Source organism: Desmodus rotundus, chromosome 6 (assembly GCF_022682495.2).
Source record: "Desmodus rotundus isolate HL8 chromosome 6, HLdesRot8A.1, whole genome shotgun sequence".
In the NCBI taxonomy this organism is placed as follows: domain Eukaryota; kingdom Metazoa; phylum Chordata; class Mammalia; order Chiroptera; family Phyllostomidae; genus Desmodus; species Desmodus rotundus.
Window position 1 is genome coordinate 24,729,867 of NC_071392.1, and position 144,179 is coordinate 24,874,045.

Sequence of the window (144,179 nt, forward strand, 5' to 3'; positions counted from 1 at the left end):
GTCTGGCTTATTTGTCTCAGAATAATGCCCGCAGTCTATGGCTATACCACCCTGAACGTGCCTGATCTCGTCTGATGTCGGAAGCTAAGCAGGGTCGGGCCTGATTAGTACTCCGATGGGAGAATAATGCCCTCGAATTTCATACATTTTCACAAGTGACAGGATTTCCTTCTTTCTACGGCTCAATAATATTCCATTGCTCATATGTGTGTGTACATACATGTGTACATGTGTGTATGTGTGTATATATATGTACATGTATGCTGTATTTCTTTATTCATCAATTGATGGCCATTGAAGTTGTTTCTGTCTTACTTGTTATAATTAATGCTGCAATGAACATGTGAGGGCAAATATCTCTTTGAAACAGTGATTTAATTTCCTTCGGATATATGCCCAGAAGTGGGATTTCAGGGTTATATTGTATTCTTATTTTTATTTTTTGAGGAAACTTTATGCTGTTTTCCATAGTGGCTGTACCACTATTCATATATACAAAAGGATTCACGTTTCTCTACATTCTTGCCAATCATTATTTCTTGACTTCGTGATAACAGTGATTCTAAGAGGTGTGAAGTAATAATTCATTGTGATTTTGATTTGCATTTCCTTGATGATTCGTGACATTGAGCATGTTTTTATGTACCCAGTTGTGTATTTTTATGCCTTTGGAAAAATATCTGTCCATGTGCATTGTCAGTTTTTTAATTGTTATTATTATTTTTTTTGCTATTGAGTTCTATGGGTTTCTTATGTATTTCACCATTAACTCCTTACTTTCTCTCTCTCTCTCTCTCTCTCTCTCTCTCTATATATATATATATATATATATATATATATATATACACACACACACATATATATACAGATTTTTATATATATAATATTTGCAAATATTTTCACCTATTCCATAGGTTGTCTTTTCATTGCTTTTGATGTTTTCATTTTCTGTGCAGAAGTTTTTAGTTCAGTATTGATTTTTTGCTTTTGTTTTCTGTGCTTTTCATGTCATAGACAAAAAATCATTGCCAAGACCAATGTCAGGGAGGTTTCTAAGCTATTTTTCTAAATAATTTTATGGTTTAACATCTTAAATTTAAGTCTTTAATCCATTTTGAATTAATTTTTGTGAGTGGTAAAAGACAGGAGTCCAGTTTCATGGTTTTGCATGTGAATATTCACTTTTACCAACACTATTTTTTGAAGAGATAATCTTTTCCCCTTTGAATACTCTTGGCTCTCTTGTCAAGTAATAGTTGACTGTATATGTATAGGTTTATTTCTGGGCTCTTAATTCTGTTCCATTGGTGTATGTGTACTGTTTTGTTAACTACAGCTTTATAGCGTAGTTTGAAATCAGGAATGTGACATCTACAGTTTTGTTCTTTCTCAAGATTGCTTTGGATATTAGGGCTCCTCTATAGTTCCATGCAAATTTTAGAATTGTTTGTTTCATTTCTGTAAAGAATGCTGTTGGAATTTAGGTAGGGATTGCATTGAATCTTTAGATAGCTTTGGGTAGTATGGATATTTTAACAATGTTAATTTTTCTGATTCATGAACAGAGATACTTTTCCATTTATTTGTGTCTTCTTCAATTTCTTTTAATCATGTGTTAAAATGTTCAGAGAATAGATTTTTTTTCTTTTCTAAATATAGGCATTTACAGCTGCTCCCCTCTTAGAACTGCCTTTGCTGTATCCTGTGAGTTGTGGTATGTTGTGTTTCCATTCTGTTTGTCTCAAGATAAATTTGATTTTGCTTTTGCTTTCTTCTTTTATCCACTGGTTATTCAGGTGTGTGTTGTTTACTTTCTACATATTTGTGAATTTTTCAGCTTCCTTCTTGTCATTGATTTCTAGTTTCATATTACTGTAGTAAGAAAAGATATTTAGTGTAGTTTATTATCTTCTTGAATTTGTTGAGACTATTTTATGGCCTAATATATTATCTATTCTAGAAAATGTTCTACGTGTGCTTGAAAAGGATCTTTATCCAGTTGGTATTTAATAAAAAGTTTTTTGTTTTTTATTTTTATTTTTTGTGTTTTTTTCTATTACTACTTATCCCCCTTGTTCCCTCTTCCACCTCCACCCACCCCCACCACCCAACAATCATTACACTGTTGTCCTTTTACTTTTTTGCTCGATCCCTCTACCTCTTAACCCTCCCCTTCCCTGCCCAGAGCTGTCAGTCTGCTCTCTATGAGTCTGTTTCTATTTAGCTTGTTAGTTTAATTTATTCATTAGATTCCACATATAAGTAAAATCATATGGTATTTGTCCTTCTCTGACTGGCTTATTTCATATAACATGATATTCTTCAGGTCCATCCATACTGTAATGAAGTATAAAATTCTCTTCTTTTTTTACGGCTGAGTCTATGTACTACAGTTGTCTCATCCACTCACCCACTGATGGACACTTGGGCCGCTTCCAAATCTTGGCGATTATAAACAACACTGCAATAAAAATAGGAGTGATTATAGTCTTTTGAATTATTGTTTCAGGTTTCTTTGGGTAAACAGAATATTCTTTATATGTCTGTTAAGTCCTTTTAGTTTATAGTGTTATTCAAATCTACTGTTTCCTTATTGACTCTCTGACTGGATGATCTATCCATTGTTAAGAGTTTATTAAACTCTTTGACTATTATTATATTAATGTCTATTTTTCCTTTTAGTTCTATTAGCATTTTTTTTATATGTAGGTGTTTCAGTGTTGGGTGCACCCATGAAGATCTAAGTGCTTTGTTACTACTCTTTAAATAGGTCTATGAAACAAAGTATTGGTATTATTGTTGGTGTTCTAACAGGTGGGAAAGACTAAATACATTTTCTGGAACGGTAGTGCTGGTTGAATGAGATCCTAAACCTTGGTTGCCTGCTGAGCTGGGACTAAACTTCTGGAGAGCTGCTTTGTGTCAATATCCTGCCTTAGTCCCAACCTGGCCTCATGTCCCGCTCTAGCCACCACTTTGCTCAGGTTGGCAGTGGAACTTTGGCCTGCTAATCCTGCCATCTTGCCACACCTGTGAAAGCTGGGGTTTCCATATAATTGGAGTAGATTGGACTCAAAGCCAACTTATTGTTTTATTCCTCTAATTTCACTAGTATATTGTTAAACTTCCAGAACTAGATAGTTGAATATTTCCTGAATGTTCCTAAAATATTTCTTATACTTATTTTTATCCTTTATTCTCTTTATTGTTTTTTAATTGGAGAAATAACACATGCTTGTTGCAACAACTAAACTAATTTAAAATATATAAAAATGAATAATTTTATCTATTTATACCTCCATATTATTTTATAATGTCATTTAGTATGCTTCTCTATGTCTATAAACAATTACTTGCACATGTTTAATAAAAATAGAATTATACTGCATACTATGATATAATTTGTTTTTTTCCCTTAATGATATGTTATATTCATCCTTCCAATCCAGAGACATAAACCTATCTCCTACCTATGTTACTTCCAACATATATACTGTTATTTGTTAAATAATTATCTTATTGATGGACATTATAGTTTATTCCAAATTTTTCCCATCATAAAAATGCTTTAGTAAGTACATTGTGCATATACATATATTGTGTGTAATAGATTCCTAAAAAGGGGGATTACTAGATCAAAGTCTTGTGTACTTTTAATTTTAAAAGATAATGAGGAATAATTTTCCAAGAGATTGTAAAATAAAATATTTATCTTGCTTTAAATCCACAAATATTGTCTAGATACCCCTGGGCTTCCTGCTATTTTATGATGAATTCCAGATGATCCAGCTCTAATTTTCAAAACTAAAAGAACTTTTTCTAATATCAGTAATAACAGGCACTACATAGACATATGGAAATGTCTGCACAAATGCATGTTTTTCAAGTTCTACTGAATTGCCTGAAACCACATTATTATATTAAAAGTATGTTGAGCTTTGAACTGAATATTTTTGCATAATCTGGAATTTTCAATTTCTCTCCATGGAAAATATTCAGGAGGATAGAGAAGAATGAAAAATAGAACAAACAGACAAAATTCCTTATCTGTAAAGTTTGTCAAAAGAAGCATAAATAGGGCATAAACCATATAGTGTTGAAAGGATTCTCAGCAGTATAGCAGCAATTGTCAAAAAATGCAAATTTCTCTCCCTAGCAAGACAATTGTGACTTTCTCAGGATGTATTCCTACTTTTACTAGTACTATAACTAGGGTGAATTCATAGCATAACTGAGTCAGAGCCAGGGATTAAAAAATAACACAAAGGAAGAAAAGGGTCTCGACCACAGAGAAACCACCAGACCTAGTCTCAGGGGCTGGAGATTACAAGCGAGACTGGATCCTGAGGATGCTTTTTGTCAGGACACAAGTCAAATAAGGAAGAGTTTATTAATTTGGAAGCGTTTTCCTAAAATTCAGGATTTAACATTCTGCCAAATGTTATAAAAGATATGGGCAAACATGCTGTGGCCATGTTAAGTGAGGTTGAAATACTAATTTTTGTGTGTAAAACAATGAAAGAAGGGATTTAAAAACTCAGAAAAGTATGTATGCTAAAGTGAATATGTTATGCAATGTAAGACCTACTACATTACTCTCTTCTATGGGAATATCCAGGGGATATACCATTTGCCAAGGTCATAAGGATAGTATTTAGTAAGAAAGGCATCACAATCACTAAGAAGTTCAACGGTTATTCATGTAAAGTGGGAAGAGAGTCCCACCTAAATGGGCTCACCGATAGCAATGAGGATGATAAGACCCAGACACAGAACCCCTCAGGAAGTAGGTAGGTAGGGCTTGCCTGTCCAAAGTGAGGTAGCTATAGTTATTATAATGAATGTCAAGGTTTAAATGACAGTCAAGGAGGCTTTACCCACAGAGAACTATGAAGATTGTTAATAGAATATGGTGTCACTGGGGGCATAATAGGGGGGCAACCAGAAAGAGAACCAATCAACATGTACTCTCGGAAGAATCACAGGATGGATGATTGTAGGCTGAGAGAAATTGTTCCATAAAAAAACACAATCCCGGTCTAGTTTCCATACTTCAGCCAGTTTTCAGACCTGTAATCTGCTAATTGAAGTAAAGGCTACAGGTGTCTATGGTAACAAACCTTCATGTTCTTCCCCAAGGAAACCTACACAGACTTACTTGACTAACTGTACATCGGGGGAAGGGAAGCATTTTGAAGACTCTTAGATACAGGGTTCATGTTGCCATTCATACTCAGAGGTCTAAATAGTTGTCATGGTCTCCTAATTAAAATGGGAGCATATGGGAGTCACACAATGTGTGGGAAGCTGGGCATGGTCCACTTCACCGTAGGGGTGTTGAAGTCTAATTCCAGACCATTGTGCTGGTACCTGAATATGTAATTGGAACAGAATATATGTGTGTGTGTGTGTGTGTACACACATATATATACGTATAGTATGTATAGTATGAAAGGACAAGTAAAAGCCACTGGAACTGAGCCCTAGGCCACAGTAGTCAAAACAAGATTAGCTCTGGAGGTGAGCATGGAAATGAGTGCCATGCTCCAAGCTTTAAAGGACACATGAGTGGCCATCCCATCACATGTCCATTTAAGTCAGTTTTGTCCTTGCAGGAACCAGATGGGTCCTGGAGAATACCTCAAAGAACAATTACAAAATAATAAAACAGAACAAACAAATACTTTGTTCAAGGATACACTTTCCTAAAATAAAAGAGCTGTTTTTAATACACTTACATGTTGAAAAATGGTATGTTGCAGGGAAAATCGTCCCAGGTTAGCAGCATGACATTTCCTAGTAAAATTATGGAATAACAGGGTAAGAGAAAACTTTAGACATCCAAGGAGAAATATCAAATCCCTTACAAGGGTAAAATGTCAGATTGGCTTCATGTTTTTTTTCCCCACCAACATTTGACATTAGCAGACAATGAAGAAATATATACACAGAAAAAATTCTTCTGAAGCACATAAACATGAAATTGCTCTTCAGCTATAAAGGGCACGGACATGCTACTTTGAACATGCAATAGTTAGGAATTTTATTTTACAATTTTTTCTCCTTTGAGAAATTGCTAGAGGACAAACTTTCCATGGCTAAGAGATGACTGGGGAAACCACGGCTAAAGGACTGGCAATAAAAATATAAAAATACTTAACTGTAGAATTATAACTACAATGAGAGGATTAGGAGAATAGGATTTAAGTTATACGTTCTGAAAGAGTAGAAATGACATGTCTAACTATATTTGGTAGGGAGATGGGCATTAAAAGATGCAATCTAACATGAGCTGTACACTGAAAGTGATAAATATTACTGAAATAAATGTAAAAACACCTATTAAGTATATCGATAAACCATGTTCATTGAGAAAAAGACTCAATGTTGTTAAGTTGGCACTTCTCCCCAGACTGGTCTATAAATCCAACACAACTTCTTCAGAAGTACTAGCAGGCTATTTTTGTTGATGTCGCAAAATTTACAAGTTGATTCTCAAAGTTTATGGAAATGTAAGGGAACTAAACAAATTAAACGATTTTGAAAAAGAAAAGTTGGCGTTACACCACCAGATGTTAAAACTTACTATAGAGCCACAATAATCAAAACATGTGGTATTAAGAGTAAATACAGACAGTTCAGTGCATCAGACAAGGTAGTTTAGAAATCAGCTTATAAGTACATGGCCAAATGAAATTTGAAGTATTTGCCAAGGTAATTGAATGGAACATATCTTTACCACATTTTATTAATTGAAGATTTCTTAGAGAAGTCCCTGAAAAGCATACATTATAGAAGAAAAAAGTTGATAACAGAAGAACAAAGTAGATAAATAAAAATCTATTGTAATTTAAATCTTGTTTTTTGAAAGTGACAATTAAGAAATTGAAAAACACAAGCCACAGGTTAGAAGAAAATACTTTCAAAAACCAGATTTGATAAAAGGACTCATATCTAGAACATATACAAAACTCCTAGAACTGAATAATATAGAAATTAACAGCTCAATTAAAAAAACAATTACTTTATAAAAATGCAGCATAGAAAGTATTTACATACCATTTACATTGGGTATTAGTCATTATAAGTAATCTAGAAATGACTTAAAGTATATGGAAGGGTGTGGGTAGGTTATGTGGAAATGTTACATCATTTTATATAAGAGGCTAGAGCATCTTTGGATTTTGGCCTCCATGGTAGGGGAGGGGTCTGGAGGGAACTGTATATTAATTTTTGTGTTGATAAAGTAATGTATATTTGTGAAATCACATTGAAATGTACACTTAAAATCAATGGACCAAAATCTAGTAATTTCTGATGATATATTATTGTTTGCCTATCTTTTTATTCTATCTTTTATAGCTTTAAACATTGCAAAGCAGAAATGTTCAATAGAATTTTCTAGCATAATAAAAATGCTTTATATCTGTGCTTCCCAATACAAAAGTCACCAGCTCTATGTGGCTATTGAGCACTTTAAATGTAGCTAGTATGACAAGTCACTTTGCTTAACCATTTTGATTCCAAGAATATTTTCAGACAGAAACAGTTTGTCATGAAGTTGAAAACAAATTATTAGGCTACAATGTTTATTTCTATAATATTTTAATATATGTGTAGCAGTTTATTTCTAGTCTCAGAGATGTACTCAAGAAGATAAGAGTTGAGATAAGAAATGCATTATTTCATAGTCGGTATAATGTTTGGGGATGACTAAGATTCATAAAAAGCTTGCAGCTCAGGGATGATTTGAGGGCCAGGGTTGCGATAAAGGCTGAGGGGACAGAGAGGGGTGACATATTTTACGTTTTGGGGGACAGGCATTTTGAATTAGCTGAGTAGGACAAGGCTACTAGCCCACACAGACCTTTGCAGCTTATGAACCATAGTCTAACCAGCTCATAAAACTCAGGCAGACAGATTGGTGAACAGCAGAGTCCTGGTCCTGGGACCAAGAGGCCTGCTGTCTAATTTCTCAACTCTTTGAACTTGAACCACCCCTACTAATCATGACTGATTTGCTACGCTGAAGGGGCCATTACTGATGGCTACTCTGATTAATGCTGTGCGGTGTGGCAGTAGTTCCAATCTCCTGTGACTTTCCATCTGGGTAAATAGCTGTCATCATTAGGTAATGGCTGCTTTGCTAGGCTATCAAATTACTAAGCAGTTACTACAATCTAGTGCTGATTTAAAATGATTTGATTTAATAATTAGTTGTGATATTCCCATTTCTACTTCTGGAGGAAAGCAATTTAAAATGTCCTCTTTTCGCCTTCTGTTCCTCACTCTTTGTTATTTTTGTATTCCCTCACAAATATACTATATCATTTTTAAGAATAAAATCATGGAGTACTTAATGGCCACTATAATTTAACTGTCATGATTGTCTTTCATGGTAGGTATGTAACCCATAAAACTGTTGTGGTTTTTTTTTGTTCTTATTTGCATAATGTCAGGGGTATAGTGGCCTGGGAACAAAGGTATATAGTTTTATATTAAATTTCAGGAAAGAACCCAGACTGGTTTGTGTGATTAGAAACTCTGATGACACAATACTAATTAGAATAGGCGAGAGTATTCAGGGTGGGAATATATACACCAATTTACCAAAATATATTACATACTCCTATACCAAAAAAATTATGGCTCAAATTTATTATGCTCACATGAGTCTTCCATAATGTTGATTATAGACTTCCTGAAGAAGCCATGATATAAACCATTGTCCAAGAAAGACAAATTTATTGCTTACTGCAGAAAGAGAGAGGACACTACATCGACTGAATTTTACTAGCTGTTCTAAAGGTGAAGTTTCAAAGCAGAATATTTTCAGCTTCTGGGCAGCCTAGTTGGAAGGCAGATCTTTTTATAGGAGATACTGAATGGAATTGAGGAAAATTTTATGATATAATAAGGTAAAGGAGTAAAAAAGATGATACAGAGAATGCCCATATACCCCACTTAGAGTCTTCTCTCTCACCCACCTCCTTAGTAACATATACTTGTATGGTATATTTATCACAAGTAATGAACCAATATCACCAGATCTTATTATTAACAAAGCCCATACTTTATTTAGATTTTTTGGTTTTTAACCTCATGTCCTTTTTCTGTCACAGAATTTCGTAGGCTTCTCTTGGCTGCAACAATTCCCCAGACTTTCCCTTATTTCCATGGCTTTGAGAGTTTGGGGTGGGGTTAGTGCTGTAACTCCTTCCTGGGAGGGACAGTATCACATCAATTACTTGGAAATCTGCACAGAAGATTGTCTGTTCTCTCCTATTTAAAATAAATTAAATAATATATTTATATCAGTATGAACTAATGGATCTTGTTGTGCTTTGGGTTCAAATTCAATAATACAACATTGGCATTTTGACCATATTTTCATAGTTCATATTCTGATTTTCTAAATGCATGAGATAAATATTTTCCTAGTCTCTGTTTATTTCTCCATCCTTCATTCCTGCCACTCTTTTGCTCATGGACTCAACTGAATTATATGAAATGCCCTTGGTCAGCCACATTATCTGTCCTGTGCCTTAGTACATTCTCTCTTTTTGGAATGTCCTACCATTTTGCATCCAGCTGTTGAACTTATACACATTCCTTTGGACTTAACTGAGCAGTACCGGGAAGCCACCTCTGACACCTTCCACGACCATGCTCCCACTCGCAATGCTTTTATTATTCTCATGGAGTTCTTTGGAACACTTAATTAAGTATATTCTTAATTATTGCTTTACTTATGTCATCTCTCATCTAATGTGAGAACATCTGGAATATAGGTGTGTCTTACTTAATCAACGGACAGTGTTTGATTTAAATGGGATTGAAAACCTGACATTCCAGGTCTGCTTTAATGGCTGACAATAGTTTTCTAGACAGGTGAGGACAATCTTCGTAAATTCTCAATGCATCCTAAGCTGCAGTGATATTTTTTCTTTCATAAAGTGTATCTTTAAGAACTTTATTCTTGAAAACCCAAAGTCTGTTTATAGCTATTTTTCAGTACCAAACTGATGAAGTAAAGAGGGTAGGAAAGTAGGAAAAGGCTAGTGAGGTTGAGGAGAGAAAAGGAGGGAGGAAACTCTGAGTTTCAGCCTCAGTGAACTTTTAATTAAAAGGTAAATAAGCAAGAAAAATAAATGTTTTACCTCATCTACCAGACTTGCCATGTATTATTAGTGATTAACTACAGAAAGTTGGGTTGCTTCCTGGAATGTGCTCTTTTCTGATCGCCTTCCCCTGTACTGTTTTCCCTCTGCACAGAAAGCTCTCCTTCTAGCTCACTTCTACCCCTTAATGCCTAGGTCATCTTCTCAGAAAGCCGTGTCCACTCCACCATAAGCATCCTCTCCCGAGTGATAGAGTATGCTATCACTCTGTCCCCTTCCTTCACAACACTTAACTACAGTATGTGATCTCACGTAATTTTTAGTTTTCCTGTTAATTATCTATCTATCAGAAACAGAGTGTGCCATGAAGTTCTGGTGGTGTGGTGGAGCTAGTTCCTACCGGCTTGGAAAGGCTGATCATTATACTGGAAGCGCTACAGAGTGGCGTGTTACTGCACATCTCTCCTCGACTTCATGTTCAAGGATGTCACACCAGTAGCTCAAAATCAATCATGGTAGAGTATTTATACCATGGAACTTGGCAAGTGATGCAAGGCAGGACTTCCCCTTGAGAGTTCATTGTTAATCAGTTACCAGCACACTATTGGTGAGGAAAAGGTCTGTATTAATTCCCGTACTCTTGGGTCCCAGCCCAGTGGCTGGCATGTAGTAATGCTCAAAAAATATGTGACGAATGAATGCACAGCAAATTGAGGGGTTACTGTTATTTACAGATACAACATATTTATTGTTCTTAGTGTCCAGGAATCTCATTTAGCAAGTTCAGTGATTCTGCTAATTCTCATTTAACAATTAACAGGTAGCTAAACAACACAGTATTTATACTTAGACAACATTTTTCTTGCTTTTTATAACTATTTTAATACTATGTACTATGGAGGATTTGGGGGAGTTGATACACATTCACAGTTGTTTTGAATCTAGTAATTTTTCTGGATTATTGGGAATAACAGTATTCAAGGTAATACTGTTACCTGCTCCTTCAAGGGTGAGGGGGGAAAAATCAGCCCTTGGCCAAGATAAGTCAGACAGGCATACTGTAAGGAGCATTGACCCAATGAATCAAGTGATTGGATCCAGGCTCCAATTAGGTGACTTTAAGCAAGTTGTGACATTTTTCTGAGCCTCATTTCCCTATTTAATTAAACAATACTTAAATTTCTTCCACTTTAATGATCCTATTTTTAATCTTTTTTGGTTTATTTGCTATATTTCTAAAATAATTAAAATATATATGTAAAAATCATTGTGTTGTTGAACTCCAAATTTTTTTTAAAAAGCTAAAGGAGTTCATTACCACCAAACAAGTATTACATGAAATATTAAAAGATCTTCTTTAAGGAGGAGGAGGAGAAGGAGAAAGAAAAGAAGGATGGGAAATAAGAATTAGGAGGAGGAGGAGAAGGTGGAAAAAATATGCATACTAAAATGGAAATAAATACATATTTATCAACAACTGAGTCTAAAACTCAAAATAAATGAACAAACAGAACGGAAACAGACTCATAGACACAGAGAACATTTTGATGGTTTCCAGATGGGAGGGGGGGTTGGAGGAGTGAGTGAAAAAGGTGAAGGGATTTAGAGTACGGGTTGGTAGTTACAGAATAGTAATGGGAATGTAAAGTACACATAAAGAATATAATTAATAATATTCTAACAACTATGTATGGTGTCAGAAGGGTACAAAATCTATCAGGATGATCACATACTAAGTTTTATAATGTCTAGTCACTGGGGTGTACACCTGAAAGTAATTTAATTTTGTGTAAGTGTGATTAAAAAATAAAAAAAATAATAATTAATTAAAAAATAGATGCATGAATATTTGAGCATATCTTCTTGCTTTTATTAATCAAGCCTCTTAAATTGCACATATATACTTATCTATGTAACGTGCTTTTGCTCTACTATATACTTTAAGCTTTGATATCCTAATGTCCTTTTAACCCTTCTTTCTCTCTTTCTTTCAAAATCTGAAATCTCTTTTTGCCTCTGACTTCCCAGGACTTATCTTCACTCTTCTGGATTTATTTTCTACCAAACTTGCTTATAGAACCCATGATTATGCCTCTCAGTTCAGTATCATTTCTCCCCTCATTTTCTTTCCAAATAGTTTGTTTTAGTCTCTTCTATAAAATTGTGTTTACCAAAATGTTCTTTTCATGTGTTCTTTCGGAAGTAATTATGATTGGTGGCAAACTGTCCAAGCTTGTCATTCTGTACTTTGTTATGAAATTATCCTGCATCAGTGCGAACCTAAATGTCTTGGTGTTCCACACATGAAAGTGCTTCTTTCCTTTTTTTATCCAGGTGTAACATGTAACACAAAGCATTTCTGTGATAGGAAACACTCCGCCATTGTATCTGATATTTCATTTGAAACATAGAACGGTTCATTTCTTTTTTCTTTACAAAAAAATCCTATAGGTCTTTTTAGAGCAGTTTAAAATTGCACGCCTTAACACAAGCTGCAAACATTTATTGCTGCTCATGCGTCTTACCGAAAGTCAGATTATTCTGCTTTCCCGCTTTGAATATTGGCTGCATAGGGGACATGGACATGGTTTGTTTTCTCCGTAGTCCTCTGTACTCACTGGCTTTGTCAGTGCAGCTTTCCCCATTTAGCCCCTTGGCCATCATAAACTCTGTTTTATGCAATCTGTTTAGTTTTTGTTATAGGTTGAAATTTTTGCGTTATAACCAGGTATACATAGAAAACCATTATTATCATATTTATTTATTAATCAGGCACTCAAAATGAGTTAACTATATGCCTAAAATTTTTATAAGCCTTTTACAATTAACATTAATTTTTACAACAGGACTGTGATACAGGTAGATTATTAACCCTACTTTAAACACAGAGACTCCAAAGTAAGGAAGAATTAAGTAATTAACCCAAAGACAGGCCAGGAAGGGCAGAGGTGAGACTTGAACTGAGGCTGTGTGGTTCCACACGACCCAAGTTATTAATCACGACTCTGTGCTGGTTTCTGAAGTAGTGGAAATTCCATGTGTTTTTAAATTTCATGTTTTCTCCAAGCATGCTTATGCATTTCCCTTACATAAAACCCAAAGCTTTGCTTTTCAAAGGAATGGATGCCAGGCCACAAGATTACCTTCATTATAAGCAATTTTCCCACTTTATTTTATGAATACCTATCCTTTTTCGTATTGAATAGTGCACATTCTAAATAGTAAGAAGTCCTATTATAAAATACTTATTGAATTGATTTTTGACACTGTGGGATTATTTCAATGCTTTAGAAACAGAAGACATATTTAGAAAGTAATCATCTTGGTAAATAGCTTTAGAATATGTAGAGTGCAACCCAAAGCAGCCTGTGACAGCAAGGGACATGAGTACAATGTCACTAAATGAGATTGTTGGTTAATCCAAAATTGTAAGGATTTTAGTTTTTATGGTACCTGAAAAAATGACCAGCAAGTAATAGGATGAAACCATTAAACAAATGGGAAGTTGTGGTCCTAATTATCTTTTAAATCACTACTCATTTGTAGTAGGATTATTTTGTATTTTTACCACTATGTTACTTTTTTTCAAAATGGTAAATATTACCAACTTGAAAAATATCACATAAGGGCAAAAATCATCACTTTCCCTGACCAATTGTAACAAATACAGTACTAATGCATCTAATTGGTAACAAAATAACTATTAAAATCAAAATGTCAGATCTAGACGAAAACTTAGAAACCAGGTGATTTACCACTTAGTTTTAAATATGAAAAATAAATAGCCTGAAAATGGAGAGTGGCTTGCTCAAGAGTAAGTATCCGGTTGTTGGCAGAGTACGAGAGGGACGAGACAGCAAAGGGCCCTCTCGCAGAGGTTATAAGCCGTCATTTCATCTCCTGTTGGTGTTGAAATCAACTCCGCATCAGCACTTTGCTAGATTATTGCATTTCAGATATAAATAAAAATAGTTTCTGCTCGGTTAGAATTCCCAACCCCACAAATAAATAATTACATTTAAATAGTACTAATTAGAGTTAAATAATTATAATTTAAAAAGTAATGTAGTGGTAAAAATACAAAGTAATCCTGCTACAAATGAGTAGTGATTTAACAATAAAAGGATTTAGAGATACCTTAAGAAAAAAAGAGATGGGGAACCTTGCTATAAATTGAGATTAATCAATATTTGTGCAATAAATTGTTTTCTGAGACCTGACTCTTTTATGTGCTCCTAACTGTGTTTTTAGCTTTTGATGTTTTGGAATATTAAGACATACTTGGTAAATATGTTGATTTTTTTTAATTTGTACGTAATATCACATATATTTCTCTATCATTCAACTCTATATTTTTCTATGTAAAATGAGACTCATTTGGACAGGATTCGTATGCCGATCTGTTAAGGACTGCATTTCTTATGTACAAACAACCACAGATATTTATCAATGGACTACCTCCATGTTAAGAAAAGCTAGAAACCTTTTTAGCTTCTTATCTGTTTCTTACTTCAGTAAAGCCAGCCTTTATTAACTTTTATTACTCTAGCCAAAGGGTGCTCTGAAAAATCGAAGTGGGATAACTGACTAAAAGTCATCAGTCCTCTTTCCCTAAATTAGTTTTTAAATTAGAAAAAGTAGATTAGTATAAAATTTAAGTAAAGTAATTGTATCACTTCAAAATGGATCTTCCTTTAGGAATTATTCTGAGGTAACAATATTAACACAAAAAGCGAGTTTCAACTATTTTGAAAAAGCTAGTTTCAACTATTTTGAAAATATTTCATAATATAAAATTGTAATGTTTCTATAAACATGTTATGTGTCTTCTACTTTATTGCATGAGAAATCAAATATCTATTTCCTCCTAGCAACAGGATATTTGTGTTTAGCAAATTAATTTATTAAATTTAAATATATTAGAGATATCTCCAAAATCTTACAAAAACATTTTTGCTTTTAATAACATGCCTTTGGAAATTATTTTCTTCTTTCCATACTTCTGTACTTACTAACAATAAATGACATAAAGAATGAGATTTGGGGGCACAGTTGGGGCATGTCTACTACTTTTATTGAGGTTGCTTATGAGACATCATACCTTGTTCACCTTTGAAAAAAGGCTGTGTTTTATCCTTATCATCCTAGAGCAGAAGTTTTTAAAGTGTGCTAGAGAAATCCCTGGGTGACCTCAAGAGCCTTTTAAGAGGGCTTTGAGGTCATAATAATACTAAGAAGCTATTTACTTTCTGTACTATCATTCTCCTATGAGTGGAGTTTTGCAGAAGCTGTATGATATATGATATTGTGTCATTCTGAGTGCAGAATCCACATAAAAGAATCCAGCTGTCTTCTATTAAGCCAGGCATTAAAGGTATTTGCAAAAAAAGAATAACATTCTTCTCACTGCATGTTCCAAATATGTTATGTTGATATATAATGAGTTATTAATATCAACATACAGAGTTTATTACTGCTTAAAATAAATAATGAATAAATAAATATTTTCAACTTTATCCTTTAATTTCTAATTTGGTCAATATCTATAGAGACGCCCACATTAAAAAGAAAACTGTCCTTTGCTTGGTCTTTGGTGTAGTTACGGCCAAGTCCAAGAATCATACCATGCAAAACCAGTCCTGAAAATGCCATCAGAATAACATCAGGAAACCCTGATCATGAAGATAAAAATCTCTTAAGGGAGTGGACCCCAAGTTCCTGTGAAATATGCACTTTGCCAAAAGCACAATAAGAAAGGCCAGTAGAAGATGGAGGCCAACAACACCAAGGCTATGAACGCACGTACCGAGGCTATCAATGCCCTGGTAAAGCCCCAAGAAAGTCAAGCCCAAGGTCCCCAAGGGTGGCAGCAGCAGGCTCAGTCAACTCGTCTACATCACTACCCCCAACCTTGGGAAAAATGCTTGTGTGTCCATCGTCAAAGGTGTCAGGCTTTGCCCACCAAAGTCCCAGGCCAAGGCTCCAACCCAGCTCCAGGCTGTAGCTGCAGCTCCGGCTCCAGCTCCCAAAGGTGCCCAGGCCCCTTCCAAAGCTCTACAATAGAGACCTCTGTCTGCCAATGTGAGGACGGAATGACTGCTGTGCCCTCTGGGCTGCTGTCTGCAGGGAGCTGGCGTCTTCCTGGGCTATTCATGCAAATAAACCTGAGGCAGTATCTGTCAAAAAAATAGTATTTTGTTCCCTTCATATAATAGATTTTAAGACCCCAAAGTTTGAGAACTGCTCTCCTAAACCAGTGAGCCACTGAAGCTCATAACCCATACAGCTTTATTGTTCTAAAATAGTAACTTAACCAAATGGCCAAGATATTGCTCAGTGCTGCACTGATGCCCAACTAAAGGTTTGAATAGGTTATTTATGGTAAAATATCATGTACAAGAAACATGTTGGATACAGAGAAAACTAGACAGTAGCTAAAATAATTCACGGTGATTAGTAAATCTACTCAACTGCATCTAAATTAAAAGAGACCAAAGATAATTTCTCTTTGGTTGTAAATATGAGAACCATATTCTAATCACTCTTGAATATTTGTACTGATAGTTCCATAACATTTTCCTTGCTTTGCTGGCTTGGACAAAATCAAGTGACTTAGTAAATGAAGATTTCACTGCAATTTGAGACCTGTGATAAAGGCTGATGAGCTGGCTTATCTTGTCCACACTCTTCTCTGCTTGTTCCTTCCACATGTTGACCTCTAACTCTGCCAATCATTGCCTACTGCCTGGCCTGAAAATTTATATTGGATATTTTAAAGTTTGAAATGTTATTTCTCCTTCTGAGACAGTGTAAGTCTGTTTAATGAAATAACACACAAAAGCTCTGTTTATATATTCAAATAAGAAAACTTAATTATTTAAATATTATTTCAAAGAGGTTTAGGGTTTTTATCTTTAGTCTACCAGTAGAGCATTCTAAGAACTAGAATGGAAATGGATGGAATTTTAAAAGATTATGCTTGATAAGATCATTTAATCTGATGAGAAGATAGGAAATCATACATTTCTGAGGAAAAAACAGTTTTTAACAGAAGATGAGAAAAAATTCTAAAGGATGGGCCCAATTTTATAGTGAAAATGATGCTCAAATCAAGAGAGTAGTCAAAGATCAGACACTTCTTTAAGGCTGTGGACCTGAAACATTGCTTGACGCAGTTACTTTGAAATAGTAATAATCGATTGGAGTCACCTTTAAGGGGACAAGTATTCTCTAAGGCGTTTGTAAGCTTGGTGTTGGAAGAAGAAAGGTCAATGGTAGACAAAATTGTAAATTAGTGTTACATAGATCACATGGTTGAACAAAAAAGAAGACACCTGTTTAGCCTCTTTTGATGTGGAAAACACCATTGATTCTCTCTGGTGCTGGCTTTTCTTTTCAAAAGGATATTGCCCGGTGAAATTCTTAAACTTCTTTTGTCCCATTTTATTCTCTGAATTCTTTTTATACATGTTTAAAATGATCTCATAATGTTCTATGCATTTATTTTGGGTATCCTGATTATGAATATTATCTGTAGTTTTTTAATATGGTAAATTAATGACTAAAAGAAAGGCCTCTCAAATTTCTAAAGACTTAAGAGTCCTGGAAAGATTTTAGTTTGTTAATGTGTTTTGAAAATTCATTATATTATATTGCTACTGCTATTGTTGTTTTCCAAGGAAAATCCAAAATTTAGAGAAATTGTTGGGCTTAAAATTCTATTAAATTTATTAGAAAAAGCATTACATGGAGCTGGAAATTTTAATTCTTTCAATAAAGGATGTACGGAAGATGCTCTCAAGTTTTAGCTAGTCTAACATCACGTTGGGGTAGATTCCAGGGACCTCTCCTTAGGCGTTCCCATTAAGTGAAACTAGGGTGGATTTCAGATAAGTATTCAGATGAGAATTTGACATAGAGGCCCAAAAGTCTGCTTTAAGGAAAAACAAAACAAAACAAAAAAACAAACAAAAAAACAATGGCATGTAGAAGGCAATGATTCTCTGAAGGAAAGAGGACTATATATGCATAATTTGAGGGGCTTTTAAACTACATTCACCCTGGCTTTTCCTACCATTCTATGACTCTGTGGTTCTCACTGCCCTGATGTGCATGCCTTTGTCTAATTTCCTCCCCTAAAGTGTAGGTGAAACCTGTGACTTGCTTCTAAGCAATAGAATATGGAAGCAATGATGGAGTTTCCCTTGTGATTATGCTACATTTATAAGACTTCATTCTGCTAGCTGACTCACTCTGCAGCCTCTTGCTTTCCTAAAAGTAAAAAGTCAGGTGGGAAGGGCTGCATGGCGATGAACAAAGGGTGGCTTCTAGGTGACAGCTTGCAAGAAGCCTAGTCTTCTAGAGCACAAGGAAATAAAATCCCCCAACCACCTAAGTGACCTGGGAAGCTGATAACTTTGAATCAGGACTCCAGCTAAGAGAGAGCCCAACAGACACCTTGATTGCAGCTTGGTAAGACCCTAATCAGAGAAACCATTAACCTAATCCTGGTCTCCTGACCCAAAGAAACTTTGGGATAATAAATGTATGTTATCTTGATCCTTTAAGTTTGTGGTAACTCATTACATAATGATAGATAACAAATATACAGCCTCATCTAGATACAAGAAATATTTCTGGAACAAGAACTGATTGCAACATTTTAAGATATTTTATTTAATTATACCCACTCAGTTAATATTGTAAAAACAAACAAACAAAAAGAAGGTAATGTTCTGCATATCCTTTGAGAACTCATTGCAAATCACTGCCCCATGCTCATGAATAAAAACGAGGCTGGAATGGGCCTTAATACCACATGCTAAAACCCTTTTGTTATCACATCAGATTTCTATATTTTTGCTACCAGGAGTTTTCGTATCTTCCCGTGCAATGTGCTGCTCTAGGGGTTTCAGATCATATTTACAAAGAGTGCGAATAAAAATAAGGAATACATTTCTACTGATGAGGTTAAACCAAATGCTTAACACATATACATACCATTTATACTGTTAGAACTACATCAGCTGACCTGTATGAGCAGGGGAAAAGTACATATCCAGTAGGCATATTGTCGTCACCGAAAAAAATACATTTCTGGTCATGTAAAAATTTATATAAAGCATGTTAGAAATGAGCAACTTTGATTAGGAGTGGAGATTCTATAGATTTTATTCTTCACTGAAAATAAAATTTTCTATAAACAACTGCTAAGAAGGAGGAATTGGATTGCTCTACAGCTAGTGATAAATATTTATGGAAATAATGTAGACAGATAAGAAAATAACCAGTTTGTGTATGTAAGCTTTTGCCTTTTGATTTGAGAAAGGATTATTTTACTAATGTGTTCAGAATTTTTTTTAAATATTGAACCAGAGTTAAACAAATAAAATAGAAAGGTGGTAAATACCGAAATTGAAGACGGTGTTGAAACTCCCTTGAGCTCTGAAGATAATCCAGACCCTTTAACAATGTAGCCCTTTCCAAGAGGCCTGGCTCTGTTGACAGCCATGTTCTGTTTCAGGTTTTAACAAATATAGATTTTTTAAATTCTTATTTAATTGCCGAGTTGAATTTTCTTTCTTTTCAATTTGTGAGGTTTGTAGCTGAGGGTTCTTAAAGTCCACCGAAAGGTTCAGTCCATGACTGCTTGTAACAAAGACTTAGGCAGTTCTTTTTTTAATTATTTTTATTTTTATTTTTTTATTGTTGACTTGAGCAATTCATTTTAAGACCATGAGAAGCACGGCCCCTTTTGCTGTTGGTATCCTTGTGACTTTGTGCTGTACTTTCAGAGGGCTCTGGATGAAATCCTGGCTCCACATTCCTAAATCAATGATCCTAGGGAGTTTCTCAATCTCTCCAAGCTATATTTTCCTGTTCCCCAAATGGGGATTACAATGAGTCCCACTTCACAGTAATGCTGTGAAAACTGAGGTACTCCATGTAAAAAACGAGTACATAGAACTAGCATATTCCGTGTGGTCAGGACTCATTGCTAATAATATTGATGTTCTAACAACTAGCTGCCTTTGCTATTTTTTCTAGGGCCAAACCCAATTCTCAGTATTGTCACTAATTCTCTGTGTTTGCCTTGGTTCCCTGGCTGTGTGTTGTGATTGGCTGAGCATCCCGTCCCCCAACATTCTGCTAAGTGAGTCTTCCTTTGACTGTCTGCCTTTTGTTTGCTTGCCTAAAATTGGGTTCATTCTCAGTTCCTTGCCATGGGCCTACAGACATGAATGTCTACTTTGGGCAGTGGGGTTCTTTGCCATTTTCAGTATATATATTCTACCCTCAATATTGTCCCTAATTAACATATTGTAACAGAAAATATATTAGATTGGACATGAAATATCTTCAGTTTTAAATTGTCTATGCCACTAATAAGCTGCCTGTTTTAAAATTAATGTTTCCTAATCTTGGGTATATATTACAATTACCTACAGAATTTCCTAATTTACAAATGTGGGGAACATTTACTAAGAAATTTTAATTAATAGCTCTGGTATGTGCCCAAGAATAAGAGTTGTTGTTGTTTTGTTTTTTAATGTATTTATAGCAGATCCTGATTCATGGCTAAGGTTTTAAATAACTTCCTCATTTACTTAAAATTTATTCCACAAACTTTGTTTGAAATCCTGAGGCTAGTAGGCACTAAGTATACAGTACCTAACACCATACAATTCCTGCTGTCATCCTGGCTGGACAGATAACAGGTTGGAATTATGTTTAGTTTTTAGTAAAATTTTTGGTATATAGTAGATTAAAGAGTATTCCCTAAAGAAGTATAGTAGGTCTTATTTTCCTTACCTATAAATGATTTTAGATTAGCATATTATAAGCACAAGTTCTGAGCATACTAAGAAATGCTTGTGATAGAAGTGTTTCATTTATTTTTTAGAGGGGAAGGGAGGGAGACAGAGAGAGACACATCAATGTGTGGCTACCTTCCATGCATCTGCTACTGGGGACCTGGCCCACAACCCAGGCATGTGCCCTGACTGGGAATCAAACCAATGACCTCTTGCTTCACAGGCCGGCACTCAATCCACTAAGTCACACCAGCCAGAGGGGCAGAAGCATTTTAAAATTAAAAAAAAAATAGCAATAAAATAAAACTTTAGGAAATACAAATAAGTTGTTAGAGGTTCACAGTATATATTAATACATGAAGAGCTCTGAGAAATTCTGAATTAAATAAATGTTCAGTTTTTCCTAAAGGTCCTAAGTACAGAACTCATTTTTGTTTCCTCAGTGTCATACAGGACCCTGTTCTATAGATTATCTATTTAGGAAAATGATTTACACCCATCTTAAAGTCTCTTGCAGGTTTAAATGTCTCTGTTTCTAAGTCTGTAAGAAACGCCATTTTACTGGGGTGGGGGGTGGGGGGCAACCATAAGAAAGCCTGGCTCTCCCATAGTCTTATCTGAAGGAATAACCTTGACCAATGAATATGTAATGATTAAGTTGATATTTTAAGTATCATGTGACCATAATTCTTCTTTGCTCACTGATTGGGCAAGAATAGGCCCAAGACTCAAGGGCTTCCCTGTCATAGTTCAGTATTAACTAATTAGATTCATTCTCTAAGGAATTTGAATTTAAAAATATTGGTCAAAGGAGGTATTTATAGCAGAAACTTGGAGATTATTATATGAAGTGGTGTTTGCAATCCAGTGCAGAGCACGTCTATTTCTCTGTTTTCAAACGTTGTATTTGTAGCATGCACTGTCCAAATGACTAGAGCTTCCCATGTCCTAATGTTTATATCCATCAGCTTCATTCCTTTAGAGTAGATTTCAGACCCCAAAATATACCTGTTCGCCTCCCTTGAAGTGGCTCATGTCTGAGGTGGCTGGGATGCAACTGTAGCCTTTAGAAGTACAGGAAAAAGTGATAAAAAAAAAGACATTGGTGATTGGTCCAGAATTGTGGCCATTCACCTGATCTAAGAAGACAGAGAAAGGCAGTTTTTAGGACAAGGTAGTAAACCAAAATGGGCTCAGCCTTGCCCAAATAATATGTTGGCCATTTTTGCTCTGCAGCTAATTGGTTAAATCAATAGCAGTTACCCGCTTCATCCAAAAAGTAAAATTCCCTGCAGATGGCAAGGTTCCTGCTGTTGGCATCTTACCCCAGCCCCAGACTCCCGTGTTCTTTCCAGAGAAATGCTGAGCTCCTGTGTGGAACCTGGGTAGGTGGAGGGCTGGGTACTGCTGAGGACCAGAGAGATGATGAGAGAGAGAGAGAGAGAGAGAGAGAGAGAGAGAGAGAGAGAGAGAGAGGAAGAGAGAGAGGGAGAGGGAGAGAGGGAGATGACATGGAACCCACTGCCATCTGTTCCCATAGAAAAGTGGTTCTTTCTCAAGGAGCGCAGGTTCTCAGGTTTTAAATTAGTGTAACCTGCACAGGAACTGCCAACACATCGTTTTGCTTCCCCTCCGACACTAACAGCCTGCAGAGGCCATGGCGCAGTGAAAAGAGCTGAACTCCACAGGCTGCAAGAACCGAGTTTCTGTGAATGACTCCTTTAACTCGACCAAACAGGCTTTGGGGAACAAGTGTTGCATTTTCTTTTCTTTCCTAAAATAGCTACATTTTCTCATTCCCCTTTAGGCAGTGAGTTTACTTTTCTTTTTTTACTGACGGAACAGTGGTTATAATTTCAAATGAAATCATTCAGTCTCGCTTTTGTCGACTCTTCACAGAATCCTCTTTAGGAATAAATGGTGGCATTGGAAGTATACTTCCACTTCATCAACGGTGGGTTACTCAACCCTCAAAAGGCCTTTTGAAATGCAGGTACATCTTGAGGCAGCTAATTTCTGTATTTTGGTGTGTTCTGAGTATGAGGAAAAAAAGGTATTATTCAACCTACCCATTTCAGAAATGCCAGAAAACAAATACTTCCTATACCTTTATGTTCAAGCATTGTTGTTTGTGAACCAGGGAAGAAAAGCCGAGAAGCAGATCTCTGGCTGCAGACGGAGAACACTGTACATCTTCTGCACAGACTGATGAGGCTATTGCAACTATAGGAAGAATTTTAGCCAGAGGCAACCCCCCCCAAAAGTAAATCTTTCTCACCCTGAATTATATAAAGCTTTTCTGGCATTCTTTTCCTTACAGACTATCACCAAGGTTTTTAATATGAAAAACATCAGCAGAGATCTGTGCAACTCTGCTTTATGGGTTTACCATAATGTTTCCTCTATTCTGGCCCATCACCCTGTAGCTGGGGATGCAGCCAGCTTTCCTGAGTTGCATACACAGAAGAGGAGCGGATTCTTAAACAAAATCTGGGCCGTGATCAATGAATGAGGGATACATGTTGGGCAGACATTCATATTGTCCATTATAAGCAGTATTTGTATCTTTAACTATATAATAAAATTAGTAGGTTTCTGAAACATCTAAGGTGTAGGAATTCTAGGTGTTTTTAAAATCTGAAGGTAATGGTAAGGTTGTTTTATGATATCTAAATTATCAAATAGTGAGATTTTTGTGCACTCTTTAAGCTACCATTACTTACCCAAGGCTATACACTATAGAAATGAAAATACAACTGAATTCAATACTCAGTAAGTGGAGGATTGAAGAGAGAGTCAATACATTGAAATATATGTTACTAGAAAATACCCAGAATAAAGTATATATAGAAATAATAATGAAAAATATAAACAGAGTATAAGAAATCTGGGACACAAGGATCTGGAAAAAAAAGTTTGTGGTCCATCCAATGCACTCCCCCATCACAGCCCTTGCCCCACTGACAAAAAAAAAAAAGAACAAGAAAGAATGAAAGAAAGAAAAGATAAAGAAAGAAAGAAGGAAAGAACAAAGAAAGAGAAAGAAAGAAGGAAGGAAGGAAGGAAGGGAAACAGAATAGATAGAACAAATATCAAAGAAATTATGAGATGGTAACTTTAAGCCCTAATGTGTCAGTATTTACCTATATAAACAGACTAATCCTGGAATAAAAAGAAATCAATACCAAAAAAAGACAGATAGCTTTAAAGATAAGAGGGCAAAAGACTTGAACAGGAATCTCAAATATTCAGTAAACATATGAAAGGCTTCTCAATTTACTCCATCATAAGAGCAATTCAAATACAAACAAATATAAGATACCATCGCATATTTATCAGATCGCTGGCATTAAAAAGTTTGACCATATCAAGTGTCGGTCAGAATGTGGAGCAATGGGAACTCATCTCAAGTTACTTTGTTACTTTGTAGGGGGAGGGGCCCAGGCAGGGCCTGTGGGATGCTGGGGTTGTCCAATCTGCTGATCTGGGTGGTAATAACACGGATGTTAATACAAATGTATTAATCTGCATACTTATATTGTTTGTACTTTTCTGTGTATATAATATACTTCCGTAAAATGTTCATTAGGAGTGATTAGTTCTTTTAATCAGTTTTAATAAGCTTAATATTCTCACCAGGAAATACAGGAAAACTGCAGTTTTGAGATTCCTTGCCACACATTATCACAAAGATTGAAGTTGAAATTTCGTATTTCTTTAAATGTCTCTGTAAAAGATAAGTTGTGATAAACCAAAAAAAAAATGGGAATGAGTGAGTATGAAAAGACATACCTAAAGAGTTTCTGAGGTTACTTAATGTAGCATGTAGTATCAAATTTCATTTTATGCAGGTCGGTAAACACCAGAAAAATTCAGCATCTAATACTTCAAAATATTCTGCAAACTTGAATTTTAAAATCAGTTCTGTTTTGTGACCTCTCAAAATCCTATCATCTCTTAATGTTAGAGAACATGTAATTCATGAATAACCTCTCTTACTACATTTGCAATATTTCTTTTCCATGGGTAGACTGTCTTTCCTCTTTCTCATTATTTACATACAAACTTAAGAGTCCTTTCACCAGAATAACCTTTCTCTGACCCTGAAGTATGTTGATCTCCCTACCTTTGCATTTGTTCCAAAAATCTGTCATCAAACTTCAGTGTATTTTACAAGGTTTACCTATTTTCCTAAAACTTGGATGTCTTTGAAGGCAGAGATTGCAACAAACATGAATACATCTTTTCAATCCCAGGCATTAGAATAGAACACATAGCATATACCCCCAATATATTTATTAAGCAATGACTAAATGAATGAATGAGTCAATGTGGTGTTAACCTCTGACCAACAGTGGGAATAATGAAGTTTCTAAATTGTGAAAACAACTTTGGGAAATATCGCTTTTGAGGGCATATTTACAAATGACAGTGGTGAGATAATAGTTTTACAGGCCAGATAATAGTTTTTCTGATAATAGTGATACAATGTGAATGTAATGGAAACATCTCCCAAGACAACTTTGCTAGAGTTGTTTTTTTATATGTTGTGATTTAACACTTCAGTTTAGTTAACTGCTTTTGCAGCAATTAATTTTGACATAGTTGTCCAGATTCGTCCAATAAGGTTTTACTTTCCCCAGGGCAGCTTTTGGAACAGAAAGGCACAGGCTGTTTTCATGTATCTTATCAGAAGTGTCAGGGTTTTCAAACTATGTTTAGATTGGGTATGTTTTCTAATCTCTCAACAACATTTTCTTTTTCCTGATAATAATACTCGTAATGTACTTAGTTTATCCCCAGATAAAAATTCCTCATCATTTTCTTATTTACTAAGTACATACTGGGCCATTTAATATACCATGAGAGTTACCTCCCCCAGTTACCAGTGTTTTGGGAGTATATCTCATATCTTAAGAGTCTAAAGTATTTTAGTATCTATTTCTGCTTAAAAAGTCCCAGTGGGGCTCACATTATGTATATGCTCTCTGTCTCTATATTCTTCCTGTGTAGAAACAGACACCCCTCCATATCTATCCCCCCACATTTATCTATCATCTATCTATCTATCTATCTTTCTATCTATCTATCTATCTATCTATCTATCTATCTATCTATCTATCCATCATCTATCTATGTCTAACTTCCCCCAAAAGGATGAAAATCATAAAAACTACAGTTTCCAAAATGTGTCATTAGAATTGAGGAGGTCAATCTTGAATATGTACTCAGGAAAGTCTTGGAGATATGAATGACTGTCATTCCAGGCGGTGCATTCCTCTGATGTAGCAATAATCTACCAATATACCTTCTAACTCTAATTGTTTGTTTGGATTTTATTTCTTCCTATAAGCAAGGCAGTGAGGTTTAGAGATCGAAGGGCAGAAATTTAATTGACAGCACAATAAACAGACGTCTAAAGTAAGCTTTTACGAGATGACACCGCAACTCATTGGAAAATTCACCTAAATTTAGAATGAATATAAATGGTTGCCTTTTGTAATATTCGCTAAAATTTAGTACCCTCTGAGAATTCCTTTCAATCAGTATTAAGCAGAAGATTCTTTCAAAATAAGTGAAAATTAGCAATTAGGTTTTGTGATTTCCCAGCACTGCCTTAACATGTCTCTAGTGGGCTCCATGATGTATCTGCACAGTTTAGGGTAAATTCACAGAAGGTGATACAAACTGGCTGTGTTTTGTTGGGGAAGAATAGGGCAGATATTTTTATAGGCAAAAAATGCATTTTAGTTTAACACTTGCACCATTTTGCAGCAGAAATGCTGCCATTTTTTTGTGATAATGCAACTCTAATTCAGGTAATATATTCAATTATATTCTATTTCCAGTTGTTTGTAACTTCCTCTAAATGACATCAAAACGTGATGAGTTTACATTAATATGATTCAAACCGTGACTATAAAGGATGTTGGCATGAAACCTCTGCCCAGATAAAAAAGAACCATCTCCAATATCTGGCACAATACCCCCTGACATTGTGCAAAATGTTTGGAGATGTATTCACAGTGGGTTTGAGCTATGGGAACAACTTTATTGGAGAAAGAGAAAAAATTTGCTAATTGATATGGTTTTTTAGCTTGATCTCAATTTCTTAGCACTATTTCTCTTAATCTTAGTATTTTACCAGAATTTCAAAGATATATATGCATGTATATATTAAATAATATATAACATTTATGATTTTGATATTATTATATTACATGTAGTGGGGTTTTTTTTCAAATCATCTGATTGATTATTTAAACAATGTTTTACTTGAAGGCCCAAGAGATTGAAAAGGAAGCATGGCAAAGTATACTTATTTACAACCATTTAATCACATGCATCATTTAAATTTTATTCTGGACTTTTTTTTTCCCCTGTGTGTCATTTTATTTCAATTTTCAGATTTTTTATTCAGAAGATCCTCCAACATTAGATCCAGATGGCATCTTACTCTTTGGCTTCATTAGAACATTTTTTACCTTGAACAAAGAGAGCATTTTAAGTGATTAAATGATGTATGTGATTGTCTCATTGTACTTCAGATTTTCACGCCCATCCAATCTGTAATCGTGGCTCATGTGTGAATTTGGCCATCCTTGTTCAACAGAGCTCATGTGAAGGCTGTTGATGATATTCGTGCTAGCGGCAGGAATGGCAATAAGAGCATTTGGACTACCATAATCTTCCCCACACTAACATGACTTCCAAAGACCCAGAATTATTAATCATTTTTTTCAGGTGAACACAGCCATAATTGGTTATATTGTAGTGGTTTAGCTAATGGTTTTGCTTCCAGACAATGAACACATGATCAGCAAAGCTGGCTGCTTTCTACCTTTGCAATCAGATGTGTATCTACTCTCCAGAGAAAATAAAATAGACAAAACTTCAAGTTTAATCAGCTTAAATATTTTAGGTGTAGACACTGCCAAAAATGTAAGGTATAGCAAATGACTCTACAAAGTTGCATTGTTAACTCCTTGATTGTAATTGTTTAAACACTTCAATAAAAATGTAATTTAATTAATCTAAGATAAATAGGTGTCTTCTCTCCCTCCTCTCTAAAGTCTTCTGCCACTATTTATGGCAAGATTATGTGTATATACTTTTGCTAGGATCCATAGAATTTCCAGTGAATAAATGGGGCTGAAATGATCATTGCAAAGGGAATTCCATTTTTTTGTAATCCAGAAAATTTACCATTGTTCCTCAATAGACATTATTTGGTATTCATCTAATCAGGATTCTCCATTTGGCTGTATTATGTTAAAATAACAAATAACTTCATGCATAAAGCTGGTACAATACCATTTACATTTAGTTATAATTTGTTAAAAAGACTCTTTATTGTTTTCCTGATGTTTTATTATGTGCATGTGGGATACTGTTGGTTTGAACAACAATGAAAAGCCAATATCACACTCCAGGATCTTGCTGCCTGTAGGATGGTTAACAATAGATAAAATGCATTTATTCTTGGCAGTCTTTGAAAAGTACCTTGGAGTGTTACTGTAGCATTATGTACCATAAGCTTCAGTGAAACTAGAGACTAAAGTGTGATTTTCACCAGCTTGTTGAATTCAAAATGTATTGTATGCTATTAAAATAGCAAATCTTTTATGTTGATACTTGTGAGATCCCTGAAAAAAACAGAATATGGAGAAAAGTCAGTACAGTTACATGGCAGAGGTGTAGCTTGCTGGCATGCTTACTAGGTAAAATATACAATCATAAAAATTAGTAATTGGAAAACTGAATTTTAGCAAGATCTATAATGCTGCCATGTAGCACAGTTTTCTGGACAGTTCTCTGCATGGGCATAGCTTGCAATTTAGCAGCGTCTGCTTTATAATGATCATCCAATAGAACATGCCGGTCAGCTCCTTCCTCTACAAACAATACAATTCTGCTGCTCACCACCAGAAGTGCCATTTTTTCCTCTACAGTAGCCCCCTTGATCTCTGGGTACAGAGCAATTCTCTGACATAGAAATGGCCTTCTTAGCTTTTCCTAATAACAAAGGGATGGAGAGGAGGGCACAGATTGGTAAAATAGAAGGAAAAAATAAGATTATTTCTGTATATCTGCCAAGAAGAAACCCCCAAGACATTATGTTGGCAGTAAGTACAATCTTGAGAATAGTTCCAGCTTGGTAAACAGAGGGTGAATTTTAGTGGTGAAAGGAAATACTTTTAGAGTGTAAGCAGTTGATACAAATTATGTTTTACTTGCTTTTGTGTGATGAATACTTTATTTCAAAGCTTAGCTAAGGTAGGCTGGGCACTAATGTTTATTGAGTGTCTATAATATACCAAACATTATATTTGGCATGAAAATAAATGTTCAGTAATGCTCATAACAGCTATGCAAGGAAGGCATTTTCATCCCATTTACCAATGAGAATAGCTACTTCCACCAATTTACACTGCTCTCTGGAATAGCTCTGAATAATACATACTTGCCCTATTCATAGTGGCAGTGCCTAAACGGGCAGGTACCTTTAATAAAGCCTCAGAGTGGGAATAAGCAAGCCTCCAATGACAGCTGGATGACAGTGTGCAGAAAAAATGTTGATGTTATATTTTCTGAACTGGAGGGAATTTGCATTTAATAGTGAGATAAAATATGAAAATGATAAAAGAAATCACATCATAGCAATGTCCAGTAATTGCTTCTAATGCTCTATAATTTATATAGCTCTTCCACAAAATTATCACATTTGAGCCACAAAGAAATTATGTGAAAATGATGTGTTTTTTTTTTTTTTGCCTTATCTTATGAGTGATTACATAAAGGATTGGACAATTTTCATGACTTACATTCTAACAGATAAGAAGTATTGAAAACAGAACTCAAACTCAGCTCTTCTCAATGCAAACTTTTGTGAATTTTAAGATTATATCATATATACCATATTGGGTAGAGGTGAAATTACATCAGTCATGATATTAGCATTTTAGAGTGCTCCCCTTGTGCAGTATTCATGTATTAAATCAGTTAATTCTCACCACATCTAGGAGGTAGTTCTTCAATTATCCAAATTTTAAAGATGATAAACCTGAGTAATAAAAAACAGTATGGAATTTCCTCAAAAAACTAAAAATGGAACTGCTTTTTGACTCAGCGATTCCACTGCTGGGAATATACCCTAAGAATCCTGAGTTACCAACCCAAAGGAACATATGTACCCCAATGTTCATAGCAGCACAATTTATAATAGCTAAGTTCTAGAAACAGCCTAAGTGCTCATCAGTAAATGAGTGGATCAGCAAACTGTGGTACATTTACACAATGGAATTCTACACGGCAGAAAGAAAGAAGGAGCTCCAACCCTTCGTGACAGCATGGATGGAACTGGAGAGCATTATGCTAAGTGAGATAAGCCAGGTGGTGAAAGACAAATACCATATGATCTCATCTATAAGTGAAAACTGATCAACAAAATGACAAATTAGCAAAACAGAACCAGTGGCATGGAAACAAGGAACAGATTGACATGGACCAGAGAGGAGCAGGAAGGGGGATAAGAGAGGAAAGAAGGGGAAGGGCCTAGTTAAAGAGCAAGTATAAATAACCCATGGACATGGACAGCAGGGTGGGGATGGACTGTGGGGAGGTTGTGGGCAGGGCAGGGGAGAGCAGTGGGGGGAAATTGGGACAACTGTAATAGAACAACCATAACAAAACCTGAAAAAATAAAATAAAAATATTTTAAAAGAAAACAATAGATGCTGAGATGAATAAAAAATCTTATCTTAAAGGGTAAAAAAAGAAAAAGTAAATGATCTATTCAATATCACAGTGTTAGTAAGTAGCAAAGACATGATTCAGATTTAGATACTGTGGTACCTGAGCCCATGCCTTAAACACCATGTTACACAGCCTCTACATCACACTGGTTTGGAAGACTGACTACAAACCCTACCTCACAGAGTTAAGTGTGCTAATACATATAGTGAGCTTAGAGCAGTGGCTGGCACTCTATAAATATTAGCTGTCTTTGGCATAGCCACTATATTCAGGCACTAGTGATGTACTGATCCAAAATAAAAAGTGTGGCTAGTTGGGGGAATTTCACTGGGAAAGAGAGCTTTTAGTAATATCAATTTATTATTTCTCATGAGTCTGTGGATTGACTGGAAAGTTCTTTGTTTCATTTGATGATAGCTGGGAATGCAGTCCTAGGGGCCATTTGGTTTAGCATAGCATCATTTCCCCCATATTTTCTTTGTGAAAGTGAGTCAGAGAGGCAGCTCAGGTTCAATATGGAGACCATCTTTAGACATCAGTTACCACGGGCACATTTAGCAACCCAGTCATGAAATCCCATCTGCTTTCTTTTTTTTTCAAATATTATTTACTTATTTTTAGAGAGAGGGGAAGGTAGGAATAAAGAGAGGGAGAGAAACCAATGTGTGGTTGTCTCTCATGCACCCCATACTGGGGACCTGGCCTGAAACCCAGGCATGTGCCCTACTGGGATTCAAACTGGCAACCCTTTGGTTTGCAGGCTGGTGCTCAATCCACTGAGCCACACCAGCCAGGGCCCATCTGCTTTCTTTTAAATTCAGGTTTACAAAGTTATAATATTTCCTTGTTAAATGTACATTTCTGAGTTTTTGTTTTAAAGGAGATAAATGAGTTTTAAGAGCTTGTTAGTGGTCTCAACTACATCAAAATCCTGTCCCAAAACACTAATTATTTATAATTATAGATGACATATTTTGCCCTTTCTTTTCTATTAAAATTGTTAATTCCTCGTGGGGAGGATTCTCCTCTAATCCTAATCACAAAATACCCAGACATGTCCATCATTCTGTATTTCAGCTCATCGTTCACCTGGGAGCCCAAAAGGCAGGGATTGGGCAGTTCTGAGTTTTGACAAATGTATAGAATCATGTAATCATCACCATAAACAAAAAAAAGGCATATGTCCATCACCCTCAGTTTCCTTGTTTCTCTCTATAGTTAATCTCCTCTCTTCACTCTAGTCATGGATAACCAACGACCTGATTTCTGCCCTTGTAGTTTAAGTTTTGTAGAATTTCATTTAAGTGGATTTGTACAAATGTAGATTTTTGAGTCTGACTTCTTTCACTTACCATAATCTTGTATTTGTCTGTCAGTACATTATTTTAAGTTGGATGAATGTATCACTTTTTAAAATCCATTAACTAGTTGATTGACATTATGGTCTCTTCCAGTTTTTTGATGATTATTAATAAAGCTGCTGAAAGGATTCACATAGGGATTTTAGGTGAATATGTTTTTACTGTTCTTGGCTAAATACCCAAGGGTGAGATTACTGTGTCATATGTTAAATGTGTGTTTAACTTTATGAGAACTGCCAAACTGTTTTCTGACAGATTGTACTATGTTGCATTCCCACCAGGGACACTTGGGTTCTAGTTGTGCTGACTCCTTGTATACACTCGGCATTGTCAAGGTTCCTTTTTTCCTATTCTAATGCACAGGCAGTGGTATCTCAGTGAGTTGTAATGACTAAGAAAGTTGAGTAATCGAATACCTTTTTGTGTACTTATTTGCATTCATTTGCCTTGTTTGGTAAAGTATTCAATTTTTGCCATTTTTATTAAGTTGTTTTTGTTTTTTGAACTTTAAGATTTTTTTAAATATATATTCTTAGTACTAGTCATTGACATGTTTTACAAATATTTTCTTCCAATCCTGGTTTTCCTTTACATTTAATAGCAGCATCTTTTGGAGAATGGAAATTTTAATATTATGCAGTCCAATTTTTTTATGATTAGTGTTTTATGTCCTTTCAAGGAAAATTTTGCCTAAGCAAAAGTCACAATTTTTCTTTTTTTCTTCAAAAAGCTTTATACAATAGTATCCTCTTATTCATGGGAAATATGTTCCAAAACCCCCAGTTTATACCTGAAACTGCCTAATATTGTTGAATCCTACACATACTATGTTTTTCTATGCATACATACATATATACACAAATTTTCACTTAAAGGAATCACTTCACGGCTTCGCTTTGCCATATACAATTTGCCAGCATCACTACTCTTGTGCTTTGAGGCTGTTACTCGGCAGAACAAGGGTGACTGGAACACAGCACTGTGAGGCCTCCACAGAGATGGCTACTAAGTGTCCCATGGGGAAGTAGTGTATACAGAGTGAGTATGCTGGTGATTCACGTCCTGCGTGGGGCAGAAAGGGGTGGAGCAACATTTTATCACACTACTCAGAACAGCTTCCCACTTATAATTTATAAACTATTTATTTCTAGATTTTTTATTTAATATTTTGGATCATGGTTGACCATAGGTAAATGAAACTGTGGAAAGCAAAACCAGAATCAGAGGGGACGGCTGCAGTTTTGGTTTTACATATACATCTGTCATTCATTTTTTGTGTATGGTAGGAGATACGAGTCATGAACGGAATTTTGAAGTACACAAGGTACTCTGTTGAATACTTGGATCTTGTTATAAGCCTCTTGTATAAAACAAAAAGGTAACACCTCGCACATTCAACTCTTTGGAGGCAACTTGCAATTAATTAACCTGCCTTACTGATGACCTCTTGGGATTCTTTTTCTATTGCTTTGGAGTGTTTCCTTTGACACATACAAAAAACCAATGCCATTTCTTTAATCCTCCATTTAGCGAAGTCCTAACCAGCTTATGTGTACTTTCAAAATTATTTCTTTAGTTACCTTCAAATTAATTTTAACTTTAAAGCAATCTTACTCTGCTCTGGAAATTTCAAAATATAGGTCTAAGGAAGAGGATATTTGAGTTCATTGTATCACCGATGCCCTAATTTGTACTTGAGCAGAACATTAAACACTGTTTCAGTTTCTTGAGATGAAAAATGAAGATGTTGGAAGGAATAATTGGAAGATTATATTTAAAATACCTTAAAGAGTATAAAATGCTCTAGTCATGATGACGATGATGACGACGGTGGCAATGATATTCTTGTTTAACGTCCAATTATTCTCAGCCATTCTAACCATGTCTGCTAGAATACTCTTGCAGTTTGAAGCTTTAAGCCATTCCGTAATTCACTGCCTTCTAACAAGTATCCAGTTCTCAACAGATGTCCACAAACTATAGCCATCTGGTCTCTCTCCTGCTCTATAGTCTTACAGCTTGCCGTGTTCATACCTCAATACTTCTTTCTTTCTCATCTTCTTTAGATTCTTGATATGCTCAGGCAATTGCCACTCCTTAATTATACTGTGAGCTTCCCGAGGCAATCGAAATGTAAGAACATGTGGTATGGAAGTAGTAGAGCTTTGAAAGTTTCTTACGGAGGTCTAGAGAGTGAAGGTTCTACTGTAATTAATGAAGGTAAGGACTGGTAATACATCTTTTGGAGGATTTACTAAATTTTCAACCTCTTGACTGCTTTATAAAATTTGTGTGTGTTTCCACATCTATAGATGTGTGGCTTAACAACAGTGTTTTAGAAATGTTCTGAAAGCCTTTGTGTAGAGTAGTATGTAGGTGCAAAACGTGACTGTCTTTCTGTTGATTAAATCTTTGGTTTTGCACACCTTGGGAAAATATATGTCCTTTCTTTTTTTAAATTTTATTGTTGTTCAAGTACAGTTGTTTGCCTTCCCCCCTTCCCCCAATATGTCTTTTCAAGGCATTTTATCCTAAGCTAATTTGCTTTTCTATTTCCTGATTTGATTGATACTGAAAAAGCCTCCATTTCAACAATGGTTCTTTGAAGATAACACAAACTCAAAAAATAGACCAATAGTTTATCAGAAAGTGTTATATTCACAGTTGAGAAACGATTTGTAACAGGACTTATAAATATTTCAATCACCTAAACTACCACATTGAAACCTGCCTGCTAGATCGATGCCTTTTGAAAGAATATAGCAACCCCTTTGTGTGAGAATCATCATTTCCTACACATATTTTAAGATATTGTCCACAGAAACTTGTGTCTGATGCTCACAAAGTTCCAATGGGTATGGATTTTATGTCAAATGCAAGTAGCATTGATGTTGCTGCGATGTAATAGAATTATGTCCTATTAGCAAGAAAAGCAAGGATAGAATAAAAATAACATTTTGACATAGATAACAAATTAACTGCTTTATTTTCTCAAATTATGTAAGATCTTATTTTATACATTTTCATTTTTTCTTACATATTTTTTTTGTCTTCCTACTATCTTTTAGCTTTAAGTTTTTCTTTCCTTCTCACCATTTTTATTCCTTTTCTCCTTAAGAAAGCATGAGCACTTTTTATGCTAGAATGACCAAAGGCTGCTTAGTGAGTTCTTGTTCAGTATTTTTAGAGCAGCCGTTTTCTTCATTGTTTATAATGTAATGAAGGTATAAGTTTTTCAGAACATTTCAAGGTATTTTTATAAAATTAAAGGCAATCCATATTGATAGTCTCTATATTGAACTGCTGAGAGGAAAAAAGAAAAGAGAGAGAGAGGAGAGAGACCAAAGCCAGTTTAATCGTGTGCTATTGAGGTATTAAGATTCAGTTTGGTCCTGCTTTATTCTATATCTTTTCCCAAGGACTCCACAATTATTTTTATTTATTTTTTTCAAGGAAAATATGTTGATGTGTTTTCAAACACTCAGACAGGTTTTATTTATTTATTTATTTACTTACTTACTTATTTTGAGTGTCACTTACCTGAATGCAGAAGGCCTTGGGATGTGGTGGGGGAAGGGGGGACTGTATGTCCACAACACCCATGCAGGAAACCAAGAGGAAAAACATCCCTTATGTTGCCTTTGTTGCAGAAACACAAAGTGCAATTAGAAAGGAGAGTCATTTTGTGTTAGGAGTTTTGCTTCTTTCAATTAAATCCTAGGAGAATGGAGTACTTATTCCACACCAAATACTAATACTTTTAGGATACTTTAAACATCTTTTGTCAGCTTGACAATAACAGAAGGATGATAAAAAGAATCCATAATTTCTGTTTCTGTAGGTCTATTTACATTTTGTACTTCACTCCTCACATGTACCTCTAGTAAAATATCCCAAGTGGAAATATCTGGAGGAGAACTATGAGACATGAATGCCACTGAAAGGAGGGAATGGACAGATAGATGAAGAAAGAGTGGTTCATGGGTGAAGAAATCAATAAAGTAAGTAAGGCATGAGTCAATTAGGATATATTCTGAAAGGATCACCAATGGGTTTATCATTAGGAAAGGCACATGCAGCTTTAAAACAAGCAATTTTGAAGGTAACAACACTAGAAAGTGATACCAGAGAGGGAGTTAAAAAGCACAGCCATGGGAAAGTCACCTGCTTTGAAGGTATAAACAAAGACCAGCAAAGCATAATTACAAAGACAGGAGAGAAATAGGCCAACGATCCTGCAAGGACTATCATAGAAAGTAAGAGAAAGGGGAATTTTTAGAAGGAAATGGTCAATATGAACACTACTGATAAAGGAGAATTATACTGAAAATAACTCTGTGGATTTGGCAAGTAGGTAGCTTTTAAATATATAGTAATTTGTGTGATTATTTGGCTAAAGTTTATTTTGCTCATTAGATGGTAAACCCAAGGAGAGCATGATACAATTTCTCTCTCCCATTTTTAGGGCTGATGAAAGGGGTTCTAAGATAGAAGAGGCTTAGTCACAATGACAAGCAATGGGGAAATCATTCAGTACAAAGGAAGCAATTGAAGATAGAGAGAAAGAATGACTCACAGAGCAGTGCCTTGAGGTCAAAGGGAAAGATGGAATTGAGAGCACTGTGGAGGGATTACCAGGGACCTGGAGAAGGAATTTCTTGTATTTATTTTACTATTTTAAATAACATTCTTTAGTTTATTTCAACTTTATCGTTTTCTCGATAGGCTGAATTTAAACACCATAATATTGACTGACTGTCAGACTGAAAATCTAATATATCAGGTGAAAATAAACTTCTGTACATTTCAAACATAATTTTAGATCCATTTCCTTATTTTAAGGCCTGTATAATATACAGCATAGTAACAATAGTTAATAATACTGTATTGCATATTTGAAAGTTGCTGAGAGTAAATCTTAAAAGTTGTCACCACAAGAAAAAAAATTTAATTATATGTGATAGATGTTAAGTAGACTCATTGTTGTGATTATTTTGCAGTATAAACAAATATCAAATCATTATGGTGTATACCTGAAACTTACATAATGTCACATATGTCAATTATACCTCAATTTCCAAAAAAGGGGGAAAAGAAGCTTGTATATCTTCTATGAATGTCAGGTTTGCGGCTGCCCCTGCCCCCTGTCCCCATCCACACATCCAGGTATTGTCAACATCTTCCGAAGCAAACACACACTATAATCAAAATGAGATTTAATTCTTAATATCAATGGGATAAATTTAAAGCTTGGAATATCCGTCCTATAACTATTTAAAAATGTCATTCTAGTCTACCTCACTTGTTCTACAAATGAAGAAGTGTATAGTAGGAATGTGATGTTTATCGTGATATACAACTGTTCAGAAAAGACCCCAGCTACTTCTTATTCAGCTAGGAACTATAGTGAAGTGATTGATTTACTTTAGCCTCATACTATTCATCCTGGTGTTCTTTGAGTTCATATTCATATTATGAATATGTTATTTCATATTTAATTCTTCCAAACACCTGATAGAATTCTTAAATGGTAGATGCAGCTGTAGTGTTTTTACTTTGATCTTAGGCAGGGAAGCTCTACTATTTAAGAGAAATAAGAGATATGATAGAGAGCACAGGTCAGAGATTTTGTGACTCAAACATGTGGGTAGGAAGAGATGGTGAATATTAGCTCAAGTTGGTTCAATACTCTTTTTCTTTTAAGTTAACTTGTCAAAGGGATTGAAACGTCTAAAAAGAACAGGCTGACTGTCACATGTTTACCTGCCTGCAGTAATGACCTCACTGAAGAATGACTTAATTTGATAGACAGAAGTCTTTAGCATAGTCATAAACAGACTCATTCAAGTTATCAATATCCTGGTAAAATAATGACAGTAATAGCTTAACAGTCTTTTCTTATCCTTTTAAAAGAAGAAGTAAGCATGCTTTATGGAAGTTACGTATACAGCTGCGATTTGATTGGCAACATTTCTTTACATCTGTGAAGGCTGATTTTCCTGACCTTTGCTTCAGTACAACCGAGTTAAACACTCAGGGGACAGAGTTACTATATTTAAAACACAATGCAAAATGGGCGTTATTCAGCTGAGTAAGATGTGACATGTGCCCAGTAGGGGCTCACAATTCGGTGAGAGAGACAGTCTCAGAGGTAAATGAGTCTTGCAGGAGGCTGACTGTCAATAAGAGCACCCGGAGAGCTGTAGTGGAGGACTCCCCACGTTGCTCTCTTGGTCTGGACCATCTGCCTCAGGCAGCCGGTATTCTTGACCAGTTTAAGGCATACAGTATACTCATTCTCCTGTATCCTGGTTTCTGTGTCTCTATTGGAAACCACTATTCCTGGCCTTGAATCTTGACTTCAGCCATTGCTTAGTGAGTGGCTTGGAAGGCTTCTCTTGGGTCTGGGTCCCATCTTGGAGACATTTTGCCATAATAGCTTAGGAGGGAGGTACCCAATTCATTTCACCCTATGGTAGCCTTCAGGAGTCTGAAAAATTCCTCTAAAATTGCTGTGAGAAAGCATTGCTAATTATTTTCCTCAGTTATGTAGTCTTTGAGAGAAAGAATATAAATTGTCAACTCACGGGGTAACTGTTTGATGAGGTACAGGAAGACCAAAGCTGTGAAGGGTGTTCATTCTCTGTGGCTCCTGCTTCTTTCCGGATACCATGTTTATCTTTAACCCTTATATCAGGCCGGGTGGAGAATTGCCACAGACTTCATCTCACTACCTTCTGTCAGACGTAGCAGATTGAGAAGAGCTCACTTGTAGGAAATGTCCTTTTTTTCCTGTTACACAGAAAACTAGTCAGCTTAGAGATATTTTCCTCTAGCAGATGTCATAAAGTACTCCATGTAAATGTTGGAATATCATTGTGTTAAGGTACATAAAGCAATGAGTTTCCTTTAAAAACTTTTTCAAAGCAAAATGAAAATAAAGAAGTAAGAAATAAACATACAACCACTAGGATTAAAATTGTGGCTGTAAATGAAGACAAAAAAGTTGACTGAGCATTCTGGAAGTCGGGACTCAAAATAAAGCAAGATAATAGAGAGGAATAAGTATATTAATTACCACAGGGACTCGTTTTTATTCCTGGCCATATGCTAAAATCTTTCCTTGTGGAACATTTTATCGGGCATAATGGTTTTTCACAATTTTACTGCAGATAAAATCACAGTTTTCCCTTGGAAAGTTTTAGATAAAAGTTCAGGACACCAAGTATAATAAAGTCAAAGTACTCCTAAAACAAAAATCAAATTATCAGAACCCTCATATTACTTAGTTTTGCTACTTCCCTAAGGCAGACTAATTACCTGAAAACTAAAAATAAGAAATATAGTCAGGTCCTTTCACCAACACAAGCACTCCTAAAAATACAGAAATTTTCAAAGCATAGTTTGTGTCCAATAGAGAATGAACCTTCCTGAAGTTTCTAAATCAATTGAGTTATTGGATAATTGTTATTGTTAAGAATAAAGAAACTAAGTAACAAAAACATCCTCAGTCATTGCAGCAAATGCTACAATGATTCCCTCAGCTCTCTCAAGTACTCTTAGAACTCTAAGTTGTGTTACTAATTTTTTAAATCTCCAGAAGAATCAAACCCCAGTTGCTTACAGGAGATATCTGCTCATGTTCACACCCTATGCTGACTTTCTCCTTTTTTCTGTCTCACTTTGTCATTCTCCCACCAGTGATGCTTAGAACCATCTTTCAAATAAACTACTCAGATCCTAGTCCTAGGGTCTGCTTTTGGGAAAAGCTAATCCAACAAAATCATTAAAGAAAGAACATTAATAATTGCCAAAATATGTTATATGTAAGGAAGGACATTTAGAATAATAAATTTAGATTGATTTTTCACAATACAACTCAAAAAGAATTTGGAGTATCAATTGAGATTTATTTTCTATGAAAATCAAATTAGCATATTTTCTCTTGTTTTTGATATTTTACATATAAATCTACTTTTTCAATATTTTTTTGTTATCTCAGTTCTGGTAAAAAAAAAACTGGTCTGTTTTGCCATCACCATTATTTAGACAAAGAAATCTGGATAACTGATGGTCTATCTCAGAATAAAATAACAATTTTATTTGGTATATCCTTTCTCATAATTGCACAATCCCTTACATGAAGAACAGCCTGAAAGGCAAAGTAGTGACCTCATGTTGGAGAAGCCTCAAGAAGCCAGGCTTCTAACAGTAGAATCACTATTATCCACTGTGAGATTATCAAAGGGAAAACATGGTCCCACAACTCCACCACATATCAGGTCAGCAAACAGAATTTATTCCAAGCAAATATATTTGGATTTTCCTGTGATGCAGGTCAGTGAAGAGTGAGCATTTTCTTTTACAGATTCTGACATGTCTACGAAGGGCATTGTCAGCTCTGTGTTCAGCAGGAAGGCATTTCATGGCTGGCAGGTAGCACATCACACTGGAGTACCTTCCAGGCTCAGTCACTAATTACGCCGATCTGCATTCAGAAGGATCAGGGGTTAACTGGGTATTAGATGACTGTGTATTATGTAACTAAGATTTTTACATAACTGAAAATCTTGGTTAGATACTCAGATGGTTTTGCCTATAATTGTTTTTAAATAATTTTTAATACTTCTGCTTATTGACAAATAGAATTACAAGTATTGGATTTCCAACCCCCTTCCGAAACACCAAGAAAGGGGAACTTTTAAGAGAAACAATAGTTTCTGTGATACTAGACATTAGGTGGTGATTTTGAAAGGGAGCAAACGAAGTGAGACCCTGTGTTTGCCTCTGGCAGGGATCTCTGCCAGTTTCCTGACAGGGATCCCTGAAATGGAGGAGTTGACCTGAGACTCCATGGAGACTAAGGAAGGTAGAGTTTTGAGGAAATATTACCAGGTAGGAGAGAGCTGCACAGACAGAGCTCTGGACAGATGAGGAGAACCCTACTAGAGCTAGATACTGTTCAGCTTACGCTTGGGAGGAAACTACCTCCTCCTCCCCCCACAGCTCCTCACCTCCCCTTTTTTCTTTCTCTCTCTCTGTTTCTCTGTCCTGCAAAGAATTTAGCACTATTATTATTCTTTGAGCTGTTTTGACTTTTCTCTCTTTTTCTCTTTTATTTTCCTCTCTAAAATTTTGGGACTTGGTTTTTGTTTGTTTCTTCTTGAGATAGATGCTAAGATCATGAATTTTCAGTGTTTTTTTTCCCCAATATATGCATTTAGGGCACAGCTTTGTAGTCTGAGTATAGATTTGACTACATTTCACCAGTTTTATGTGTCAGATATTCAGTATTATTCAGTCCAAAATATTTCTAATTTTGCCATTTTAATTTCCCCTTTGTTCTATTAGTTCTTTGAAATTCTATGTTTTAATTGCAAACATTAGGGTTTCTTAGAGTTCCTTTTGATATTGATTTCTTGATTAATGCCAATGTGATCAAAGAATATTTTTTGTATATTTTCAATCCTTTTAACTTTCTTGAGCACTCCTTTATGGCCTCACATACGATCAATTTTGGTAAAGGTTACCTGTGCTCTTGAAAAGAATGGCATCTGCAGTTGGTGGGTATGGTTTTCTATAAATGTCAGGTCTGGATTTTTGTGTGTTTATTCTCCACTCCCATCCCTGGCTTATGTAAGTTATTGAAAGAAATATATTAAAGTCTTCTGTTATTTATTTGGATTATGTGAATTGCATTTTTATTTTAGAAATTTTAATTTTGTGTTTTATTTTGAGAATGTGATTTTAGGTGCATAAAAATGTAGTGCTATAAATTGACTTCATTATTATAAAATTCCTTCTTTATCTTTTATAATATTTTTTCTTAGAGTTTGCCCTGCATGTATATATGCATATGAGTATGTATGTATGTATCTATCTATTTTTTTAAGCAGAAATAATTTCATTTTTATTATCCAGCCTAACAGAATTGTCTATGAATTAGAGTATTTAATATAAATAACAGCTACTTACATTTTGGGACTTATAGCATCTTACCATGTATTTTTTGTGTCTCAATCTGTTCTTTATTGTATATTTCATTGTTTAGATTTTTAACAATGTATTATTTTCTTATTGTTTCATACTTTAAATGTTAACCCTGTATATTACACTATGTGTTCAATTAGAATCTACCTTTATTACTTTCAGACATTCTGAGCAATAGAAGTACTTCAAAACTTCCCCTCCAATCTTTATCCTATTAATACATGAATATTAATTCTACATATATTTTGAACTTCACATATTATTGTTGTTGTTTTAGCATTCAGTATTTGTTTTTGGCATAGCATGTTAGTTTCCCTCCCAGTGCTTTTTATTCTTTCTGTATCATTGTACTTTAACCAGGAATTATTTTCTTTCTGTCTGAAGAATTCTTTTTGCTATTTTATTTAGGAAAAGTGCTATGGACTCTACTTGTCAGAGTTTTTGTTCGTCCAAAAGACTTTTATTTAGTCTTAATATTTGAAGAATACACTATCTTTCCTAAGCACAGATTCAGTTAGTTTCTCTCAGCCCCCTAAATGGCCTCTGTCTTCCATTGTTTTGTTTCAAAAGTCATCTTTCAATATTCTTTTTACTCTTTTAAAATGAGTGTCATTTTTATTTGCAGGTTTTAAGATTTTCTTTTTTGTGTTATTTTTAGCAGCTTTATACGATGTGTCTTGGTATTAGTATTTCGTATTTAGCCAGGCTGTGATTCATAGAGCTTCCTGAATATCTCAAATGGCTTGATGTTTTTCATCAGTTCTGGGAAAGTATCAGCCAGTATTTTTTCTCATACTTCTGTTTTTCTATCTCTTCTCCTGTTTTTGGAATCATATACAGATATGCTATACTTTCTCATCATGTTCCACATATCTCCTCTTGCCCACTTCTTTTTTCTTTTGTGCTTGCGTCAACTATATACTTTGTATGTATATATCCATGTATACTATAGGTGTACATTTTCTTTCCCCCACTGTGATTAATCTGCTGTTAAATTCATTTATGTCTTAGTATCAGTGTTTGGTAAGGTCTCTGATTTCTACTTTATTTTAAACTCAATTCCAGTTCTCTGGTAAAAATATTTCATATTTATATTTATTTTGGAATATATTTAAAAATCTATTCCTGGTAGCTCAAATATCTCCATCTCTGTTGTTTTGCTTTGTTACTTCTGGGTTTCTCAGTCACCTATGCCTATTTCCTAGCATGACTTCTAAGTTTGGACTGAATGGCAGAGGTCGTAAATGAAAAAGGTTGGGGCTCTGGATGATATGATCTTTCTTCTTGCCAACCAGTGAAGCATGAGTAGATCACCCTGTTTCAGTTGAGGTTGATTCTACTGCATAGATGATGCTCCTTCAGGGGTCAGCTGACAGCCTGATGTTTTTCTAAGGTCCTCTTCTGTGGTCCTAAACTCCCATTTTCATCTCCCAGCACTGCAAGACAGCCACAATATCTGCTTAAATGTTTAATATCTTAGCAACTGCTGCCTGTTTGGTTTCTTAGAATTTTATCCTTCAAATTTTACCACTGAGCTAATGCTTCAAGGAGAAATTTTTGCAGGATGCCATGCCCACTCCTCTGAAGTTCTCTTCTGGAGATTCCAATCCCTTACGTCTTTACTGTTTCAATAGCCCTGAGCTTCAGTAACTGTTTCCCATCCTACCTTGTTTTCAGAATTTATGCCTCATGCTTTTTACCAACAAAATCCCTAAGTGAAAAGTGGGCTGCCCAATTTATGGCAAGAAGCCAGGTAACATACCATATGTTAAAGAGTTGATTTGTTCTACTCTATTAGATTTTTTTTTTTTTTTTGCCTATTTCACTTGTACCCTTTCCCCAAATTTTCTTTTTTAAAAATAATTATTACAATAAAAATTTTCTCAAGATGAGAATTTCAAATGGCATTTATGTAGCCTAACATTAAAAAGTGGAACAAAGATCTTATTTTCTCCTTGCTCATTCATTTATCTTATTCAGAAATAAATACATTTAAGGCAGAGGTGTCAAACTCATTTTCACCAGGTGCCACATCAGCCTCCTGCTTGCCTTCAAAGGACCAAACATAATTTCAACTCCTTAACAGTTAAGGAGTAATTACATTTATACAGTCCTAAAATTACATTCGGCCCTTTGAAGGCAACCACAAGGCTGATGTGGCCCCTGGTGAAAATGAGTTTGACACCCCTGATTTAAGGTATGGTTTGGATAAGTCAAGTTGTTTTTTTTTCCAGACTTACTTTTTCTTTTCTGTTTTCATGCTGTGAGCTCCTTAGTACATAAAGGTTTCTAAAAGGAATAAAGGCCTTCAGGAAATACAATTAAATGATTTTAACTTTATCCTGCATTGTGTATCATTCCTAATATAGTGACATAATTGTCACTGTACTTAAGTCTCATGCTTTACATTTCTTGGGATGAGATAATCCACAATCTAAATGCATATAAGCATAAAACATTGAGTGAATTGTCAAAGGAGGTAGACATTTTTTCACAATTATTTTGAATAAATCATGATATGAATTCATGCAATGTGATGTCAACTGCAGTTATCCTGGCGCTTCAGAAATGCATATGTTCTCCATTTCCGTTTTGATTACTGTTGTCATTTAATTAAGTATGACTATTTTATATTTAAGGTTTAGTTACATAGATGTTTGGGTTCTGTTACTGTCTTTTGCAATGAATGTTCCAAAGCAGCTGTTAAAAGCATGTATTACAGCCAAAGGGTGATATCCCTTACATTCGGGAGAGGTGAGGGGAAGATAATTGAATCACAAATGCTGGTGATGAAATGTGCTCTGTGAAACAATGGGAGCAAGAAAACAATGCCAGAGTGGCATCCACAGTGGAAAGAACAAAGCCCGACTCTCAACAGAGGTTGCTAAACAAATCAGTTCCTATGCAATTAGATGGAAAAGCATTTAGCAACACCATGCAAATAAAAAGACTGGCTGGAAATTGAGCACAATAAAAGATGACTCAGACTCTCTGAAATTTGCATACTTTATAGCATTCCTTTCGAATCCACACAGAGTTAGTTCCTAGGAGTCTTGATGATATGAAACTGTAAGTGATGGAGGAAGAAGAAATAATTTCTGAACTCCATATGTGAGATCAATACTAACTCATTTAGTAAAGCACCTTAAACTCTCTGCAGATTTATTAAAAAATTCCTATAGGATTTTTTCTCAAAATCCTAAGAATTCATACAGTATGGCTTTTTTGTATGTTTAACATTAATGTATTAAGATTTCTGGTGTTCTTACTGAACAGAAGTGGGATTTGGCTGCCAACCATGGAACACAGGCATAAGACAAAGGTTGGTGGGGCAGGAAAAATGCTGCACAATTTGGGGAGATAGGGAACTCCCTGGCTCCAGTGTCTCTCTTCTGCAAAACACAAGAAAAAAAAATTTGTTCCCCAAAAGACTGAAACCCAAAACCAAGCCCTGAAATATCACTCCATCCTTATCTTTCCTTCTGGAGCCCAAGGCTGCTTGGCGAACAGCTCTATGGCTTTAGGCTCCCTGGAGTCTGTGTGCCAGGCCTGTGCTGCCATTGCCACACAGCAGCTTCCTGTGCTGGGGGGCAGGGCCAGCTGTGTTGGGTCTCTGTCCATGGGCCCTGCACATCCTTCCTCTGGCCACACAGTTTTCAGGGCCCACTGGTGCTGAGAATGCTCCAGCCTACACCCCCATGTGCAGATCCTAGAAGAAGAGAAGGGTCAGTCTCTGGTTTCCCTTCATTTAAATCTCCCAGGTCAAGCGTCCATGCATTCTGGAGGGGTTCAGCTTTCCAGGCCAATCCCGTTCCTTTCCCAGGCTAGATTGGCATGCCAGCACCTCCCCCAGGAGCCATGTTAACCTTTACGGTACACATGCTGCTGTGACCATTTGTTTCCCCTTCAGTCAGGAACCATAGGGGGTTGGAGGACTTTTCCCTTCCTCCATCACACTGCAGCCTTGTGCAGACTTACTGCAAGGCTTCCTCCTGCTGCGTCTCTGCTTGGGGCAAAGAAATCTGTCATCAGGCCTGTTAGGGTGGTTACACCGGCAATGTGATGCTGTCATCCTAGCTTGTTTGTCTGGGGGCTGCAGCCTCTCCTACCCTGCTTTGGGGCCCCTGCCCTCTGCCCTGTGATCTGGCCAGATCTACCTGGGTCAGTTTTGCTAAACATTTCTAATTCTGTTGTTCTTTTTAAAACCTTTAGAGACAGGAAAAGTAATTAGCATATGTTTGCAACGAAAGGTGTATATAGACATTGATGCTGTAATTATATATCATAGTACAGGATATAATTCAATGTTAAAAATAAAACCTCACATTTCAAATACTAAGCTTTACTTGGATCTGAAATAACGTTTAAATATGAACATAACTTCCACTACCTCCCCATAAAGAAGCTTTTCTGTATAACGTGCACATTTCTCTTGGTGTAACACTATTGTTTCAGTTTTACAGGCTTGCACCTATGAGCTTTCAGTCTGTTAAACCCTCTTTGTGTTGGGAGGAGGTGAGAGAGAGAGAGAGAGAGAGAGAGAGAGAGAGAGAGACAGAAAGAGAGACAACAGGGAAAGCAGAACAAGCTACACCATTTGCAGAGACCAGTGCCACATAAAAAATGTAAGATCCTTTGTACAAATGTTATTATGAATTTCAAGAAGAAAATAGCAGAACATTAATCCAAATATGAGACTCTTGTAAGCAAAGAGTGCAATGTGACTGCATGGCCAGGGAAGGGGCCTGAGGAAGAGAAAGAAAGAGTAGAGGGGAGAACAAGCCCATTCTTTATAACAGCCTCTTCATACTCTCAGGAGAATTGGTCCTAACAGTCTGAAGGCTTTTTACTCTGATCACTTTGATGATTTGAATGTGCAAGTTTGGGATTAGAGGTTAAAACTGAGTAAATTACTCTGCATAAAGCTGGAAGTTAACGGGGTGGGGGGACGAAATCAGTGAGAGATTAAGACAAGCCATTGAGACTAGCTAATACATAAGAGAATGAATCAGAATTTATTCTTCAGGGTTAGGGAGACATAGCAGTTTAAATATATACTCTACATATTTAGGTACTTTAGATGTTTAGACGTATTTAGGACACACACACATAAAGATGGCGGGAGGCACTTTGGAGAAGGGGAGCATCTAACAGATTTTTTAAATTTTCTCTGTGGGCTGTGTGTGTAACACCTCTCCTGTATTTGTGCCTTAAAATCTTCAATACAGTCTGATTTAATGTATGTCACAGGCTAACATTTGGAAAAATGAGTAAGATATGTTTTGAAAAACATTCAGTATTTCTTTCCAAGTATGAGTAAATTATTTATTTGTCAAAGAAGTTTATCCCAAGTACCCTTGTGAAATATATATTGTTGGCTCTTGAACGATGTCAAAAATCCACTGATAACTTTTGGCTGCTCAAAAACTTCAGTACTAATAGCCTGCTATTGGCCAGAAGTCTTACTGATAACATAAATAGCTGTAACACATATTTTGTGTCTTGTATGTATTATATACTGCATTCTTACAATGAAGTAAGCTAGAGAAACGATAAAAGAAGAGAATAAAGGAGAGAAGATAGTCTTTCAGTATGTATTACAAACATCTCACATGCAGGTGGATGTGCACAATTCAAACCACTGGTGTTCAGGGGTCCACTGTACATCTTGTAAGAGGTGTGTGTGCATGTGGTGTCTTCATATTCATCCTTATCTCCGTATTGGGTGTACAAGCTTTCACATTATTTCCTTGGCAAGAAATGGATCATTTTTAATATATTCCCACCAGCAAAGAGTATTTTGTTAACTTTTCTTTTCTGTTTTTATTTAAAGCAGTGTTTTATTTCCATTTTTAAATTTGAAAATATAGGCATGATTATGCTGTGGAGATATGTACCTACCCCTATCCAGAAATTTTGAAAATATCCTTTTGTCTCCTGAATCTTTAACAGTTAAAATCTGATTGTTCAAAAAGTTTTAGAAATAATATTAATATTTGCTTTTTTGATATGTGTCAAATTAAGGTCCTTTGAAAACCAAACCATTATTTTTTTTAAATCACAATGATGGAGAACTGTATGCTAATATTTAGCATGCACTAGTATTTGTAGTGGTCAATTTCCACTCCATCAAGTACTGTTAACTGATTCCTTTTTATTTGAGATTAATCAAAGAGATATGTGGGGACCTTCAGGAATGCTGTATGAACCTGATGTGAACTGTCTCCTCTCTAGTCATTTACCCAGTATCAATCATATTGGTTGTGGTAGCTTTTAACCATTTTTTATGAAGTCACTTTTCATTACTTATTTTTTATTTTCCAAGACTTCCTTAGCAGTGTTTAAATATTAATTTAATAAAATGTAGAATCATTTTGTCTAGTTTAGGAGAAAAATTAGAAGTCTAATGACAATTGCCCAGAATTTACATACTCAGAAAGACACTGTATAATTTGTAAGTTGTATCAAGTAGGAAAACAGTATCACTCTCCATCTACTCAGGGATTCGGTTAGGTTTATAAATAAACATTTGTATTTTAATTTCATAAACATTTTAAATTTTGTGTTTAAACTCAATAACTTTTGTTTTTCTTGCTAATGTAAAAATTATTTTATATTTACAATTACATAATTTTTATTATATTTTATATTATACATACTAAATAATACCAAATAAATTAAATTAATGCATTTTTTCATAGCTTATTTTTGCTTTTAATCACTCAAGTAATCCTAGGGTACAGTAGTGAATATGACAATTATGATGCCTATTCTATGGAGTTTTCTAGTGAGAAAACAAAAATAGATAAATATATTGAAAATAATTCTAGCTCTTAGTCAAGTCACAAAATATATAAACAGAGTAATGCAAGACTATTTGTTCTTAAACATATTATCAAGTATACATACTATTTTCTGTACTCCTTATATAAATATATGTTTAAATATATAGTACATATATGTGTATATACAATTATTTTATCTTATAAATAATATACAGATACATGGTACATATTTTTAAAGACATAAAAATAAATACAAATGGACAAGCTAATATTTTCTTCCTATATCCCAATGGATTGTCTATTTTGTCCTTCCCCTGATGTATCCATATTCCGCACTGGAGGCTAAAGCAATGCTTTAGGTAGTCTGGTAGGGGAGCGTTTTCTCATGAGATGGAATTTAAGCTCAGTTCTGAAGTATAAAAAGTGCCACCGGGAAGCCATGGAAAGAGCACGCCAGAAACAGATAACAACACGTGAAACCCCTGCTGTGAGAAGGAGTACGGTGTATCCCAGAACATGTCACAAGGCGGTGTTGCTGGACATTGTGGATGGGGCAGTGGAGTAGAGGAGGCGAGGATAAAGACCACAAAGCATTTGCATCTTATCGAAGGTGGTGGAAGTCATTTAGATTTTATAAGAGTAAAAGAAATACTGAAGAAGAACTCTGGCCTTGAGAGTGCCATGTTCTAATTGTGATTTAAATCCTGTTAGATGACTGTGATCTCTGGGGAAGAGAGCCTATAGGGAAAATTAGGGGACCCAGGCCTGAGTCCTGAGGTACTGCTACCTTTAGAAATTAAGTGGAGAGAGAGGAAAAAGATATGATTAAGGTGTAGGAGAAAAGAACGGCCAACACGCATCACACAATCTCAAGGGGAAAGGCGGTTTCAAAAAGCAGCAGTGTCTGCCTGAGAGTTTTAACCATTTATAGGTGGGTAAGATAAACACAGAAAGTGGTCATTGATTTTTGGCAATGTACAAACCTTTGGTGACTTTGACAAGAGCCGTTTCAGTGAGCTATGGAAATAGAAGTCAGATGGGAACAGGGAGAGGAGAATAACTGGTGTGCACAGTTTTGCCGCAGAACATGAAAGACTGTCACTTTTTAACAGAAGTACAGAATATTCCACTCTGTGGATGTATAATAATTTATTTGATCAGTCAAGTATTGGTTGACATTTATATTGTTTCCAATCTTTTGCTAACACAAGCTGTGTCTACAAGAGTATTTCTGCATAAAAAGTTCTGTTCACCTTATTAATATACATGCAGTATGGAAGTACTGAAATGCTCAATTCTGAGACCTATCCTAGTAAAACTATTAGAGCTTAAAGATAAAAAAAATCCTATAAGTTTTCAGACAGATGAAGTCAAATAACACACAAGGATAAGAAAAATCAAACTGGTATAATTTTAGCAAAAGCAGCATGCAAAGCAAGGAAAACTCAAGAAAAAATTGTGAATCCAAAAAGTCTGTATCTAGCTAAGCTATCCTTTGAATATCAAGGCTATAGAAAAATTATTTTAGTCCTATGAAAACTCAGAAAAGTTTTCACCATGAACACTTATTTAGTAATTTATTAGAGAATAAATATCAACATGTGACGTGACCAGGAAAACTCTGCCAAAGGGACTGTTGGTGACAATCCTGGTAGATCTATGACTAAAAGCAGAACATTAAGTGAGAGAAACAACATAATTGTTGTGGGGAAGAATAAAATATGTCCATTTTGTCTTATAATTGAATATAACGCAAGGCTCAAGTTCAGTTCAATATTGTTATTCTATGAACAACTTTGGTTATAGTTCTTCAAACTGTCTTCATTTTAATTGAACTCTGTATGTTATATGTACTATATTTGTTTAAAGTGTCTCTACAAACAATAACCTCTAGTTTCACATAGAAACAGAAAGTTGCTTTATATACAGAAAGGTACAGAAATAGAACAATTTGTGAATAATAGAGAAGCAAGAATCTGCTGTCTTAAAAATGACACAGTTCTATATTCCCTTGGAAGCCTCAACCAAGCATTTTAAGCTTTTTCTACTCAAAGTGTGCTCCTGAGTAGTTGGGTGCTTATTGGAAATGTCTAAAGAGAAAGACCTCATGGGCACAGACAACAGTGTGGTAATTGCAGGTGGGGGTGGGGATGGAGGGAGGTGAAGGAGACTATAGGGGATAAATGGTGTGGGTGGACATTGACTGGGGTGGTGAACACACAGTACAGCAGACAGATGATGTGTGGTTAAATCGTGCACCTGAAACCTGGGTAATTTTGTTAACCATTGTCATCCCAATAAATGTAACTTTAAAAAGTAAATATAATGCAAATGAAGTGAGGGGGGAAAAAGGATGTGGGAAGAGGGATATAAAATAGACATTAGATGAGAGTTACCTATACCATTAAACACCGATGAAACAAGTAGTAAAAGGGGACAGGAAATTAATGGCATTTTTAAGAGTTATAAGTACGAGGTGACCACTAGAACAAAAATACAAATCTTCCACATATCAAAGGAAATTTTAGCTCTTGGAACACAAAGGAAATCATTCAAGTACTGAAATCAAATATCACATAATACACATAATAATTTAATATAAAATAATATAACAGAGTTGGGACCATACACCATGGTCATATCAATAAATGTGAATGGGCTTAGTTCACCTCATAAAATAAAATAAAATAATTTTCAATTTAGCTCTAAAGTAAAACACAGTGATATGCTATATACAAGAGACACTGCTAAAGCAAATGATTCAGAAATTCTAAAAATAAAAGAATATAAAGTAGTCCCTCAAAATTGAAGTAACAAGGAATCATAGATACAGATTTTGATTTTGGAATCAGTCAAGTAAAATTTAGTTCAAAAATTATTAAACCTAAAGATGAGGACTTTAAATGCTAAAAGTAAACATTTACAGTAAAGATAAACCAGTTGTGTGTATAGCAGTTATGTGTCTACATATCTATCATATATTATATATATTATATATATTATATATACATATATCCATCCCTATTGACCTATCCTAGGAAGCATGCTACCACCTGTATAAAACAGAAAGTACAGAAGGTAAAGATTTTATAGATAAGAACAAAGAAATAAAAAGTCAGACAAAGATCATTGCAAGCCAATTTTTCCGGAAACATAGCAGGACCTTTCAGTACAGAATTTGGATCTTTTTTTGTTTCTGTAAAGCTTTTTTGTTCTGCTTAAAAGAGACTTTTGTACATCACTCTATGTTGAAGTCAGGTCAAGTAGAAAGAAAGTTAGAGAAGAAAAACAACACCCCTCTAGCACTGTCTGAACCCTTACCTTGCACTGTCTTTCCATAAAATAGAGCAATTATTAGTTTATTTATCACCTGTCTTCCCCTGCTAACCATGTAACCCCCTACTACATCCCTACTACTTACAACCGTGTTGGACATATGGTATTTACTGAATACGCAATCATTGAAAGACTGCACAACTGAAGGAATGAATCCTGTCTGGTGCTCAGTGATCCTTTTCAATTTAAATGAAAACACTTTGTTCAACTGATTATTTCTTCAAATATTATTTTCCTTCATAAGTTTATTTTTCTTTTTTTGATAGTTATTTAATTGAATATTTTGTGTCCTGAATTTGCTCCCAAATTCTTTCTATTCTTGAGTTATAATCAGTTTTATTTTTACTTTGTTGTGAAATATTACTTCCATTTTATCTTCTAAAGCTCCAATTATATGTTTGTTCTTGTGCTCATTTTTAAATTCATAAAGCACAATGATTTGCTTTATGTATCTATTTAATTCTAGTTAGTTGCTGTGTATGTGTGGCTTAACTCTTACAAGTTTTATGCTGTTGTTATTAAAGTTTTCTTCTTGTTCCATTAGCCACGCATGTGCTGGAGCACACATCCAGGTTTTTTGTTCAGTTTACATTCTTTAACACATAAAATACTAGGCATTATACATTAATGGCTTGTTAAAAGAAAAAGATTAGTATCAGTTTGAAAATTTTAGAAAGTACATTTGGGCAGACTACAACTTTCATTTATTATCAGTTTATTTTTATTTAGTAATAATTTATTGCAAAGTACTCCAACATATACCAGGGTGAGGGTACACAAATCAAGTAAAAAGTTTGACTTCTAGTAGAAGATACATATGTAAATCAGCTCCCATGATGTCTGGTCTAGACAGAGACCCAACAATAATTAGCAAATGTGGGAAACTCAGCAATTAGAGACTAAGTTGTGCTGTTTGAGAGCAAAAACTTAAACATTCAGCTCTACTGAAGTCTGTTTCTAAGATTAGGATACAGAAAATCTGATTTTATGAGTTTGGACTGATGAAGTAAGTAGTTCTACTTCTGAGCACACCGATTTCTTTTCATATATTGTGACTTATCAGCTTTATTTGCGTAACTTTGTATTGCTTTCCTCATCGCAAATACACAAAGGAAGTGGGATACGTTCCACATTTGTTGTTGTCAGAACTTCTGTGTTTTAGCTGTGATTAAAGAGAAAGTACCCAAAGTTATAACTAAGCATTGGATAATGTTTACTGTGAAACCCAGGAGACTTTATACACAGGTAAACGTAAATCATTTCTGCAATTTTCCTGCCAATTAATTCCCATGAGAATATCTACATCTTTGAAGCTATTTTAACCCAAGGCAGCGTTTCCTCTCAAAAGTATGAATATCAAATATATAGCATTTAAATATTACTTTAGCCTGAGTCTAGAAATGAGGTACAAAGTAACTACAAACACATTTTGAATAACTGGTTTTGATTTTATCAGTTTTAATAGTTTATTTGTTTTATAACTGCTTTCACACACAAAATACTTAAGAAAGAAGGGTTATTTTTTTCTGTTTACCAAAATACGCACTATTAGGCATGGTTTTGTCCTGGATTTCCTGGCTGTGTGTCTGCATTACTGGTACCTTTAAAAAGACAGAGTATGAATCATTTGGCATCTCTGCTACTGTCACGCTCTAGCAAAGGGGACTAGTGGTCATGATGTACCACAGTCACTTTCTGGTCGTTAGGTCACTGAGATTACATCACTCTGAGAGAGCCTTTTCTTAACAAGGAGAGAGAGCTGGAGTTCCTAATGTCTTCCCAGCATGCACTGAGACCATCTTCAATGTCTAATTATAGCTTGAGAAAGCAGGAAAAGACTATCAGGGAAAAAATCCATCAGAGGAGTTAATTTGGAGAAAGAGTAAGTGCAGTTTTAAAGTAATTTGTAAATTCTAAGCATAACTACTTGCATTCTTCAAAACAATCTCCATTTTACTGACTTTAATGATTGGGCATTGGTTATAGAGGAGACAAAAATGCTCATTTGGTAACTGTAGTGCCTATGTTTGTATTAGGTGTCCTCACAAAGAAGTCAACCTGCCTCCTTTATGAAATTGTTGAAGGAATATACAGAATATTAAAACCTACAGTCTCTCTAGTCCAACAATTTGCAGCTCAGAACTCACCTCCTACACCCCAGTGGTCTCACATTTATACTTTTATTGATGGTTCTGAAATTTTGAAGAGGGTAGATGCCTCCACACTAATTTTTAAGCATTTAATTTTTAAGAATCACAAGAATTTTGCTACATATATTTTTACTAGACTAATAAATCTTATAAATTTGTTTGCCTTATGAAAAATGTTAACAATTTAAAGTGGTCTTGATCTTGTTAAATGACTTAGAAATGTTGTGAAAACAAGTTTTTGCCTTAATCTGTTGGCTTCATTTAAGCTATTTTTAGTAATAAAAATTAGAAATACACATACAGTTTTAAAACACAAGCAAAAATGTAATTCTTAAAATGGATGAGTATCATCAGCACTATAGCCATAATAATAGTATCTAATAATAAATTGCCTACTGTCTATGAAAGCTGGGGAATATCAAGGAATCAAGCACCTCTTGTGTAGAGCACTCTCATAGCTTCCTAACTGACCTTCCTGCTTCAGTCTTGACAGCCAGGTGGTGTTTTATGCTTGTGTGAAATATGGCAAACGTAAAAGGAAAGTGTAGAGAATAATCCAAATGCTTGTGGAATTTTAATAGAAGAATGAAAACAGAATAAAGGAACATGAATGGAGGATCAAATCAGGGGCAGTAGAAAATTAAAATGTCCTGTGGGTGAGGGATAATGATGGATTGGTAAATTAAAACTCAAAAATAAAAGGACTCAAAAGCAAACAAACAAACAAACAAACAAACAAACAAATTAAACAATAAAGGACTTGAGGAACAACCAAAAACCATTTTTAAGAGTAAAAGGATAAAATTAACATTTAAAACTAATTTACATAATATTCAAATGGAATACTTAGAGTTAAACCTGGGTGCTTAAATTAAGTGGCCTTTGAAGAAGTCACAGTAAATATTCACCAGGCTTCAGTCCAGGGTAATGGCATAACTAAGTAGAAATAAAATAAAAATGAAAGAATATTTTAAAAGAAAGATGGATATTTGATGTGTATTAGTACATTGGAATAAAGAGCAGGGAAAAGTTAGAAATGACTGATAACCAATAGTGTGAGGCCTGAGAGGAGTGAGTTATGATTGATAAGCGCAGGGAAATCTGGAAGTTGGTTGGGAACGGGCTCAGGCTGAGATCATGTGCAGAAGTCTCACCAGCAAGGAGCAGGTGGAAGTTTAAATGTGAGGTTACTGTGCAGAGAGCAGACAAAGAATCAGAAATATAAAAAAGGTGGATATTTGATATTATGTTCAAATATTTCTTGGCTTTTTACCTATTAGCCAAGCATCATCTGAAGTATGTGTTTTTTTCAAAACACAAATTGCAAAAACTTGATATCTTATTCTGTGAACATCTATCAATTGTTTTTCTCTAGGTGACAATTACACAGCAATGTAGCCAATTTAGATAAATGTAAAAGGCAAGAATTCAAATTTTATTAACCCAATCCAGTTTTTCTAATTCACATGTTAGGATTTCATGAACTTCCGAGTTCAAATTTAAAGACATAATCTCTATACAAATTGAAAAACCACCAATAATCATTATTTTACCTATAACTCACTGAAAGTGTTAAATTTGCACTGTGGTTAAGATTTGCAAGAGAATAGTGGGTGGGATGAGAAAGGATGCTAATTTATTTTTAAGCCACTTAGACTAAAATTAATATGCTGTTCCAGCATAGACCTAAACGTATGAGACTCATTTAGGAATTCCACAGTTGCAAAGAACTGTAATTTGCTCAACACTTCTATTTATCCTTCAATTCTAATAAGAATCATTATCATAATTGATCATTTACTGAGGAACAGTAAAGTTGAAAAAAAAACAATACCTAAAATTTCTATGACTAGTTAGTGCTTTTAGAAAAAAGAAGTATTAGAATGATTATGCGTTGGAGAAACTAACCGTTCCTTTTAGAAAGTGCTGTAACCATTAATGGTTTATATACGGAAAGAAGTTCCCCCCTTACACCTTGTCATGGTATTGCTTGACAGAATGATAGTGTTTTGGAACAGACTTTTCCAAACAATTAATATCATTCCTATTTTTATCTCCAGAACCCTTTATTAAACTAACAAGGTATTTGAAAGTCCAATACTTAAAGCAGACGATAATACTCTTCCTGCTGGAAAGCAGGGCTGAGGGAGCCTGGTTCCTTTGACGGCTGCACTTCTGTGGCTCTAGCCTTCCCTGTGGGGCTCAGCCACTCCTAGCCTTTCTAAGCTGAGAGCCATTTTCATGGTAAAATGTTTGAGGGCTGCCCACCTTGTAGTAGTGACACTTTTAGTGTCTATTCATTAATAGGCCAGTGAATTTTTATATAAAATATGTTCTAGGGATTTTTCAGGCTCAGGTTGGAAGTCTGTCACCAATCTCGGGCAATGCACTGTGGGAGAATGTTTCCATGAACAGTTATCTAGTTACATTCGTCTGATTTCCTATCATTGCAGATACTTGGCTGCCATGATAATCTTTTAATAATTGTGGTAGGTTGAATAATAGCCCTAAATATATTCATGTTCTATTCCCTAAAATATTACTTTATAGGGACTTTTTAGAAATGATTAAGTTATGGATCTTGAGATGAGGATATTCTCCTAGATTACTAAAGGGGGCTTTAAACATAATCAGAAGTGTCCTTAGAAGAGTAACACAGAAGATGTAACTATAGTGGAGAAGAAAAGGCAACATGATGGAAGCAGGAAGTTGGAGTGAGGCAAGGAAAGGGTCATGGGCCAAGGACCTCCTTGACCTTAAGAAGCTAGAAAAGGCAAGGAAATCTGTCTAGAACCTCCAGAAGAAACCAGCCTTGGGGACACCTTGGCATTAGCTCAATAAAGCTAATTTCAGCCTCCAGAACTATGAGAATATAAATTTATGTTGTACTAAGCCACCAAGGTTATGATAGTTTGTTATAGTGGCTGTAAGAAACTTACAATAATCATCAATATTAGCATAATCATGTAATAATAAAACTAATAAGCATGCAACGTTTATATAATAAAAGGCTTCCTCACAAATGGTGATATATTTTCACTAGTATAGTGCTTTATAAAAAGACTTTTATAGTGCTTTTAAATTATCTCATTTGAATCTCAAAATAGTTCTATAAAGTAAGCAAGAAAGATATATGAATATTGTTTATGAGGAAACTGAAACTTAGGAAGCTTACTTGCAGTAAAAATAGGTTCTTTTACTTCTTGCCTATGCTTTCTCTCTATATAGTCCTGCTTCTTTAGAAAGAACTCAAAAATTTATCTGTAACAAGCAAAATAGACTAAATTTATTTAGGGGCAGGCAAATATTCTTTTAAATAAGGACAATAGAAAATTCATCATGGAGGGGAAACTTTCTACCCTAAATTCACATTAAACAGCTACTTATTGATTGGTAGATACCGGGTCCTCTTCACTTAAGAAGATTTATCAGAGTTTATGTACTTAACACGGAGTGTACAATCTGACACAGAATATAAATGAAGATTTCTGAAATGAGATCATAAATATATAGTTTTAAAAATAGTTCAATATAATCTCAGAAGTGGACAGATAAATAGAATGAACAACTAAATTAAAACATATGGCAAAAATATTCATTTTGATATTTTTACATTTCTAAAGATCATCTAAGGAGAGACATGAATTCAGAAATTATAATGCAAATACATTTTTAGAAGGCATTAAAGAGATTATAACTAGGTCCAGTTTTATTTTCATGCTGCGTCTTCGATCTCCAGTAAGGAAGACAATAGTATGCCTATCACCAAGGCATATTTCTCTCTCATTTCCATAGTCAACAAGATAATGACTGTAAAAGCAAACATCGCCGCTGAGCGTGAGTACATTCAACAGGTAATACGCACAGTATGAAGTCTATACTGTAACTATGCCAATGCCATCATCCTCCAGATCACAGGCAAATATTAAGAGTTTGAAGCTCTTCAAAGGGTTGCTAGAGCAAAATGAATAAGTTCGGGAGCTTTATAGATTCTTTTTGCCTCAGGTGTGTTCCTGGAACTGAGTGATTCCACACTTTTAAAAGAAGTCAGTGCATGAAATAGATGAAAATGGTCCAAGGCAAGATTTCAGAGAAACTTTAAAATTAAAGATATAAAAAGTCTTCATTTCATTTCTTTGAAAATAACTAGTATCAATAGAAAACCATTTTAAGTTTAACCTTTACATTATTAGCTAGATCTCATATTTTATTCTAGCTCCTTTCGTATGTCATATCTACCATGATACGTCGCTGAAAAGAGGCTAAAGGAAAGATGATCTCATTTGTGGGACATATGGATAACCTGATTTTATCTGAGTACTCCATGAGTTGGTTAAGTCCACCATGTAGTATTAGGCCTGGAGACAACGTTAGAAGTTAACCCCTGCATTTTACACCAGAAAAAAAAAAAAAAAAAAGAGGCCTACAGTGACGTGTGGACGCCATCACCGTTCAGGATGTTAATCAAGTTAAATATCCCAAACCAAACAAATTCAATTTTGTTTTGCTTAATTGAACAGTAAAAATCTAAATATATATAGGTAAGTAGCTTCAACACAAACAACTAGCTTTCCACTCACAGGATGTGCTTCATTTAACACGTAGTAGAATCCTAGGTAGCCTAGACGTTTTTGTTTGTTTGTTTGTTTTTTAACAGTTCAGTGAGTAGCAACCTTTAATAACTGCTTCTATCCCCTGATAGATGAAAGATTTAGAATGAGTGGAACAGTAGGCTCCTTGGCCAGTTTGGAACTTCATGTTTAGTGAAAAGTAACTTTCTAATATATCTTAAAATATTATGAATTAAATGATGATTTTTAAATTAAATCTCAGGTTAGTGGCATGTGTCTCAGCTATGGACTGAAATGCTCAAGGTACTCAGCATCTATTCTGTTTGACAAGCGGAATGCAGCATCCATTCATTAACACTGCAGCTGCCATCGTGAGCCCTTTAACAGTACAAGCCCCACTGCCAACACCAGCCCGTTATCACATTGAAATTACAAACATTTCCAACCCTTCCAAAACAATTGTACAAACATGTTCAAGGGAAACGGTGTGTCTGAGATATTAAGCAGAATGTTTTCATCAGCAAAAAATAATGAGTTTGTCTTATATAACATATTCAAGCTTCTACCTTGTTTCTAGACCCTTTGAAACATTTCTTAAAATGTTTACTGTTTGATAAGATTGTGAATACATTTGACAATATTGTGACATTTCCAAAAACTGTTTTTGGAAGATGCTGGCTTCTATAATTTCTTTTCAACATGTGCTGCTGACTTGAACACATCAGAGCGATAGACCCGTATGTGCTGTCTCGGCAGCTGCTGACCTACCTCAGAGCTTTCACGCTGTCAGTACAGATGCCGCTACATTTTTGCCAGCATCCTCTATGATCTGTTAAGAACTGATCCAAACACTAGCAAAAAAAAATCTTGTAGTCTAAGCTTCAAGTTTTAAATGAATGCATCCTCCTCACACTCACCTGCATGGGTAGTATAGAACAAGCAAATGGAAATCAAATAATGCATGTACTCTCAGTCAGTTGAAATGTAAATGTGGCTGTTATGAAGATCAGCCCATAAATTCAAGTGCACAAGGAATACAAATATTTAAGCTAAGAATTTGTTGTCCAATCCCCCATTTACTAGAATGGAAGTAGCTTAACCAGTTACTCGTGTTTCTCCCTATCCCCAGAAGTGTCTCAAGGTTACAGGGAGTTGATATATTACCAGGGGTTAGGACTGCAGACCCTGGCACTTGGTCTTTGAGCCCATTAGTGACTACAGAAATTATTCCACTTCCCTTTTCAAGTCCTGTGAGTACTTCTGCTACCGCCACGCCTGCTAAGGCATAGAAAGCTAGACCACAGGAATCTGCACTTGGGAATCTACAATCTTATACCAAAGCATGCTCCCCACAGTTACTTCCTTCTGAGCGATCCCTACCTTGCTGAATGAAGCTCACCACAGGTCTTAGGGCTCAGGGCCCTTCTCTCCATTTATTCTCTGCTCCCATCACTTCTGTATTTCTTCTTTCTTCCTGGACTCATTTCTGTTTTTGTTTATTTCTTTGGATTTTTTTTTGTTGCTGTTGTTTGTTTTTTACTCTAGGAACAGAACATTTTACTCTTTTCTGTCTGCTTCTTAGGAAAAAAACCTCAAATCTTCTAAATTTTATAAGGGCTGTGATTTCCAAAATATTCATCCATTCAGTCAACAAGTACTTGAATATCTACTAAGTGCCTGTCATTTAGCAGTAACAATGACAAAGTCTCTGCCCTTGTGGAACTAATGTTCCTGTGGAGGAAACAGAAAATAAGCAATTTAACAAATAAATATAAACTGTACTCTCTGAAAATGCAAATTTTTATGATTATAAAGCAATATAAGAAGGTAGATAGAGAGAAGCTCTTTTTTATGGAATACTTGAACAGAAGCATGAATTAAATAAAGAAAAAAGTAGTGAGTTCAGTAGCGTTGATATAGGCTGGACATGGCTGGTTTTAGGAACTGTAGGAAGGCTGATATAACTGGAGCTGAGGGTGCTCGTGGAGGAAGGGTCCTAAGATAAAAACTGATGTGGACAAAACAAACTTTTTATCTTTTTAAACTATCTCCTATTTCCATAGCATGGGACTGACTATGGGAAAACAATAAAAAGAAATAAAAACCTAAAGTAAAAAAAATTATAAACTAATATCCCAAATATGTCCTGGCCTAACGAAGATTCCAAATAATTTCAGACTTTGGATAAGTATCAGTCTTGTTGGGTGACCATTCCAGAATCATATCTGCTTTGAACTATCTGACAACACTATTGTATTTTCTTCCCAGTGGATCTACCCCATGTATTTGTTGCAATGTTAATCATCTGGGACTTAAATATCTTTTTCCCGATTTGTATCTGTCTCTCTCAGATGTGATGAGCTTAAATCCCCTTGTCTATTGAACTTTTCTTTTAGTAATATTAACCTAGTCACAGTAAGCTAAAAGGAAGTGGAAGTTATATTCTTTATGTTCTTTATTCTGTTTCACAATTATATGTAACTCTGTAGAAACCACAATACTATTGTATAAAAGTTTACAATATAATATTCTCTTATAATTTGGGTAGTATTTACCTGCACATATGTAAAACATAAAAGGCAACTCATATTTTCTTATCTTTGAGTGAATTCACATGAACATTTTTAGTTCATTCACTATTGACAGTACGGTTGATATTGATTGAAGAAACATTCATTGGGAGTATAATGAATGCTTTTATCTTCAGTCTAAGTAATCAAGTCAGTCATTAGACACTATCAAAATTTATTTTTAAATTTCTCATTTTCAATGAGTGACAGAGTTCTATTTTTAGAAATAATTATTTTACCTTACTTGGAAACAAATACCCTTTATAAATAAATATAAGCAGAATGTTTATCAAAAATATGAAGTTTAGATATTCTAAAAGTATAATAAGCTTCAAAACCACTTATACTACATAATGCAGCATTATTAAGATATAATAAGCTATATGTTCACTAGTTACTATAGAATTCTCAACGTATGTGTGGAGCTTTGCCCAGCACTTCACTGAGCCCACTTCATCTTTGTTAACATTGTTCAGTTATATTTTGTGTTATTGTAGCATTATAGTTACTTGTTTGCATTTTGGCCTTCTCCATTGGAGCATAAAATAATAAAAAAAAACTGACTTATTTTTGTTTCCACATAGTACAATACCTAGCACAGAATGGGTGGATATTCATTAGTAGTGCCAATATAATTGCTACCATTAACGACTTCATTGCGTTAAACAAGACACTGATGTCTCCAATCAGAAATAGATGGGTAAAAGTTTTAATAAATATATAGGTCTTAGTTTAAAGCTGATTTACAGGAGTGTTGTTGCTGCCAAGCAGTATATTTAACTTTTGTAATACCATAGAGAGGCCAGCCCTAAAATGCACTCCGAGCCTTAGAATAGGGGAGAGGATATAACTTGTACTTGATCCAACAGCACAAGTTCTCCTTTTAATGAAAAAGCCCCCAAGAAGGAATCTGTAATGTTGAAGGACTCTCAAAAGAATATCTTCAGAGATACAAGACAGAGAGTAATTTTGCAAAAATTCTCATGCCAATAATCTCAAATCACACAGAGAATCAGGAATCTTGAACTTCCACTTCAAGGAAGATGGAGTAGATGTGTTTTCCTCCTTTTTCCTGCTAAGTTTAACCCAAACCCCTGGGCATTATATATAAAACAAATAGGGAAAAAACTCCAGTATGTGGAGAGAGGAAAGCCAACTGATTAAGGACTTCAGAACCAAAGGAACGACACCATGGGTTTCTTCTTACCTTAAATACCCAAGACACGGAGCCAGAGATGCCAGCAACCTTGAAAAGCAAATTGGCACAGACAAAAATCACCCCCCACCCCCACCATGAAAGCCTGTTCTCTTAAGCCAAAGGATAAGGAAAATAGAACACTAACAAGAAAGAAAAAAATTTAGTTAATAACTACTCTACTTGAGTTACACTTCACATTGCGGGTTGGGATCAAGTCTTTCTATTCAAAACAGGCAATCTCAAGATTTGCGATACAGCAGTGGCCGTGCCTTGTAGAGAAAACAGTGCTCCCATTCCAAACATTTGGTTGGTATGTGTGTCTGTGCATGTGTGTGGTATCTTCTTTTCATTTGTAGAATTTCTCTGTGTTTCCTTTAAAACTTAGTTGAGTTGCTGGAAGCTGTAAAGGTGCAGGAGAGACCTAATGGGACCATGTTTCATAGAAATGCTATTTGCCTTATAGCACAATGGACTGTACTATAAAATAAGAAAAAAATCCTTGAACAATGAAGTCATAATCTTAAAATCCCACCCAGCTTTGCAGGCTTCCTTTGCTGCCAAGTGCATCAAAGCACAAAAAGTGAGATCTGACTTCTAAAGAAAATAGGAGAAAACAATAATGGTACCATCCTAGAGAAAGCTCTGTTGCCTCCCTTCAGGCTTTCTGTGCTTTGCTTACTTAAAAAATATATTACTTTCCCTTATTCACAATGGGTAACAGAAATGTGAAATAAAAGTATTTTTGCTTTTTTGGATAAAGAGTGACCATATTTTTTATTTAAAAAAGAATATTTCCTTATTTCAATTTGTTATCTATATGGTGGCAATGTTACCAGTTGTTTTGACTGGGCTAGTTTCTAAAAAGCTTCTACAATGAGCTTTATTAAAAGACCTAAATTTAACCTGAATTTATGTTGCCCTATGATGTTGTTATCAACTAGGCCAAGATAATATTAGAAAACCATAATAAAGAGTTAAATTATATAAAAATCACTTGTCATAAACCTTGTAATTATAGCATACTTACCTCTTATTGATGTTGTTCTCGTCTGTAAAAGGGCATAAAGTCTCCTTTTTTTGTGAGGATGAATTTTCATTGACAATAAGCAAAAACTATTGGAAAGTTTATATTATAATCCTTATATCTAACATAATATTAATTTATATAGTGTTCCCTTTTCTGAAATTGTTTTAGACATAGTTCATTCATTTTTTCATAATCATGCTGAAGAAGAAAAAAATTCTCTTCTAATTGTCTAACCATTTATTTATTTATTATTTCTACCTTCCCTATTTACAGAGAGTTAGTATAGTAAAAGTATTATACATTTCACTTAGAGTGGAAAAAAATAAGAAAGTAAAAGTCAGATCAATAGTTTTGCCCCAAAATGAACAATTTAAGAAATATTCTTATAATTGAAAATAAAATATAATTTTATCCATCTTAGTATCCAAGGCAAAAAGAGAAATATAAGTTAAAAAATCATATTGTTTCACCAAGGTAAAAATAAAGATGTAATACTCAGAAGAATTTGTTATGTGAAGGTTCTGGAAACTATTTGCTTTAATCATTGTTTTATGCAATCTATAAAAACATGCCTTCTGTGGACTAAGGATTTTCTTATTTTATATTTCAGGGGATTTATTCAAACATTTTATTCAGAACTATGCTATGTTAGAAGCAGAACTAAAATTGTGAGCCTTATTTTTCAATTCTTATGTTTTATCCTGTTGACTAGACATACTCTAGTCTTCGACTGTTCCATTTTGGAGAGCCAGTTCAACTGTATACATTTGAAATAAGCAGGCATTATTTAGGATTTTTGAAACACCTGTCCATTGGACCTGAGGGTGGGAATTGTTTAACAAATGGGACAATTGGCTGTAGTGAGATGGTTTAGACACGTTGGGGAAGGCCCCCAGATTTTCCTATGTCTAAAATTTCTTTATGGGAGAACGGAGACTTTTATTTCACCATTAAAATAATGTACACAGAAGGAAATTGCTCTAGAGAAAGTTTTGGTGGAAGAGGAAACTGGGAGTGTGAAGGAGATTCAGGGGTGAGGGGAAAAGAGTAAATAAGAATGAGAGCGGTATGGTGGTGTGGGCAGTGTCATCTAAATGAGTCAGCTGGGTTCTTGTTTAAAAATACACATTTTTGAATTGTATCTTCAAAAGTTCTGCTTTATGTTGGACTGGGTTCCAGAAGTCTGCATATTTAACAGGCAAACTTCTTAGGTGACCTACTGTGGGCTGTCTATGGACCTCCTGCAAAGAGGCCATCAATGGGAGGGGGAGCCAGAGGAGGCAAAGGCCATTTTGGCCACAGGATCAATAGGTCAAGATGGGCTGCCTGCATACTACAGTGGTCAGTCATAGAGTCAATCTGCACAAAGAAACATTAATTAGGGACTATTTTAAATGATGTTTGTATACTTTAAAGCTTTCTTTGAAGTTGCAAATGCATAGGAGACAGTTTTGCGTGGCATGGGCCCAGCTCCCACTTGGAAAGGCCAGTGGAAAGTGAGGTGTGGCACACAGGATCCACGCCCAGAAATAGGTTCCCCTGTGGGGAATCAGGCCTGCATTGTACCCAGGCCGCTTTGAGACTTTCTTTTGCTAAAATTCCCTCACCCTGAATTGAGGCAGCAAACAGTTTACTGCATATCTTTAAAGTAACTTCCTAAAATCTATGCTAAACCTTCCAAGGATGAGTGTAACCAGTTCAACCACTTTTCCCTTTACATTTGCAAATATCCTTCCTTTTTGATGTAATTAGCAACATCCTCTCCTTTGTTTTCTGTAAAAGGTAATCACCTAAAGCGAACCTGTGCATAGTAAATGAGGACCATCCTCAATGTAATGTGCCCAGAAAAGCAATAAAGCCCTGTCAAGGCAAGGATCTGGGTGCTCTCCCCTTGAGAGAGTGGTGGCGCCATCCCTTTTCCTCCACAGGACTTGGTAGTCCCTGTGAATTTTTCCATTGTTGCCACAACACATGGATCCCGAGGGCATGCATCCGCATCACAAATGTACTTGAACTATCTTGCTCCGGCTCACAGCTGATAAAAACCAGAGCCATGGTTTGTCACCAGGCATTGGATCTCTAGAGCTGAACCCTTGACCACTATGTTATAAATTTGCCTCTCAAATATCTTTTATTGAGAAAGATATATTTTAATTTAGGAAAGGATAGATATCTAAAAACATATAACTTGAAATATGAGGAAGACACCAACCTACCAAATATTATTCATGGTATATTTTATTGTTGACTAAATGCTAGAAAAGCCTTAAGAAAGTCAAAATTAGAGGGATCTTTGTAAATTCCTATTGGAGAAGTAATAAGCTCTTCTACTATAAACTCATCACAATTTTATTATTGAGACGACACAAAAACAGGGCAAAAAAATGGAGGAAATAGGGGGACTTAAAATATGCAGGAAAAAATCCTCAAAAGGCAGCAAAACCTAATGCGGTAAAATGACCTAGTTACAAAAGCAGTAAAGTACAGATTGATGGACCTTCTTTTTGATTTTGCCAAAAGCAGGAAGTGAGTAGGTAGATAAAAAACAAGAACAAGAGACATCGGCTAACTGATAAAGTTGTTTGGATATTATATAGTGAAATAAAAATCCCCATAATTTTTATAGTTGCTCAAATATTTTTGAGTTAGGTTCATTATGTCAAAGGCTTTATAGTTTTGATGCATATTTTTCATACATGTATTATTAATTTGTATTATTTTCAAACAGTTGCTAATCTGTGAAGTAGGTTAATATCAGTCATTAAAATTTCTTTATAAAAGAATCTTTATATCCTAATAGATGTATTATGAGCCCTACATAATGCAAGAAATTAGTACAATTACAGAGTATTTAAAAAGTATCCTAAATTTTAAATATTGATCCAAGATTACTCTTGATATATCAAAATGAGTTTCCAATTTCTTCTATTTCATATAGATTTGTTTTTCATTCCATAGCTATGCAGAGAAAAAAACAAAAAACAAAATGGAAACTGATAGGATGAGGGAAAAATGCCAAACCTTGAGTGTGAGTGTGTATATATATATACACACACACACAGTGTATACACACACACACACACACACACTCCCTATCTCTCTATATATTCTGTCTCCCTATACCTTAATCTTTGACATATAAACATTTATTTTTCTGTTTGAACTGCATTGCCTGATGGAATTTTACCAACATCATTTTAATTGTTGACACTATTACATATGTTCACATCCTCTCCCCTTTGGGTGGGTAAAGTATAACTTTACTATGAAATTTAAAAATATACTTTCTTCAAATATAAATGAAATTCTTCCAAACCAATGGATACTTAAGAAAGTGCTTGTGTTTCCTCCTCTGAAATCTTCTTTTCCTTATATTGTCACTATAACTAAATAAACCCTACCAAATTTCTTTCTGTTAAAATCTCAATTTTTTTTTCATCTTCCTGAACAGTGCATAATTTTCAGTCTGTCACTCAAAGCTAGGCTTGTATTTTGAAAAGAATGGTAGACTTTGTGAAACAGGTGGAAGATGCTGTACATTGTATCATTTACAATTTCTCATGATAGCTCTGCTGTATTTTTATGTACTGCTAGAGACAAATTATGTATAAAATAAATGTCATTCCAGTAACATGATATATACATATTGGAGACAGGTAAATCCCAAAATATTAAGGAATGAAGTTTAATGCATTTGAGAGTTTTTAAGAATATTTCTTTTAGAGTATAAAAGGAGTCATTCTTTTGATAGTCATTCTCTTGAGAATATAATTATCAAACATTCAATCATAATCCTACAAATAATATTAAATTATAAACATTATACAAATCAAGCTATTCCATTAAAAACAAGTTTCCTTGGTAGTCAACAATAATAACATACTCATCTATATGACTGTGAACACACAATTTTTCAGGTATGTACATTTTACTTATTTTTATTATTTTAATTTCTAAAGTGTCACTGCAAAAAGATTTCCATCCAATTACTGAAGACAAAAATGGCAGAACTAGGAGTTGCCTAGGGAAGGGTTGGCTTTGAACCATTTTTCACTTCATTATCTTCTAATCAAGCAGTCAAGTTTCCTCACCTCTAGAATTCACATTCTGCTGATTATCACTTAAGTACATTAATTGGTTACACTGTGATTTTTGGCTAGACTGGTATGAACACAAAGAACTGTTACTAATGGCTCATTCACCGTTTTATTCCCTTTTGTGTAGTTGGCTAAGAGATTCCCCCCAGGTTTCTCTATCATCACCTACACAGCTCTCCCACTGGCTATAAAATACTGCAGCAGCTTGTAGGTAATTGATCAGACAAGTGAACTGTAAAATATTCATTTTCTACTTCAACAGCCAGATAAATCTCTTGGGAAGAAGATGAAAATATTGCTTATGCACATCAGGGTCGGGAGAGTAATAGCAAGGTTGCTGATAAGCAGGGGTCCACTACAGAGCTAATACTTAATTCGGTGCTATGCCAGAGACTGAAAACACGCAGCATCCCTTTGCCTGAAGCTACAAGTCTCATTATACACGCAACCTGAGGCGTCAACATCGGTGCCCTGGTCTTGCTGCTCAAAGGCTAGTGCTTCCTCTCTTAATTAATCAGGTTCATTTTGGCATAACATGCCACATAGCCAATTAATACTTAGCAACTATAACCAACATGCTAAACACTAAATTGCTAATAAAATGGGAGTGACTAGAAAGATAGCTGTGCAAAGGATGATGGGAAAGCAGCTTGGCTGTATTTTTATTATTTTTTTAATGACACATGTTTCTGGCCTCTTTTTTTTTATCTCCTTCATTTGGTTTCTTTCCTCTCTGCCAACTTTTCAAATAACTGTCAAGCTGCTTTAATTGGAAGTTGGTGGAAGTTGACTGCATTTGGACTAGTTAAATTGAAGCAAAAAGGAGTACATTATTTTAATCCTTTGCTCTATGGGTTGCAATATTAAAAATTGCTAAGAAACATTTTGTTTGGTTTTGTCCCTATTTGATGATCTGTAACCAGCTTTTGAAGAAGTCTCAAATCAGTGAAATATAAACCTGCGACATTATATTTTGCAATCATCACTTTCACCAGAATTTTTATACTTTTGCCTTTTCTCCTTAATGAAATCTCAAGCAGACTTTAAAAAGACTACAGAAAACTAGGTCATTAAAAATGTAGTGTACTTTATAATAAAAAATGTAGTATCAGATTCAAACTCATCTATTTGTCTATTTGTAGCAAAGGCTTGGGTCCTTCCCTATTTCTTCTGAATCCTGGCTTCTCCAGTACATAGATGAAGTGGGAAGGAGAAGGAGGATTGGTCACTATGTACTGCTCCCTCTGCTGAGGGTCACTGTTTCTTGGAACTACTGTGATGACATAGTGATGTCTCTTTCTTGAAGGTGTTCAAAGGATGGTTCTCAGAAGAATGGTCCACTGTTCTTTGGAGAACCTGCAGAGTCTCTCCACTGAATACTTCTCTCTTGTAGGTCTAGCTCTGGCCCAGCTCCTCCCATGGGAATACCAGCTCCTGCCCTCAGATGAAATGCACTCCTGCAGTCTTCCCACTAGCAGGCAGTCCTCTTGAATGGAATGCCAGCAACATGGTACATGATTTTATGATGCACACTTACTGACTTTTGAAGAGAAACTCAGGCATTCTCTTCCATACCACATCACAGGGCATGGGCAGCTCTCCCACATCTTGTTCTTCTCCCCACTACATCTGCAATTTTCTCCTCCCCACCCAGGCAGATATAGAGTTTGGATGCCTAAGCAGACATGCAGGTAGGGAGTGGAATGTTTATTTCCCTCTTATTTCAGTCACTCTTAAGCTCTTTTTTTCTACTCTGGTCTCAAGATAGAAAAAGAAGTAGCCTCCTGTTTCTTTCTCACAACAGGACAGTGAGTTTAGCAATACATTGTTCAGGAAGAGAGAGCCCTCTGTAAACCTGATGACTCTCTCTTTAGTCTCCTCCTAGTCTCACAGTCGTGAAAGTGGTAGAGGGGCTTCTCAATAAACTGTGATGAAAGGTGCCTCTTCCCAATTCTTGGCAGTAAGTAATTAGTAGTTTGTGGAGTATTATTTTTACCTCTGAGCAACACTGATAATTGTGGGCAACCAGAAAAATTTCATGTCATCTCCTGTTATATACCTAATCTGTGCTGAGAAGCTTAATGGAAAACCAAAAAGCAATCAGAAAATGCCTGCACTCTCTTCCATCTGAGTTTGTTCTTTATACAACAAAGGAAAATTGGAAAGATAGTTAAAAACAAAGGCTTTTTATTTAAAATCACATGTGGCTAGCAGAAGGGTGAGAGAATGTCATTTTTTTCTCTCTGGGAATGGAGTTTTCTTCTGTCACTCTTCTCTTTCTACATGTTTTAAAGTCTAGCTTCACTCTAATAAACATGTACTTCTTTTATAATAAATATTTACTTCTTTTTCCTGGTTTATGTCATCTTTGTGTCTGTGGACTTAGTGATTGCTGGAGAAATAAAGTGTTTGTAAATACTCTGATACTTCCAGTCTCACTCTGTTTTCAGGGAGGAAATTATTAACAGCCAACCAATTATATGTTTTGTTCTATTTAATTGTCATCAAAATTACTAGAAATCCCCCAACAATTCAGCAACAAATAAGAATGAATACAAATATTCTTCTTTTTAATGTTTTAAAGGGGTACATTTGGCATACAAAATAAAAAAAATAATACAGAAATCCATGGATCCATGTCCTACCTTAAGGAAAATGAAACATTTCCAATCAGCTTCCTATTTTCAGTTCCTTATCCCAGGAACTTGGAAGTTACCATTCTGATCTATTTATTAATTCTCTCTTTTGCTCTAATTGTATATTAAATCTATCCTGTTTTTAATTTTAGTTGCTATGTAATTTAGTTCTAGATTTCTATTTGGTTCTATATTTCTAGATTTTAGTTTTCAATATGTTTCTTCATCTTCCCATCTCTTTTCTTCAACTTATTAATAACAATATTTTAAAACTGATCTCTTATATCTTCAACATTTGAACAAACAATAGATTTGTTGATACTGTTAACCCATCATAGTCAAAAGTAAAGTTTCTCTTTTATTTTTTTCCATCTAACTTCTCAACAGTCACTCTGGGTATTGAAAGATCCACTGGGGAAAGTAAAATTGCCAATGTCATAAGTGATCTGACATAGCAAATGGTACGAAGTAGGTACTCAGCCTCTTTGATTGAGTTAAATTTCAGTGATTAAGTAAAGCCCTCATCTTGTTTGCAAAGAAGGTCAGAATCATCTTGTCTTTTCATTGCAGCCTCTCGGAGCTGCTATACTGATAATCAGCTATCAACATTTGTTATGGTATACAGGACTTCCCACCCTAGCAATTTTTGTGCTATAGTCTTTCTTCATTCTCAGCCTAGCAAAGTCTCCTAAAGTGATCTTTTATGTTTTAAGGCTTGTTTTCTCCTATGAAATTAACTTTTGCTAATAAGATAATAAGAATCACACTTAGCTTAATCTAAAGACCTTACTTCAACCCAGTCATATTTGATATTTTTCATCATATATGAAACGAACTGAGGCTAACCTTCCAGGATTAAAATGGGGTAGAAGGCCTAAATCCCTGACCTTTTAACCTCTCCTTCATATTCAAGACAGAATCTGTGTTCCTTCTGAATGTAGTCCCAAGTGCTTTGGAAAATACAGATGCACCACTTTAAGTAAATAGGGGGCAAAACATGAAGGAAGACAGGAAAGATGAAAGAAAGGAAAGAAGGAAAGCATGAGGGGAGAAAGAAAGTAAGGAAAGAATGAAGGAAAACAAAGAGGGGGCAACAATTTGTTGCCTCTAACAGAGCTAGGAGATATTTTCAGTTAAGCAGGGTAATTGGTAAACTCATCAGTGTTTAGTTTAGATACAGGCTGATGACCCATGTATATTACTGTAAGGGAAGAAGCCTGCAAATCATTTCTGCTCAGTTTCTTCATTGACCCTGTGCTCTAATTTAGAAGTTGAAATAATCACTCCTTTCAAAGCAAAGTACCCACAACTGTTGTGAAAATAGTCAGCCCTGTTTAATTACATGATGGCCAAACCGTTTGGTTATTCTGACTCTGGTTTGCTTAGGGTTCTCTTTGTTCTGGCAGCAGGCATAGAGCTGGGGAAATAAGGATTGGTAAGCATATGAGGGATATATTTCAGAAGCAGTCACAGTCTTTTTTAAGAAAGCATAAAAACATGGATAAATAAACGTGAGTATCTCTTTTGTTGAAGCTTTTAAGTATACAGGTAGGAATCATGCAAAAAATTGTAAATGATATAGTTGAGGAAGTAGAATTATATTCTGATCTTCATTAGTGGTATTTCCTAGAGCTTGTTAGCATGAACAAGTTTCTTTTAGCCAAAACATTGGAGCTCTGCAGTTCACTTACCACATTATACAAGAAGCAAGGGAAATAAAGTGGGAATGCTTAGCTTCATTTTTCTGTCTTTAAGTATAGACTCAAATAAAATATAATGCATTTAATATGCATTAATAATGATATCTTTTCTGCCATCCTTTTCATGGATGATACTAATGAAATGCAGAAAATAATCTCTTCTAAAATGTGCAAATGTCTTATAGGAACTGAGGTTTCTTTTTTAATGTCTCTGTAACAGATACAAGACTTGGCCTGAGGGTGCTCTTTGAGAAATGAGAAACATTAAAACAGTATGACGGAGAAAAGAATCTTCTTTTTCAGTCTGTCCGTATTATTAATTTTCAAAAAGAGCTTGAAAACAACTTTATTTTCAGTTATAATCAGTGTACTTTTTAAAATTCAGTGTCAGTGAAAAGATGTAGTTAGACTCACATGTTCATATTAATATAAGAAGTCTACAATTTCAAAGGAAAATATATAGTCTTAAAACAGACCTGAGATAACACTCTCCTTACTACCGTTGACCATAAGCCCACTAATCACAACCTTTCCATAAGCTAATTGTTTTATTTATGATTTACAATATAAGTCTGTCAAATTAAAGTCTACTCATTAATTCTAATTTCTATATGACTCTAGGTTTTGAATTTTACTTTTCTATTTTCCTCTTTCCTATTGTGCTTTTTAGAACCCTTATTTCATAACAAGAAAATTCCCACACAGCCTTAGCCTGTTGATGGAACTCTACATTTCATGATTTTGATTATAACTTGGATTTCTCTGAAGATACTGGTTTCTGGCGGAATTCTTCAAGGTATGTTATTTAATCTTCGTTACCCACCAGTGTTAAGGGATAGGGTAAGGCTAGAGGGCAGAGTGGACATGTTGTTCTAAATCCCCATCCTAATTCTACACCATTTCCCCTTGACCCTGGAGTCAACATTGCTGCTCATTTAAGGTGGATGCCATATGGATGATTTATGCTCTGCCATCCACCTTGTCATTTACCTCGCATTCTTATCACTTCCCTTAATTCATAATCTCGTATAGTGCAGGATGACACAATGTCCACGGGAATGATCTGTCCAGAGTCCCGTCTGTCAATGCCTTGATGTCTTTTATTCCCATGAGAATTCAAGAGTTTTCATTTTTCACCCTTAACCAGAAGAAGCCTATCCATGAAATTTGAGATCAGACAACATGCCTTCCACACCTGTGCTTTGACTTCACCCAAACCTCCAAATTTTTGTCACTTTTACTTTTAACCAAAGGTTTTTAAATGTTTTTCACTGTATTATAAATGTAGCCAATCAGTAAAATATCACATATTCATTGATAATAAATATTCATTTTATTTGCTCCTTCTGATAAGGCAGAGAAAATAGGCTTGATTATGAGGAAATTCTATGCCAATTCATTACAATCCTTCTACATAAAGATATTAGCAAACTTATTTCACTGCATTAACCAATTTTAATTTATATTTTCTATTTTAACTAGCCCTTATAATTAATCATAAAAAGTAGCATTTTTAAAATTTGAATATTAGATATCTACTTAAAACTACAAAATCTGTTTATTACTTCAGAGTTTGAGCATATATGTAGGTATATGAGGACGACTTTTGCTTAACTTGTAGGCATGTGACATGTGACTTTTAGATATTGTACACCTTTAAATAAACAAAATCTAATTAATTCATAAGAGTGTACACACAATGTAAATTCAGTATGAAACCTATTATCATACATTATGGCCAGGAACAAGACTTGGTGAATAATCTGATCTGCTTTGATTAAATGTGACCTTTTTGTACAACCAAATTCAGAGATATCCCAATTAGTGTGACAACTCTTGTGAATCTATGTTAATTTAATGATAATGAAAAAGGATAAAAAGAAAAATATATAGCACAGCTCTGCAAGGTGAAAATGTAATTCATTTTTCATTGCATTTTTTTTCATTTTTCCTCTTTTTTTATAGATATCAGTACATGTCTGTAGAATATTCAGATTAGTCACCTGTAGATTATTCTAAAAAATTGCATTAATTTAATATTCATATATAGTACTGTGAGTTGAATCGTGCCCCTTCCCAAGGATATTCATGTTCTAACCTCTGGGACCTGTGAATAAAGCCTTAGTTGGAAATAGAGTCTTTTTAGATGATGAAGTTACGTTTAGATTATTAGTGTGGTCCCTCATCCAACATGACCGTATCATTAAAAAGAGGGGAAATTTGGACTCAGGAGCCATACACACAGAGAGAACATCCACGTGAACATGAAGGCAGAGATCGGGGTGAATACCTACAAGCCAAGAAATGTTTGCTACCAAGCCCCCAGAAACTAGGAGAGAGTCATAGAGTAGATTCTATCTCAGTAGCCTGAGATAGAACTGGTGCCGCCAACACTTCAGTTTCAAACTTCAGCCTCCACTCTGTGAGACAGTACCTTTCCGTTAAGTCAGTTTGCAGAATTTTACGTAGCTCTAGTCAACCAATATATAGTAAAATTATACTTCTTACAATGTGTATTTTGTGTCAGCTAAGCTATTTCTCTAATTTACGTTATATTCCTATCTATATGTAGTATCTATATCTAATAACTAGCAATGGTAATAATTAATTAATAATACTAATAAATTCATTCCATTTATTCTTTTACTTTCAAACATTTTTTGCCCATTTTATTTGCTGATATCCTTTGTAAATAGCTTATGTTAAAATTTATTCTTTTCTCCAATCTGAAATCTCTAACTTACAAAGGAATTTAGTCTATTTAATGCATCATGGTTATTGATATTTTGGAATTGCTTTCAAACTTATTTTATCTTTATTGCCCAAATATTTTCTGATTACTTTTTTCTTAGTCCTTGTGAATTAGGCTTTCCCCCTCTTTACTTTATCTTTTCTCTCTGTTCATAAATTTTACATTCCTGTTTTGATTGCTTCTGGAATTTTGTCATGCATGATTTGACTTATTGAACCCTACAAGTCAACCAATATAGTAACCACCTTCCAAATAATGCAATGATTCTAGAGTCCATTAACTTCAGTCAGACCCCCTTCCAACTCACAGTCTAGGCATTATTTTGTAATTTATTTTAATAAACACCCTGTTTACAAATTAATTTACCTACTAGTCTTTCTTGTATTTTAAACCTTCCTACCGGGATCATTTTCTTTCTTTTTGAAGCATATTCTTTAGATTTTCCTTAGTAGAGAACAGAGATAAACTCAGAACTTGTTTGCCTGAACACATTCTTTTTATCCTTGGTTTTGAACGATTTTTGTTTTAGGAAAACAAGTCTTAAAAAGTAATTTTCTCTCATGAAATTATTGTGTCTTCTGGGCTTTATTATTGCTGTTGAGAATGTTGTTTATATGTCTTTCTTTTTCTATGTTTCTTTTCTGGGTGCAATTACATATTTTTCTTTATATTTGGTTTTTTGAATTTTTTAGTTGTCAGTATATGAGGTCTGTCCAGAAAGTATCCAGATATATACTATGAAAAATAGAGACATTTATTGAAGAAGATACACGATAAAATATAATTAAAAATAAATTAAAAAGATACAAGAAAAATTGTACATAGGACAGTGATGCCTCAGTCCTTGTCAAAGTAGGCATCTTGGGACCTCACCCAGTTTACCCAATTGCCATCAGCTGCCTTGTCATATTTTCCTGAATCTCATCAATGGTCTGAAATCTCTCTCCTTTCAAAGGTGATTTTTAATTTTGGAAAAGCCAGAAGTTGCAAGGCACCAAATCTGGGTTGTAGAGGGGCCTGATTTGCCTGGATGCCTTGATGTTTTACCAAATAACTGTGCAGAAGATGTGATGCATGAGTGGGTGTGTTGTTGTGATGAAGCTTCCAATCACCAGTTGCCTATAGTTGCGGCCGTCTGTATCATCCTAATAGTTTCTGCAGAGGAATGTTCAAGCTTCATGCAAAATTTGATGCAGATTTGTTGCTCTACTCGCTGAGTCATTTTGAATGTGATGGCCACACAGTACACATGCTCACTCAATGGCATCCACTGCCCCCACTGACTAGTACAGTGAAGTTATCATTGTTTATGCATGTGCATTCCAGTCCACTGTTCTTGGCTTCCAGGTTACATCAATGTTGCGCAAACAGTTTTTGTTACATCAATAATGGTTGGACTTTTTCCAGACGGACCTCATATTTTTATTGTTTTATGTATATTATAGTTCCTATATCTTCACATTCAAGTCTTTCATCCTTTCTCAATAATTCTCATATCTTATTTTTCAAATATATTTATACCTCTATTTTCTCTAGTTCATTCTACTAGGATTCCCACCTGGACCTATAGTCAACATTCATATTCTATTATCAATATCTCTGTTCATTTTTCTTATTTTTTCTCTCTACATCTTTGTGCTGTTTTCAGGTAATTTCTTCCATTTAACTTCCAAATCACTAATTTTCCCTTTCAGATGTATTTACCCATTGTTTAACCTACCTAATTAAGTTTAAAATCATCAATTATATTTTCATTTCAAAAACTGTTGTTACTTTTTCAATTATTTATTTTTTATTTTAAATACTTTGAATATGATTTTATTTATTTAAACCTTCCATATATATAATTATATTATATATAATATATATATGTAATCCTACAAAGTTATATATATATATATATATATATAATCTCTCAATATAAATAACATTTGTAAAATTTTTCTTTTGGTCACACTTGGAGATTTTATATATATATATATAATGTGTGTGTATATATATATATATATATATATATATATAGAGAGAGAGAGAGAGAGAGAGAGAGAGAGAGGGAGGGAGAGAGAGAGGATGATTATTTCAATGCCAAAGTCCTTAGGGGTCTATGTTTGTGTTTCTGTGATTCTTGTGTATGGTAGCTTGGGGATCTTTCATCTCATCTCTGACATTGCACTTGACCCAAATTGTAGGTGATTTTCTGCAGAGAGGCATTGTATTTGCATTTGTCAGGATACTAGAAATGCCCTCCAGGCATTTTCACTCACACGGGTGCAGTGCTCGGAGTCTGTGTGAGTGATTCTGATTAAGCTGCCTCCTCGTGGGCATTGGTAGAAGGCTCAGTCTTCAAACCTGAGCACATTTAATCTGTTGTTTCCAGGAAGTGTGCTCTACCTGGTTTGTTTAGTAGTCATTGTTCCTCGTTCATCTTTTTATAGCTCATGGCTTTTGTTTGATTTTTCTTTTGTGGAGTAGGGGAGGTGGGGAAATGGTGCATCTTTGAAAACATGCTTACTTGTTACAAACATTGCTTGTAAACCAATAATACCTTAAAAATATGTATTATCCAGAGTCTAAGTTGTTTTGTAGCAGGAAGATTTTTCAAAATATCTTGCCCAATACGCTGCTGAAAGCAGTACTCTGTTGACCAGGTACTTTTAACACACTTTGTTTTAGCATTATTATTGCAAAGAGTACTTTCAAACTAGTACTTTCAAAGTTGTATCTTTGCTACAATATTTAAATTTAAATGCCCTCTATAATAAACTTAAAATATTTCAAATAAAAATTATCAGCCAGGAAATACAAATAAGAGGCACTTCAAATAGGCAATATTGTAAGGATATTCAAAAGGGAATAGGAAAGAATTTAAAATTTTGTATATGGATTCAAAGTGATATTAATATTTTTGCAAATGTGTAGACATATCATCTTTCTTTTATTTAACATGTTATCTCCTTTTTATTAATTAAATGTTTCATGTCTGGCAAGCTTCTTTAAAAAAATTATTCTCCCTGTCACACTTTTAGCATTATTTAAAACAAATCTAAGGATATAATAGCAACCCTCTGATTTCTTTATTTTAGTGGTAAATAACAGTTGTCAATAGAAGGCTTGATCAAATGTATATTAACTTAGATTAGCTTTCAAAAGCTTATTTCTAAAGGACTTCTCATTCTGTGTAAATACATATTTATATATTTACAAAATACCTATTATGGAATATGTAATGGGGACTTTTAAATGATCTAAAAATCAAATGACCCCTTTAGCAATCATAACTTGCTTTCTTAAATGCATATTTAAAGTGCTAAGAAAATTTGAAATGAGTTTTTAACATTCTGGCTATAAACCAAATCTCTTGTCTGTAGTTGAGGATTTTAAGTTGTCTCTCTGGGAAAAAAGTGAGTATGTCTTAGTTAGTAATAGAATGACTTACTCTTCACAGAATTTCATTAGAATTTCTTTGAACCATTCTAACTTCTACAAGTATTGTGTAATTTTCACTAGGTTTGCAAAGGAACAGAGTATGGGACAAATTCAAAAGACAATTCAATGCAATAGTATTAAGAGCAGAAGCTGTTCTGTTTTCAGATTCAGATGCGTTTTTAATGTCCATGTCTGTATAGTGTTGTATAATGTTTAAGAAACTCTACAAACATTAATTTACCAATCTCATCTCCAGGCTGTTTTGGTGACATGTTTATAAAGTGACTCAGGGCTTAGAATTCAATGAGGCCACTTTACATGTTCTAGGTTCAAACTTGGTTTGCTTCTGCCTTTTTTCCTGCCTTTGTTTTTTCCCTCCTTCTTTTCCTTTTTTTTCAGTTTTTATTTCTTCATTTATTCATTGAACATTTATGGTGTGTTGCTAGCTGTAATCAGTGTGAAGAAGTAAAGTTATGTTTCTTAAGTAATAAAATTTGACCTAATCAGGGGGACATAGAAAAACATAAGAAGTTAAATAACACTAAAGACCAGTATATATTGTAAAGGAATCATCAAATGATGAGAATTTCAGTGATAATATACTCCCAATATAAACAACTGAGCCCTGACTGGTGTGGCTCAGTGGATCGATGTGATTAGAGTGATGTTGAAGATTGTGGTGAGGCCATTGGGGTAGGTAGCTGAAGTGAATTAAAAGTGAAGGTCATGCCCTGACCAGTGTGGCTCAATAGGTTGGGCATCATCCCGTAAGAGAAATTGAAACCCTCTGGTTCAATTCTCCAGTCAGTGCACATGCCTGGGTTATGTGTTTTGCCCCTGGTCAGTGTGTATGTGAGAAGCTACTGATCAATGCTTCTCTCTCACATTGATGTGTCTCTCCCACTCTTTCTCCCTCCCTTCCCCTTCTCTAAAATTAAATAAATAAAATAAAATAAATACCAAAGTGAAGGTCATATTCAATTACTTTGCCCATTTTTTAAAAATTGGATTGCCTTTCTTTTTCTTTTTTTGGTGTTGACTTTTATAAGTTCTTTATAAATTTTGAATATTAACCCCTTGTCAGATGTATCATTGGAGATTATGTCCTCCCCTTCAGTTGGTTTCCTTTCCATTTTATTGATGATTTCCTTTGCTGTGCAAAAATGCAAAAACTTTGGTTTGACATAGTCCCATTTGTTTATTTTTTCTTTTTTTGCACAAGAAAATATATCAGAAAAAATATTGCTATGAAAAATGTCTGAGATTCTTACTGCCTATGTTCTCTTCTAGGATAGTTATGATTTTGAGTCTATCGTTTAATCCTTTAATCCATTTGGAGTTTATTCTTGTATATGCTGCAAGAAGGTGGTCTAAGACCTGAATAGACACTTCCCTAAGGAGGACGTACCCATAGTCAATAGACACATTAGAAGATACTCAATGTCCCTAATCATCAGAGAAATACAAATTAAAACTGCAATGAGATATCACGTCACACCTGTTAGAATGGTAATCATGAGTAAATCAACAAGCAACAAGTGTTGGCAAGGATGTGATGTAAAGGGAACGCTCATTCTCTGTTGGTGGGAACGCTGATTGGTGCAACCACTATGGAAAGTGGTATGGAGTTACCTCAAAAATTAAAAATGGAACTAGCTTGTGACACAGAGATTCACTTCTGAGCCTATATATGAAGAACCCCAAAATAGTAATTCAAAAGTATATATACATCTCTATCACCATTGCAGCTTTATTTCAAAATAGCCAATATTTGGAAGCAGTCAAAGTGCCCATGCCCATAAGTAGAATGGATAAAACTGCTATAGTACATTTACACAATGGAATGCTACACAGCCATATGAAAGAAGAAAATCTTACCTTTTACAAAAGCATGGGTACACCTGGAGATTATTATGCTAAGTGAAATAAGCCAGTCAGTGAAAGACAAATGCCATATGATCTCACTTATATATGGAATGTAGTGAACAGACTAAATTGACAAACAAAATAGAAACAGAGGCATAGATACGTGGAACAGGCTAACAGCAGTCAGAGGGGAGGGTGGAGGGGGAAACTTGATAAAAGAAGGTGAAGGGATTAGCCAAAGAACATATATGCATAACTAATTGACACAACAGTGTGGTGATGGTCAGAGGGAAGGGGTGACTGGGCTGGGTGGTGGTGGGCAAACTGGGGGGACATGTGAACATCTATAATAGTGTAAACAATAAAAATAAAGTTTTATTTATATGTATACACATACATATAGACACATGTGTGTATATATGTGTGTATATATATATAATTGTATACCATAAATCAGTGAATTGTATGATGTGAATTATAAACAAATATTTCTTCAATATATTTTTAAATAAATATAATATATAGTGTGTATAAATAGTATAAATATATATTTATATTTATTCTTTCAAACTGGTGTTTCAGGATTCTTATGATATATTCCCAGAAGTGGGATCACTGGATCAAAAGGCAGTTCCATTTTTAATTTTTGAAGGAAACTCCATACTGCTTTCCACAGTGGCTGCACCAGTCGGCGTTCCCACCAACAGTGCACTAGGGTTCCCTTTTCTCCCTGTCCTCGCCAGCACTTGTTAGTTGATTTACTGATGGTAGCCATTCTGGCAGGCGTGAGGTGATACTTCATCGTGGTTTAATTTGCAGTTCCCTGATGATTAGTAACATTGAGCATTTTTTCATGTCTATTGGCCATCAGTAGGAGGTTGTACAACCATCACCAGAACGATTTTATTACATTTTCATTCCCCCCCAAAAAATCTAATATCCATTTAGTGCCACTTTGCAGTCTCCTCACTAATCCCTCCAGCTCTAGAAAACTACTAATCTGCTTTAAATCTCTTCAGATTTCCCTAATCTGGGCTTTACTTGTGAATAAGATAATATAATATGTAGTCTTTTTGACCAGCTTTCTTCATATAGCATAATGTTTTCAAGGTTTATCCACATTGCAGTTACATGTATAAGCACTGCATTGTTTAAAGAGATGAGTAATATATTATGGTATGGGTATACTTCGTTTTGTTCTCTTCATCAGTTGATGAGCATTTGGGTTGTTTTTATGTTTGCTATTATCAGTAACGGTGCTATAAATATTTGGAGTTTGTATAGACATAGTTTTCAGTTGTCTGGGATGTATACATAGGTATCGAATTTCTGAATCACTTGGCAACTCTCTGTTTAACAATTTAAAGAAATACAAAACTGTTTTCTTTTCAAAATCACTGCACCGTTTTACATGCCCACCAACAATGGATGGGAGTTTAATTTCTCTACAACCTCGCCAACACTTGTTATTATTATGTGCATTCTAGTTGATGTGAAGTGGTATTTCATCATGGTTTTAATTTGCATTTCCATAATGACTAATTATGTTTAGAATCTTTTCATGTACTCATTGACATTTGTATATCTCCTTTGGAGAAATATGCATTGAGATCCTTAATTAATTTTTAGTTAAGTTATAATATTTGTGTTGTTAATACTGAGTTGCAAGTTTCTTTTTATATACTGGATAAAAGTTCCTCATCAGATGATATAATTTGCAAATATTTTATCCCATTCTAGGTAATGTTTTCAGATCTATTAATGCAGAAACATGTACACATGGATTTTTAAATGACACCCCATATTGGTTTTCTTCCACATTTTACCTATATGGCATTTTTGTGATGCACACCTGTAATTCTCCACTATCACAATGAAAGAATTTAATGAAAATCTTTGTAGACTTTTGTGATATACATCTTGAGGATATATATAAAAAAATGGGAGTTGCTAATTTATGAGTATTTTAATTGTCTTCCAAACTGGTTTCCAGAATGACTACCCCAGTCTTTCCTCTTACTAGCAGTGTTTGAAGTGATCTATATCATGTGTCCCGTATCCATACCAACAATCAAAATTATACATTTTTTATTTTTACCAGTTTGATGCTTATAAACTGTTTTTAAAATTTATATTTTTCTGATTTCCTCTAGTCCACAGTAGTGAGTACTAAAATCAGGATTATTCCCACTTCCACTGTCAATCAAATACAATTTTACCTTGGAGTTTTAGCCTGAGCTCTACCTTGGAAGAAGCAAGTGGGAACTTTTTTTGGTCTCATTAATATCCATTCTTAATCTTAGCATACTCATCAGCTTTACATTGTGACTAGCTCAGTAACAGCGAGTTAGACAAGATTATGCAATATATGGCAACTTAAATAAGTTCCTTTAGAAAGCAAGAGATGATTAGGAATATGATCTGCAAGCCAAGTTTCAGTTTCAATGAAAGGGGAGGGGAAAGTAGGAAAGCAAAGGAGGAGTTGCAGCTTGCCCAAATGCGTATAGATTGGGTTAATGTGAAAAGCCAGTTTAAACACTTAATAATATTGATCTTCCCCCAAGGGGTTTTTGTAGCTGACTTAATTAGTGTTTATTAACCATTCTTCACCAAATACTTGTCTAACACCTTAAAAGTCTATTTGAGCAGCTATAATCTCCGCCAGTGCTAGAAAATGCCATCCTATTATGCCTGCTCCTGTGGAATAATTTAATTTGTATCTACCTTCCTAATGTTCAAACAATTAGCTGAAAAGTGAAAGATTCATCAATCAATTGGCTGTTTTGTTTACACAAAATTAAACAAATTAACTAGTACTATTTTTTTAATAAGCTGAATAAAAAACAACAGACTTATAAAGAGGCAGCCTTAAGTGCATTTGAAATGAGAAGGACTCAAAATATTTTAATCACCTTCTGATGAGTTTTAAATACTTTACCCTGAACCTGGAAAAAAATAAGTCTGGAAAATAATTCATATATAGATGAAGATTAAATATGATTGACTACCTTTAGATGAAATGAGAGCAGATACACAATTTTTATAAAGATAAAATTTAGTTTAAAAATGTATTTGTATTTCTTAGATTTGCTCAGATTCATGGAGAAAAGAGAAGAAACAGCAGGAGGAGAAAGGTAGAAGAAGAGGAGGAAGAAAGAAAAAAAGGAAGGAAGGGGGAGAGGGAGGAAAATACTGATCATGCTGAGTACACTTACACTGGTTCACCTTCTGCGGTTGAGGAAGACTTTCGTGTCATCTGTGATTTCCACAAAATAACCCCCGCACTCAGAAGGTTTGCCAAGGCAAGACAAAGATCCATGAGGAGTTTTAGTAAAGAAAAAGTGGAAGTAATAGAATTAAACTAATATTTCTTAATTACTATGCATCAGACATGGACTAGGCATATTCCATGTGTTATTTCATCAGCCCCTTGCCATTTTTCCACCCTCACTCATGAGCTGATATTGGTGTTCAACTTTCAAAAATAAAAATAAATGAACGGAGGGCTATGGAAGGTATCTTACTTAAGATCACACATTTGAAAAGTAAAGATTTCAGGAGCTTTAGCCATATCTGTCTGACTGCAAAGCCTACATCCTTTATACCACATCATACTCCTGAGAAGAGGCAACTTCTGTACCAACTTTCTAATGATTTTTTAATGGTCTGGTTAATCTGCGCCTTACCCAGACGTGATTTCAGCTCTCAAGAGGAAACTCCAAGTTTCCAGGCCAGTTTTGACCTGACATAGGGGATAGAACCATAGTAACTAAATCAGTGATTAAAGTGATCTGGCTGTTAGCCTCAGCTTGATGTGGCTCGGTTGGTTGGAGCAAAGTCCCATAACTGAAGGGTCACAGGTTTGATTCTCGGTCAGGACATGTACCTGGGTAGCAGGTTTGATCCCTGGTTGGAGAATGTATGGGAGGCAACCAATCAATGTTTTCCTCTCTCGTTTTCACTCTCCCTTCTTCTCTCTTTGAGAGCAGTGAAAAAAATGTCTTAGGGTGAGAATAAAAAAAAATTGGAGTAATTTTCCCATTTAAATAACTGAAATAATTCATCTCTGAAATACTGGCAATTATAACAACTAAATAAATTGATTTGATTACTTGTTTAGGTTTTTTTTTTCTTTTAGATTATAATGTATGTATTCTTTGGAATTCAGCTAAATTATGGTATGAATAAAGTCACCAAAGTCTGTTGCCTGTTTCTTTATTTTTTCAGTCATTTATGCAATTGTACAACCTCTGTTTCCAGGCCTATGCTAGTCAATATTAGATGAACCAGGCCGTCTTTTCGCTGAGGAGCTCATATCTCCTGAAAGACATGAGAGATCGAAGTCATGGTCTTAAGACAGTGCCTACATACTGATGGATTTATACAAAAATCAGCGTAAGGACCTTTATGACTTTGAGGAGTGCCACGGATATTTCTATGAGAAGTCCTGGATTGTGGTCCTAAAGGATGATTTATACAGAAGCGTTCTGGGGGAACAATGTTGCAATTAGAAGAAAAAGCATATGTGAAGGCATCCAAGAACCAAATAATATAGCAGTTGTAGAAAACAACAAGCAGTTTGATAGGTCTGGAGGTTGACAATAGGAAAGGTAGAGGCAAAGAAGATAGAGAAGTAGACCAGTGACCAGAAGACATAAAAAAAGTGTATATAAATTATGAAACTTAGGACAAAATAAATTTTATATTGACATGGAAGTGTTAATATAAAACATTTGTTTCTCTGTGTTTTTTTTAAATTTTAAAGACAATCGTTTTTGTTGAATTACCCAAAATGAACTCCATTTTTCAGTTTTTAAACGGTTCTGTGTGATCAAGAATATGATTATTGAGACTTATTTCTGCTCTGACCATTAAAGTTATGGGAAAGCATCTCAGGATGGGTCAATAGAGTTTCCAATTGAGAATGTAACTTGATTCAATGATATTGGGAGATTTCCCTCTGGTTTGTAGTTTTTTAATAGGTATTCAAGGATCTAGGGCCCTTGGGCCTTTGAAACTGTCTTGAGTTAAAAAAGAAATCTTAAGTGAACATTATTCTATTACCAGGAAAAGGAAAAGCTGAATGCATTTAATTTTTCATCATCAAATATTATTAAATAAAGATGTTTTATCAAAATGTGTTCAAAACTGAGGCAAGAGGTGAGAAATGCAATTGTTTCAGGAAATTAATATGCAGATTCTTCAAAATTAATGTAGCACATTGCTTGCTTATCTCTGTTCACCAAAACATTCTCAATATGCATGCTTGGCTCCTCACGAATTCTCAATTATCTGTACATGAGATGCCGGCTTTTTAACTGTCTAACTTGCGTGTGCATACAAAGATAATGGATGGCTACCACCAACGTGGGTCCTTGGATGTAAAATGTCCCAGGATGAACTTCAATGCTATTACCCAGGTTTGGAAAGACTACATGTAAACCCATAAAGTCTGTGATAGGTTAGCCCAGTTGCTTAAAAGACAAGGCCAAGGAGCCACTTTTATGAGGTTAAAATTTCAGTTATCTGAAATTTTGAAATGACCTCTGATAATGGGTTGAAAATAGGACTTGTTTTCTGATTCAGCCATCCTGTGAGTGGGTGTCATTGATCTCCAGGGATTCTGGGTAGATATCTGGATACATCAGCATGAAGCTTTGCTTCTACCAGGAAGAGTCTAAAATACACTTTCTACTGAGAGCAAATAAAGCTTTGTAAGAAAGACTAAACATATTGTAGCAATGTGGCTCATCCACCAATTTCATTATATTTAGGGATAACCTCAAGGTTTAGCATTAGAACTTGAGAAATTAAAACTCTCTGAGCCAGAGGTTTAAAATCCATGAGAGAAAAGCATTAAGTATCACAAAAGTCATCCTTTCCAGCTTCACTGATTTCTTTTCATTCTCCCTAGTTCTTTCTGATATTCAAGGTTTTAGTGACTAGATCTAAGTGTCATTGGTTATACAAAACCGATAGCTTTTTCCTACCCCTGAATCTTTTATTTTCCCCAGAGGGGCAAAAGTAGAATTGTTTCTGGAAAGATGAAAAGAGGACAAAACAGAGTTCACAGTGACTCTTGACATTCTGCAACATTCATTGTTTCAGGGGAGGAAAGTACTTTGTTTAGCAATTTCTATGGCAAAGATCTTCCTGCCAGCATGAATGGCATTGTGATAAGAAAGTGAAGGAGAATATCTATGTATGACCTTATTTATTTCTTACCAGGAAGAAAGGTCACTCTTTCACATGAGTATATGTGACAGAATAAACTGTATGGCATGTATGGAATTATCTTGGAAAATATTAGCATTTTTTATATACTAATTTAGTAGATTTGGGTCTTGCTCAAGTTGCTAATGAAAGATATTTTTTTCCAGTAAATTTGAATAGATTTAGTTTTCTGGCTTCAAGGAGAAAATAGTGTGGTCAGTTTAATAGCAAGTATACCATGTTTTTTTTTAAATTATATATCCAAGTATATGTGTGGTTTTTTTTCCAAAATAATTCAAGGATTTTGAGATTCTCAGAGTCTAAAACCTTAAGAAGGTGTTATCTACTCATCTACTGATGAGCACTTGGGCTGCTTCCAAATCTTGGCTATTATAAATGAAGCTGCAGTGAACACAGGGGTGTGTATATGCTTTCAAATTAGTATTTCAGATTTCTTTGGATACGGCCCCAGAAGTGGAATCGCTGGGACATAAGGCAGTTCCATTTTACATTTCTGAGGTAGCTCCATACTGCTTTCCACAGTGGCTGCACCAGTCTGGATTCCCACCAGCAGTGCACAAAGTTCCCCTTTTCTCCACATCCTTGCCAGTGCTTGTTGTTTGTTGATTGATTGATGATCACCGCCATTCTGACAGGCATGAGGTAATATCTCATTATAGTTTTTTTTTTTTTTTTTTTTTTTTTTATTGTTATGCAATTACAGTTGTATGCCTTTTCTCCCCATCCCTCTACCCCACCCCAGGTGAACCCACCTCCCTCCCCCCTCTCCACCCTCCCCCTTGGTTTTGTCCATGTGTCCTTTATAGTAGTTCCTGTAATACCCTCTTCCCACTATCCCCGCCCCCACCCCCCACCCCCGCCCTGGCTATTGTTAGATTGTTCTTAACTTCAATGTCTCTGGTTATATTTTGTTTGCTTTTTTCTTCTATTGCTTATGTTCCAGTTAAAGGTGAGATCATATGGTACTTGTCCCTCACTTCCTGGCTTATTTCACTTAGCATAATGCTCTCCAGTTTCATCCATGCTGTTGCAAAGGGTATAAGCTCCTTCTTTCTCTCTGCTGCGTAGAATTCCATTGTGTAAATATACCATAGTTTTTGGATCCACTCGTTTGCTGATGGGCACTTCGGTTGCTTCCAGTACTTGGCTATTGTAAATTGTGCTGCTATGAACATTGGGGTGCACAGATTCTTTTGGATTGGTGTTTCAGTGTTCTTAGGGTATAATCCCAGCAGCGGAATTACTGGGTCAAAGGGCAGTTCCATTTTTAGTTTTCTGAGGAAATTCCATATTGTTTTCCACAGTGGCCTCACCAGTCTGCATTCCCACCAACAGTGCACAAGGGTTCCCTTTTCTCCACATCCTCTCCAACATTTGTTTGTGGATTTGTTTATGTTGGCCATTCTGACTGGTGTGAGATGATACCTCATTGTGGTTTTAATTTGCATCTCTCTGATGGCTAGTGATGCTGAGCATCTTTTCATATGTCTCTGGGCCCTCTGTATGTCTTCCTTGGAGAAGTGTCTGTTCAAGTCCTTTGCCCATTTTTTAATTGGGTTGTTTGTCTTCCTGGAGTGGAGTCGAGTGAGTTCTTTATATATTTTGGAGATCAGGCCCTTGTCTGAGGTATCGTTGGCAAATATGTTTTCCCATACTGTTGGTACTCTTTGTAATTTGGTGCTGTTTTCTTTAGCCATGCAGAAGCTTTTTATTCTGATGAGGTCCCATTTGTTTATTCTTTCCTTTATGTCCCTTGCTTTAGGGGATGTGTCTGTGAGGATGTTGCTGCGTGGAATGTCTGAGATTTTCCTGCCAATGTTTTCCTCAAGGACTTTTATGGTGTTACGGCTTATATTTAAGTCTTTTATCCATCTTGAGTTTATTTTCGTGTATGGCGTAAGTTGGTGATCGAGTTTCATTTTTTTGCACGTAGCTGTCCAGATCTCCCAACACCATCTGTTGAAGAGGCTGTTTTTGCTCCATTTTATGCTCCTGCCTCCTTTGTCAAATATTAATTGATCGTATAGACTTGAGTTTATTTCTGGGCTCTCTATTCTGTTCCATTGGTCTATGTGCCTGTTTTTATGCCAGTACCAGGCTGTTTTGATTATAGTGGCCTTGTAATACAGTTTGATATCAGGTATTGTGATCCCTCCTGCTTTGTTTTTCTTTCTCAAAATTGCTGCAGCTATTCGAGGTCGTTTATGGTTCCATATGAATTTCTGCAATGTTTGTTCTATATCTGTGAAATATGTCATGGGTACTCTAATAGGGATTGCATTGAATCTATAAATTGCTTTGGGTAGTATGGCCATTTTGATAATGTTGATTCTTCCAATCCATGAACATGGTACATGCTTCCATTTGTTTGTATCTTCCTTAATTTCTTTCTTCAGTGTTGTGTAGTTTTCTGAGTACAGGTCTTTTACCTCCTTGGTTAGGTTTATTCCTAGGTACTTTATTTTTCTTGTTGCTATATCAAATGGGATTTTTTTCCTGATTTCTGTTTCTGCAGTTTCGTTGCTGGTGTACAGGAATGCCTTTGATTTCTGGGTATTGACTCTGTATCCAGCTGTTTTGCCAAATTCATTTATTAGGTCGAGTAGTTTTTGAGTGGAGTCTATAGGGTTTTCCATGTACACTATCATGTCGTCTGCAAACAGTGACAGTTTCATTTCCTCCTTTCCAATTTGGATGCCTTTTATTTCTTTTTCTTGTCTGATTGCTGTGGCTAGGACTTCCAATACTATGTTGAATAGGAGTGGTGAGAGAGGGCATCCTTGTCTAGTTCCTGATCTTAGTGGGAAAGCTCTAAGTTTTTGTCCATTGAGTGTGATGTTGGCTGTAGGTCTCTCATATATGGCCTTAATTATGTTGAGGACTGCTCCCTTTATTCCCACTTTGCTGAGTGTTTTTATCAGAAATGGGTGCTGTATCTTATCAAATGCTTTTTCCGCATCTATTGATATGATCATGTGATTTTTGTCTTTGCTGTTGTTGATGTGATGTATTATGTTTATTGATTTGCGAATATTGTACCATCCTTGCATCCCTGGGATGAATCCCACTTGGTCATGGTGGATGATCTTTTTAATATATTGCTGGATGCGGTTTGCTAATATTTTGTTGAGAATTTTAGCGTCTATGTTCATCAGCGATATTGGCCTGAAGTTTTCTTTCTTCGTTGTGTCTTTATCTGGTTTTGGGATTAGGATGATGTTGGCTTCATAAAAAGAGTTTGGGAGTCTTCCATCAGTTTGGATTTTTTCGAATAGTCTGTGAAGGATAGGGGTTAGTTCTTCCTTAAATGCTTTGTAGAAATCTCCTGTGAAACCATCTGGTCCAGGGCTTTTGTGTGATGGGAGTTTCTTGATGACTTCTTCAATTTCCTTTGCTGATATTGGTCTGTTCAGGTTTTCTGCTTCTTCTTCATTCAGTTTTGGAAGATTATATTTTTCTAGAAATGTGCCCATTTCATCTAGGTTTTCAAATTTCTTAGCATACAGGTCTTCATAGTAATTTCTTACGATCCTTTGTATTTCTGTGGTATCAGTTGTAATCTCTCCACTTTCATTTCTAATTCTGTTTATTTGGATCCTCTCTCTTTTTTTCTTGATGAGCCTACTTAAAGGCTTGTCGATTTTGTTTATCTTTTCAAAGAACCAGCTCCTGGATTCATTGATCCTTACAATTGTGCTTTTAGTCTCTATGTCATTTAGTTCTGCTCTGATCTTGGTTATTTCCTTCCTTCTGCTTGCTCTGGGCTGTCTTTGTTGTTGTTCCTCCAGTTCTTGTAGGCGTAGGGTTAGGTTGTTTGTTTGAACTGTTTCTAACTTCTTAAGGTAGGCCTGTATTGCTATGAACTTCCCTCTCAGGACTGCCTTTGCTGTGTCCCATAGGTTTTGGGTTGTTGTGAGTTCGTTTTCATTTGTTTCCAGGAAGTTTTTGATTTCTTCCCTAATCTCATTCTTGACCCATTCATTGTTTAATAGCATGCTATTCAGTCTCCATGCTTTTGAGTGTTTGGGGTTTTTACCCTTGGGGTTGGTTTCTAGTTTCAGACCCTTGTGGTCAGAGAAGATGCTTGATATGATTTCAATTTTCTTGAATTTGTTGAGGCTTGCTTTGTGTCCTATCATGTGGTCTATCTTTGAAAAAGTTCCATGGACACTTGAAAAGAACGTGTATTTTGCTTCTTTGGGATGAAAAGCTCTGTATATATCAGTTAAGTCCATTTCCTCTAAGGTATTGTTAAGTGACACAATATCTTTGTTGATCTTTTGTTTGGAAGACCTGTCCATTTTTGATAGTGGGGTGTTAAAATCCCCTACTATAATTGTGTTGCTGTCAATATCTTTCTTGAAATCCTCCAAGATTTTCTTTATGTATTTGGGTGCTCCTGTGTTGGGTGCATATATATTTACAATGTTTATGTCTTCTTGGTGGATTCTTCCTTTGAGTATTATGAAGTGACCTTCTGGGTCTCTCTTTATGGCCCTTCTTTGGAAGTCTATTTTGTCAGATATGAGTATTGCTACCCCTGCTTTTTTTTTCCTGTCCGTTTGCTTGGAAGATTTGTTTCCAGCCCTTCACTTTCAGTCTGTGTAAGTCTTTTGTCCTGAGATGGGTTTCTTGTAGGCAGCATATGTGTGGGTCATGTTTTCTTATCCATTCAGCTGTTCTATGTCTTTTGATTGGAGCATTTAATCCATTTACGTTTAAGGTTATTATCGATAGGTAGTTATTCATTGCCATTATTTCCTACCTGTGTTCCTCTGTCTTTCTCTTTTCCTTCCTTTCCTTAAAGCAGTCCCTTTAGCATCTCTAACAGAGCTGGTTTGGTGGAGCTGTATTCTTTTAGACTTCTTTTGTCTGGGAAGCTCTTTATTTGGTCTTCTATCTTGATTGAGAGCCTTGCTGGGTAAAGTAGTCTTGGTTGTAGGCCTCTGATTCTCAGTACTTGGAATATTTTTTGCCATTCTCTTCTGGCTTGGAGCGTTTCCATTGAGAAGTCAGTTGCTAACCTTATTGGGGCTCCCTTGTATGTTACTTCCTTTTTCTCCCTTGCTGCCTTTAAGATCCTCTCTTTGTCTTGGAAATTTGCCATTTTAATTATGATGTGTCTTGCAGTGGGTCTCTTTGGGTTCCTCTTGTTTGGGACTCTCTGTGATTCCTGGATTTGGGTGACTTTTTCTCTTCTCAGATTAGGGAAATTTTCCATCATTACTTTTTCAAACAGGTTTTCTATCCCTTGCTCTTCTTCTTCTCCTTCTGGTATTCCTATTATACGGATATTGTTACGTTTCATGTTGTCCTGCATTTCCCTTATTGCCTCTTCATTCTTTCTGAGCCTCTTTTCCTTTTCTTGCTCCTTCTGGGTGTTTTTTTCTACTTTGTCCTCCAGCTCGCTGATCCGATCCTCTGCTTCGTCAAGTCTGCTTTTAATTCCTTCTACTGTGTTCTTCAATTCAGAAATTGTATTCTTCATTTCCTCTTGGCTCTTGTTGATATTTTCTATTTCCTTTTTCATGTTGATATAGTTTGCAGTGAGTTCATTGTAGTTTCCTTGTAGTTTCTGGTAGTTCTCTTTGAGCTCAGAGAGCTCAGTGAGCTTCCTGATGACCATTGCTTTGAACTCAGTATCTGATAGTTGACTTGCCTCTTTTTCGGTTAGTATTCTTTCTGAGACTTCCTCCTTTCCTTTCATTTGGGAATTGTTTCTTTGTCTTCCCATTGTTTGTGAGGCTCTTCTTGTTGGCCTCTGCGTCTTAAATTGCTTTGTTCTGACTCCCTGGATTTATGATATGAACTTCTATGGTAGAATGCCAATGGGATTCGGTGGTGCTGTCTCCTTACTCTCCTGTGCTCACTGGTCTTGAGCTGACGTTTATGTGTTTAACACGGTCTAACTCTAGTCTTTTCAGCACTCCAGGTTTTGTTGTCTCACCTGTGGGAAAAAGAGAAAGGGGGGGCAAAAGAAAAGAAAAAAAAAACACACACACACACAAAACAAACCAAAACAAAGATGGGAAGGAGGGAAAAAGGAAATAGGAAAGGAGGAAAGGAAGGAAGGAGGGAAGAAGGAATAAAGAAAGATCGGAGGCAAGATAAGAAGGAATTTTAGCAAAAATTAAAACATAGAAATAGATAAAAGAAGGCAGGAAGAAGACATAAAAATGGTAAAGGATGGGAGGAAGAAGGAATGAAAAAAAAAAAAAAGAGAGAAGAAGAAGGAATTCAGGGGGAAAGGAAAAAAAAGAAAAAGGATAAAAAAAAAAAAAAATCTTCTGTTGGCTTTAAACCGGTCAGGTTATTTCTGCTGGTGTCCTGTCTGTGCAACGGGAGGGGGTGGTTGGAAGGATTGGTTTCACTTTTCTCTCTTCCTGGGTCACACTCTTCGCTGTTTTGTAGGTGTGGTCCCTGGCAGTCAATCAGTCCGTTGATCAGCCAATCCAGCCGCTTTGGCTTGTGACGCGTGCGTGCGCAGCAGGGGAATCCAGACGCTTTGGGTCTGTGACGTTATTTTGTGCCCTGAGCGCGCAGCCGGCGGACCAATCGAGCCGCCAGGGCTTGGAACGCTGGCGCGCAGGTGGCGGATTCAGCCGCCTTGGGGTTAGGACACTCGCCAGCAGCTTTGTATTTGGAAAACAGGCACCCAGCAGGCCCTGTGCTTCGTGAGCGCGCGCAGCCCGCTGAGCCACAGGCTCTGTGCTTGGGAGCCCGATCCAGCCGCCCTGGGCTTGAGTCTCTCGGGCGGGCGGGGCCGCCCTGGGACTGAATCACGCGGCACTGGGTTCCGAGGTTTTGGGCCTGTGGGTGGAGCAGCTAGTCTCTGCTCCAAATTATCTCGGAGGTTTCAGGTGTGGGCGCCCCTCCGGGGTTTCAAGTGTGGGTCCCGTTCGCTAATCTGCTCGCGCGCGCGGCCGGACCTCAGGTGAGCGTAGCAGTCCAGGGGTGGAGGGGGAGGGGCGCCAGGGGCCTCGGCTACTACCGAGAGTTCTCTAATTAGCCCCTGAGTGTCTCTATTTTCTTTTTCTTTTTGAGAAATTCCTCCTTTTCAAGCCCCCCTGGTCTAATCAAGCACCTGGCTGCTCACAGCGCAGCCTGACCCTCTCCCAAGACTCCTGCCGCAGCCCCTGCGCCAGGGCTGGCGCTTCTGCCGCCCTTGTACCGCGCGTTCCCGGGTCCCGTGGACCTTATTGTCCTTGAGCACTCTTCTTACCGTCAGATCTTTCAGTGTCCTCTATCTTTGGTCTCTGATCTTCGCATATGCTGGAATACTGTTGGCTGTTCGCTCTGCTCCTCAGATCAGCTAGGTATTTCCCTGGCGTTGAGGGGAAGTTGACTCCGCTCCCACCTATGTTGCCGCCATCTTGTCAGTCCTCCTGCTGGTTTTTTCTCATTATAGTTTTAATTTGCATCTTTTCATATGTCTACTGGCCATCTTAGTACTCTTTGGAAAGTGTCAAATCAGTTCCTTTGCTCATTTTTTAATTGGATTGTTTGGTTTTTTGGTGTTGAGTTTTAAAAGTTATTTATAAAATTTGGATATTAATTCCTTATCAGATGTATTATTGGCGACTATGTTATTCCATTACTCAGCTGTAAAAAAGAAGGAACTCACTCTTTGTGGCAGCAAGGATGGACCTGGAGTGCATGATGCTAAGTGAAATAGGCCAGTCTGAGAAAGACAAGTACTACAGATTTCACCCCCCTGTGGCATCTAATGAACAAAATAAACTACAAACAAAATAGACTCATAGGTAGAGAGCAATCTGACCGTTGTGAGAAAGGTGGGGAAATGCAGGACTGGGTGAAAAAAGTGAAGGGGTTGAGCAAAAAATTAAAAAAAAAAACCTTATACACAGACAACAGTATGAATAGTAAGATGATTACCAGAGGAAATGGAGGGAAAGGCAGGCAGGGGGAGGAAAAACAAACCATGGGGGGATAAATGGTGAGGGAAGGAGCCTTGACTCCAGGTGGTGCACACACAGTACATTACACAGATGGCGTGTTACCAAACTACACTCCTGAAATCGATATACTTTTTTAAACTAATCTCACCCAATAAATGCAATTAAAAAATAAGACTGTAAACCACCACTTTATCAAAATGAACTTGGAACCAATCCTACTGCACTGTCATAGTATCTGTTCCATATTCTATTTATCAACTTTAATCAATTCATTAATGATATTTTCTTCGTCAGAGTCTGACTTGGACAGGATAGTGTTAAACTGCTATTATTTTAAATGTAAGATTTATGGTTATCAGACAGAGTACGTTTCCAAATATTTATTCCCAATTAATTCAATATCCTTGCCTCTCTCTGCAAACAAGAGGGTTAATAAAAGTATATAGATAATTTGGTCCATAGAAGAATTTTAATATTGATTTAAATTATATCCTTACTATATTAATCTGAATTTTTTGTTTGCCTCAGCTCTCTGTTATTAGAATAAGTGAATAGGTATACAGAAGTCTTTTACTAGCCTGAAACCTACCAATTAATAGAATCTAAGAGCAAATGTTGGCATATTTAAAACAAGAACAGGTTGGAGGGTCTTCAAGGCTGAATATGTCAGGAAACTGAGAGAAGGGACTTGACATCAAGCTCACTGTATGTGATCTTCAATGAAACACACAATTTCTTTTCAGCAAGAATTTTATGAAATTTTTAAAACATTTTCCACAAAAATGATGACCGAATATAGTTACATTGATTTTAATTGTGTAGAATTTTCATAATAAGCTTATATAAATATATTTTTGACAAATCTATAAAATATGAGCAATGTATCAATTCTTTTCCTGAAAAAAATCATGATTTATAAGACTACTACAAAGTAAAATCCTAATTTAGAGGCTTAACTTTTCCTTTTTTAAAATTAAGTTGGATAGACATTAATCCGATGTCGAAAGTACAATGTTTTTATATTTGGCAATTATGAAATAGATAAATGCAGCAATTAAATGCAAAGATGAATAACTCTATAGATTTAAGATGGAAATGAGTATTATATACAGAATGTAAAGAGATGAATGCAACAGATATGGAAGAATATTAAACGTGTGGTGAGGTTAAATACGAAATATTACCTTGCATCCTGGCTGGGTAGCTCATTTGCTTAGATCTTGGTCCTGATACACCAAGGTTGTGGATTTGAACCCCAGTCAGGGCTTATACAAGAATCAACTAATGAATGCATGAATGGGTGGAACAACCAACCGATCTCTCTCTCTTTCTTTTCTTTCCCCCTGGTGAGAAAAAATTATATATATCACATCTTAACCTGAAGTATAAACATGTTGTTTATAATGGGACATGGAGCTGATAATTTTCACTGTTAGATCTTGTCCCTAGAAGACTCAGAACTTCTGATACTATAGTTTATTCTCTTCCAGATTATGGATTCACTTTTCTGTCATGTATGATCCTTCAGTTGCTATTCTGGGTGTTCAACTGACATGTTCCTGGGCATCTACAGTTGCTGTTTTTATTGTAATAAGATGGAATCCTGCCTCTATAATTCTGCCCATTGGTCTTCGTTTATTGGCACACAGAATGGTTTTCCTTTGTCTCCCGATAGAGTACTCTTAAAATCAAGACTTCAGTTAATAAGTTTTGGCCGTTTGACTTTGTTTGTTTGCTTTAACAATACAAAGCACTTTCAGCCATTACTCTGCGTATTTCCCTTACTCTGGTCTTCGACACTTGCTCTCAGGTGATGTGCCTGAGAAATGAACATCGTATTCCTGATGAATCCAAGCAGGGAAGTACAAATTCTTATAGGATTTTGTATTTTTAAATATATTTAAAATTTTTACATATTTTATATATGTTATGTAATATACTACATTTTTATTTTATTTATATTTGTATCTTTTTAGTCAAGCTCTAATTTTGTAAGCTTATGTTGAACTTGTGACCAACTAAAACTACACTAATATGTTTCACATAAACTACTCCTAAACAAAATCTAAAGTGATGCTATATTTGAAACATTTTTATATTTTTCTGTACCTGAAATTAAGGAGTTTGTCTGTATTTTCACTAAATCACGTCTTCTAAATTTTAGCTCTTCTTTCCTGTCACTGAGAAACTTAGTCTTAATTTGTGTGTACTAACAATCCTTCTCAGTATGATCTTATAAACCTTTATTGTTTCCATTTGATTGCATTTATTGGGGTGACACTGGTTAACAGCATTGTACAGGTTTCAGGTGCACAGTTCTACAACACGTCATCTGTACACCGTGTTGTGTGTTTACCACCCCAAGTCATGTCTCCGGTCACCACCATTTATCCCCCCCTGCACCCTCCTCCATGTCCCCCACCCCTTTCCCCTGACTGACAGTCACCACACTATCGTCTTTTCTCTTTCTCCCTCAGTTGCCCCCACCCAGCCACCCCCACACTGAGAACTGTCAGCCTGCTCTCTGTCTATGAGTCCCACAAATGCCATGCCATTTTTCATGTCTTTGAACAGCAGGAAAACCTGGAAATGTCTCTAGAAGTATCTGCTGAGATCAACCTACTGATTTACACTTGGTGGACATAGATGTTGGATCAGCTATTGAATCTAATCTACTTTTTTTGGAAGTTGTCCTTATAGATATAATCAGAAACTAATAAACAATTTATTGAACTAAAGATGATGTATTTTTCTAGTATAATAGATCATAATACAGGAAATGAGATCTTTTATACCATTTCTTAAGAAGATCATTTAGCACTAAATTATTAGCACTAAATTACATTTATTTCATTTGTGCTTACAATTTTTTTCAGTACCCCTTAGGCTTTCTCAAAACTGACACTGTCCCTACACCCCAGGAATCCAATGTATGTGGTCATGTGACCCTGCAGTTAGTACAGGTCAGAAATTTGCTCCAAGAACCTGGTTCAAAAGTATAACCAGACTGATTGCAACCCATGATATTCATCTGACTAAACACCAGGGGGAGCAATTCGGAGTCATGTCCACTTGAGCGGTTTCATACCTCCAGAGCGCTGCCGTGGGACTCTATCATTAGAGAGTATATTAGCCAGCATCACAGCCAGAAAAGCATAGACTCGAAATTGGGATAATTCAAGGAAGATCTGTTTACTCAGAGATTATTCACAAAGGCATAGGTATAGGGGACCACAGCAGATATTACAACTTGTTTCCAGCCTTGGCTTGAGATGACAAGGAGTTGGAGTAACTAGTTACCAGCAACTGGCAGGACACTAGACGATACAGGAGCAGGTTGATATGGTCCATGCTAGCTGGCCAGCACTCTAGGCCATAAAGAAGAAGGGAGGGGAATGAACCGGAGAATCAGACAAAAACCTACGGTACCACTTCCATGGTTTAGAAAGGGTCATGCTAACAGACTGGTAATAGACATGAAAATGTTTCCTGTTGTGTGCCTCCTGCTTCCTTCTGCGAGGCCGATAACCATCCTATCATCTCATATCTACTCAGTGGTCTGCCAGCGCTGTCACTCAAATCTTCCCACTGGATTTCCTTTCTTAGTTTAATTATATTTTATTGTCTAAGATATTTATTTATTATTTAGCAGATCATAAAACTGAGGCTTACTGTTCCCACAGCGACAGTGACAGGGATCAGACTGAGACACATCCAAGTCCAAACTATATTATTTTACTAATGTCCTAAGCCCTTGGGAACGCAGTGTTTTCATTTACGAAGTGAGGAGGATGAAATGACATAGAGGTCTCTCAAATGACTTCAGCGTCTAGCATTTAACTCAATTTTATTCTAAATGTTAATAGTGATATAAGGCATATATGTATCTGTAAAAAGAGCTAGTTGTAAATTTGCCCTATTTGGGAGCAATTTCATTTTTCTTTTGTGCTTTATGGAATGTCAAGAACACGTAGTTCTTTTTATTTTTCTGTAGATACCAGGCATTTTAAACATCAAGCCAAGATTGCAAAATACTCCACACTGGGATATGCTTTCGAAACAATTTAGTCACTTTGAAATGTAAATTGGATAAGCAAAAGCAATACTGACACAGTTACCGCACTCCATGCAGAGCCATAAGCAGGTGCAAATGAGTTCACTTTGTGATAAGAATCTGCACCTGTTGGAGGAGAGCAGCATTTGGAAGTAGGCTGTTAGCAAATTGTAAAATAGCTGGAATGAGAACATTTTAAATTGGGAAGGGAGATCTGAAGTGTTATCTACCCATTGATGCACATCTGTAACCATGGATTGAAGTCTGTAAAACGCAAGGAGTTTCTGTTATGTTTGTTTAATGATGTCACCTCTCCAGTTCAGCCATGCCAGCCAAAACCTGCACTGTCAGAATTCTTTGTTATGGATGCCCTGCCTGGACACACACCAGTGCTGAAAAGTGAACTCTCAGTCTACCCGAGCCTAGATTCTAGGGATTCCCGCAGATGAATACTTATTTTACCTTTTATCTTTTTCTTAGTAATACATTTTGAATTTCTTATAATTCAAAGTTGTGAAGCATTAGTTTGAAACAAAATATAAAAATGTAATTTAATTTAATATTTATATGTAAAGAACCTTCCCTGTGTGCTAGTGGTTTTTAACACCATTCTTTAATGTCTTCGAATTTTCCTTTGGAGAAGAGTGTCTGTACTTCAGCAAGTTTTAACAAAGTAAGAAGCAATGAATAATATTTTAAATCAAATACTGAATTAGGATTCCTATAATAAATGCCACTCCTTTAACAATGATCCAACATAAAAAAGTCTTGACTCTTTCTCAAGTAATATGTTAAATTAATTCTTCAAATTGTATTTGCGATATTTTTCTTTTTTATTGAATTTATTGGGGTGACACTGGTTTGCAAAACCACACAGGTTTCAAGTGTACAACTCAGTAAAACATTATCTGTACACTGCATTGTATTTGCTACATTCTATTAACTGTTCAATGTAAAGGATACAAGAATCATATTCAGAATTGAAAGTGCTGTTCTGAAGAAAGCAAAGAAATAATTTACTGACTCCTTTTGACATATTTTGTGAAGAAATCAATATGTTTATACTGTTACTCCTACTATAGGTTATTAAGAACAAATATTTATCAAGAAATACTGAGGTTGTTCTAAAAGTTAATATTCAAAATACTTACCAACAGGTACATTACATATACTAACCCACCAGAAATGGTTTTCACCATTAACCATTCTTAGGTCTGGAAAGGTGGGTGCCATATGATGATTAGCCCTAGTGCTAGGTACCCTTAGGTTCCCAATGTTATAGAGGAAGAACTGAAACTTTAAAGTTTAAATATCTTTTCCAAAGTCTATGGCCAAGATGTAAGAGTGGAACCTTGACTATTGCGCCTCAATCCAGCTGACTCTCAAACCTGCACCCCACCCACTGTGCAGACATTGCCTACTCCGTGCCGGGCACGGGTGGGTGTTAAACAGTGTCTGCTGCCTGTACAGTCAGCGTAGCCTCATGCATCCAGGTGTGACTTCGGGGTTTGTAACCCAATACTACACTTTAGCCAAGTGGAAAACCAGAGCCTAAAGAAATGATACGATGCTCTTTCTTACAGCATGTTTCATTCCTCTGCCATTTAATCTAACAGCAATGTTAGATATTGAAATGCTTTTTACTTAATAATGTTGAACTTATTGATAGGAACTCTAGGGGCTGACCAGCATATCTCGAGATGACTGATTGTAGATATCCACCATTTCAAACATAAAAATAAACTAATTTACACATATAATGGAAATACCTCATTCTTCAGTACCTACAAAGGTAAACACAGAAGATAGAAGGCTGTGTGGTGGTTAAATTCACATTTTCACACATTGTCAGGAAAAATGGAAGGATTGCTAATAGGGTCAGGTGGGTCTAAAAGCCTAACTAATAAGCAGCCTCTTACACACTTTTCCCCACTTCCTGACCTTTTCAGGAGTTAAAAAACAGTTGGGCTCCAGGGAAATGTTGCATACATAGGTTATTTCTTTCGTTACTAAATATCTTGGCTTTTTAAATTAGACTTTATACATGCCTTATATAGCATAGATTTAGCTCATATCCTGCTTGTCATATCATCTAAGTTTGCCATCTACATTTAGGTACATGGTTAAAAATAAGGCAGCAGGCCCAAATGGTGTCACTTATACTAAGCCCTACATCATCAAACTGAAAAAACTTAATTACAGTTTTGGCTTCTGCCAGCAATGGATGTTTAAACCAGTCAGTCAGGAATCAGCTGGTCAGCACCAGTCGCATAATCTGCCCGAAAGAACCGTCACTCTCTAAAGGGAAGTAACTGTGCAATAACCAGCCTGCTTTTCCCTCACTGTAACTTCCTTGTTCCCGCTCCCTCCTGCTTATAATGGCCTTTTATTTTGTAAAGCTCCTTGGCACTCCTTGGCGCTCCTTTTTACCTGCTAGGTTGCATGTGGCCTGATTCAGGAATAGTGGAATACAGCCAATAAGATGTTTGAAATTTACTCAGTTTAATTTTCTTTTCCAGCAGCATAAATAGCCTGTGTATTTGGATTTAAAATCTCAGTCCGTTCTTTTTCTAAATCTAGACAACTTCATTCCCTGTTAAATTTTCACTTGATTACTTTCCTTCTGTATTTCCTGGGTCCAAGTAGAAATAATGTGAAAATCCCAGGGAATAGCTGAACAATATTCCCTTGAGATTTAACTAAAAAAAGAGGCACACCAGAGATATGGTAGGAAAACCTGTCCTATTGAGCTAACTTGCCTGATTTGAGGCGTCAGAGTTCATGAAGTTGTGATGACCCTCCAATATTGACTGGCTGAACTGCTGAGGACAGACTCTTATGGACCAACCAAGAAGTTTTAAATGAAAAACCACTGTGATAGAACAATAAAAAAGTACAAATACGTAGTTACAGAATAGCCATGGGGCTGTAAAGTACAGTACAGGAAACGGAGTAGCCAAAGAACTTAATAAACACATGACCCATGGACGTGAACTATGGTGTGGCGATGGCCTGAGGGAGTGGGGGTGCTGTAAGGAAACAGGCAAAGGGCAATAAATTTGGGACCACGGTAATAGCATAATCAATACAATATAATTTAAAAACAACAACAAAACTCCAATGCCATTTAACTATTTGTTGTGCTATTTCTTTCCTTTGATTTATCTTTTCTCCCTCTCTCCCCTTTTACCCAGAAACACAAGATTCTCTGATGATTCACCCACTAAATACGTCCATAGGAAGACATTCTAACAAGACCCAAAAAGGCTTTTTCTTCATAAATATACATTAAAATGGAGCGAAGGACTGCTTCCTACCCGTTTGACTGCCTGTATTCATTGTCTAATAGAATATTGGATTATTTTCTTCAAGGCTCCCTGTTAAAAAATCAATGTTCTGCTCGACTGAGCACAGACTGAGAGCGAGGTGAGGCTCACTGGACCCACCACTGCGTGCCCTCAGAACTGGAATCCAAGGCTGTTCCTGCTAATGAGGAGAGATATGTAAGGCAAAGTACAATTCCATATATTTCATTTGCAGTCACGAGGACTTTTATTAATTTGGGGGAAAAGGGAAAATATAGCTCAAGCTAAAGAGGATATTAATTCAAATAAAAGGATTTAAACTATCTCTTAATTACTTTTAAGGATGAATGAACTTGGGCATATTTTGGGTTCATTGAGTATCTCACATGTTTTCCCAACTGTCTAGAGTTTAAAAAATAAAAGCTACCTTCCTCAGCTACCATTGGTTTACAGGTCTAGTGCAATTCATGGTGAATACATATGAAAATATTTGAATTTGATTTGCAACTAAGAAAACATTTGACTTTGTGCTTTTACCTATTAATGTTCCAAGTTTAGTTTTACCAAGGTCTAAGTTTTCTAGTTTTATGTATAACAGGAAAGCATTTATTTTCAGGAAATAAATAAAGCTTTTGCTGTATGAATATCACATTTATTATCAATAAGGGAAAGAAAATTTTAAGAGTGAATATTATGCATAACCACCTCGATACCAGTTTAGACATTACCTGTTGGTTTGAATAGCAGTGCAATGAAGCCTTTCCAAATATCCTCTGAGTATGCCAGGATGGATGAAAGAAAGTCTTTTAAATAAAAGTTTAATTAATTTCACTTGATGTCAATATTGTTAGGAGGCATCGCTTTTATCACACTCACCTACTTTTTAAACTATGAATAAGATTTTTTTAAGTAATGTTTGGTATGAATTTTATATCTATATTAAATTTGAGATAGATTCAACTTTGTTAAGTAAATTTATAGACGTCATTTTATTTTCAGTATATTAATATAGTGAATGTATATACATGCACACACATGTACAACACATTCTTGAAACAACATTAGCAATAGTGGCGTTCAGTATACCTGAAATAATTGCTTTTTATCCTATACCGAGGCCTCTCGCAAAAACTATTTCTGCTTAACTAACCTATTTTTTTGCCATCGTTTCTTTTACTTTGGGGACTTATTCCCCATCTTATTACAGTATAGTAATTCCCCCTTAATCATGGGAGATACATTTCAAGACCCCCAGTCTCCCAGTAGATGCCTAAAACCATGGATAGTACTGAATGTGCATGTGTGTGTATATATATGTGTGTGTGTACACACACACACACATATATACTATACATGTATACCCATGATAAAGTTGAATGCCTTTGCCATTTATCTAAGCACTTACCATGTCTGTGGCCATAACATTTGCAGTTTGACAGCAAAACTTACAGAATTAGCACAACAGCAACAACTAGCATGAATTTCTTTTTTCTGCACAATTTCACAGATGGAAGATTTTATCTTAATGTATATCTTAACAATCTCAACATACAGATATTTTCTTTATTACATTGAGAGCTTGCACCTTTTCACTTCAAGGAAGTACTTTATGACTTGCCCTTGGCATATCCGAAACGCCAGCATCACTGCTCTCATGCTTTGGAGCCATTATTCAGTAAAATAAGGTTTCCTTGAGCACAAACACTGCAATACTGTGGCAGTGATCTGATAACCAAGAGGCTAAGTGACTAACAGGTGGATGGAGACCATAGTGTGGGTACTACAAAGGAGTGACTCAGGTCCTGGGCAGGATGGAGAGGCAGGGCAGGAGATTTCTTCACGTGACTTAGAATCACATTGCTTAGAATCCATTTAAAACCCATGAATTGGTTCTTTCTTTCATTGAATATTTTTGGACTGGAGTCCACTATGGGTAACTGAAATTGTGGGAAGCAAAATTGTGGATGACGTCAGTGCTATCATACCGGCTGTACAGTCAGTGATCAAAATAGTCTCCTTTTCTATGACAGTAGCTTTTTTGTCTCAAATGAGCCTTTCCATCCTGACCAGTGTGGCTCAGTTCGTTGGGCATCGTTCCACAGGGCAAAGAGTCGCTGGTTTGAGTCCTTGTCAGGACACATGCCTGGGTTTGGTCCGGGGTAGGGCACATCTGAGAGGCAACTGATTGATGTTTCTCTTCCTCTCTTTCTCCCTCCCTTCTCCCCTCTCTAATAAATAAAATCTTTAAAAAAACTTTTAAAAATAAAGAGCCTTCCCACCTATAAATATAGTAATCCAGTCCATAATTGGTATATCTGTGCTTTTCCACTGGAAATACTATTTTGTAAATTTCTGTAGGAGATATTTGTTATAGGCCGTCAAAAAACGGTGTCAAGGGCTCATTTTTATTTGTAGAAACAAAATGTCATTTTTACTCATTTTCCCGCAACCCTAGTATTTTATCTACTGTGATGTATTTTTCGGAAGGAAAACATGTCTCATCTACAAATATATTTTTATATGTGAGGACACTAAAAGACTAGAATTAACTAAATTGTTGTTGGTTGTCTAATTCTGAGATGAAAAAAAATTATGGGTGATCATTATATAGTCAACCCCACCAGGAGGCATCCCTAGCTTTGAGGTCAGGGTATTTTTATAGAAACACTCAGCCAAGATTTCCTCAGACTATGTATGCGCTTGAACATAGCAAACCCACAGATCCGCTATGAATGGGTTATGGTGTAGGAATTCCAAAATCCAGTTTTACCGTGTCCAGCAATCCTTCTAGACAGACTACGTGTGAAACTACCACGAAGTTTCTTTAATGGGTTTGCTAAGACCTGATGAGGTTAAGGGCAGTTGACAGACTGCCTGTGACTTTTCTTAAAAAACACTTATCTTCCCTCTGATCTTGTGCATATACCCTGATTATTTTATACAAAAAAGTTCTTTTTACCTTATTCTATATTATTCAGAAAGGTTCTTATAGGTTCTGTTTTGCTTTGTTTCTAATTAGAGGATGGGAATGACCTCCGATGCAACAACAGAAACTTTGAAGTTGTTAGTGAATCGCTCACAACTGCTGAGGATGTAGCAGCCTTGGAGAAGCAGCTGTGATCATCCTCTTAACGTGCCAATACAAAGGTTATCATTGAAATGTGCTTGTGATATTTCCGGTCTTACATTAATGCTCCTCTCTTTATAAGAGCTACTCTTGCCTCATATTTTTATTCTAAGTACAGTTTCAGGGGGGTTTTTTAATGTGTTTTTCTTGCATCTCTTTTATACTGCAATTTTGGAGTATTTTCTGGGTGAGTTTTCAATCCCTAAACTTAAAACACCATGATGTCTCTTACTGCTTTTCCAGAAATGCTATTTTATTTGGCCCATGCCATTCAAGACATGTTCAATGAAACTTGGAACTGCTGAAAACATTTACTAATCTTTTATTGCAATTTGCGGTTGGAGGTAGTTGTTACATCCCTTTCCCATTCAACTCAGTGCAAATTAAAATTGACAGAAACAATTTCTAGGACGAAAGTGGAAAACCTGAACAAAGGAGTTGAAAATATATTTTCTCTTTTCTTACATTAAGCTCCTGTACATTGCTATAACTTTTTTCTATATTAATGATATTTCAAATATATGAAATACACAAATACAAAATGCAAAAAGCAAATCATATAAAGTACACTTTGGAATGATAAGATAAAAACAGTTTGGGATAGTTCATTATATAGAGACTGCATATGAGTTCATTGATTCTCAAGAGATTTACGTATAAAAAGTGAAATTAATGGACATGAATTGAAAAGAGTTTTAAGATCAAAGTACATTAAAACCTATAAAACACCTTGTTTTCCATAGGTTTTCAATAGCATATATCAAAGAATCTGTAAAACACTATAAACAACAGATATTGCAGCATTATTCTAATATGTTTATACTTGTACAAGGAGCATATTGCTTTAACTCTAAGTGAAAGACATGGTTGACTGAAAAGAAATTTAGTGGGCAATTTTTGTGCTTTGGGGCTTTATATCCAGATGTTATTTCCTTCCACTAAAAATTTACAGCAGAGGTTGCAAATTGGCATCCCCATGAATAGTTTGTAAACAAGTTTGTGGCTGTTTATCATGTACAACGTATTAACATTTAGGAAAGGGTACCTGTTCATCTGGATGTTTTACACTGCTTAAAAAATAACTGATGGCAACACTGAATTCTTATTCCTCTGAGGCAGTGGTGGCTGGGACGAGTAGTTCTTGCCTTCTTTACATAACACATACTGTGTTAAATTTGCCATTATCCACTCCGTTCCTTACTGCTTCATAGCTGACTGGCTTCATTTATATTAACTACCTGGCCCTTTAGGCATTGAGTTTACAACACCTTGCATGAAAGGTCTGGCTTTACCAAAGTCCTTCTTAATACTGATGTCTACAGTGAGTGTTTGGCTATTCTGAGGCTTAGATAGGACTCGAATCAATTCCTAAATGGGCCTGGGGTGATGTTTTGGGAGCAATGCCTTTGAGCTTTGATTATACCCAATGCCTTTTCCTATCACAAATGTTCTATTAATATCCATTTTCCAAAACTGAAATGAAAGTTGAAGGTAATATAACCCACCTATACACATAATTAAGAACATATACACTTACCTAGATATTAATGATGAGGGATTAAAGGAGTGTAAAATAAATGTTTGGTGATGATTACATTAAGAGATGTAATTGAGGGAAGATAGCAAGAAGTCAGGAAACTTCCTTGGCAAGTGGAATGGGGAAACTGAGACAGATAGCTGATTCAGACTGGCCTCATCCCGCACCCTGACTCACCTGCCTCCCTCTCCCTTTCAAGTTCTCTCCCTTAAGCATTAAGTCCTCAGGACAATGAGGTTCTGAACAGCATCATATTGTCTTAAGAACAAAGCCTCAGGTCTGTTGACCACAAAGATAGAGTTTTTGTCAAACTACTGATAACATCTAGGCCTCAGTTGTATTTTAGCTCCAAGCCCAGAAAAGCAGCAAAACCAGGTGAAGCTATACCTTGGCTGACATCAGGACCAGCTACAATGACTAATGAATGACTAATTAGTAGAGACCATGACCCTGAAAAGACATGCCTGGAAAGCTGATGAATATTCTATTGAGATCCTCCCCTGAGCCCTCCCCTAAAATTCCTGCCTTCGGAAAACAGATAGAAACCCTTGAGACAAAAGACACAGTGTGCTCACATTCCCTCTTTCTAGAACACACCTGCACCTTCCCCCTTCTTTCCTCAGGGGCATATCTGTGGTTTTCTTTCTCCTAAGCTTTAACGGTTCCCAGGAAACTTACTACCAGGGGAGCAGCTCGTCCCAGGCTGACCCCTGAACCTGTCTCCAAGGGCCCTGCTTTTGCCTCTGTAACTTGTTTCCTGAGTCCCCACAGCCCAGCTGGCTCACTTCTTCTGCCTCTGTGCTGAATAATCCTTCTCTTGCACTGAAGTTCTTGGCTCTGAATTCTTTCTTTGCCAAACTTAAGAGCTGAGGTTGCTGAACCAAGAGCCCACATCACCACTAACATAATGAAGTACTCAGATACTGTACACCTCAGAAGAGACTTACTGTGAACTTCAAGCTGTGACTGTAGACCAGTCCAAGAGTGTGGCTGTGATGACTTTAATTGCAAAAAGAACATCGCACTCAGAAACAAGATTTTCTGACGTGGCTAATGTGATGAACAATTCCAGATAAAGTTTCATTTAAAACAAAATACTCTGTTTTCATACACATGGTGATAAATATACATGGAAAATATAATTAAAACTATGCAGAACTACTCTCTACACAGATGTAACAATCCGTTAGTAAGGTCTTAGGTTCAGCTAAATGTAAACAGACATTTCAAAGTTATGAATGTCTGTTACCTGGGGAACACTTAAAAAGTCAGGTGGAATCTAGAAGAATGCTTTGCTCTGAGCCTTTCCTTCTTAGAGGATATCTAGCACGCCCAGGCCTGTGTAAACCCTGCTCCAGCTAATTGCCGACAGTGCCTTCCAGGTGCTGCACCAACTGAAACAAAATTGGACAACAGCCACCTTCCGGTGTCTACTAGGGAAGGACGTAGCCCTTGATGGGAAACAATTGTCTCATGTGAACAGCTTTTCAGGGATTTCAGGCAAATTTAACCTGAAAAGTAAAGGGCTGACCTTTTAAGTTTGAACTGACAGAGAAGGAGAATTTTTCTCGTTTGCGTAGTTTACAAATGTTTACTAAATTAATACGTAAGTTTAAAGGAACAGTCCCTTCTTTGAATGAAATAATTTCTACTATTTTTTCTCAAATAGTTTCCAAATATTATTATTTTGGGAGTCCTTTAACACTACAGATATTCTGTGGACTGCTTTTTAAAAATTGAAAAAAAAATGCAATTTTCATATATGATACCTAATAAAGTGAAGATAAATAATTGCAAGAAAAATATTTAGTTCTAGGTAAGTATATTATTGTATATGTTTAATTTTAATTATATCTTTAATAATGAACATATATAAAGATAAATAAAATTTTGCCCACTTAAAAGCTGATAAAAATTGCTTTCTTTATTTAATAATTGTAAGAAAAAAGTCTGCTTTGTGAACATAGATGCTACAAATTAGATTTTTATCTCAAGTTTAATTCTGGGATTAAATGTAGATTGAAATTTAACTACTTGGGCAAAATAAAATATATACTGATTTCAAGACCTTATTTTTTAGAATTCTAGTACTTTGCTCTAAAATAATTTTTATATATTTAGTGTTTTCTCAGTGAAAAATAAGAAATGTTTAGTTTTATATAAGCATTGTTCAAATAACAGAGGAAATATGGACAATCTTGAATTTTAAAAATAAAAATGGACATAATCATAACTCCATTTATCGCTCATTTTCATGAGATATAACAAACAATTTGATGTCTCATAGAAGAATTTAGACTACAAATAATTCGTAATCACCCTGGCTGGGTAGCCCGGTTGGATAGAGTGTTGACCCAGTACACCAAGGTTGAGGGTTCAATCTCCAGTCAAGGCACATACAAGAACCAGACAATAAATGCATAAATAAGTGGAAAAACAAAATTTGTCTCTTTCTCTAAAAAACAATTAAAAAATTTATGATCTCATTAAATTGTTTTCTAAAATCAGTGTTCCTTATTTTATAAATAATACCCTGTCGTGTCTTAGGTTAAACAATATGTGAGCAGGAAAAAACCGAAGTCATTTAAATAGATGTTTAAACCGATGTCAGAGAGCAAATACCGGTGACATCTAATGCTGCCCAGGTTCCTCTGCAGTCAGTGATTACAGACCCATCTGATCTCCAGAAATACCAGCTACGTTCAGTTGACATGCTTTAAGCATATTCTAAGTTTGTGAATGGTTCTGTTTAAAAGGAAAAGAAAATCAAATGTCTTAACTAAAAAAAAATTATCAGTGTTTCTTACCAGTCCACACGTACTCCCACCATCACCAATCCTGTGGAGGAGTTAAAAATAGGTTATTCAAAGTTACCCTCATGAATCCAATTCTGGATTATTGTTTATGACCAGGGTTAGAAATGTCTCACATTTTAACATTTGCGCTCTGATTTTTATCTCATGCTTTACCCATTTTTTAGTGCAATACAATAATCTAAAATAAACCACAGAGAGGCAAGAAAAGAAACAAATTTGCAGTCCAGAGACTATACAAAAAATTCAAGCACTAGAAAGCAACCTGAGTTATAGAAAGTCCAGGGCCTTGGTTTATTTGTTTGTTCATGTTTTATTTGGCTGCTACTAACAGGAATTAGAGAATAAAATGCAAGAGTACATTTATTAGTAAACAACAAAGACCTAATACAAATAATTCGTCCATTTATTTTGTACTTAATGTTGGTACACTAAAGATATTCTTTTTTGGCATTTTCCAAAAAATGACCACAACTTTCTTTGTTACCACATGTTGTTATAGAAATGTGCAATTCTCCATTACGTGAAGTTACCATCACTTTGAACTTGGGGCTCTGTAACTGGCTTGAAAAATAGGACTGCTGGACTTGATGTTGCATGACTTGCATAAAAGGTGGCATGTGTTCTGCTTGGTTCTCTCATTCTCAGGACATTCATCGTTAGAACCTGGCCATGATGCTTTGAGGAAGTAGCCAACAGCCTAACCAAGATGGTCACTGATAGCCAGCAACGAGCACCGCAAAAGTGAATGAAGGTTTCAGATGATTCTAATCCCAGTTTTCAAGCTGTCCCAGTTGACATAGAGTGGAGGAAGGGTGAGCTGTGTTTCCACCAAGTCCTGCTCACATTCTAGAGGGCTGGAGGGGAGGGAATGGAAACTGGGGGGGTGGGGGGAATGGGGGAAACAAGTGATTAATTTGTTTGTATTGCTTTTCCTAATATACAAGCATTTACTAGTCCACAAAGCTACACATTGTTGAAGGGAAAAAAATCAATCTCTACTTTAAACTTTTTTACATATGTGATAAAATCCTGGTTAATGGTCCTGTTTTTTTCAGTAAATCACATATTCATACCATAAGACAATCTATGTCTTAGATACTATCTAGAAGATGATACAATTAACTACTGACACAAACTATCCATCATGAAATCCTTGTACAAATATATTTTTACTATAATTAAAACATATAAAGTCACTGAGAATCTCTGTTTCTAGAAATCTTTATCGAAATTTCATCCAAACCACTTTATGAATACTCAAGCTAGATGTCCCTCACAATCTTTTTGATGTATCAAAATATATGTTAAATAATTTTAATGGGGGCCTTCAAATCATTTAAGGTATTTCTTAGTGGAATACAGCAAGGATGCTGCATTCATTTTGATCCCTAGTCCTAGAATGCTTTCTGTTCAAATTAACAGATTTATAAACTTTATAAAAATTTACTTTCATTTATGAATTTGCAGAGTTGTAATTACTTATATCGAATAATATTTGCCATCTATCTCTTGTAGCTGTTGTGAAATCATTCACTTTTTAACATCTTTAAATCCTTTTATGAGAAGTACAAAATATACTCTACCATTGTGATTCTAAGCTTGCCATCTGATTTCTCAATATTCCTCTAAGAATGTGTTCTACATAATCAACAAAAGAAAAAAGCAAACAAAATAAAACCAGAGACATTGAAATTAAGAACATTGTAACAATTGGCAGAGGGGAGTGGGGAGGAAATAGTGGGGAGAGGGGTCTATAGGAGCTACTATAAAGGACACAAGGACAAAATCAAGGGAGAGGGTAGAGGTGGGGGAGGGAGGTGGGACTGGCTGGGGTGGGGTGGAGGGATAGGGTGAAAATGCAGACAATTGTAACTGAATAGAAATTAATTAATTAATTTACAAAAAGGAATGTGTTCTAAAGATGTTTTCGCCAAACATCATCATAGCAAGACTTTAGGTGTCTAAAACCATTCACTTTGAACACAGCGTAAAACTGGTTTATGTTGGAAAGACAGTAGATTCATTTGCAAGTCCCCTGACATAGTCGTTTCAACAACTTAACTTTAGCATTTACAGTCAGCTCCCAGGGGCAGAAGGAAACTCAAAGGCCTCATTCTTGTGTCTGATTGGAGGTGTGTCCTGCAGGAGGAGATCCACAGTCAGCGGCAGATTGTGGCCTTTGCACTAATCTGCAGTTTGAGCTGGTTTAGCAGCAGCAGCAGCAGCAAAATCCGGGAGGCAGGGTAGCATCAGCTCTTAGGTGACGGGAGCTCTGGTTCATCCCTAAATCCTAAACGAATAGCAATTTTTGCCCCTTGAGGCACACAGAATTCTTTTGAACTCTTGTTGGATTCAGGGATCACAGGGATCAGCTGGACTCCTGGGAGCAGGATGTGTTCATTCAGAGGCAGCAGCTTTGGCAGCCAAAGAGGATTGTCAGAGCCTATTTTCCTTTTAGCAGCAGGATTAAGTACTGTAAAGAAACAGGCTCAGGGAGGCTGCAAGATGCATAAACAGTATGTAATCCACTGAATGTGCTGGGAATTACAGAAGAGGGGGAACAGGAACACAATTCTGCTGATCCTACACTGCGGGGCGGGCAGACCTCTATCCTGTGTTGACTATTGCTTTTGGAGAGGCTTTGGTTTTTGAGAGAAAGTAAGATGTCCCACAAATATTGAGCCGCTGTCCAGTCATTATCAATTTAATACCTTTGATTTACCTAAAAAAGGTAAGATTTCATTGCTGGATTCTGAATAGATACATCCCATTCTTCATAGTATTACTAACTCGTGTCACTTATTCAATCTATTAAACTATTTAGAAAATAAAAGGGAGGGGGAAGATTGAGGTTTAATAACTAAAATCAAGCAGGAAGCAAAACAAGCAAAGGATAATGCTGGGACTGCTTTATGCACAAGAGAGGAAATAGACTTCAGAGAACTGACTTAACTATTGCGTGAACTATGAAATGTTTTCCAGGGGATTTGTATTAAAGCCAGTATTTGACTCTGAATAGACTTGCAAACACTCTGGGCAGGAATGCATAAAGAGGGCTATCATCAATCATGGGATATTTATGCTAAGGAGGACTGTTTTCTTCTTTCTTTGTCATTTGTTTAATGGCCCACACAGCATGACTCCTGAAGGCGCGTGCCCCAGACCAGCACACTGTCTCTCCATGCTAATTTACCAGCGCTATTCAGAAGGACACTGAATGCAGGAAACGGCAACAGAAAGAAGGCCTTGGCCAAAGGTAATACTTGCAGCTGTGTTTCTGTTTCTATGAGAGCTCCGATTGGCCAGCCCTCCTCGGCAGTATTTTTAGGAAAGCAGGATTTGGCATGGTTTGCTTCCTGTGGAGGGAAAGAAAGGGCAGGAACTCCATTATTTCATTTTAAAATTGCCCTCTTCCCATTAAAAGGAGAGATTTTAGGCTATTCCTCAGGATAATAAAATAATGAACAACAGTTAGTCAAATCTTGTGAAAAAAAGAATGTTTTCATATATGATCATATTTGTCAGCACAATTGTGTCACTTAGATAGAAAGGTGTCTCTGATTTATTGCTATTGTGTGACTTTCTTTTTCCAAATATGTTACCGAAAGGAAAACTGAATTAATGTAAACCCCGTGTTGCAACCTTAGTCTGAGAAACACAAAAACACATTTAAGCAAAATATGGTGTAATGTTTGATTTATTGATAGATTTTGACATTTTGATCTATCACAGTAATTTTTCCCCAAGTTGGTGTTATTTTTTGAAATAAGGTCTATATTATGCATAATAACCCAAACTGGGTCCAAGTAACCAATGTTTTAAAAATTTTGCTCATATATGGCCATAGGAAATATGGATTTCTTATAAGTTATATGGATTCCAAAAGAATGTGAACTACTGGACACTGGCAACATGTTTCCCAATAACTGAATTAGTAAGATGTGCCGTTGTTGTTGCCCATTCAGTGCTTGGTTACTTTAGAATTTTCAAGGCCAAGGAAAGGAGATGGAAGATGAAGACCCAAATGCTTCATCTTGCTCTCCCTTTACCCCCAAAAAGTGAATTAGTAAATGGATATGACAAGATCTTAGGCCACAAGCATAGGACTGAAACCAGAAAGGACACTGGAACTCATGCTGCCTGTCACTTGCCAAACCCAGTAAGCAGAGACAGGGATTGAATCTTTATGGGTGCTTTATTCAGATGGCTAGCAATCTGAGAAGATGGCAGGTTCACACCCTAAAACAAACCGTCTTACATTTTCTTTCCAGGCCAACATTTTTCTAACAGGGAATAAACAAAGTTTGGTGAGGGTGAGGGGTTTTGAAATTCATGGAAAATTAGATTTAAAAAGCTGGAGTACTCTTGCCCTGGGCAGTTAGCTATTCCCAGGGGCGGGTGGTCCTCTGTCTCTCCCTGGAACACAATGGCCCAGATGCTTCTACTTGATGCCTCCACTTGTCTGCAGGTGGTAATCTTTAAGAGTGCCCCAAGAGGTCGGCTGTTTCTCCCTGGAGCCAGGATGGGCCTTATCTGTAGGCTCTGAAACAAAAGCTTTAACATATGCATTACTTACTAGGCTTATAACTATTTACCTTAAACTAAAATTTTCCAACTCTTGAATCCCCTATCAGGATTACATTTGCCTTTCAAAGAAATCTCAGATTGCTAGAATATTCCATTCAAGCTTCATAAGTCCACATTCTATGTTGAATAATAGAAAGTCACCCAATGTTCCTATTTTAAAACTCCTTTCCTAGAGTTTACCTGATTGCAAATATAATTTTTAGAGTATTTGTTTAATGGTCAATTGTTGACCACATGGTATGTCAAAGAATATTTGCCAAAGGCTAGGAAAATGAAAAAAATAGAATCTCTGCCAGGCATGGAATAAGTAGAATATTAAAAAGTAAAAATGCATTTTATCCAATAATAGACATACAAGTACTGTGCAATGGATAACCAAAGAAAAGACAACCGAATTCAACTAGCTTTATTTTAGACTTCACGAGACATTGGCACTTGCATGAAGCCTGAGAAGGGTTAGAGTTTTAGTAAGGGAGAGGATCACTGGTGACGGGCAGTTACTAAAACTCACACTGTGTTCTAGATGACTCACTTATAGAATGCATGCAGAGGGTAACAATGTAGCTATGAAAAACTGAGCATGAGTTGTTTAGCTAACGGATATCAGTGATGGCTGAATTAGAGTGTAGTATACCTACCGGCTAAAATACATTTTGAGAGACAGCATGACATTAGGAAAAAAGAATGATTAGGGATCTCAGCAGAACCTTGGTTCACATCCTGCCACTTCTACTCAACAATGGGACATTTCTTAGCCTCTCCAAACCTCAACTGTAAAATATATCAATTTGAAACCTGTATAACAGATTTGTGGTAAATATTTAACTGAGATACTATATATAAAACATACTGGTACTATGCCTGGAATTCAGTAAATGGCCCCTGTTATTATCATTACCGTTATTGCTTGTATGCTTATAATGTTATCTAGGATGAAGGTTGTACCATAGTTTGTGGCCCAATGTTATGGAAAGACTAAATTTATGCTAACCTTACTGCAAATTGGAAAATCTGTTTTGAAGAAGGCTGTAATACTGTAAAAGCATCTTTAGAAGATTGATTCAAGCAGTTTGAAATTTCTGGCGGAGGCATGGATATGGAGGAGGTTTCAAGTGATAGACTGAGGATGAGAACTAAGAATGTCAAATTTGGCCTAGAGATGGAAGCTGCTGACCATTGCAAAGTACAAAGAGCTTAAAATGTTGATTACATTTGCATTGGGAGAAAGTAGAACCAAAGGGTGAGAAATAACTCTGAAGGACATACAACATATTCATTTTGCCTTTACTGTCTCAGGTGTCAGATGACCTGACATCAGTGTTCTGAGCAGAAGGGAGATAGGATGTAAAGTTTGGAGTTATCAGCATAATTGTAATCTTAAAGGTGGGTGCCATTCCCCTGTAAGAGAAAGCACTGTGAGAAGCAAAGTGACTAAGGGTAGAATCCTGAGGAATCCAACATTAAAAACAAACAAACAAACAAAAAAAGAGATGATAAAAGAAAATTAAAGGTTTAAGGAGATAGTTTTATTTCTCCAATCTTTTGTTCAGTTATAAACAGCATAATTTAAGAGGAATATGCACTTTTGGAATAAAGGGACTATGAAGAGACTTAGAACATAAAGAGGATGTAAAAAATTAAAGAAATCAAGACTTACGAGGCTATAAATTCTTAGAGGACCACTGTCTGGAAGAGACACTTGGCTTCCTTCTCCTCTTCATTCCTTCTCCTTTTTTGTCTTTTGTCTTTCTCCTTTTTTATGTAGACAGAAAAAAAAGTTCTAATTTGGGATTCAACAAAGAAAGCAGAAGCAGATCCATCAGGCATAATACAGTCTATTTAAGCTAAAGAAACTACTGCCCCAGAGTCACATATTTAGTACCATTCAGCTTCTCTCTTTCTGGCTCTGATTTGGGGGATTAAATATTAACCCAAAGGATATAAATCTAATACAAGATTTTTTAATAAAATAAAGCATCCTATTGTAAAATCCCTTAGTTTTCTATTTTCTTCTATAGACTATTAAATACATGCCATTGTAATCATATAAACAGATTACATAGTTTTATCAATGTTTATTTTCTACTTCATACAATCCTTTGATTAAAAAGCATGAATATTCATCAGTGAGAGGTGGTAGATATAATTCAAGCATTTACTATTTTAATAATCTAAAATTTTATTAAAATTTTATTTAAATTTTAACTTGAAAAATATTATGATTTAGGTATCAACAATTTGAAGAAAGTTTCTATGAAGATGTAATGCAGTCTTGCTTCATTTTCTTCTCATAGAAAAAGTAGAAAGCAGAGGAGAATGATTAAAACCATTAAAATATTTAATGAATATTTTATTAGCTATCACCAAGTACTGTACCAGCAATTGGGTGAATGAGCTGCATTTACCATATACAGATGTAAAATTTAAGTGACAGATGAGAGAACAGTTTTCAGTAGAACAGGTACATTTTATTGACATTTTCTTCAAGAACTCACTGATAACATCTTTCGTTGTCTTGGTCTCTGCCTCTTCTTTTCAAATCACAATGTTGCACATGCCCCCAATATGACCTTTCTCTTTAATATTGAGTTCGTGACCATTTCTTGGTTGTTGTGCCTCCACAGACCAAAGCTAATTCTTTTAATCGTACTCCAGAGTTAAACTAAATGTAGTTCTGTTTTTTTCTCAGATTGTGCCCAAAAGAAAAGTAAAAATAAGAAAATTTTAAGATAGTGGATTAATCAATGATATAAAATTTGATACAATATTTTGACCAGAAATTTCTAATTTAATAATCTTAAATTGAAGAAACTTATTTGACTATTTTATTTTCCTGTTTACCAGCTCTTATATATTAAGCAGAATTATGAAACAGATTTATCAAATTCTGAGAAGGGTAACTTTTTCCAAGGGAACCAACCTATTGAAACACCATTCTTTAAAGCAACTTCTCTTAAACATTTAGGTCATAATTATATTTTGGTTCCCAGACTTCACATTTACTTTCCTCAGGCAACAATGAACATAAAGAAGTAATTATGAGACTCGTGTAATTCATGTACTTGGGAAAAAATAACAGCAATAATAACACAGCTCTTCAGATACATCTGTGTAAAACCAGTTCTTGTCCTCAAGGAACCCAGCTGATATATGGAAGCCATAAAAATAACTATGTAAATTTTTTAAAAATGTAATAATCTTTATAATATGGGACTATACAACTCTTCATGAAAAACCCCAAGAGGGAGGGGTCTATTCATAATGGGAAGGTCAAGGCAGCCTTCAACAGAGCTCTGAAGGCCAGGGAAGTGCATCTATTTCATTCACTATGAGTTTCCAGTATTTAGCAGCAGTTCATGCTCCAATTTAAGAACTCAATATAGGAGTTGAGTAACTGAAAATAATAATGAATGAATTGATTGATTAATGAAGAAGTGATATTAGAGTTATATCTTGAAGAATCTTCATGAGTCATTAAAGGGGCTCATGAGCAATTAAAGGGGATCAGATGAACAAGGAGGCCTAATTTAGAACAGTGGTTAAAAATGGTATTGAAGAGGTACAGTCAAGAGAGAGCCTCTGAAATTTTACCCCAGGACATTCTGAACTTGACATGCTTACAGCAATTCAGGTGAAGATATTATGTAGAAAAGTGTAATTGATATTAACACTAGAAAGAGTTTAAAGCTGTGTGTGTATATATGTATATATAAAATATGGGAATGAATGAGTGAGCCCTGAGAGAATTAAAAGAGACAGGATGCGTAATGAAGCAACATTTAAAGTGAAATTATCTCTACAGACAACCCAAAATTTCTAGTTACAATACTTTCTCTCTCAGGATGTTAATGAAGAAAAAAGTGAGGATTCAGCAACATGATGAGAGACAAGTCTAAGCTAACATTTATTTGAACGAGTTTTTTTGGCTGAGAAGATGGATCCAGTGGAAAGAAAGAAGTTATAGACACAAGAACAAGAAAACTTGACAGACCAAAGAACTAGGGAGTGAAGAAAGTGTTATCATAGTGAGCATGGCTGAAAGGCCTATGCCCGAAAAGAATACAAAAAAAATAGTTTCTTTACCTTTAAAGCAGGACAAAAGAATCTGAGACCCTTTACTGAGAGTGAGATGCAAGGATATTGGAGAATGTTTCTATTAGGTTCCCCTATTTTCATGAAGTAATAAGAAGCTCATTTGCTCAAGGATCATTTGCTCAAGGCAGTGGATTGGTGTGAACCAGAGAGCTTAAGAGAATGGTAAAAGTGTGGAATAACATCTGTATTAAACATACGTGGTGATTGAAAGAAATGAGCCAGAGGATCACTATCAAACAACTTTACAGATACAAATGAGTCCAGAGAATCTTAAATGTGTAACAGTCAGTCAGCACCTTTCAGTAATTTCTTTAGCAGTGCTTGGTAACAGGAATAAGAAAAGAATGGGCCTTCATTTTTCCTAAGAAGAGAGACTAGGTGACAGAATAATGGCAGGTCAAGGGAATGAGATAGTGTATTGGGCAGATGCTGATGCAGGTGACTCTGGAGAGTGGTGCTAAGGAATACTATAGTTTGAAATTTGAGAGTTGAGGGGTTTTCAACAGGCTCCACAGTAAGTTTTGTAACAGTGAAAGTGAGAATAAGCATGGAGTAAAGAAAGTTGTGGTTAGAAAGCAGGATTTTCAAATTAGAAATTAAAGAGGAGGTTAAGATGAAACCCTGAAAATTAGTGTAGCTCCAAAATGAAAGGGGGCATAGGCGGATGCATTTTTAGTTTTAGATTAATCTTATCAAATGTATTAGTCTTTGCCCTGAAAAAATTGGCTTTTTCTTTTTCTGTCATAGAAATTAAGGTGGGAACAAGAACAATGACAGCAACGAAACATGGTCAGACAGTACTCTGTCCAGGCAATGACTTCATAGAACCATCATCATCATCATCATCATCATCATTATCATCAGGATCATTTTTTACTTTTTTAAAAGCCTTCGCTTAATTCTAATAATATTTCTGTTAGCTTGGTGGGCACTATTTTTCCTTCTTTACAGGTGAGAAAAAAGAAAGTAAGATTATCGGACCTAGAACTGATGTGTCAAAGGCAGAACTTGAATCCCAAACTTCTACATAAAAGCATAAGTTTCTTTATACCATTTCTAGTTCCAGCATCTGTTTCAGCTGCAGCCCGGTTTCACTCATGGAACTCATGGTAGAGGAAGTCAGTCGGTACTAATCAGCCATTCTGTTTCAAAGCAGAGAGACTTAATTTGCTTAGAGAATTTAGAGGTAAATTGATTTTATTGCTGGATTTTTACAGAGTACATAAAATCCATCACAGCTAGGGTGTGCCCCATGTGTTCAGACAAAATATTTGGTCTGAACACTGAGGAAAGAAGATTTTTAATCCCTACAAAAAAGATATTAGATACTTTGTGGGTAACCTTATCTAGCTCAGTAGCCAGGATGAGTTCGTTGTACTTGCCTACAAAAAAGGATGATGGGATAGGAAAGACTTAGAGTAAGAAGCTACTGAATAGTATAGTCACAGAGGAGCAAATTGTTGTGACAAAATATTTCCTTAATATAAAGCAACAGACAGAAGACATAAGCTCTTAACTATGTATCCCTTATTAAAACAGGCAATGTACACTAGATTTCAAGCTAGTGCCAATGTGAAGGTCTTTCCAAAGCTGAATTTTCAAAACAGGGTAATGCTGTCCCAGTCACAAAAAGTCCTGAGAGGCTTACAACTTCAACTGTCCCTTACATGACATTAATAATGTAAAAACTTATCTTCATTTGTGCACAGCTCAAGGAGACTCAGTTTATCAAGGATAATTTTCTTCCTGCAACCTTGCTTGCTTGCTGTTCACAGGGGATTTTTCTTTAAAGTTTATTCGAACTCATCTGTAGACTCAGTTGCTACAACGGTGTTAAATATTTGGAGGGACAGCTTTCATTTCCTAGAGGCAAACGTGGGGTATGCTTTTAGTTCCAAATGTGAAAGTGGACAGTAGATGTAGAGTTTAGGGATCTCTGAGAACAAAGGCATAAGGAGTTTAGCCTGCGGGAGGGTACTTACTGGTTCAAGCCCCTGGTAGTCTGGAGCTTATACTGATCATGAAACTGATGTGTGTGTGTGTGTGCGTGTGTATACACATATACATACATATATATATACGTATACATACTTTTAAATATACATATGCACACATAGGATATATATATATATATCATCTATCTATCTATCTATCATCTATCTATATCTCAGTATAGGTATATATTGCACCTGAAAGTGTTTGAAGGAGATTATTAGTGATATGTCATTAGCATTTAGCCACAGGAAGGGTGAGAACAGTGGAACCTCAGTTCTTGAACTCAATTCATTCCAGAAAACTGTTTGACAATCAATTTGTTTGAAAACTGAACCTCCTTAGTTTGTCGCTTAGAGATATGTGACTGATCATACAAGCATCAGCATGAAAGGGCTGTTGGGTAGGGAATCAAGACCTGAAGTTTTGTTAGGCAACCGAGACTTTTCTCAGTGAACAGCTTGGTCAACAACCAAATTATTCAAGAACCAAGACATTCGAAAACTGAGGTTTGACTGCATTTCCAGGTCACATACAATAATAGTAGTGAACAAAGGAAAGAACACCTGGGTACTCTCCCTCCTGGTTATAACCATCTTCCCTTTTGCCTTCCTCCCCCATCAACAGTCTTGTAGACAAAATTTGTTTGTTAATGTTGTAGCATGCAATTGTGCCTTTTATTGTTTTTATATGTGTATGAAGACAATCACCCCTGATATCACGGATATTTCAGCAATTCTTTATAGTCTCTTTCCAGGTCCCTACTATTAGGCATTTCAAACTCATCAATAATTTATGTTCATGTTTAAGGTGCTGGTTAGAAAATACTTCTAAGATTTTACTTTATTAGCTTTTGAGTAAATGTTCCTCAAGTCTCCTCTGCATTTTGTTAAAAATGAAGGTTATATATCTATTGATAAAACCTAGAGTTAAGCACCTAATAAAACACTACATGACTAAAATGACAATATTTTAGCTTTATGCAGAAGGATGGAAATTTGTCTACAAAGGTTTGAATTGCTGGTTCTTCATTTCTTTAATTCGGTTAATTGGTACTTGAGGCAATAAACCATAACATAAAACTCTGGCTTCAGATAAGCTTTAATGAGAGCTTGACCTTTGCTTGGTTACTTCTGTGACAGTGAAAGGGTTCAAGATAACTCTTTGAAGTTCAAATTTACGAGATAAATGTTCTTAGCATTTCCTTATCTTAGCCTGAGCAGATTATTGGGTATATTCTAGGGATTTATAATTGAGATTTGGAAGAAAATTATATTCTATTATGTCCAGTTCAGTGGAAGTTTTAATAGCATTTGTGTAACTTCTTTAGCTTATTATTTTGCACCTGGAAAGGTATTGAGGCTCAGAGATTAGCAAAAGGCATGCAACTATCCTAAAATATATAGTGTAAGAAAGATGAAACGACCACAGGTATATTCCCTCTGTTATGAGGTCTTGTTTGGAAGGGGCCAGCTCTCACTCAGTTTTTTTTTATAAGGTGAAGTAAGTGTCCAAAATGCATTTTATTATTGAGTTATTGAATTTGAGAGTTACAGAAATATTTTATAGTTCCAGTATTTTAAAAGAAGTGCAGCTACAAAAGTAAAATACAGATGATTTGGAGTGTCTAGATATACAGTTATAGAGGAATACTTTTGTTTGTGGCATCTTATCGAGAAGGATTGCATCTGCGTTGACAGAGTAGAGGTAGAAGATATAAATGTGGATGAGCCTGGACCCACTCACTCCCTCAATTAATACACTAGGCTGCATCATTTAGAGTTTTTATCTTGTTTATATACTTCTCAGCAATAGATAGTTTTAACCATTAACAACTTTTGAAATTATCCCTTACTTTGACAAGTCTGCCATGGCTTTCTCCTGGTTCTCATTCTACCATGCCTCTGCCTCTTAACCAGGTTCTGCAAGATGTTAAGTATTTGCTGAATGAATAAAGGAACCTCCCATTGTATTACTTCTCATCCCTTCCTACATTTCAAGCTCACACACTGTGTACTACTTAATCACTGATAAAGAAAAGGTAAAGATAACGACTCATGCGTCATCTAGTCCATGGTGAAAGACTGGGGTCATGCATTTGCTTCATGTCCTTCTTGAGTTAAAACTAACATAAAAATAAAAGACATTATAAAGAAGTAAATAAACCCATGGAATAAGAATAGAGGAACATGGCAAAAGAATAAAAGATGTGTGTAACTTTCCGGGACGTAGGGTTGCAGAGGGTTAGGTACAGAAGCAGTGTCATCTACTAAGAAAACTACAAGAAAATCCAGAGAACAATTTGCTCAGTCGAACTTCAAAGAGGCCACGGGCTTAGCACCGTGGATTTAGTGAGCTCAGAGTATGAAGTAGGTGTACTTATGATAAGTTCAGGAGCAAGTAACGCCATACTTCCATATCTGCTCACCCTGATGCACGCACACACATGTGCACATACAACATGCAGCCACACACAAATATAAAAGCTGGGCTTTGCAGCCGGACAGAGAATGACAGGACTGCTCACCCTGAAGTGAAGTTTATTAATGTGTATAGCTCACCCTACCCAATATACTGATCTTAGTGAGAATCTCCCCTTGTAGGAGAGATCCAGGTAGAAATAGGCTTACATACATACACAGCACCATCAAAAATCCCAAATAAATGCTCAGGCCTTTGGTTGTAAATATGAACAAACAATCAAGGATCAGGAGAATCAACAACACTCAGAATAATAACCAGAAAATCAAAATATTTGACTCTGAATGAAAAAGATGATTTGGGGAACCTAAAAAAATTAGTGTAATTAATATATACTAAGATATTTGAAAAATTATAACAATAAAAGAGCAGGATAAAATTAAAGAGCAAGGAAGAAAATTAAACATGAAGCAGGATGGCATAAAAATTAAGCAGGGAACAAAATATAATTGCCAGTAATAGAGAAGCACTATTCTTGGTGGGCTCCAAGATCAAAATTGTTAAGGTTTAAATATGTTATTTTAATTACTGCTTGTGTGGTATTGAACAAGGAATCAAGAACCTCAGTTTCTCTCTCTGTAAGAATGCAAATACTATTTTCTTTTTGTTAAAAGACAAAATAAATAATGTGAAAACCAAAACCAAACAGAAAAAAAATGAACATGTATATAATTAGGATAAAATTAGTATCAAGTGTACTTTAAACTTCCTTACAAATCAGTGTGTAAAACAACACTACTAGAAATCACTAAAAATCCAGATAGCCCTTCAAAGAAGATGAAAATATGAAGTGATGTTCAACTTCCAATAAAAAAATGGAATGAAAATTAAAATGAGATAACATTTTGTGTGATCTACATTGTTAAGAAAAAAGTCTTATAATACCAAGTGTCTCCAGAATGTGGAACAAGATGAATTCTTTCATGGAAGTGGTTGAAACTTGATGTGATTTTCAATCATATTTTGAAAATAATTATCATCTTATAAAATTGAAGAAGTACATATTTTAAAACTGAGCATTTTTATTACCAGGTATATAACCTGGTGCTGTATTTTTAAACTGGCGGTCTTAATTTCAATAATTTACAGGATTTTTAAAATTAAATAGAACAAAATAGGCTATAAAATGATGCATATAATTACAATACATAGAATATAATATAAAATATTAGCATATCTTCTAAGTAGTAAAGGTGAAGATTATTTGTGTAAACTTGTTTCACTTTTATTTGTATGTGTGCCCGTGTATATAATCTGTGTTAAAATGTAAACTATACATTATTGTGCATTGTGGGCTAAAAAGGTTTGGAAGCCACTCCCTAAGGAACCAGTTATACATGTAAACAAAAAGTGTCGGCAGGAATGTTCATGGTGGCATTGCTATTAACAGCAAAACAAACCAACAAGCGACTTATAAACTACCAAAATATCCTTGGACAGAAAGAACAGTTGAATAAATTGTTGTGCAATATATCAACACAATGAAATACTATTCAACAGTGAAAGAATGAACAATAGCTTCAAACGTCAACAGGGATAACTCTTAGAAACCTAATGGGCCATTGAAAACATCAAATTAAAAGAATATACATAGTATGATATAGTTAAAACTTAAAAACAATCAAACCAAACTATGTTTCATTTTAAGTCCTTTATACTATTTTGCATTGCCACATATATGATTTTCTTTCGTAAAAACAAAAATAAAGAAGTGTTTTGGTGGCTTAAGATTCTTTTTCAGACACAGAATTTGATCATAACTTATATTAGTTTTTCATATGTGTTTGTGGGAAAATAATAAATAACAGTCCTAAAAAGCTGTTCCCATTTATTTGTTCACATCTTTGAGAATTTGGATGAATTTTGTGTTCTATTGGCCTAGCCTTCAATTTATGGTAAGTAACAACTATTAGAATCCAGTTAGAAAGTCAACTTTTAAAACCAGTGGTTTCCAAACATTTTGGCCACCTAGTTACCAGTAAACATTTTTTGGAGGTGGTCTACTTAATATATTCATATTTATTAATAAATTACATAATTCCAATATGTTACCTTACTATTAAATGTAAAGCTTAATTTTGTTCAATTTTAGATTTCAAGATTTTGAGTTGCAATATTCTTTTTATTTCCTCCTTGTGACATTCCTGGAAAATGTGGCCTCCACTTTAGGTTCTAACCTCAATTATCTCCTAATTCCACAAGGAGAGTTTGTTTCTTTACCAACAGTGGTGTTTTTGCTGTGATTTGTGCTGTTTTTTAAGAGGTGTGTCAATAACCAAAGTAAATCCTATATGCCAACATACCTTCCAAGGTAAGGACCTAGGAAGGAGGCTCCCATCAGCACTAGTGTGCTGTAAAACCTAGCAAGATCACTCTGAACCCTACTTACTTCTTTACAGTTTGCCACCCTTGCCCGTTTTCACAGCCTTATCTTACTGTTGCTGTCATCACAAGGAAAGTAGGAACCAGGAAGCCAGCCTGGAGAAATAGCAAATAGTAGCTTCTTCTTTTTTTTTTTTGGACTATTGCTTCTGTATAACTATCACATTAAACGCAGAGATAAAGGCAGTGATAAGAGAGCTAGAATTAAAAATAAAGGGAGAGCTGAAGTAAGAGTTATCGGTGAGGCATTTATGAACTGTTTTCCTGCTAAAACTCAGCCTCATCCTCAGCAAAAAGTTACAAAGCAATAGCAACCATACTCTTATTGCTGTTCTTTATGAAAATATTTTATTTCTGTCCAGATGAAGAATGGCCTAAAGTTGGGTAGTTATAACAATAACAAAACCAACTAAACACCATAGCAGTTCACAGATTATACTTTTAGTATTTTATCTTTATTTTTTTATATATTGATTTTAGAAAGGGGAGAAGAGAAGGAGAGAGAGGGAAAGTGAGAGAGAAACAGAGAGAAACATTGATTTGTTATTCCACTTATGTGTGTATTCATTGGTTGCTCCTTGTATGTATCCTGACGGGGATTGAATACGGATGTCGCTCTAACCAACTGAGCTACCCAGCCAGGGCTAAGTTAGTATTTCAGCAATGCGGGCAATCACTGGTGAAGCCTGATAACTCCACAGTTCTCTTCGACTAAAGAAAAAGATTAAAAAATAAGGCAGGAAAATGGATGAGGATAAAGACAGAAAGACAAGCAGCGAGTAGTAAAGAGACATTCTCACATGAGATAGGATTTTTAAAAAATTAAACAAAATGAATGTATTTCTTGCAAAAGTAGTAAGAGAAGTTTCATTTTGTTTCATTTTATTTGTTTTGTTTTGTTTTGTTTTTAAATTTAAATCAGACCAACTAACCCAAGGCTAAGAGGTCTTGTTCTGAGAATCTCCATGAATATTTTTGCCAAAATGTTACCCTCCTGGCCCTTCTACCAAGGGAACTAACTACAAACCTACCAAGGGAACCCACCAAAGGAAATGACCACAAACACAGTTTCTAATATAATGCAGGCCATTCTCCTCCTACTCCAGCTTCCTGACTTAGCTGGGTCTGTGGGCATGATTCTGAACTTCTTCCTATGCCTTGCTGAACAAAGAGGCATCTATTTGGAACTTCATTTTTGTGTCTTCCTAACAAGACTTTCCAAGGGGCAAGGGTGGTATAAAGATTTATTCACCTTTTAGTTATGTAAATCATGTATTATGTAACTCCACCTGAATGTAGAAATAGCTACTGTCAATTTTAGCTCTAACTAAACTTTAGTTTTTTCTCTTTCAGGTATATCATACTTTTTATCCTAGAAATTGCTATGCTACAGCAGAAAAAAAATTAGCAGTGGTATTAATTTGCAAGTCAAATACTAATGTGTATATTAGAGTATTACTTAGCGAACTATTACCTGCCACAAAAATGATAACTACTTTTTTAAACTTTAAAACTTGTGTTTTCTTGTTCCAGAGAGAATTTAAGGTGCCAAACAGAGAGATAGCTACAGAAATAGATAGGTAGGTAGGTAGATAAATAGATAGATAGATAGATAGATGTCCTGCTCATTTCAGCTAGATTTACAGTGTGGAGCAAGACATAGAGACAGATGTAAGCATAAATATAAGGATATATACATTGCCTAACATGGCATCCACTAGCCCCATGTGACTTTTGAATACTTGAAATATGACTCACCTGAATTCAGATGAAAAATCAGCTTCAAATTTCGAAATCTTAGTATGAAAAAAGAATGTAAAATATCTCTTTAACAATTTTATATTGATTATGTGTTATGTTGAAATGTTGATACTTCAGATACATTGGGTTAAATAAAATTATTAATGTTAATTTCAACTCTTTGCTTTTGTGTTTTTAATGTGACTACTAAAAATGTAAAGTTACACATGTAGCTTGTATTTCCACTAGTCAACACTGTCCGATGAAATGCAGTGAGATAAAAGGAGTCAAATTAACACTTCCTGTGTAACATCATTAAATATAAGTGTAGCTCAGAGGACCTTATCCTTAAGCCCTTAATGTTCAGTGTAGGGTAGAATGAGACTAAACCAGTACTGAGTAGCAATATGCCTAATTTTTGAAGATGTTCTGCTGCTCAGCCACAGGGAATAAGAATCCATTTGACTGGAGGGTGCAGCAAGATTAGATGGTGGTGCTGAATATAATTGATGAATATTTCTCTAATCCATTTATTTGGGCACCAGTAGATCATTTAGATGGTGAAATAGATCAGAGTCTCTGTAACATTTGCTTTAGTTAACAGTAGGAAAATATAATGCCATCCCACAGTTTTTGGACAGAACTGGAGAAATGAGAATTGATGAGGCTCATTTTCCACACTGAACTGCCCTGGGTCCTGCAGAAGTCAGAGGCCAATGGAAATATATAATTACTTGTGTTAAAGAGAAATGGCCATGGGATCTTGCTTGGTTTCAGTGTGATTTAAAGGGAAGACTTTGCACATATTTAATTTGATGTAGGTGACTTTCGGTAGGGGTGGGGAGCTGGCAGAGCTAATACTCTCTATGAGAAGATACCTACTCATATAAATAGAAACACAAATTCAGACCATTCATTCAGAAATCTTAGAACATACAGCTCCATGCTACCCTCTTGGTCTACACTGTAAATTTACCTGAGATAAGCAGTATTACTTACTTTTGTTAATGATAATGAGGAAGACAGAAGTATCAGATGAAAATCAAGGATTGCAAACCATATTGAAAAATTACAAAGGTGCTATAAATTTTTAATGCATAAGGCCTAGTAAACATTTTCTCATTTTTACCTGTTCCGTTTGCCAGTATAACAAAGTTCACTGAAGGGTTTCAGGAAACATGTGATCTGACCTAAGGCAAGATAATAGGTACTTTTTATCTGTAGATTCTCTTCCTTTTCTTAACTGAAATTTCAGATATCCAGAACCTTCTGTTAACTATTTTTAATTCATTGTTGTATTAAGCCTCACATATGCCTGTAAGGTAGGCTTTGTTATTATTCCAATTTTTTATAGATAGAGAAAGTGGGGTGCAAAGGGATTAAATAGTTCACCGAAAGTTATCCAGCCAGTAATTGTCAGGAGCAGGATTTAAACTCAGGCCATCTGGTTCTGCAGACCACAGGCTTAATGATGTCTCGTCCTCCTTTTAAAAATCAAAAATTCCATAAACATATTTGTAAAATGTGGAAAGTACTACTTCCTAGCTCACAGGGGACTTGTGATATTGTGAAAATTAAAATTGATAATAAATATAAATCTTCAGTTCAGAGTCTGCCAATATTATGTATTGAATTTGTGTGTATGTATATATATTATTTATGGAAATGAATCACATGCAGATATAGTATATAAGGTGATTTTATTCTAATGTTAAGACATGGTTTTCGTATTTGAGGTTTATACATTGGTTGGCTTATTTACAATGCATATTATTTTTATACTTTTAAAAATAAGGTTATATATAAAAGTAAAAATGAATTTCAGAGAGCAGTTAAGTATTTCTGGCAGTTATAAGTATCTTCTTAAAATTTACCAATTACTGTTAATTAATTTCTACCAAACTATTTGAAAACATAAGTTGTATGAAAAATGAGATTCAGATCAGGAGAATAATATTTTCATTTTGTTTTTTAACTTCTTTACTCATTTTCATCTAGAAAAGTATTCTGTTTCATAGTATAATGCATATTGAATTTAGAATTATGGAATATAAATTACTGATTTTTTCCTGTTTAATAAAATTGATATTGAAATCGAAATTGTGCCCTCCTTTACCCAAAGCATCTATTCCCACAAGGTAAATACTCAGCTACGGATTTGATGCACATGCCTTAATATTTCTTGAAAAAACAAAACAAAAACAGACTATGCCTTTGTAAGGTTTGAGAGACTTCTTCACATTTTCCTCTGTGGATTTATTAAGTTATAATGCTTTATTCTCCATTTCTATTTAGACTCCATATATAGTGTTTTTCTTGTTTTAATCCTGTAGCAGATAGTTTACAAACTTAACTCAATTTAGGATAAGTTAACTAAAGCAATATTTTTCCTGGATAAGATTGTACCTCCCTGCTTTCCTTCTGCAGGTGGTGTATTATTAAAAATAACATGTCTTGTTTCCTGTAATGAATACTGTGAAGAAAAATGTGGACAGAAGGAAAAGACAGGAACAATATGTGTCAGTCATAAAGGAAAACTGAAATCCAGCTTATAAAGCAAAAATTAAATAACTAAAAATATCTAATCAACAGTGACATTTTTGAGTACCAGCTGTGCAGCAAAGCAGGATTTGTCTTAGTCTGCAAGAGCGCTTATATAGCTCATCAGAGCCTGGTGAGTAAAGTATAGGACCAGGAGTCAGGAAATCTTTCGGCAGTCCCAGTTTTGGCATGCAGTGCAAGAATAAATCCCAAAATATTCACCTGTTTATAACTATTAATGCATCATTTGTGAAGAAAAATAAGCTTAAAAGTTTAGAGAAATACTAGTTTTGAAAGCTGAATGCCTCCAATGTATCAGAGATACTTATTTCGGTAGCCAGTTTTGTAACCCTGTGTAAGCTACTTTCTCTATGGCCCGCTATTCTTATTGATACAATGGGGATTATAATAGCATTTATTTGTTAGGGTTGTGTGCAGATTCAGTGAAGAAATGTGTGTAAAGAATTTAGCAATATGGCCTCAACACATTGTAGCTATTAATATTATCTGTAAGTCATGATAAATGAAAAGAGATCCTTCATTATTAAGTTGAAATTAACATTATTTTCCTGTGTGGGCCACTTTCTAATTGATATAAACTAACGTCCTCATATTTTTTAGTAATTGAAAGATTTCTTGGATGAAATCTATGAAATACCGCACACTAAATTCATTCGAGTCCGTGATGTTCCTGAATATGTTGTTCTCTATGAGAAAGTACCTCTCACTGGTTTTGGAATTTATATGAATAAAAATAAAACCATTTCTAATTTCCTGATCTCATGCAAAGACTAGCACGGTGCACTTGGTTTAAAAACATGTGGTATAGAGATGCTCACACGAGTGGTGATTCCAGTGGCCTTGGCTTACATAGATGTGATCACGTGATTTGAGAGCTTTCTCTTTCTGCTGTTTTACACTTTGACTAAGTGTAGAAATTTCTCTAAATTATTACCTAAAGAGAAAGACTAATTTTTACTTATTTTAAAATATGTTTTATTATATACATGTTATAACCTAATGTCACTCCCCTTTTTGGATATCTGATAATTTAATGTGATTTCCCTTTTATTGAGTATCTAAATTGTTTCCAATTTGTTGTTTTATTTTATTATTATTTTCATTATATTTTATTGATTATGCTGTTATATCTGTCCCGCTTTTTTCTCCCCTTTATTCCCCTCTACCCTGTACCCCATCTCCCACCATCATTCCCCCAACTTAGTTCATGTCCATGGGTCATATACATATAAGTTCTTTGGCTTCTCCATTTCCTATATTATTCTTAACATCCCCTTGTCTATTTTGTACCTACAATTTATACTTCTTATTCCCTGTACCTTTTTCCTCATTCTCCCCCTTCCCCCACCCCACTGATAACCCTCCATGTGATCTCTATTTCTGTGAATCTGTTCCTAATCTAGTTGTTTGCTTAGTTCATTTTTGTTTTTGTTTTTAGGTTCGGTTGTTGATAGTTGTGAGTTTGTTGTCATTTCTCTGTTCATATTTTTGATCTTCTTTTTCTTAGATAAGTCCCTTTAACATTTCATATAATAAGGGCTTGGTGATGATGAACTGCTTTAACTTGACCTTACCTGGGAAGCACTTTATCTGCCCTTCCATTCTAAATAATAGCTTTGCTGGATAGAGTAATCTTGGGTGAAGGTCCTTGCCTTTCATGATTTTGAATACTTCTTTCCAGCCCCTTCTTGCCTGCAAGTTTTCTTTTGAGAAATCAACTGCTAGTCTTATGGGAACTCCTTTGTAAGTAACTGTCTTCTTTTCTTTTGCTGCTTTTAAGATTCTCTCCCTATCCTTAATCTTGGATATTTTAATTACCATGTGCCTTGGTGTGTGCTTCCTTTGGTCCAACTTCTTTGGGACATGCTAAGCTTCCTGGACTTGCTAGAAATCTATTTCCTTTGCCAGATTTGGGAAGTTCTCCTTCAATATTTTTTAAAATAGGTTTTTGAGTTCTTGCTCTTCCTTTTCTCCTTCTGGCACCCCTATGATTTGGATGTTGGAACGTTTAAAGTTGTCCCAGAGTTGTCTCTCCTCATTTTCTCAAATTCTTGTTTCTTCATTCTGTTCTGGTTGGATGTTTATTTCTTCCTTCTTCTCCAAACTGTTGATTTGAGTCCCAGTTTCCTTCCTGTCACTGTTGGTTCCCTGTACATTTTCTTTATTTCACTTTGCCTAGCCTTCACTTTTTCCTCTATTTTGCTACCATACTCAACCATTTCTGTGAGCATCCTGATTACCAGTGTTTTGAACTCTGCACCCGATAGGTTGGCTATCTCTTCATCATTTAGTTATATTTTTCTGGAGCTTTGATCTGTTCTTTCATTTGGGCTATATTTCTTTGTCTTGGTGCACCTATTATGTTGTAAGGGGCAGAGCCCTAGGTATTCTCCAGAGCTGGGCAACCCACATTGTTAGGTTGTGGTGCTGTATGTTGGGGAGAGTTCTGAAAGGGAGCAATGTCACTAGCTCAGCATTCATCAGGCTTTCAGTCACTTCCTATGCTACCCACAAGCAAATTGGGCCCTTCTGGTGCTGATTCCCAGGTGAGTGGTTTTGTGTATGTTCTAGGGCCCTATGGGTCCCTCCAACAAACTCTCCTGTGAGGCTCAGAGTTTCTCTTGCCTCCTCAACCCCCACAGGTGTTTTCAGTCAGAGGTTTGAGGCTTTATTTCCCTGAGCTGGAACCCTGGGTTGGGTGCTCTGTCTCACTCCCCTGTTGTTCCTCCAGGTTTATCTGCATGCAAATGCAGGATCACCCCTCCACCAGCAGGTACCTTGCTCTCTCCAGTCATCCAGCTGCTATCTTGCTGTGAGTCCTCTGCACCCGGCTGTCTGTCTCCACCCCTCCTAAAGGTGTGGATGAATGTTTCTTCTTTAACTCTTTGGTAGTTGGATTTCCATAGAGTTCGATTTTCTGGCAGTTGTGCTTGTCTTTTGTTTTTAGATTTGTTGTTGTCCTTCTTTTGATTGTGTGAGGAGCTAAAGTGTATCTACCTATGCCTCCATCTTGACCAGAAGTCCCCTCCCAATTTGTTATTTTAAATGCCACTTTGAAAAATATATATCTAATTCAGTATATGGAATCATTCAATCTATGCTATACATTATTTCTATACTTGTAATTATTGAATGAAAGGGAGAATATATTTTAAGAATTTTTATACTAAAAATGACTTTCCAAATAATGGTAGTTTTAGAGCGTCCCTTTTACCATATGTTCATTGACATTGGGCTTTTTCTCAAATTATAATAATTTCATAAGTGAAAAGTATTATTTGCTCTTTTGAAGTTTTTATTTATCAGACTATTACTTTCTATATGTTTAATGGGTTTATCTTCCCTTTATTAATATTCACTTCATGTTTTTTGCCAAATTACCTATTGGGAAGATCTTATTCTCTGTTGTTTGGTAAAGTTAACACTACATAATTAGCTCAAAATCAATCATAGACCTAAATGTAAAACCCCAAACTATAAAACTCCTATATGAGACCATAGGAGAAAGCATGGCTAAGACAATGGCCATGCAATAGAAAGAGATTTGGGTTGTTCGAAGCACTGACTGAAGGCCGGTGTGGCTACAACAGATAGCTTGGCATACAGTTTAAGACAGAGTAACAAAGAGTGGCAGGAGGTGGACCACACAGAACCGTATAAGCAAACTTAAGAATTTTGATGCTCCTTGTAAAAGTAACGTGAGCATATTATAGGAGACTGATCTCACTTTGGGCTATGACATGAAGACTCATCAGATAGAGGAAGAACACTGATGGAGACAGGTCAATCAGAAGGCTATGGCAAATTCAAGGTGAAAGATAATAGTAAGTTGGTCTAAATTGGTGGAAGAAATGGTGGGAGATAAATTGAAAATATATTTAGGAAATGAAGCCAAATGCCTTGATGATGAATGTTTTAACAGGGTTGAATGAGAGCGAGGTAGCCAAAGTGACCTGGGATCTTTTGTGAAACTGGATATAATTATGGTAAGCTTTACAGAGAGAAGGAACCATATTCAAGCACCTTTTGGGGAATAGATGTGTTTGATTTTGGACTCACTGGTCTAAAGGGCCTTGGTACTATCCTTGTGGGGGGGGCATATATTGAGCAGACAGTGGAATATAGTGCTTGCACAGACAAGAGGTTTCACCGAAGAATGCAATAGTAGTTCACAGGATTTTAGAAAGAAGTTGAAGCATGATTTAGAGGATATTTTCTATGAACTGAACATTAAATCTTAAAAGGGCCTAAAACATTGTCTTGAGGAACACTAATATTTTAAACCAAAGAAGAATATCTAATACAAGACACTGAAAAGAAGCATTTATATATAGGAGAAAAATGAGGAAAACCTTGTATCATGGGAGCTAAGGAAAGAGAATGCATTTCAAAAAACAGGGATTTGGTCTTCTCAATTAAAGTTATAATAATCTTGTCAAGATTTTGTTTAGAATTGCAGTATATACTTTCATAAATAATGCCAAAGAGGTGAGACCTTTTATTTGGTGTAATATGAGGATGTCACAGGGAAGTGTGACAAACATCTGTGCCCTTATGTTCATTATAGAACACTTCTTCCTCATTTCCTTTAGAATATTTGACTTGTTTAAATTATTGAGCTGGATGCCAAGTTTGTTATTTATTTTTTCTTAATTTTAACACATAAACCATAAATTACTTTGGCCATGTTTGATATTTGTTGATCATTTAAGATTTTGTTTCAATTTATTAATATAATCTTTCATTGCATTAAAATTTATTTGTAGTTTAGTATTTTTTAAAGATTTTATTTATTCATTTTTAGAGAGAAGGGAAGGGAGGGAGAAAGAGAGAGAAACATTAATATGTGGTTGCCTCTCGTGCATCCCCCACTGGGGACCTGGCCTGCAACCCAGGCATGTGCCCTGACTGGGAATTGAACCAGTGGCCCTTTGGTTCACAGGCCCATGCTCAATACACTGAGCTACACCAGCCAGGGCTGTAATTTAGTATTTTTAAGACTGTTTCTCTATTTTGAATGTCCCCAGATTCCCTGTGCCTCTTAATTGAGTTTTATGTTATTTTTTCAGTTGCAACTCTCTGTGACTTCTTTTAAAGGCATGTAAGTGCTAATCTGAAAAATATATGCCCAGAAAAATTTAAGAAAAAAATAATTTTTTTGCAGAAATGTACAAATCATATTTAACAATGTGAATATGAATTTTGGCACTGCTCAGTGCCTATTTAGTGAATTTTGTTTAAATTTGTGTTCCAAACAAAGAATAATATGATACATTTCTGCTTTTAGGATTTATTGACTTTTTTTCTTTAAAAGTTGTCTATGGACCTCAGACAAGAAAGTGTATCCCCTGTAAGTTATAAGAATTAATAAGTTGAATTTGAGTGTATCACCAAAGATGTAATTACTTTCCTTCAGAAACGTAACAGGCAGTCACAGTTACTTAGCAAGAGTTGTTTCCATGCTAACTAAAAACTGAGATTTGGAAACAAAAAGAAGTAGAAAAAATATTTATATAGAAGAAAAGGGAAAATGTTTAGGTAGTTTTAGCACAAATGTTGAAGTGCCCTATATTTTCTTTGTTTGATCATGAATAGTATACAGAGGAGAGCAAAGATTTGTTATCTATAGAAGTTTTCTTTTTTTCTTTATTTGTCCTTTGATTCTAAGTGATAGGTTTGCTGGATAGAGTAATCTTGGTTGTAGATCCTTGCTTTTCATCACTCTGAATATTTTGTGCCAATCCTTTTTGCCCTGAAAAGTTTCTGTTAAGAAATCAGCTGACAGTCTTATGGAGTTTCCTTGTAGTTAACTGCTTTTCTCTTGATGCATTTAAGGTTCTCTCTTTGTCTTTAACCTTTGGCATTTTAATTATGATGTGTCTTGTGTGGATCTCTTTGGGTTCATCTTGTTTGGAAATCTCAGCACTTCCTGGACTTGCAAGTCTATTTCCTTTGCCAAGTTAGGTAGGGAAGCTTTCTGTCATTATTTTTTCAAATAGATTATTAATTTCTTGCTTTCTCTCTTCTTCTGGCACCCACACGATGAGACTGTTGGTATGCTTAAAGTTGTCTTCATTTTTTTTTAAATTATTTTTTTCTTTTTTAAAAAAATATTTATTTTGAGAGAGAGAAAGCAGCATCAATTTATTGTTCCCCTAATTTATGCATTCATTGGTGGACTCTTGTATCTGTCCTGACCAGGGATTGAACCAGCAACCTTGGTATATAGAAACAGTGTTCTAACTAACAGAACTACCCAGTCAGGGATCTCCTTGAACTGATCTTACTGGGTGTTTTTTACTTCCTTATTTTCCAAATTTCTGATTTGATTCTTGGCTTTGTTTACTCTACTGTTGATTTCCTGTCAATTATTGTTCTTTTCAGTGAATGTATCCTTCATTTCTGACTGGTTCCTTTTTATGGTTTCTATGTCCTTTTTAATGCCACTAAAGTTATCACTAAGTTCATTGAGCATCCTTATCACCAGTGTTTTGAACTCTGCATCTAGTACATTGCTTGTCACCATTTTATTTATTTTTTTCTGGAGTTTTGTTCTGTTCTTTTATTTGGGACATGCTGTTTTGTCTCCTCATTTTGGCAGCCTCCCTATGTTTGTTTCTATGTAGTAGGTAGAGCTGCTACCTCTCCCAGGCTTGTTGGAGTGGCCTAATATAGTAGGTGTCCTATAGGGTACATAGGGCCTCCCCTACCACACAAGCTGGGTACTCAGTGTGTGCTTGCTGTATAGACTGTGTACACCCCCCTCTTATAGTTGAGCCTTGATTGCTGTTAGCATGTCCATGGTCTACCACTGCCTTTATTCTGTTTGGAGCCACCTGGCATAAGCTACAAAATGATCTGCAGATGTCTGCTACATGTGCTGGACTTGGAAGTGCCCTGATGAAACCAAGCTGTGAACCAAGGCTGGCTTCTGCTAATGTCAGTCCTGGGGCAACTTAGCAAGAGGTACGGGGCACACACAAGCCAGATGCCACTTGTTTGAGATTTTAGGAAAATCTGAAGAGTGAGCCAAGACAGGACATTCACATGGAAAAGCCACCAGAAACAGTTTTCCCAGAAAGATAGGTGGGGAAGGTCTTTGGGGATTCATACATTTGAATCTTCCCAACTGAGGTACCAAGAAAAAACAATCCATCTCTGCTGTGCTCTATCCATACACCTGAACCAAGGAATCTATCAGCATAATAAATTGTAATTGTTTTATGTCACTAATTTTAGGTTATTTTGTGGCATATTGATAGTGAAACATCATTATCTGTATGTAAAATAACTTAATTTCTTCTAGTTTATATTCAGGAAATTTCAAATCCTAAGTTAATTCTCAGCTGCATATGAAGAATAAAACTGTGTTCTCCTTCCTCACCGGTCATGTAAGAGTATTGTGGGGGAAGGAAAACAATTTTCCCTTTACCCTTCTAGGTTCTTGTCTGAGATGTGCCTGTAATAAAAAGACAGATTAATAGGAGAAAAACAAACAGAAATTTAATAACATATATATCTCCTGTATACACAAGAGAGATCCAGAACACCAAGTAACTTTCTGAAAAGGCCCAAACCATCACCTTAAATGCTATCTCCAGCTAAAGATAAGAGGTCAGGGGGTGGTGTGCAGTTATGAGAAGTTACCAGGAAAAGTACAGTAAAGAAGAGTCAGGTTGTTATGCCAATTTAAGTCATTACCTTTTACATTGATAAGAGTTTCCAATGATTTGTGGTCACTTTCTCTTCTTGGTACAGAGAGAGACAGCCTTGCAAATAAAGATTTCCCTTACAGATGTGAATGTCTCATAAAAAGATAATGTCTATTCAGTTTTCAGAGCTTCTCCTGTGTATGTAGTTTCTTAACAATAGCCAGCTTAAAATCATCCATATGCCAAAGAAGCATATTTTGGAGTGGCAAATTCTGCTCTTCTTCAGTATGTTCTAGCCCAAAAGAGAAATGTGTACGTCTAAGCGTGTGGTCTATCTGGGCAACTGGAAGTACTTCACCATAGCAACATAAAACTTGAGAATAAGAGTGGCCAGAAGCAAAGACAGAAGGGCGGTACCAGACCATGAAAGTGCTTGTAATGAGAAGTTGACGTTCACACTAAGGGCAATGAGAAACTGATTTTTTGAAGATATGTCTCCTGATCGTATTTGCATTTCAGAAAGATCAGTGTTGTTTCTGTTTAAATGCTGAATGTCAGGGTCAAGTCTGGGGATGAATCGGCCAGTTAGAAAACTGTTTCAGTAATTGAGGTAAAAGATGGTAGAACGCTCACTTACAACAGTGTAGATGGAACAAACATGATAAATTCAATAGATATTTGTACAGCAGTACAACAGAAATGTATGAGTTATTAAATGCAAGCAGTGGGGACAAGCAGAGCAGCATGACTGAGGAGGTGGCAGTGAGCCAGCTGGAGGTCCAGAGTAGAGGAAGAGGTAGGCAGCAGACAGTAAGTTGGTATTTTGCCATGTTCAGTTGAGTCAACAGATTGCAACAGTGTCTCCAGTTAATGGCCTTTGGAGTGCCCTCCCAATTGCCTTTGGGCGTGGTGATGTGACTTTCTTTGAGACAGGTTTGTACATTTCTGCTTTTTCTTGAATCATACTGCCACCATAACAATAAGCGTGGATCACCCTGCTGGAGGGGTGTGAGAGTCAATTAGAATCAACTTGAAAAAGGGGCAACAAACTAAACCTGACAAATTTAGGGGAGGCCTGCATGGCAGACCCTACAAACTCAGAGACCAATAGAAACCATATAGGATGGCTAAACAAAAATTATTAACTAAAAGTGGGTCACGGCAGGTAGTCACATTCTAGAATTATGGCTTCTTTGACAAAGGTCAATCTTTCTTTATCTTAAGTGACCCTGTCTATTGTCTTTTTGCATCTAAGATAAAATACCTTCTTTTCTTGTAATCTCCTTTTGCAGACCCCTCCGGCACACCCATGGCTCCTAAGAGCTAGACCACAGAACCCCACATTGTTATCTTGTTCCCCCCATACCATCTCTATGTGCTGTGTTAGTTATTAACTAGCCAGTGCCCACCAATGTAAAAGAAGTGTGTGTTTTCATTTTAATTTTTATCCAATCCCAGAGGTTTCCCCATTTTGCTTTCTCCCACCTCCTTAATCTATCACCAAAGGATTTCATGAAACTCTCCTTAAATCTCCTCCTTTGATCTAACATATAAAACAAGATGCAAAACTGCCATAATCTCAGTCTGTTGAGATTATGCTCCAAGCAGTTATTGTCAGTTTGGCTCAAATAAACTAAGAAAAAAAATCGCTACAGGTTTTGACATTTCTTACATAGACAAACTTGACTTTTTTCATCTGAGGGCATCCTAGATCAAGCAAATTCCAGGTAATTGGCCAGCTAACTACTGACACATGAGGAGGTCCACTTGTGAGAAGCTGAGATAAACTCAAATCTCCATAATTGCTCATGGAGTCATGAATGTTTGTTTTAAGATAATAAATTCAGAAATGGATTTTTTTAGACTGCTATAGAAACTAATATACTTACTGTATTTTGAAGGTTCTAATGTTGAGATGTATACAATTCAACTGTGGGGCTAGAGCTTACAAGAAAGGCCTGCTCTGGGGATGGGACTGTTTGTCAGGTTTCAACATTCCAGCCTTACCTGTTTGTTTCTGGTGAGTTGCCATTCTGACTGGTTGGGCTTATCTTCTGATTAGTTGATGTGCTTGCCTTTTATTATTCTCCATGTAAATAGATTTTCCAGAACCATTTGTGTATAAGTGGTTAAGAGGCCATGGCAAAATATATGAGTATTCACCAGATTAAATGGAGGATGGCTATTAGTAGAACCATTAGAAAAATAATATTTAAGAAATGGGTGAAAAAGAGCTCTAAAGTGTCTGGGGAAGGAGTATGTGTCGAGGTAAGAGGAAACCATGGAAAGATAGTGCTCAATGAAGCCAAGGAGAATGTTCAAAAAGGTAGACATGGTATAAAACATGGCTAAAAAGTCAAATACGAATGTGGCTTTCACTGGGTTTAGCAACACTGAGGTCTTTTTATTGTTGTTCTATTACAGTTGTTCCCGTTTTTCCCCATTGCTGTCCCCTGCCCTGCCCGCCCCCCTCCTGCATGCAGTCTTCCCAGGCATTGCCCTTGTCTGTGGGCCCTTTAACACAGAGGTCTTTAATGAGCTTGAAGAGGGCAGCTTTGTGTGGTGGTAAATGACAGCTCTGGGTCCACCCTGATTCCTGCGAAAAATAATCAATAATGTTTTTGTTTTAATTGAAAAGACAAGTCTCTGTGAGCAAGCTAATTTAATTAGAAATTTGTCTCCTGCGATCAGTCAGATGCTCTAAATGTAAATTAATTAGAAAAACAGTGAACCAATACCTAAAGAGAACAACATATTTTTAACATGCATGACAGCATCAAGTGATGGGATGCATAGTAAGCTTCACTGAATGTACCACATTTTTTTAAAAAAACCCTCCCATTTAGAAGTCACCCACACTCTCTCAAGTCTAACCTGGTTACAAGGGGATTTGGGTGAAAAACAAGGAATGAATCATAGCAACGCTATGACAAAGTTGAGTTAGGTTGTCTCCCTGTCGTATGCAGGGCAATAGCAACAACATTGCATATTCCCCAGTTACTCCCCCAACCTTTGTATCCTTTCTTTTAATGTGTCGCTGGCTGAGAGAAAACAGTGAGAGCTGCTCTCCGAGGAGGCAAGCAGTGATTAGACTGTACAGTCAGCCACACAGGCACAGAAACAGGCGATCCCAAAGGCTCGTTTCGTGTTCCGCTGGTTATAAAGTAGTCTTTTTGCCTAGAAGGAGATGAGCTATATCCAGTCAGAGAGAATGTGTCTTTGGCGCTGAAAAAATTACTGAAAACGATGTTAAAACATATAAGTAAAATGTTATTTTTTAATACGAAGAAAATTTAAAAAATATTTTATCCTTGTTTTAATCATGGTCTTTTAAAATGGATTCTAAGCAGTTTATTGAGCAGCTAGAACAAACGACACACCTGCCGCTCGCGGGAGGTGAGAGAACGCGCCTTGCACTTTAGGCTGCAGTGGCCTGTGAGTAAGATGACACATCGAAGCATCATGTGTATTAAAACTTAAGGTTTCACAAAATCCCGTGAGAGCAAATATGAAACACAGACTAAATTCCATGAATATTTATCAAGCTTCATCCAAGTACAGAATGCTTTTCTATGTACTAGATTATAAAAATAAGAGACTGCCCTGGCCAGAGGGCGCGGGGGTTGCAGCATTGTCCAGTACGCTAGAAGGTGGGAGTTCAGTTCCCGGTCAGGGCACAGACCTGGGTTGCAGGTTCGAACCCTGGTCGGGGCGCCTATGGGGGGATGGCAGCCGATCGATGTTTCTCTCCCATGTCAGTTTCTTTCTCTATCTCCCTTCCTCTCTCTCTCTAAAATCAATGAACGTATCCTCAGGCAAGGCTTTTTTAAAAAGTGACTGATTTCCTGTGTCCAGTGAACTTGAATTTCTCTGTTGCAGTAAATTTGAGGAATACTCAAGAACATTTTTCAAATGCTTGGGTTGACTATGAAAGTAAGACATAATGTAAAATTTAAAAAGCAAAATTAAAAAAATTATAAAAAGAAATGAAAATCACTCAGATAGATAACCATCATCAATATTTTATTATATTATGTTTATTTTTAAGCAGACACACTTTAACTTAATATAAACATGTGAAAATAATTTTGAATCTTTAAGTATTTAAATTTAATATTATACTATAATTTGTCTAGGACATTGCTTTAGAACTCCAGTTTTTTTTTCTCTAATATCAGTTTGTTTGCTGACTCACTTATGATTTTAGTTTTTATCTCTCAGTTTTAGAGAGTATATATGCATGGACAAAAGTGTCTTTTGCTCTGTGGAAGAAACTATTAAGTAAATAAAAAGGCAGATTACAAAAATGGAAGCATACAAAAATATCATTTTTCATACCTGAAAAAACTTGCCAGATCATGAGAACTCAAAACTCAATCCCTCTTTTGGGTACCTAACCAGAAATCTTGAAAACGTGTATTTACAGACATGGCAGCATTACTTCCGGCAGCTGAAACACAGAGACGACCCGAGTGTCCTTGGATAGAGGATTAGATAAAAAAAAGCTGTGGTACATACACAATGGAATACTACTCACTATAGAAAAGATGAAATGCTGCCAGTTTTGACAATATGGATGAACTTGGAGAAGATTATGCCAAGTGAATAAGACAATCAGAAACAGCTAAGAACCACATGATTTCATGCATATGTGGGATGTAAACCTGAAACTTGTGGGTACAGACAGGAATGTGCGGATTGCCAGAGGGAAAGGCATAGGGTGGGGGGGTTGTAGGGGGCCTAACATATGGTGGTGGAAGGTGGTTTGACTTTAGGTGCAACGTACAGATCTAGTATCATATAATTGTGCACTTGAAACCTAAAAGATCCCATTAACCAATGTCACTCTAAGAAATATAATAAAAATTATTTTTAAAAACTCAACAGTAAGAAAGTAAAGAGACTAATTTAAAAATGAACAAAAATATTTGAATAGACATTTAATCAAAGAGTATATACAAATAGCAAATCAACATTTATAAGATGCTCAACCTCATTGGATTTTGGGGAGATGCTGATTAAAAACTACAATGAAATACCACTAAATACTTATAGAATGGTTAAAAAATTTTAAAATAGTGATGATACCAAAGCTGGTAAGGATGCAGAGAAGCTGGATGACTCATACATTGTTGGCAAGAATGTGAAATGGGATAGTCACTATAAAAAACAGTTGTCAGTTTTCATAAAGTGAAACACACACTTACCATATAACTCAGCAACCTCACGCTAGGTTTATTTACCTTAGAATAGAGGTTCTCAAAAGAGCACAAGAACCCAGAGGGTATTTCTGAATGACTAGAGACATTTTTTGGTTACTACAAAGGCGATGAATTAGGGCGCTGCTACTATCTAATGGGTAAAGGCCAAGGAGACTTCCAAACATCCAACAGACAATGCACAGGAAAGCCCCAACATCAAAGAACGTCAAGAGCACCGAGGTTGAGAAATCCCAGCCTAGAGGATAGGCAACTTAGTATGTTCACAGGAAAGCCTATACAAAAATGATTGTTATCAGCTCTCTTCCTAGTCATCCCAAACTAAGCACGCAGCATGTTTTTGGATGAATGAATGAATGGATAAAGAAACTGTAGTAAATCCATATGAAGGAATACTACTACATTCATACACTAGAAAACTATTCATCAATAAAAATAAATTATTGAAGCACACAACAACTTTGATGAATCTCAAAACGATTATGTTGCACAAAATAACTCAGTTTCAAAAGGTTATATAGATAAAGGTTCTATTCTCCAAAAGGCAGAACTGAAACGATGAACTTAGCAGTTGCTCCAGAGAGGATAGGACTGACCCGGTGTGTGACCACAGAGGGACAGCACAAGATAGTGTCAGGGGGACGACGGAACTTTTAAGTGTCCTGACTGTAGTGGTAGACACACAAATCTTTATGGTGTTATAAATTCATAACATATAAAAAAGGCATTGTAGTCTATGTCGATTTAAAAATAGATTTCTCTTTTATATCCTGGGGATTGTATATGGAATTGGTATTTCTTTCTTAAATTAAAAAAATTCAATTATGGTTTACATTCAATATTATTTTCTATTAGTTTCAGATGTACAGCATAATGGTTAGACAATCACATACTTTACAGAGCGTTCCTCGAAGAATTAAATATGGGACTGTCTTCTGAACCAGCAATTCCACTTCTGGGTATATAACTAAGGAAACCCAAAACACGAATTTGAAAGAATATGTGCTCCCCTGTGTTCTTTCTTAAACTTTAATAGTTTACTAGGGAAGCCATCTGGGCCGGAAATTTTCTTTCTGGAAAGGTTGTAACTCTATGACTTCATTAGACTAAGGAGTATTTGGACTATCAGGTAATAATTCTTGTTTTCTGGACCCTTACTCTGAAGTGAGGTAAGGTCTTACTGGACAAGTTCTTTGAAGTAGGTTACTGTGAAGTTGCAGGCACAGGTGATTTCCATGCTAGCAGCATTTCTCGTTGTTTACGATACAGTTTTTTGTCACACAAATTTCTCTGCCGTGCTGTCTAACTTTGCTTTCCTCAGCCAACAGGAACTGGCAGTGACTGAGTCACTCATCTGCCGTGTGTGTCTTCCTTCTTCATGAAGAGACTGCTTCCAGGAAACCATGCAGAAGCTTGTAGCTTCTCAGGAATTTTTTTGTGTCTTTGTCTTTGCTTATTCTTTGGGATAAACTTGATCCAGGAAAGGTCAGGCCAATAACCTATGCACTCTTTTCTTAGTATTCCAAGAAAATATTTGGCTTCTGCCCCTGTGTGTGACACCTACATTTGGAGCACTAGTCTATCAGTTTTCTCTTTCTCAACATCTGCTGTGTGCAACATCACTTTTATTTAATTTAGCATCCTCTTATTTTATATTAATATTTGGGACTATATGAGTACTCTAGTTTTGTAGATGACAGAGGTTTCATCTGTGTTTTATTTCCTTTGCTGTTCTAGGGAGATTTCTGACTTGTGAATGGACCATGGTATCTGGACCATGGATCGGACCAGAGAGGTGCCATTTTCCCTCTCTGTCTCTCATTTATTTCAGAAGAGTGATTTCCAGTCAAGGACATGCTAGAGGCTGATTGCATTGCTAGAAAGTCATTAATTAATTGATTTGTTTCCCTAGAGCCAAAAAATACTTTTTGGAAAAGACAAACTGTAGAAACTGGAGAGACCTTTTCACCCCACATGTATAAGAAGTAATTAAAACTTTATAATGAAAACTTATACCTATGGCAGTTCAATTACAGTTCAAACATCCTAATCTCTGGGGTATTATTTTTTTTTATAAAGAATAACCTCCAGAGGTAATTAAGAATAAAAGTGGAATTTTGGAGTAAGGGTTTTTGCTTTTAGCGATTTAGAGATCAAAAACTAACAAAAGCTATTATTTACTGAGCACTTACTTTGTGCAAAGTACTACTCTATGTCCTTCAAATGGATGGACTCACTTTCATTTTAACCTATGATGAAGATACTACAATTATTCTCAAATCATAGATGACAGAACTAAGATTTATAAAGTTTATGTAACT